Source organism: Podarcis raffonei, chromosome 4, assembly GCF_027172205.1.
Source record: "Podarcis raffonei isolate rPodRaf1 chromosome 4, rPodRaf1.pri, whole genome shotgun sequence".
NCBI classification, from domain to species: Eukaryota; Metazoa; Chordata; class Lepidosauria; order Squamata; family Lacertidae; genus Podarcis; species Podarcis raffonei.
Window position 1 is genome coordinate 75,779,073 of NC_070605.1, and position 107,311 is coordinate 75,886,383.

Sequence of the window (107,311 nt, forward strand, 5' to 3'; positions counted from 1 at the left end):
GATAACTGGCTCCTTTCATGACAGAAATAAGGATAGTCTATAGTTGTGCTATAGAATGTGGAAACAAAGTGGTCATCTAAGCAAATAATTAAAATGATACTAACAAAGCGATAAACTGATGCCTTCTTTCAGTGAACACAATTAACTGAGTTGCTGGATATTATAGTATATGAATAGTAGTATTTATTTATATATATATGCGGCAGCTAGATGGTGACTGGGAACGTCCGCCAAGACCACATAACACCGGTCTTGAAAGACCTACATTGGCTCCCAGTACGTTTCCAAGCACAATTCAAAGTGTTGGTGCTGACCTTTAAAGCCCTAAATGGCCTCCGTCCAGTATACCTGAAGGAGCGTCTCCACCCCCATCGTTCTACCCGGACACTGAGGTCCAGCACCAAGGGCCTTCTGGCGGTTCCCTCACTGCGAGAAGCAAGGTTACAGGGAACCAGGCAAAGGGCCTTTTCAGTAGTGGCACCCGCCCTGTGGAACGCCCTCCCACCAGATGTCAAAGAGAACAACTACCAGGCTTTTAGAAGACATCTGAAGGCAGCCCTGTTTAGGGAAGCTTTTAGTGTTTGATGTATTACTGTATTTTAATATTTGGTTGGAAGCCGCCCAGAGTGGCTTGTTTCTGAAAATACCAAGACCAAGTTAGGCATAGAATAGTATTTTACTTACTAAATATTCAGATGATACAAGGAGATCAGAATAGTATAAAATTATGAAATTGTATGGCTGCCATGCCTTAAAGGCAATACAGCCAAACTCCTTGACGGTGGCCATGGCAGGTGGAGGCTCTGGGCACAGTGCTGCTTCAGCACAGCATGGTGGAGGCGAGCGATGGCAGTCAGCTGATGCCGGGAGGCGCTGTGTCCAGCCTCTGCCTCTTCCCTGGTGCCCTCCAGAACTTGGTGTCCTGGCGCCTCATGCCACTTGCCTCTATGGGCAAGATGCCTCTGCCTCCAGGATTGTGGTTCACCATCCCAGGATTACTATACAATGTGAGAAGCCCAGAACTGAAGTTACAGAGAGATACCAAAAGTAACTTTGCCTTGGATATGTGATGCTTCAGGTAAAATATAATGAGGTTCCATTCATACCCTAGAGCCTCATCCAAAATTGTATGGAAGACAAGAAGTGCATTTAGTGTGATGTACTCTATTCTCACAGGCAACTGAGTCTACATCCCATTGTCAACTATAGTATGTTTATAACCTTGCTTATCAACTTACACAACGGGCTGTGTTATTTATATGTTTAACGAATAATGGCTGGTTCTCTTTGTTCATACTGCCTAAATTCTGCACAAGCTTGGGTTGCGCACCCATACCCATACTCAAACTCCTAAACCACACCAAAGCAAAGAAGTTCCCAAATGGACTTTTTGAATTATAGTACTGTTAACCAGTGTTATTTTTATAGAAAAAGAGGTGCTGGAACACACCATGAACGTCTCCCTTGTTCTCTTATAATGGCAATGGCACCTACCTGAGAGGTACAGTACTAAGTTCTGGTGAGTTCCAGTTGAATGAAAACCCTGCTGTTAATACATATTGTATTGCTATTTCCATTAATAACAACCACTGTTACTTATATTGTTCATTTGTCCTGCACTTTCAGTGGTTTTTTTGTGTGTGTATTAGGGGCCATATTCTTTGTGTTTGTTCATTTAAACAGAATGAATGTTAAATTTCCTGCATCTTAATATTACTTCCAGAAGCAAAATGCATAGTTGTAGAATCACACGTTAGTTAATGGAATTTCTTCAGTTATTCTAATAGTATTTTGTTGGGGTTTTTTTGCATAGGGTTTATGCAGCAGTCTCCCTGAAGACCACCATCACCGACTTTGCATTGTTTCTGATATCTGCATAGTAACTACACCATGGGGAACTGTTGTGGTAAAACGAAGACACCAGTATCTATAATACAGAATGACACAAATATTGGAACTCCAAGCGCAAATGACCATTTATTTCAAAACACTGAGGAAATCAGTTTAGGACCTATGACTGGCTTTTTCCAAAACACAGGAAAAAATATACCAGAAGGGATACAAAATAATGTAGGCACTCCCTCAGAAGCTAGCTCTAATAATGTCGTCGGTTCTCAAAAGTTTGTTAAAGAAAATGATGGTTTGGAAATAACGGATGTTCAATGACATTTGTTAAAATGCTTTTGCCAATTTATATTTATGGTATAAGACTTTGCTATTTTACATTCAGGAAAAAAATAAACAAAAACAGAGCTTAAGAGCCAAATTTTTGGATACGGATTCTCATGTTGTCGGGCTGGTTTGCCTGCTTCAGGGCAACAGAGAATGGCAAAACCATTACAGTGCCGATGCAAATGACAGCCTTTCTCTGCAAATATCCGTGATCTTCCATGCTCTTCCACAGCATCTACTCCCGCCCCTCTGCCCGCTAATAAGAAAAATGCCGTTAACTGCCATGGAAACAGCTGCAAGGGAGCGAACAACAGCGGTCGGAAAGCAATACAGTACAGTACTGCATTCTGTAGCAGTGTCCGGTCGGAATGCATCTAAATGTCCGGGAAAGTACGGACGTGTGGCAGCCCGTGTCGGCAGTCCCTCCATAAAAATAGCTCCAAAACAGCTTTGTTGCGATTTGCAATATTGGACAAAAAAGTAAAAAGCTCAACCACTGTGCCAAAAGCAACTTTTCTGTCCGGATTTTCACTGGTTGAAATATGCCACTTTTTTGCCGGTAAGAAGTGAGCATTTCTGATAGGAACTCACGGGCGGGTTCTATTGTGCGCACCCGGAAGGAATTTTGTGCGACTACATTTGGACAAAAACCATAGTCTCTCTAATCCTGTACTGTATAGGCAACTTCCGGGACCTTCTGACAAGGATGTGTGTTGCTCAATGGAAAACAAATGGCGAAATCAAGGACTTCGGAGTAGCTGTTGCGCAGCAGAGTGTCCGCCCAAAGGTACCAGCTGTGGCGAAAGTTCCTTTAGAAACAGACGCGCATTTTTTGAAGGGGAGCAACCCAATCCAGACAGTGTGCGACTCTTCACTATTTCTTGGATCTATCTAGATCTGCGCGCCTTGTTCCTAATTTCTAGCTCTATGGCTACCGCCTGGCTACTTAACGCGCTTCCCGCGTGGGCAAAGGGAGGTGATCCGCAGTAAGTAGGGCGGCGGGTATCGGGGCGCGCTGGGAGAAGCTGGAAGGGGCTTCTCTTGCCATGCTCTTCCCATCTTCGTGATGGCGCCCCGCGGGAGCTGGGCAAGGTGTCCTTGAGAGGGTCCGGTGCCTTTGGGCGGCAGTCCCATAAACAGAGCCCCATGTATCTCGACGGGGGTTTGCTTTTTTGTCCTAGCAAGGTTGCATTCAGTTTAATTCGAGCGGGTGGGTCGCGGAATGTTCCTTTTCTATCTCCAGTGCCAGGCCTGCCAGCATGGAACAAAGCTTATTCGGGTGCACAGCCTGGCCTTGGTCTTCATCAGGACCTGCAAAAATATAGTCTCTGACCACATAAGCAACTACTGCAATTTGCCCAGGGTGGTTGTGGTGCAGCGCAAAACTGAAAACGTTTGCCACACACGCTTTATTATTGGTGCTATCCCAATACAGGGAGTGGAAACCTGTGGTATATCAAAAGTTGAGTGCTGAAATTCCGCTTTCCGCCAGCCCTGAGACCTTCACGTTTGGAATATATGGCTGGGCTGTGAAATTAATGAGAGTGGGAGGAAATGTATTGTTTCCTTTGTAGCTTAAGGCCTAATAACTAATAATACCTTTTTGGTATTTCAAAGGATTAAAATGATTAACGTAAAGCCGCAAATTGCCCTAGCAAATCTTTTATAGCCTCTCATACGAGCTATTTGAGGGTAAACAATGAATTCTGTCTTTTTCCTTAGGTGGTCAATAAAACACACATCTGGAATAGGCAATTTCTGCATATTATTCAGTCATATAAAACTCTATTATCTACTTGTCAGAAAGGAGAAATGTCTTTTTAAAAATCTGATTCAACAGAATTGTTTTAAAGGATTTTTCAATGAAATACAAACATGATATTTTGAAAGGGTTTTGAAATGGACTATGCAAAACGTGTATCACCCTATGCTGTTTTGATTGCTTTGTTAGACTAAAACATGATAAGCCGGTCATCTCTGAGGAAATGCTTCCAGTTACACTATGTCCTCAAAGTTCCAGCTGCTGGCTTCAAATGTGCGACGAGAGGACTGATCCTGCAGTCTGTTTCCCAGGATGTTTACCAGAATTTAGCTTTAGAAGATTGGATCCATGATAATATGAATTTTGAAAACAGACACATTCTTTTCCTTTGGAGAAATTCTTCTACTGTAGTGATTGGTAGACATCAAAATCCTTGGCAGGAATGTAACCTCAGATTCATGAGACAGAATGGTATAAAACTAGCTAGAAGAAAAAGTGGGGGAGGAACAGTTTACCATGATCCTGGCAACATCAATCTCACTTTCTTTACAAATAGGAAGAAGTACAAAAGAATGGAAAATTTAAAACTAGTGGTTGGAGCATTGAAAGCCCTGCGGCCCCAGTTAGATGTGGAGGCTACAGAGAGATACGACCTCTTGTTAAATGGGATTTTTAAAATCTCAGGAACTGCTGCAAAATTAGGAAGGACTGCTGCTTATCACCACTGCACCTTGCTCTGCAGTGCTGATAAATTTATTTTATCAACCGTGCTCAAAAGTCCTTACAATGGGATAAAAAGCAATGCCACGCCAAGTGTACCTGCCTTAGTGAAAAATCTCTTTGAAGAAGAGCCTACTTTAACTTGTGAGATGCTCATTGATGCCATTGCAGAAGAATATGCTGCATACCACCAAATTGATAACCATATTGTTGAAATAAATCCAGCTGATGAAACAGAATTCCCTGGAATTAATAACAAAGCAAAAGAACTGCAATCCTGGGATTGGCTATATGGCAAAACACCAAAGTTCAGTATTAGCACATCCTTTAATATAGTTGATGAACAATCTTGCCTTGAAATGAAGATAAATGTGGATGTAAAAAATGGAAAGATTGAAACTTGCAACATTGATGTGCCTCCTTTCTGGTTGCCACCAATCATGTGTGATGAACTGAAAAACCATCTTATTGGCAGCAAATTCTGTCCAAATGAAACCACTGCAGTAGCAGCTGCTTTGATGAGAACATGCACAGATTACAAGATACACAGCAAGTGGAATCTCTTGTGTGAGAATATAGTTTCTCTAATGTAGTTGATTCCTGATCATCTATCAATACAGTCTTATTCTAGCAGAGGGTTTTAAGCACCTGGCCGAACGTGAGATTTAATAGTGAAATAATAGACTGCTGAATGTAAACAAATTCACTTTTTATTAAAACATAAAATAAAAAATACAAACTTGTTAATCAAGTCAGTTTTGTTTTTTAAAATAGTTATCACCAGTCCTTAGAAGTCTTCTCTTTTAAAATTTACATATTTATTTTTTAAAGTCAGCATCCTACAGACTTGCCCAAATGGATCATACAACGGCTTGCAAACAGTATAAAACAAAAATACTGGTAGAAACATAGCATAGTATAGCATTAAAAACATGTACCTAGACATTCAAGACAATAATTTTAAGGTCAATTTATGCCTTCTGAATTCCCAGTTCTAGTAAGACATGGCATGTGTGAAATAGAGGAGTCATGCTAGGCATTGTTAGCTTGAGAGCCTAAGCCCATTTACTTGAAAGGAACTTCTACTTAAGTCAATTGCCAATGTAAATGTATTTAAGACTTTGGTGACCAAATACTTCCTAGCAGTTTATTAGGAGGTGGCTTTAAAAGAGAGACCTAGAACATAGGGATTAACCAAGAGGCCACCATTTAATGGAGGTTCACAGGAATGTTCTTGCCTTCTCCCTTTGTTGACAGGTGGGCATAGTGCTCAGTGTTGCTGTGCTGATTCTAGAATGCTGAAGCCTGTGTCTGTCTGGGCTGCTTTCCTTTATACGAGTTTTGCCTCTCCTCAAAAGTAATCCACAGTGAAAGATAAAAACGTACGCGTCCGTATTATGCCGGTCTGGGATTCCCCTAATGTGAGAAACTCCATTCTTGTGTGGTGACATCAGCCTGTTATTGTGACAGAAGCTGCATAACTCCCCCCCAGAATTCTGTTTCTTCAGTAAATTGGCATATAAGGCAAAAGCTCCCTGTACGGTTCCAAATTCCTTGAGCATATTAAGTGGACAGCCTTATTATACATAGCTGTAGCATCTTACCAGTTTTGATCCCTAAGGAAGTTAGCTGCTTTTTCACACAATTAAGATGCCTATAATATCTGAGTTTGGAAGATTTTTGCTACTTGCTTAGTTCAGTGATTCTTGAAATACAGCTTGGGAACCATCAGCATCCCTGTTTAACTTGTGAGTGGTCCCTGAGGTTAATATGGGGTGTATCCAGACTAAACTGAAATTAGCCAAGTTTAAGTTAGTCATGATTACCTTGTCCTATGGCTATGTATGGGACTAAAGGAAAACTAATTTAGTCTGAATCCAGCCCAGTGAAAATAAGAGGAAACTGCTGTCAGAGGGTTTCTTTGACACTTCTACCACATGGTGAAGAAGCAACCAACTTCTCACTTTAAATCTATATGCTGTGCAAATGGCTGTAGTGAAAACTTCTATAAATCTTCAAGCTATATGCACAATTCTTTCCTGTGCACCAATCAGGTTTTTCTGAATTGTAGCTGTTAAGAGACAAACGCAGTAGTCAAATGTTTTACTTCAGAGGCTTTTTAGAGTATCCTTCCACATGGTATGGGAAGCAAATCAGATAGCCCAGCACAAGGAAGCAAATCAGAATTGTGGTCTTCACCGACAGTTCATTACTCTGGGGGTAAACATGTCATTTTGTTTAGATAAGCTATCAGGCTGATGTGCAGATTTTTTTAATTAAAAAAAATACAATCAGTTTACTTTACAAAAATGCATAGTGGATGTAGTGGAATAAAGTAGCTCTTGCTCAAAAAAACAACAACACACCAGTGAGACTGGTTGGTTTGGGAACTTAGGGTCATGTTTTCTTTGTATGTTTAGTGTGAAAGATGTCCACTGTAGTTTCATGACATGGTCTCAAATCAAAATCGCAGTATCCAAGGCAAAAACGACCCTGTGGAAAACAAATTATTCTACCAATTAAGCCATTCAGCAGTTCAAATTTATTTTAAAATTTATATTTTTCTATTCGGTTCCCACCTGTGGTTTCTTAAAATAATCAAGGCCTCTTCCAATTTTAATCATCCATCCATTGTTGAATCTGTGTGTTAAATGCAAAAAAAGAGAAGTGCTTCCTCAAAAATATAAACTAGACATATGTAAGGTTAACAAGAGAAAGAAAATAATTTCACAGCACTCTTAAAAAGCTCAGGAAGCACAATGAGCAAAGAACAGGTGATAATTGGCAATTTCAATCTCTGCAACTTTCAAGTTGCTCCAATTGAGTTAACAACAATGTTCATAGCAGGGCATGCTCTTAATTTGCAACATGGAGGATTGATGCAGATGTCAGCCCTTTCCCATACAAATACAATTTCACATGAAGCAGACACTCCAATAGAAGCCTAAGGGTGTGTGTGTGTGGAGAACATATGAAGTAGGCCATCTTTGCCTCTCCATGGCATGCAAAGTTGAAACGAACAGTTACCTGTTAAATATATATTAATCATGGGTGTGCATGTAAATATTTTGACTGCTCTTGCCATCATTTGACTTGCTGTAGTCATTATTGCTCAACAGCAGGCAGGCAGGGGGACAAGTGGTAATTTGAACAGTTGGCAGGAGACACCACTGCTAAATACTCTTAAAAGTTAACAAGTTTCCAGAACCTAAACTGAGAACTCTATGGTTCAAAGATAAACTTAGGTTGCAATTCCAACCATGTTTACTCAAATGTAAACCCCTCTGGATTCAGCAGGGCTTACTCCCAGGTAAGTGGAATTAGAATAACAGTCTTAGTAATCAATTATATGGGTGATAGCCAGTGTTAGTCATTCTCAGGGTTGAGCTGCTGGAATAAATGTTATCAATTGATTTCAGTGGATATACTATTATTATGATTTAGTTGATTATCACCACCTGTATCTTAGACAATCAATGCGGAACATTTTAGTCACATGTGACCAACCTAATTTCTCGATCGTGTATTGACGGAGAATATGATACATCCAGAGTAACGCCAAAATCTTTCAGGGATTGTTGTATCTCTTCTAGGATAGTCAATTGTTGACTCTTTTCATTGCCCTGTAAAGATTTGTTTGCTTTAAAAATCAAATAACGATAATGGCTGACATACTGTAAATTCATATTGGTCGTATTTCTCAGAATGAATAAGCCCCTTCAATATTTTCACTCTTACCAATGCAGATACTCAAATTTAATGTTAAACATAATTCCTGCAAGGTATCTTACGAAATGGAATGTGTGTGTTTGGTAGATGGAATAAGTAAAAGTTAAGGGGCTAGATGTCATAGGACAAAAGATGAAAACAAACCAAGTCCCACCTACACACACTTCTAACTATGGATTCAAACTATTCACACGTTTTTAAAAAACTCGACTACCAGCTCTCCAAAGACAGTTAAATTATGTCATTTGTAGCACACTGATGGCTTGAAAGGAGAACCACCCTGTTGTAAAAAAACAATGTTTTGCATGAATATCATCCCAGGTTCAATTTTTCACATCTCCAGGAAGGCTGAGAAACCACTTGAAACATTTGAGAGTCTGGCTAATCAATAGACAGTATCAAGCAATCGTCTAATTCAGTATAAAGCAGTTTCCTTTATTATGATTACCTAAATTACTATTATATAAATTTGTATACCGCTCTTCATCCACAGATCTCAGGGCAGTTCACAACATAATTTTCTTCTAATTAACATTCTCTTCTAATTAATAAAAACCTCTTATTTCCCTATTGTTAGTAAACACAGGTAATTTGATGAGTGGCTATTCACAAGCTGCCCCTTACCCTAAAACAATCTCCCCAGTACAAAAAGTGTCTACTTTTAGGTGCAAAATATAGCAATCTTTTCCATCTTGTTTCCCTTACTACTGAGTTGTTGAAGATATCTGTCAGAAATAGTCCGGTATCCTCAGAAAGAAAGAAAAAAGCATATTAATTTCAGACCCATTCTGAATCCAGAATATATTATATGCTAGCAAAATGTTAACTGAAAAATTCATTGACAAAAACAAATTCTTTTTTTGCTTTTGCCATGGCAATTACAGTAACTGCTTAACTTCAGTAAGTACAACTTTATATGGAACAACACTGCAACCCTATGCATATCATATTTAAGTGTGTTTGGGGAGCTGGTGGTCTAGCTGTTGCTGTTATTATCATCGTTATCATCATCATCTACTCAGAAGCAAGTATCACTCAATTCCTTGGGACACAATCCAAGTAAGTGGACTGCAGTCAGGGTAAAATACTTACTTCATCATGAGAAGTAAGAAGATGTATAGTTTTCACTTTGCATGGTCCTTTAACAAGCATTTCACAGAATCTTAAGAAGTTGTACAACTGTAAATAAGTAAATAAGATTAATTTTTTAGATGGAAAAGAAGAAATTGTTTTGAGTGTATAAATCAACCATGTCTTACCTGATGGACTTGCCTAATGTAAGGGTCCTCAACCCAAACCTCTGTAACAGTTTCATTAAGATATTCTTGGAACAGCTTTTCATAGCTGAAACCTTTTGAATTTTCTTCTATTTTAATTTGTTTGTGGTATTTTCCATCTAAAAAGAAGAAAACTTTTCACTTTTTAAAAAAATGCAATATGGCCTCTTTGAATGAAAATAAATAAATACAATATATAATTCCACAGGCATAATAATGAAACTTACATTACAGCTTCATACCTTCTTTCTCTTTCTCAATATATTTCTTAATCTCTTCTGCCCTGTCCATGTAACTCATTATTTTGTCTCTGTAATGAGCCTTTTTCTTCTGATCTTTTGTTGCTGAAAACAGAATACAAGATGCAGAAAGACAATGAAAAAAATAGTTCATCAACTCCCTTCCTTTCACTTTAAATTTTAGACCTGCATGCACACAACAGGGGAACTGACTGGTACCCAACTCTTATGACAAGTCCTTTAGATATTTGAAGATGGATATCATTATCTTCTCTTTCCCAGATTAAACATACCCATTTCCCTCAACTGTTCTTCATAAGGCTTGATTTCCAGGCCCTTGAAAGGACTTTCCAAAGGACCATGGACTAAAGGGTTTGAACCTTTGAATTCCCTTAAGGATTATATAATTTTGTGGAGGATATGTCTGCCATAATAACTTACTGGGCAGTTAAGGCTTATTGTAGCATCTAAGGTAGCAAAGGGACGCGGGTGGCACTGTGGGTTAAACCACAGAGCCTAGGACTTGCCGATCAGAAGGTCGGCAGTTCGAATCCCTGCGACTGGGTGAGCTTCCGTTGCTCGGTCCCTGCTTCTGCCAACCTAGCAGTTCAAAAGCACAAGTGCAAGTAGATAAATAGGAACTGCTCTGGCGGGAAGGTAAACAACGTTTCCATATGCAGCTCTGGTTCGCCAGAAGTGGCTTAGTCATGCTGGCCACATGACCCGGAAGCTGTACGCCAGCTCCCTCGGCCAATAAAGCGAGATGAGCGCCGCAACCCCAGAGTCGGTCATGACCGGACCTAATGGTCAGGGGTCCCTTTACCTTTAAGGTAGCATAATCTACAGGGCCCAATTCAAAGTGCCGGTTTTGACCTATAAAGCCTTAAATGGCTCAGGACCACAATACCTCAAGGACCACCTCTTTCCAGATGAACCTACCCAGACCCTGAGATCATCTGAGGCCCTATTTTGTGTGCCTCCTCCACAAAAGTTCTGGAGGGTGGCAACACGAGAACGGGCCTTTTCTGCAGTGGCTCCCTGTCCCTCTTTAACCAGACCTTTGGCTGTTTGGCATCCAATGCCATTTTAAAATGTGTTGGGGAGGATGGGGGTTATTGGGTTGTTTTTATTTTGATTATGTATTTTGTGTTTTTATATTGTGATTTTAATAATAATTTTAAATCATTTATACCCCGCCCATCTGGCTGGGTTTCCCCAGCCACTCTGAGTGGCTTCCAACAGAATATTAAAGTACAATAACCTATTAAACATTAAAAGCTTCCCTGTAACCGCCCTAAGACCTGCAGGCATAGAAGAATGAATACAAAAACTTATGGAATATGCGGAAATGGCGAAACTTACTGGAAGAATAAGGAATCAAGATAACAAATCTTTTATAAAAGAATGGAAACGGTTTATTGAATATTTATAGATAAATTATAAACAGATAAAAACATTGGAACGATTATTGTAACAACCTGCAGTTTTATAAGTGTATATATGTAAAGAAGATGAATGAGTAAATTAAGTTAATTTGGCTATGCAGAAGGTATTAAAAACAAATTAAGGAACCCAGAAAGAGGGGGAAGGAAGTCAAGTTTTGAAATGTCAACATGACTGTAAAATTAGTGAAATGTATAAATTTGAAAAGTATAAATGAAAAATAAAATGAGAAATAAGACCTGCGGGTATAGGGCGGTATATAAACTTGATAATAAGTATTTTTTAAAATTAAAAATCTACATATTATTTCGTAAGCAGGGTGTTCCTAAACAAAATAAAATAAAATAAAAAATACCTTCCAGTAGCACCTTAGAGACCAACTAAGTTAGTTACTGGTATGAGCGTTCGTGTGCATGCACACTTCTTCAGATACTCATTTACAAACAGCGCAGGATGACTTGCTTTATTTAAAGAGATAATGGGCTCCACGATCCTATACGCCTCTCCTTGGAAGTCACACAGGTTCCCAAGAGACTTTCTCTAAGCGCACCCAGGACTTTGCGGCGCTCCTCTGCACCTAACCGGGAAATCCACCTGCAAGGGAGCGACGGGGAGGAGGAAGAAGCCTCACCTTTGAGAACCCGCATCAGGAGATCAATCCCTTCCTGATAGCAAACAAGGGACTCCTGGAAGCGAGAAGCCGAGTCCAGCTCCACCGCCCGCTTCAGCACCAGCACCGCCGGGTCTTCCATGGCCGCAGGGAAAGCGCGGCATCGGCTTCCTCGCTTAACAGGGCGATTCGCCGCCGTACGGAGGGAGAGGGGCAAGCCTCCGAGAGACACCAGTCCCCAAGGCGACCCAAGCAAACCTGCAACTAGCAGGATTCCACGCCCGCCGCCTGTCACGTGATTCCTGAGAACTGGAAACCGAAAGGCATCCAAGCGGGCGGAAGAGCGCGCCCATAGAGACACGATCTTCCTAGACTTTCCTTTCCCTTCGGACGCATCCGCTTCCTAGAAAGGAGGAGGACGCGGCGCTGACGGTGATTGGTCGAGCCGAGCGACGTCGTTGCCTCACTTAGAACGCTAGGGGAGTGAGGCCGGTGGCGGAGTTTTAACATGGCGGCGTTGCTGGGCAGAGTTGCGGGCGGGAGCCCTTTTGCTGCCTGGCAGGTGAGGGACGCGGGAAAAGGGGGGAGGGAGCCCAGTGTGCTGTCCTGCGCGTCGATAACCGCACTTTGGCCGCGTGGTGTGTTATTTAGTGAATATTCCTGCATTGCAGGCGGTTGGGTTAGAACATGGGTAGGCAACCTAAGAGTAGAATGTGTCCTTTTATTTAAAATGCATCTCTGGTTGATTTGTGGGGTATAGGAATTCGTTCATCTCCCCCCCAAAAAATATATAGTCCAGCTCACCGCATGGTCTAAGGGACAGTGGACCAGCCCATGGCTGAAAAAGATTGCTGACCCCTGGGCTAGATGAACCCCGAGATCTCTTCCAGTTTTATGATTCTATGAATGCTTCAGGTTCTCCGTATTCCTTGGCGTTGGCAGCCGCCATTTAGCCCCCCCAGATCTGATGGTGCCAATGTTTTGATTTTGGAAAATGTTGGTAGTAATTAGCACGGCTGTGCTTCTGAACATTTACAAGGTGTCATTTCTCTTCCTGCTCTCTCCAGGGAGAACGCTATCCAAATGTATATGTATATGGGACATGACTTTTGACCCCATATTACCTCTCATTTCATTAATTCTTTTTTTCTCTGGGCTTCTTCGTCATATTGCATTGTAAGAAAAAAATTGTTGGATAACCTGACTTTTTTAAAAATCAAACAAGAAACAAAAAATATCATACTTGCATCTAATAATAATGTCAGTAATTGTGTATTTGCTTGCTATTAGGGTTACTATAAGGGTGGCACTGTGGGTTAAAAAACAGAGCCTAGGACTTGCCAATCAGAAGGTTGGCGGTTTGAATCCTTGTGACGGGGTGAGCTCCTGTTGCTTGGTCCCTGCTCCTGCCAACCTAGCAGTTCGAAAGCACGTCAAAGTGCAAGTAGATAAATAGGTACCGCTCCGGCGGGAAGGTAAATGGCGTTTCTGTGCGCTGCTCTGGTTCGCCAGAAGCGGCTTAGTCATGCTGGCCACATGACCCGGAAGCTGTATGCCAGCTCCCTCGGCCAATAAAGCGAGATGAGCGCCGCAACCCCAGAGTCGGCCACAACTGGACCTAATGGTCAGGGGTCTCTTTACCTTAGGGTTAGTATTGGAAGTGCACTTGAAGAACCAAAAAAATGATAAAGGAATTAGTAGATTATAACTTGTAGTTAGCCTATGCAATAAAGAATTGTCTTTTTTCCTGCTCCAGAGTCTTGCAAAATACAAAGTGGAACCAGTCACCTGGAGGGTGTGGATCAGGCAGAAATTTACAAGGTCAAGAATTCCTGAATCAGTAAGTTTTTTGTTGTGGGGGTTCAGAATTAACATCTCATTTTTTTTCATTTATTTATTTTCATAAAATACGTCTTTTTTCATTTTGTTACATAAGTAGAGAATGCAGTTACAGACCTCGAGGACAAATAGAATAAGCGAAAGGATAAGAAGAGAGAAAAGTAAACAATATAGTGGTACCTCGGTTTAAGAATAGTCCTGTTTACGAACGAATTGCTTTACAAACTCGCAAAACTGGAAGTAGTGTCCCAGTTTGCGAACTTTACCTCAGTCTTAAGAATGGAATCCGAATGATGGAAGGGCATTGGCGGCAGGAGGCCTCATTAGGGAAAGCGTGCCTTGGTTTAAGAATGGTTTTGGTTTAAGAACGGACTTCCAGAACGGATTAAGTTGGTAAACCGAGGTACCACTGTACAGTGGAGCTATAGATAGTTAGCATCTCATACCTTTTGGGAGGAAGCATCTCAAAGCTAAATTGTAAAATGTCATACAAATATTATATGAGATATTCCAATAATCATTGACCAGTATGTCTGCCTTACCACATATATTCACATATCAAACTCTCTTGTAAAAAAAAATCTTCAGGTCCATGTTCTACTGTTTACAATTCATTTATATGCATGTTACTCAGAAGTAAGTTTCATTATATTCAGTGGGGCTTAACCTCCAGGTAAGTGTACAGTACATAGAATTTAAATGTAAATGTGCTACACATAGAATCACAGAATTGTAGAGTTGGAAGAGATCCCAAAGGTCATCAAGTCCAACTCTGTGCAGTGCAGGAATCAGAGCTGAAGAATCGCTGGCAAATGGCCATCCAACCTCTCTTTAGAAACCTGCAGTGAAGGAGTGTCCAATGTTAGTGATACTCGGAATAGGAGCACTGAAAGAAATACTCAAGTCCATTGATTTCAAAGGGTCTACTCTGAGTATCACTAATATTGGATAGCACCATATACCAATGAAAGGGATAGTTTAAAAACCAAAAATCAATAGAGAGGGAAATACCAATATTATGCTTCATCTCTTCTTGTCATCCTCTAATAAAAAATAAATGGTTCAGGAAAAAATACAAATAGTATAATTCATTCCTTTTTAGCTCACACATATTTTAGTACAGTATCATTTTGCTAAAAAAAAGTATTGATACAGACTTATTCCTCTGCTGTCTTATTCCTCTGCTGTCTACAAATTACCTTTTTACAACTACTGATATAGAATACTATTCAGCTAATGATAACTGTATTACTGAAGCCTGCTTTTGTTGAATTTATTTTAGGTATTTCAGCCGCGGCCTGGTGATCATGAAAAATATGGGGGTGATCCACAGCAGCCCCATAAACTGCACCTTGTGACCAGAGTCAGAAGTGGAAGAAGGCGTCCGTATTGGGAAAAAGAGATCATCAAATCTCTTGGATTGGAAAAAGTATAAAATACATTAGCATTTTGCGGGGACGCTCTGTTGCATAGGGGGAAAACCCAGTAAATAATTATCTCTCTCTGGCATTAAAACATACAGCCCAATCCTACACATGTTTATTCAGATATAAGTCCCACTATAATAGATTAGACTTGCTCCTTGGTAAATGTACACAGGTTTGCAGTCTTTCAGAGATCAAGAGTAGAACAACTTCAGCTCAGGGCAAGGGCAAGTTATTAAATTCAATGATCTGCTGAATCCCTTTGCAGTTTCTTGTAGAAGATCCACAGTAAAGGTAAAGGGACCCCTGACCATTAGGTCCAGTCGTGACCGACTCTGGGGTTGCAGCGTTCATCTCGCTTTATTGGCCGAGGGACCCGGCGTACAGCTTCCGGGTCATGTGGCCAGCATGACTAAGCCACTTCTGGCGAACCAGAGCAACACACGGAAACTCCGTTTACCTTCCCGCCAGAGCGGTACCTATTTATCTACTTGCACTTTGATGTGCTTTCGAATTGCTGGGTTGGCAGGAGCAGGGATCGAGCAACGGGAGCTCACCCCGTCGCGGGGATTCGAACCGCCGACCTTCTGATCGGCAAGTCCTAGGCTCTGTGGTTTAACCCACAGCGCCACCCGTATCCCACATTAGTTAACGGTAAATCGTTAAAAATGGGTTTGATATCTGTGGCCTTTATGTTAAGTTTATATTCAGTATCTAACAAAGGCGCCAGCCAAACTTTCCTGAGCAGAGCAGAATGAGATAGGAACTCTCACCAATGGCTCCCTAATGCCTGCTCTGACATGCTGCAGCAGTGCAGTCTTCTACATTGGGAGGAGAGGGGAGCCCAGAAGTGCACTCATAGCAGCTTCTGTTTATCTTTGGGTGGGGGGTGGGCAGCTGGAACTACCTGGGAGAGCGGGGTGGAGGTTGCCTAGCAACTTTCCAAAAACCCAGCTGAGGTATTTCATGTCTGCGTAGATCATTATCCTGTTCTTGTAAATCACTTGTTAGATATCCATGAAAAAGCAGTTTCAAAGCCATACTAGGTATATTTTGTTGTGCAACCAGTTGCCTGAGAGCATGTGGGAACGTACAGTCACATTCTGCCATGCAAGACAAGTAGATGCTTTGCATCTGAATGTCTTACCTCAGTGCATATAAGCAGCAGCAGTTGACAAGTGGTGTCCCTGATTAAGTAAAGGAATCTACACATGAAAGCCTGGTTTTGAGTGTGGTTCTCTCTTGCTGAGGAGGGGTGTAGAGATCCAATCAGAATTTCTAGCAGTCAGTTAATTCATCTTAGTTCACCCCTTTATCTAAGTGGCTGCTATTTATCACAGTTTTGACATTCTAAATATGGTAGCACATATACAGTGTTCCATGAACTTTAGCAGAAATGATCCTGTACTAAAATATGTGTGAGCTAAAAAGGAATAAATTATACTGTATGTATTTTTCCCTGAACCATTAATTTTTTTATTAGAGGATGACAAGAAGAGATGAAGTATAATATTGATATTTCCCCCTATATTAATCTTTGGTTCTTAAACTATACCTTTCATTGGCATAGGGTGCTATCTAGTATTAGTGATACCCTTTGAAATCAATGGACTTGCCTATTTCTTTCAGTGCTCCTTCTCTGAGTATTGCTAACACTGGATACCATCTTCTGTATTTTTATTAAATCTTCATGGATTAAGTCACCTCTTTAGGCTCTCACAGAATGAAGGACAATATATGTGAATAATATAAATCACCAAGTAATGCAATAACAGCCATTGTAATGCTCACCAGATGTTGTTACCAAGGATAACACCTGTTATCCATGACCTCTGGCTGGTCTTGCTGGAGGTGATGGAAACTGGAGTCCAACTAGATCATGGGTGTCAAACACAAGGCCCGCGGGCCGAATCCGGCCCGCCAGACCTCGTCATGTGGCCCGTGTAGCCGCCGCCGGCCGCCAGCCGCCAGCCTTCACCTTTTATTCTCACTTTTTTTTTTGACACAAGAAAGCCGCCTCTTCAGCGCATGCGTGGCAGCCTACAAGCCAGAGAACGTCTGACCTCTAGCGGCGGTGGCCGTTCTACACAGGAAACCTCCACTTTACATGCATTCAGGAAACCTCCACTTGTTTTTATATTGAGCGCATGCCACCCTGTGATGTGACAGATCCAACGGCTGCCTGAACAACCGGCCCTTTGAGGGTGACCAAACTGCTGATGCGGCCCCCCGATGAATTTGAGTTTGACACCCCTGAACTAGATGATCTGCAGGGTATCACATTGGCTACCCCTGAAGTAATGCAGGATTGTCATAGTTATATTTTAAGAATAGCACTCGCTGCAAGTACTACTGCAAGCTCTGTGTGTGTGTATGCAATCATGTGTTTGAAACTGAACTTTTCTATAAAATCTGCTTATCTACAGAGATATGAGCTAAGAGTGCATAAAAACATCCCTTCTGTGAATGAAAAACTGAAAGTGATTAAACATCTAATAAGGTTAGTTAACTCTTCTTGACAAAAGCATTTTACAATGGCTTTTGTAGAACAGCACTAATGTATTTTGTCTCTTCTCCTGCTTCCTCCTCCGCTCCTATAGCATAAAACCATTAAAGCTACCCCATGGAATTCCATCTGAAGAAGAAATGTCTGACACCTTTATTAACTGTGCAGGTGAACTAATAATTCGCCGTCGTCTAAAAGAACCAGAACAGAAAAAGATTGATGCTTTGTAATGTGTAGTGGCATTCTGTACAATAAATGTAATTTTAAACTGAAATTTGATTGGGGAGCTCATCTACCCATCCCTTGTACTGTGTCAAGGCTTTATTTGACTGATTAATCAAACGTGGCTAGTACTAATGCGGATTATACAAGCATTTCATCAAGCGTGACTGTATGTGTATGTAATTCCTTTTTCTACTGTTTGCCTATTGGAAGCACCATAGTAGGTCTCAAACATTTCTACCGCCAGTGATCACTTTTCCACAATGACTTGTCTGCTAAGGAACTCCCTGAAGAACCACCAATGGAGTCTGAAATTTTTAGGGTTAATAAAATCCTTTCTTGCCCCCCCCCTTTTTTTTTGCTTCTGCTTTGTTTCTTTTTCGAATTCTCATTTTAGATGCACCTCACTGGGACGCCAGCCAAACTGAACCCCAGGCAAGCAGCAGCAGAGCATGATGGTTGTCCCATTACCAAGCTCTGAACATAAAGGGGACTTGGATTGTAGCCTAAAGCATGACCACCTCATTATTCTATGTTTAATAGAAAGTGTACACTAAACCAACCCAGTACTATCCAGCAGTATACTGTAGGAGAAACTCAATGCATGGACAAACTCTCTTCATTTTTATTTTCAATGAGGAATTCTTTATAAACTCCTGAAGAAACTTGGTTCCCTGTAACAGTTTGTCTAATACACTGTTTGAAATATGGAATGTATTCATTATTCCTGATTTAGGCAGAAATAAAATGAGTGACTTCAGTGCATGCTAAGGTTCATATAAGTCCTTGTTGCTGTTGCTATGCTGGGAAGGAAACAAACCAGAGGCTGGCTTTCTGTTTCATAAGCCAAGAATGGAAGCCAAGGTTGGTTCTTGGCTTGGCCATTGTCGTTTGGGGAAAACAAATCATGAGTGTTGGTTTGCAAGCAGCACAAAGACCTGTCTCAGGTTTCTTTCCTCATGGAGGCAGCAGCAGGAACGTGACAATGACTGGAAACTTTCGAGCAATATATTCACCAACACCGTGCAAATGTTATGGCTGAAAAGATTCTTTTCTGCTAATGTTTTATACACATAAACAGTCTAAATGGGCTGAAACAGCTTGGGAGCGATGATGGAGTCATAGTAGAATAGAATCTTGCTTAAGTGTGCTCTGTGCTAGAGTAATCAAAAGCCAAGTTTGGTATTAATCAATAGACCATCCCTTTCCCTGAAAATATCACCAGGCAAAAGAGCAACTTAAATAATTAACAGATGTTGGCACATCTGCCTTCAAACCAGCTGGTGCTTTTTGGTGTACACAAATGGCTGTATGGAGACAAGGCAAGAGATGGAATTAGGAGGTGTGTAATTAAGGAGTTTTTCAGTGTTACATCTCGAGATCAGTAAACTGATTAGCATTAACTTCAGAGTAGACAAAAGGAAACACTTTCTAAAACTTTTAAAAGAGTTCATTGTCATTTGTTAGCCCCTGACAAAGATATTTAAAAGAAATATATAAAAAAGAGGGACACATTAGCTCAAACTTCCCCAACTTCTGTTGGCTGGGGCTTATGGGAGCTGTAGTGCGAAACATCTGGAGGGTACCAGTTGGAGATGACTGCATTAGCAGTTAGCCATGATGGCTAAAAATAAAAGCATCAGTGAGTAGAGACTCAAGCATTTGGTTGTCTTTGTGATGACCTGCTTGTGAGTGTTTCCATGTGTAATCTATCAATATGGTAACCCATCTGAAAAAGTGAATTGCTTTTGCAATCTTCAAGTGAGATGTGACCTCAGGAAATAGTCAATACTGTTACGAGTTCATGGAGTGCAAGACACCCCAAATTCCTGGGCCCAATAAGTGTTAGAATTCATCAAGGTGGGGGGAATTAAACTGCCAAACACAACCCCTGGGTTAAGATCGTGTTAATAAGCCAAGCCAGGCTGGTGATTGCTAGTAGTTTGGGTCATTAGTTTTACCCCCCTCTGCCTTAGAACATCTACAGGGTTCAGAGGAACTTGCACTGAGGAAACAACAGGCAGCTTAAATGTAATTTCTTCTCATCATGTCGGCATTCACTCCAAAACCATTCTACACTTCACACGCAGCAAGGCAGTAGAACCTGTAACCTCTTCGGATAGCACTGTTGGTGTGCAGTTATCATTTCTGAATGCTTCCTCCACAGAAAACATGCAGGAGTCAGACATCCTTCTTGCAACTTTGGAAGGGGCCAGTCAGGGCTTGAAGATGGGACTGTGATATTTTGGATGTGGCAGTGTCCCGTACCTGTCAGTTGTAGTGCAGGCTTCATCAAGAAATCATCTGTCCTTACCTGGTCATGAGTGTCATCACTGTCCATATATTAGAAATAGGGCTGGTGCTTTCCTTATGCCGTTTGGATCAGGAAGACCCCATTCAGTATTGCTGCAGCCCTATTTCTGTGAACATATTGACCATAGTGGCTTGGAAAATTCAGACACACGCTCCCCCCCGCGCTTTCTGTAACGTACTAGTGTGCCTCAGTCGAAAAAGCTTAGCAACACTCCAAGGAATAAAGCAGGCTGAGCAAAAACATACACAAGCATTAGCCCATAGAATTCAAATAATTTTATTTTCATTTACATAAATGTTAAAAAAAAACTGACTTAGTTAAGAGAACAATATTGCTGACCTACTGTGCAAAAGAGCCAGATCGGTTTTACACCTCCTGTGGCAGCGAATACCCAGAATTTGCTGGGACACAGAGACTCTGCCTACCAACTATGCCTATCCAGTAGACTCAAAACACTACATTGAAACCCTTCCCCCCCTTCAACCCATCTTAGATACATCCTTCTCATTACACCCCATCCTTTTGGATCTTCGTAATAAATGCTTCTTTTATCACTTCTAGAAATAGCTTGCCCGTTACTTCTATCAGCAGAGAGAAGCAAGCAATGTTGGGGCACAGCTGTGCATTCCACTGAGATAAGGTGTGCCTGTTAATGGTGGATATTCAATATGCCCGCTCACCCCTCACTGGGGCAGTTTCCTTACCTCCCTCAAAAGGAAAAACAGAGAAAGCCACTACTGAACCAAGACCTGTGCACACAACTAACAACTTAACATTGGTGACTTCATGCTGATTCAGTAGCATGCTGCAACATTGCTCGCTTCCCTCTGACAGAAGAGAAAGCTGTTTTCTTTCAAATGAGTTGACTCTTTTATTTGCCACAAGTAAAGATTCACAGGCAAGGTTCTCTTATTTCCTGAACCAACTCGGCTTTATTCTCAACACCCCCAAAATGTAGATATACTTAAACTTTTTGGCAACTATGGGCATTTACAAGTACAAAGGAAAAGCTCATTCACCTACCTAGGAGCTAGACTGTCACAGATTCCCAAGGGAATTTTAGTATTCCCAGACGAAAGAGATTCTCTTGGAAAGTATGCCTATTACTGAAGAACAACAGTGCAAGAAATTGTATTAAACTGCATTCACATCAAGAGGAAAAGCAAACACCAATTTTCACTCTGATTTTTTAAAATAAAAAAATCTAGCCTGTAGTCCAGTTCAATATAGTTTTGCCATGTGCTATTACCTGCTGATTTAGCTTTAACATGCAGTGTACACAACTGGTAGACTTAATTCTTTTAAAGAGGCTAAGATGGTTTCATAATATGCAGTGCAATGTTATGTTAGGCAATACCACACCATATGCATGGCATTATCAGACAAGCAACAGTTTTTTTAATGCACTACTTCTGGAATAGTTTTATAACAATTCTTGACAGAAGTCCTTCATTAACATTTCCAATGGCAAATGAAGTACTAAAAATGTAGTTTAAAGGGACTATTTTTATAATTAACAAAATTAACAAAAAGTCATGTCTCATGTGACGCAGTTCAAAAGAGCTCAGATTTTTCACCTAGAAATGTCACCCCAAGGAAAAAAAAAATCAGTTTCTTTTCATGAGTTGTATAAAACAGTTTTAGAAAATGAGCATTATATGCAAATGTACTGAAAACAAACAGCTTTATAAAACATTCCTAGAAATGTATCAAGCTTCAAAGAAAAGATGATTTATAAACATCTGAATCATGATATCTAATCATCATCAGAATCTGAATCATATTTCTTTCCTCTGATTGTTTTCTTATCCAACTTTGTGAAAGTGGTTCCAAACTTCTTTTGGCTCTGGAAAGGGGGGTCCATCAAGTTGCCACTAAAAGGGGGAAAAAGTTATTTCAATACTGTACTGTATGTGAATCAATATTTAAAAAAAACACCACCAAGGCAACACCTGCATTTTATAGTATACGTTTTGCAAAACACAATGCCAGATTCTGTTATCTTGGAGTACAACTGCTTGAAGCAGAATAGTTCTCTCACTGTTACAGCAGAGGGGACACATATTCTGCTTCCTGAATCCTTCACTAGTACATCATTCTTTGTGAATTAAAGGTGTAACCTACCAAGTGTATTACATGTTCAGAAATACCTCCCACAATTTCTTGCTGCTTCACAGTTAAAGGAAGACAGCAACACCAGTTCATTATTTTTAAAAATCCCTTAAAAATGATCAGTGTACAGTGAAAGAAACTTTCCCCAACAATATAACTATCAATACTCAGTGTTTAGAATTATTTTGATGCCTTGCAAGAAAGATTCCCTTCTTGATTTTCCACGCTTTAAGTACCTTTAATATTGCACCAGCTACATTTAAAAACAAAACAAAAAAAGAGATAATTTTATTTACCTGTAGTTGATTATATCTGCACAACCTAATCGCCACTCTAAGGTCTCTGTGGTGAAGTCATCTGTATTACCAAGATCAGTAAAACCAACCACGTAATCTTGTGTTTTGCCATCTTTTACAAGTGCTAGTGTAGGAATTACTTTGATGTGAAGTCTCTCACATAGGAACGGAGCTTTTTCAGCATTTAATTTGATAAACCTGGTCTCAATGTGCTTTTTTGCCAGTACTGTTAGATGCTTATCTATTATCAGGCATCTGAGAAACAGAAAATAAAACAAAGTGCTTTACAGTGATGAAATGTAGAAATCGCAAATGAGTACTTTATTATGACAACATACGCATTTGACCTATCAGTAAGTTTGTTATTACAATGGTCATAATGTTAGAATATAAGTTATTAAATATTTAACTCAAAAGGTAGATTTACCAAGTTTCCCATTCCCTTTGCCCTTGATACTAGGGAGTGGATGTAGTAAAAATATAAAGCAGTGGATCTGAAGGACAATGCTGTCTCTAAAGACTTTAGCAGCCATGTCGAGGCTATAATCAATATTTCAAGTATCAATCTGCACAGCCAACTATGCTCACGATAAAACAAATAATCATGGAGTTTTCTAAACAAATCTTCTGCTATTTGTTTGACAGTCAACCTATTTTGGTAAGTATTTGTGTCCTAAGGAGTTTAGTATACCTGAAACTTGTATCTCTGTAAAAATGGCAGACGACTTTATTGCTCCTTTTCACTTGTTCAAAAAAATCTCTCTCACTGGGGATTTCCACATATTCCCCATGCCCATTTGAAAGCCATTCCTGTTTATAAGAATATAAAATGTTAGACATTTGAAGTTAAGTATTTTTGTGTTGTCATAAGAGGTAAAGCATCCCCTGAAATGTTAAGTAGCATCAGGAATATTCATAATTCCACCAGTTATTCTGCAATTACAAATGCCGACAAATCTGAAAAATTCAATTTCATGGCCAAATAAAGTTTCTAGCCCTACTGACTTATATTACCTGCTCATGCAAGGTAAATGGGTGCAAATATTAGAAAACTTTAAACATCAGCTTCTTTGCCAATTCCTAACCTTACATAATATATTTTTTAATATATCAGGTGGTGATGTTAACGTTTATAATTGTCCAGCAGCATATCCAATGTCACACCAATGGATGTGAGGGAAGTTTCAACAAACACTGTAACATAGTGACAAACACACATATCCATCCAGTGAATATTTACTTAGATGCAAGTCCTAAGGAGTTCAATGGAGCTTTGTCCCAAATAAGTATATACAGTACATAGGATTACAACTAAGGCAATCCTATTCACATTTACTTATTCCATTAAACTCACGTTAAAGACTTCAGATAGATTAAATGTGCAAAGCGTGGTAAGGCTACAATCCAATGAACATCTACTGCAGAATGAATCCCACTGATTTCAGCAGGATTATTAATTAATTAATTAAATTTCCATACCACCATTTATCTGAGGCTCGCAGGACAGTTTACCATATAAAAAACAAAAATAAAGAACACAGTATTTATAACATCTAATTCTTCTGGAGTGGAGTATGAGTTGGATTGAACTGCATGAGTGTGAGCTACTTCAAATCTCACTTTCTCCATAAACTCACTTTGCAGCTTTAGGCAAGCTAGTATTCTATCAGCTTCATTCTCATCTGCAGTAGGGAAAAAGTGGTGTATCTTATAGGGCTGTTGATACAGCTATTATAGGACTGTTGATACAGCTATTATAGGGCTGTGAATTTGATACAGCTATTAAGACAACAACTAATATTAAACAGTTAACACCACTACAAGAAACTTACCTGTTTCTGTTGCTGGGCTTTCTTCAAGCCTTCAAGTCTTCTTTGCTTTAGGATTTCTAATTCATCATCATCCACATTGTCTAGTTTTTTAATCTCAGCATCAAGTTGTTCTTCTACAATCTTTGTTGTCTGAAGCAATTGAGCTTCCAGAACTTTTGAAAACATTTCAGATGACATTTTCCTCCTAAATAAGTGGCACACGCATTAAACCTGTAAAACAGAGTAGATTTTAAATCAGACTCGGATGCAATATATCAAAGCTCCACTTTTCATTCATTTATGCCCTAGAGCAACACCACCTCCAGGTTGTCCTTTTATATCCAGAGATAACCATGTCCCCGATTCTCTTCATTCCACGAGGTTTCTGTTATGTCCACTATATCAGCGCTATCCTTTGAGACCAAGTATTTCAGTTCACCTATCTTGGTTCAGAGACTCCAGGAATTAGCATTTAAACACTTGTATACAGCCTCTTCTATCATCTTTGGCAGTTTTGTCTTGACCCTCTCTGCAGAAGAGGGATGAATAGTACTGTACAGCCTATTCTGCTTTCCTCCTTTTAACCCATTTCTGGGTTTTCCCCCTTTGTAGCTCTTCCATTGTAAGTGACAGATGGGCTCACAAAATGTTTGTATATGCTCCATAAAACTATGTCCGTATTAGTAATATGCAAAATTGAAAGCAAACCAACTGAACTTTGATGTTACTTTGCTTTGAAGTTGACATAATATATTGCTGACTAATAAGACTTGCTACATTGCACTGTAGAAACCTCGACTTTATTAGCCATTGCGGAAATGCATTGCCTCTAGGCACCTGCCCATTTTGCAGCAGCTAGTTTTATTTTACTGTTTTGAAACATTTTTACCCCACTCCTAAGCTAAACAGGAATCCGGAGCTACTTACATAAGATCAACATCGAAGTCTGCTTAATACATAGGAGTCAACTCCTAGGGTCAGAGGCCCGTTCAGTCCCCCAATTTTTGAGGGGACAACCCCCCCAAGTTTATGGGCATTGCCATTCAAATGGTGTGTGTCATGTCATGTGATCAACTATGTGGGGTGGGGCTTACTCTCTCCCCTCCCCAATATTTCATCCAAGTTGGCACCCCCTGGCTCAAAACCAGTTTACAGAGAGTGCACTGCAACCAGGGCAAAGGCCATTCCCCTTTATTGTGTCTCTAGGCTGCATCAACAGAAGTATAGTGTCCAGATCAAGGGAAGTAATAGTACCACTCTATTCTGCCTTAGTCAGACCACAACTGGAATACTGTGTCCAATGCTGGGCACCACAATTTAAGAAGGATGTTGAAAAGCTGGAACATGTGCAGAGGAGGGCAACCAAGATGATCAAGTGTCTGGAAACTAAGCCTTACAAGGAGCGCTTGAAGGAGCTGGGTATGTTTAGCCTGGAAAAGAGACTGAGAGGAGATAGGATAGCCATCTTCAAATATCTTAAGGGCTGTCACATGGAGGAGACAACATGCTAGTTTTCTCCTGCTCTGGAGGGTAGGGCTTGAACCAATGGCTTCAAGTTGCAAGAAAGGAGATTCCGACTAAAGATCAGGGAAAAAACACCTTTCTAACAGTAAGAGCTGTTCAGCAGTGGAAGGAACAGACTCCCACGAGAGGTGGCGGCGGACTCGCCTTCCTTGGGAGGTTTTTTTAGGCAGAGTGTGGGTGGCCATCTGTCATGGATCCTTTAGCTGAAATTCCTGCATTGCAAGGGGATTGGACTAGATGGCCTTTGGGGTCCCTTCCAAGATTCTATGATCCCCTGCTGCTTTCCCTAATACAGAAAGGCAGCCACGGGACGTGCAGGGCCAGCTGAATCCTTTTGTCATGAGAAATCCTTCGAAGGGATAGGGGGTGGGGAGGGACGACGACGACAGCCCCAGCAACTCAGAAAGATACGCCCACCCACAGAATAGCACGGCCTGCTCAGGGGGGCTGCACAGATCTCACTCCCAGTGCGGGACTTGGAAGGAAGCGCAGCCGCCGCACCCACACGTACTGCGCGTGTAAACACAAATGGGTCTTTATTGTCCCGCTCTTATACTCACTGCGGAAGCCTGAGGCAAATTAGCGCCCGAAAAACACCCTCCCAGGCCTCTCAACGGACTCCGCTACCGGCCGGCTGCGTACGCCTGCGTCTTAAGGGAGTGTGAGGCACTCGGAAACTCTATTGTTGGCGCAAGCATTAATCGTCAGAGTCCGCGGCCATTGTTACGCATGCGCAGCACGTCACCGCTTGAAGCACGTTTGCTCAGTGGCTTTTGGGGTTGTTTTTAAAATTGGGATCAGTCGCTATGGTAACGCTCGGAGACTGTTGTTTTTGTCGAGGGAAGGCCACACCGGCTGTTACTGCCCCACGAAGCAACGGTTTCTGGACTGAGGGGGCACTATCTGGGCCAGAATTTCAAGGCGCCGCGGAAACTGCTACCGGTATAGTCGCAGCAGTGCCGTGATCGCCACAAACTACAAGGCCCAGAATGCCTTGCGCTTCCGGCTGGGCTCTGGAAAGGCGTGTCTCTCCTAAGTGCAGAGCGGAATGGTTGCTTACCAGGCAATAAAGCCGGTGAATCATCCGTGGGTCTTATTTCTGAGTAAACGCGGTAGCGAGTGGGTTGTTACCAGTGCAATCCCTGCGCAGGTCTATTCAAGAAATCTAGTAAATAAAATAAGCCTTAACTGAGTTGGAAGGGGCTGCTGATGCCTAGGCACGCTATGCTGCGGTCGCTTTATTGGTCCATTGTTTAAACCTGTCAAAAGTTATAAGCTGCAGCCCTGTTTATCTGGTTACAAACCCTAGTTTCACTCAGCTCAGAGGCACTTGCTTCCGAGTTAATATAGCCTCGGGCAGTCATTAAAAAAAACAACAAGCATACATGATAGCATTATATAATACTGTAAATATATAGCGATTTCTGTGAGTGTCTGCTGTTTCCTGTCCGGGTTTTTTTATTTTAAAGTTAGCTGCAGCATGAGAAATGAATTAAAAATAAGACCATGCAAGCAATATAGAAAGGCACAAAGGCGGCGGAGCTTAATTCGTTTTAAAATACTATTTCAAACGTGTCCAGTGATAGGAGCTGAATGTCACCCCTATCCGTTTTACACGCATCTTTCCTCCTCTCATCACTTCATGAACTCTGCATCTGAGGGCTAAGCTTTGCTATATTCACATGGAAGCGGCTTTCCTCTTTCTATACGTCTGCGGAAAAAATAAATTCGGATTTCAATTCCTGCTTCTTCGGCACGGAAAGACACAGTTCTCAGCTGGTTTTAAGGATCAGAGGGTCCCAGATGGAAGAAACCATGGTCTGACTCCCACCCATGTATTCGAGCCTGTTCCTATTAGTTCCACAATTTCACATTGCCTGCTGTTCAAAATTCGTATTCTTTACGTGGAGCTCGCCTCTCGCTTTCTTTCTGGGACTTCAGGCAGCGTCTGCAGAGTTCCAAGGTGTCTCTCACCCACGCACCCCGGGGCTCAGTAGAGGACGAGACTAAATCGTGGGTTCGAGCCCCACGTCGGGCAAAAGGTTCCTTCATGGCAGGGGATGGGACCAGATAACGCTCCCGGTTCCTTCTATCTCTACAACTCTATGACCAAAGCGGCTTAGCTGTGTCCACGCACTGAGATGCGTATTACAGTGGTACCTCGGGTTACATACGCTTCAGGTTACATTCGCTTCAGGTTACTGGCTCCGCTAACCCAGAAATAGTACCTCGGGTTAAGAACGAACAGTTTCAGGTTAAGAACGGACCTCCGGAACGAATTAAGTACTTAACCCGAGGTATCACTGTATTTATTTCACTTAAATAAAAGCCACTCTTCCTGCTGCAGTTCCCCCTCCGACCAGAGGAGGCGCCTGCAACCGGAGAGCCCTCCCTCACTGCCGGGCGCACGTTCTTCTACGCTTCCGCGGCGCGCTGGGACGGAGGACGAACGGCGCCTGCGCGCGTCAGCGGCTGCCTGCTCCGTGGTGTCGTATTGGCCTCCCTCTCACCATATGTGCCCGGGCGCGTGTGGATGTGGCTGGCTGGGCCCTGCGCAAGGAAAAGGCGCCTGAGAGGCAGTTGCGAGCGCAGCCATGGGCAAGAAGCAGAAAAGCAAGAGCGAGGAGAGGTAACCCGACGGGGTTCGTGGCCGAGGGAGGAGGGCCATGGGGAGGTCGTGGGGTTCCTCGCTCTTATTCCCGGCCGCTGAGGGAGTCAGGCTTCCCTGAGGGGACGTTTCCCCTCATTCCTCGACGGGGTTCAGGGGAGCTTGTGGTTCTTCCACCGCCGAGGCTTGGCTGGGCCACTCGCCCCTTTCCCCTTCCCTGGAGGGCCGTGGTGGCTTGAGAGGGCCGGTGTCGCCCAGCGCTCTCGGGCGGGGGAACCTCCTCTCCGGCGGGCGCCCTTTGGGGACTCCAGCCCCTTCCTGCGCTGTCAGTCGCTAACTCGAGGTTTATGGGCAGTCGCTATTTCCCGCAGTTATTTCGATGTGCGCTCCCGTCTCCTGTTTTTCCCCCGCCGTAAAAATTCAATTTTCTCGGGCAAGTTGCTTAATTAAACGCTACTCGACCCACCTCTGCTGCAAAGCCGGCGGAGAGGCCCAAGGTTTGCAAATGGAGGTTTGACTCAGCTGCACAGCCATCCGGAAAATCTGGTGCAGTGAGCGTGTTGGGCTCGCAGCTCCCGCAATTTCTTCTGGTGTGTCCGCGTTGTGTTGGTGTCGGAGGTAATCGTGGCCAACTGCAGAGGAACCTCGACGGTTGTTTTTTTGCAGTAACCCAGGTGTTAATCGTTTTGCTGAGGAAGGCTCTTGTCCAAAAGCGCCATTCCTGAATGGAGGAGCTTTGCGATACGCCAGTGTTAGGGGACAGGATCTTCTTGCAAGTTTAAAGTACCCTAAATGAGCAAGCCTGTTGGTCAGATAAAGCTTTTATTCCCTTGGTTACAAATTTGTGGCTTTAGTTTTGAACCTGCTAGGTTTTTCAGACAGGTGGCCAAGGCAAATGCCCAGAGTCAATATACTGCATTGTGAAAGAAAAAAATTTGGGACAGGTTTGCATGGTGTGTATGGGAGTGTGATGGGAGAAGTTGAGAGAATGGGCGGGGCAGCTAAAATTTGAAGGTAGGAAGATGTGAAGTGCTTAATGTGCAAAAACAGACTAATGGAACAGCTTTTAAAAATAACTTATGGGTCACTGGTTTCTGCTCAGCCAATTTGATGCTTCATCCTGAGCAGTGTATACAATTAATTAATTAATTAATCACACCATAGATTCTGAAGTATAAAAGGAAATTGGATGGAAATGACATTAGGAAGAAAACGAAATGTGTGCAGTTTTTACTTGTTCGTTGTACCTAAGCCTTTGCTCAGTGCTTGAAGAACATGAAACAATTATATGTATAATTTAGCATATGAAACTTTGCCGTTTAGTATGTTTTTGAAATAAAGTGCAAATACTTAGTTTTTATGTAAACAGCAGCCACAAATATACCAAATTGATGGAGAATACAGAATGATGGCTACATTGCCTCCAGTATTGGAGGTAGTACAATCTGAATACTATCAGCTGGGGAGCATGAGTGGAAGACTGCTAGTGAGCTCAGGGGCTGCTTGTGGACTTTCCATAGGCGGAAGAACCGGGGAGAGCACGGGGTGGGAGGGAATCACCAGTGCTTCTGAAAGGAATTTTATCAGGCAATACTTTCTTTGAGGTCCCTTCCCTTCTCCATTAGTCATTCTGTTTTTATCCACTACGGTTTTATGTCTTGAGCTGTAGCCTGTAAGATCCAAAAGGGTATGGAAGACAAAAGAGGGGTGTAGTGGAGCACTCAGCTAATTTTCTTCATTTAAGGCCATATGCTCTGATACTCTCTCCATGATAAATATAAATAAAAGAAAAGAGGATCAGAGATAAGAAAACACATTTGATCTGAACATCTTTGTTTATGCTACACTATCGTTAAGAATTCACATCGAAACATCCTTCTATATTGCAATGCATATCAGATCATCAGAAGCCATTAGTATAAAAAGTAGATAAACTTGCTAATTATTTTTAAAAATATAATTTTTATAGCGTTTTTGTGGGTACATCTGGATCCATTGCTGTCACTTGAGGCTCAGGTGGCTTCAGTAGTTCAGAGTGTCTTCCATCAGCTTCAGCTGGTGTCCCATCTGCCCCTATCTGGACAAGGATAACCTAACTTCTGTCATTTATGCTCTGGTAACCTCTAGGTTAGATTACTGCAATGTGTGATACATAGGGCTGCTTGTGAAGATGGTTTGGAAACTCCAGCTGCATCAGAATTGGTGGCCAGGCTGCCAACAAGGGCAAGATGGTTTGAGCATATTACACGGATCTTGACCCAACTGCACTGGCTGCCAGTTCATTTCCGGGCCCAATTCAAAGTGCTGTTTTTGACCTATAAAGCCTTAAATGGTTCAGGACCGCAAAAACTAAAGGAATGCCAGGGTGGATTTGATTTAAATCAAATCAATTTAAATCACAATTTAAGACTTGTCAGTAAGACTTGATTTAAATCTTTTTTTTTACAGAAAGACTCATTCTTGCTGGTATATTCTTAATATTTACAACTGGGAAGAAGGTCCTGGAACCAGTGAACTCTTATTAGTTGACCAGCAAGCACTTCAAGGTCTTGCAAAGGACTTACACATTCCAGTTACTATTTCCACCCCTACCTCTTTGGGTTGTGTAGTGGTTAAGAGCGGTGGACTCGTAATCTGGTGAACCGGGTTCATGTCTCTGCTCCTCCACATGCAGCTGCTGGGTGACCTTGGGCTAGTCACACTTCTCTGAAGTCTCTCAGCCCCACTCACCTCACAGAGTGTTTGTTGTGGGGGAGGAAGGGAAAGGAGAATGTTAACCGCTTTGAGACTCCTTCTGGTCGTGATAAAGCGGGATATCAAATCCAAACTCCTCCTCCTCTTCTTCTTCTATATTCAGATGCCTATTCTGTACAGTTAAGTGTTAGTACAGTTGTTGGAATGCAGTGGGATTGGGAAGAGTTTGCCAGCCCTGAAATGCCTTCAGCACTTGCCTCAAGTCTGAGTTGCACAGACATGCAGCTGACATGCACAATTATTACACAAAGATCCCAAGACTTGTGGAATATTCTGCTCACAAGGTTGCACTTCCATTTTCACTTCTTCACACTTAGCTACTTGTGCAGATCTATTCAACTCCAAACAATCTATTCATTGAACCTCTTGAAATTTAGCATTTAAGAGGCAATGGGTTGATTCTGTGTATATAAATTAGCAAAGGAACAATGGAATTAAGGTTTTTTCATCAACTCTGTATGTTTATTTTATAAAAAAATTCTTGTGAAGAAAAGGCATGTTACCTGCAGACACAAATTCACACTTTTGAGAACTGCAAAAACAAGCATCTGTGATAATATCTTCTTGTTAGAAAAACTGCCCCAAATTATCTTACAGAAACCTCTGGAAGAGCATGACATTAATGGAATTCACTTACTAAAAAAATTAAACATTGCATATAAAGCCTCGTGCTACATAATTAAAAACAAATGCTTATTTACTGATGAATAGCCTTTGGACTATAATGCAACTTAAATAGAAAACTATTTTTAGAAAGATTTTTCCTCCAAAAGCATTTTATTTTTAAAAAAATCCAATTTAAATTTAAAAAATCTGATCTAAATAAAAAAAAATCAAATTTCTGTAAAAAATAATAATTTAAAAACAAAGATTGATTTTTATCCACCCTGAGGACTCCCTTTCCCCATATGAACCAATACAGACCCTGCAGTCATCATCTGAGGCCTTTCTTCATGTGCTTCCTCTGCAGTGGGTCTAGAGGGTGAAACATGAGAATGGGCCTTTTCTGCAGAGGCTCACGGTTTGTGGAATGCTCTCTCCAAGGGGGCTCACTTGGCACCTTCATTACCTATCATTAGGTGCCAGGCAAAAGTGATTCTCTATAACCAGGCCTTTGGTTAATTAACATTTTATGGCCTTTTAAATATTTTTGGCAGGATATTGGTTTGTTTTTGTTTTATTATGTATAATGTGTTTTAATTTTGTATTTTTATGTTGTGAACCGCCCTGTGATCTTTGGATGAAAGGCAGTATACAAAGAATAATAATAAATAATAATGTGTTGGCCACTGTTTGGAGAGAATAATAATTATTACTTATTTTTTATACCCCCACTCTGGGTGGCTCCCAACAGAATATTGAAAACACGACAAAACATGTTGGTTTAGTGGCAAATAGTATTCTGGTTGTTCTCACAATCTCTGTTGCATTTGCTTAGACAGTTTTCAGTTTTTGCAATATGTGGATAAAGATTGGGTCACATTAACGATGCTGGGAAGAAACAACTGACACAGTAGAAGTTGTGCAGGTGTTGAATGTCTCATTTTGATATGGAGTAGGCCTTGCCGCTCCGAAGGAGATGCCAGTGTGGCCATTCCTGGAAAAACAAACCCAACTGATTTAACTGTCTGCCAGTCAGTTTCTAGTGCAGCCAAGGTGCTCCATTTAAAGCATTGTAGTTTTTCTTCTAGATTAGTTAACCTGTAACTCTTTTTCTCCTGACTGTGCCCATCATCTGCTCTGGCTTTGCCCATTGTCAATATGCAGCTCTCAGCAGATTATCTTCCAAGGAATCTAGCCCATGAGAGAAAAAAGGTTGCCTAATTCTTCTCTACTGACTTCCTGATAAGTCTACTGCCGTGCTAAGTATATGAATGCGCCAGAATGTTGTGGCAACAATAGTTCGGTATATGCTGCATAATACTTTGCTATTGCAACAACTGCATTGGTCTGATGGGTGACTACAAGAGACAGAGCCTTCTTTGACTCAGTGGAGTCTAACCTTCACTTCCTCTAGGAATTTGCTTCCTAGAGAGACTTGCCTGGTTTCTCTTAAGTTTAAGGAGACAGGTCATGATAGTAGAGCCTTTGACACAACAATAACTGGTTTTGATTTCACCTTATTTTGTGTTTGCTGTTGTACTATTTTTAATTTTGTTCTTGTTGCTTTGTTGAGCCCTGAGCTGCTTTGTGTTTTATATAGTTATATAGATATAGATATAGGCGATACACACGTTTCAAATAAATCAATGGTGTAGTAACTGCAGACAAAACCAGAAAGCCTGAACCAGTATATGGTACTGTCATGTAAACAGTACATACCCTCCTTTAAATTATTAACATAATTTAAGTCCTAATCTACAGATTATATTTGGTTCACATAGCCAGTTTTCTGGCATCCATCAAGAGCAACAGTCAGGTCTGTGTAGATTCTTAGAAACTGAAGATACACACAAATTGAAAGGCTTTTCATTCTTTTATCTGTTAGCAATCTTCTTACATGTACATGCGCTCTACGTGGGGCTACCTTTGAAGGTGACCCGGAAACTGCAATTAATCCAGAATGCGGCAGCTAGACTGGTGACTGGGAGTGGCCGCCGGGACCACATAACACCGGTTCTGAGAGATCTGCATTGGCTCCCAGTACGTTTCCGAGCACAATTCAAAGTGTTGGTGCTGACCTTTAAAGCCCTAAACGGCCTCGGTCCTGTATACCTGAAGGAGCGTCTCCACCCCCATCGTTCAGCCCGGACACTGAGATCCAGCGCCGAGGGCCTTCTGGCGGTTCCCTCATTGCGAGAAGTGAGGCTACAGGGAACCAGACAGAGGGCCTTCTTGGTAGTGGCGCCCGCCCTGTGGAACGCCCTCCCATCAGATGTCAAAGAGATAAATAATTACCTGACATTCAGAAGACATCTTAAGGCAGCCCTGTTCAGGGAAGTTTTTAATATGTAACGCTGTACTGTTTTTAACACTGATTGGGAGCCGCCCAGAGTGGCTGGGGAAACTCAGCCAGATGGGCGGGGTATAAATAATAAATTATTATTATTACTTCCAGTCATGGACTATTTTCTTTTACATGATATAGAAAATGGAGGACTCTGAGTAGGCAGTGAGTTGGAGATTGTGTTGCAACAAGTTACTAAGGCCTTTGTGCTTACCCTCTCCACAGTCAGCTTGAGGGATTCTTGGAGCTTTGAGTTTTATTGTGCAGCTTTTGAATGTACTCCAGCACCAAGTACAATGTTTTCCTTTTTTTTCTTCCATACTGGACCTTAGAAAAGGGGGTGGGGGAGACAAAACTTGTCCTTTGCATAGGCCTTCTTCGAAATGTCCTAGTTCAGTTGGTTAAGACAGCGCCTAGGTCGTGGGTTTGATCCCTGTCTATTCCCATGTTGGGAATGTAATACTATGTTTGTAGAATTCTGTTTGGATTTTTCTTTTAAAAACAACACATACCAGGCATCCAATTTAAACAGGTATTTTATTTGCCGAACACAATTGAGTTAAAGTGTAACTCTGCCATTGATTGTTGTATAATAAACCAACACGAAGTGTTAGTTATTACATGATGTTGCATCAGAACAGGAATTTACCCAAAAATACGATTCTTTCCACTTTCCCTGACTCTTATAAAAGATAGAACAGTAAAAATAGAGGTATGCCCAACTTGGAACAACTGCAGAGGGTCTCTTTTTACCTTGGAAGATATTTTCCTAACCTCACATTGTTCCATGGACAAGAAATATAACACACAGGGTCTGAAATTGTTGGAATTGTTAACCCAACAAAATTTTTATATTCTTCATGGGAGTCCTGTAGGCAGATAAGGGTCAATATACTTATTTGAACAAACATGATGGAAGTGCTATCAACCACATTATAGTATCTCCTTCATTATTCACTTCTGAAGTGTTAGAATGAACAGAAAGTGACCACTTCCCAGTATCAGTGACCCTATTCCCAGCCAGATGGACGAGGTATAATAAAGAAATTTATTTATTTATTTATCAAATGCATACAAACAACCGCATCTGCAAGAGTTTGTGGAGAAATGCAGGGTGTAAAAAGACTGAAATGATTTCACAGACTGAACAGCGATATTCAAAAGACACTATATAGTAATCATCTGACGAGCTTGCACCAACTTTTTATGAGAAAATCTCCATACCTTGATGTCTTCCAGCAAATTGTCACAGGACTCAGGCCTTATTTGATAACTATAGGGCTCATGTGGAAGCATATCTTCTCCTGGAGCTTTATTTGATTTCTGGAAGGAAATAAGGGCCTTTATCTCATTACAGAAGACTGTTTGCCATTCAGCTAGGTTAAATAAATCCTTACACATTGCTGGTACATGTGCCTTTATTGAGGTGCATTTCCAAGTGATGCTCACTGCAGTCTTGGATGGTCGCTACAAGGTCCTGCATACAGACAGACTGTGTATTAGTGGTCAACGTCTGATGGAAGACATCACTCATTATCTGTTAGCCTGCCCCTTAAATAGAGACCCAGGATATCGCTTTCTGAAGCCTTTGTTTATGCAAGCAAGCAGATAACAACCCAGCAGAAATGGTTCAGTTTCTTTTGAGTGACAATAATAGCTTTGTAACACACAGAGTGGCCCTCTATGCACTGGCCACAAAAAAGGGAAAAAGGAGTTAGATAAAATCACTATATATTGCTGTGGTGATTGAGGCTTAATCTGAAATCAAGCTGGATTTGAGTTGTTGTTTCTGGCAATTTCTCCCTCTTGCATCATGGATGCTGGTTTATATTATGGATACTGTATATGTTATGCATTATTTTATTGCTACAAGTTTGTCATGGTGGCTAGGACAATAAACTTGTGAACGTCTACTACCACTACCACTAGATGTATGCTCTAGTGTGCTGTACACCCTTCTGTTTGTAAAAACAATGATTTAATGTCTAGTTTGCCTAAAGCTGAGGCTTTCTGACTTGTTCTGTTCCCTGCCTGCTGTGCTGGTGGAAGACACTTTTTCAGGCTAAATTCCTCTGAAAGGGCATTCCCAATTTTCTGACTCAATAGCTTGCAACAGCATCGTATCCTTATAAGTACGAGAGCTAGCAACTCTTCACATTCCGGCTGGATAGAGGAAGGTGTTGTATCTATTTCCTTGCTTTGCTTGAAATAATTCTCATGATGCAGTGTGGTGCTAATCTTCTATTAACGTAAACTTATTTAGATGTGGTCGGTATTATGTTGTGAAGGTGTTGAAATTCTTACTGAACAAATAGTTTCATTTCAGAGTGTGGTAGTTTCAGCTAAATTGTATTTTGCTTAAACCCCCCTTTTCCTGCAAGTTGCTTATGCTGTATTAATAGCTGTTCGATAGTAGTTACTCACTCTGCTGTAATCTCATCAAACAGTACAAATTACTACCTAAATCTAGTTGAATATCTTTTTTACAATGCAAGTTTCTGATATTAAAATACTTAATGTTAAGTATTAATTTGTTTCGCTTTTTAGTAAAAGTTGTTGTTTTTTAATTCTAGTGCCAAGGATGACATTGACCTTGATGCACTTGCAGCCGAAATAGAGGGTGCAGGTGCTGCCAAAGAACAAGAGCCTCAGAAGTCTAAGGCCAAGAAGAAAAAGGAAAAGAAGAAACCAGATTTTGAGTAAGTTTGCAAAATCTGTGTCTGGTAGCTCTACTCCAACAAAGATTGCAGGGAGTACAAAAGGAGGCGGCTTACTGTATGCTTATCCTTATCTGAATGAAGAACTGTTTAGACCAGTGGTCCCCAATTGGCTAAGTACTGCAGACCCCTGTTTTTCAAAAGCCAAGTCATGGACTCCCTACTTTTGAAAACTCTGCGGTAGTTTTTGTTATGTGAATAGTGCCACCATACCTTCCAACGTGTGCCAGCGCAAAACTGGGATGCACGTCTTCAGGCTGCAGTCCCGTGCGAGTCACACAGTGCACAAAAATGTGTGTTTTGGGATGCTGCAATCTTGCGTGAGATGCGTGTCTGGCTGCAACCTTGTGCATTTTGGGACACCATGTTCTCACTTGAGAGCACGCCCCCCCCAAACAGGACGTCTTAGACAGTTGACAGGTATGTGCCGAGAACCCCTTGGGTGGGTTAAGCGGTTCCCCAATTGGGAACCACTAATGTAGACAAATATGTTTTGCAGGTATAGATTTCAGAAAAGTTCCCTCCAGGAGCCAAGCCCATGCTGTAATATTGTTAGTAGTAGTTTGAGTGAGTAGGTGGGAAGAAATACTGTTCTCCCCCTCCCATCACCATGCTGATTATTGACACTTTCAGTGTTGATACCCTGCCTCTACTGAGGGAAACACATGTATGGTATCAGGCTACTGATAAATGTATGTATCACACAATTGAGCCACAGCATGGATTTGTCTGCTTGGCACCAGGGGGACAAAACTGCCTTACCCATCAATAGCCTGCTGGCAAGTTGGCCCCCGCATCTCCTGCCGTTTGCTTTATGTGAAACACCTTGGAGTAAGTAGTAAGAAGTATGCAAGAGAAATAACACGCTGCTCAAATACACATGAGCCTCTACTAGAATATAATAGACAGAAAGGTGTGGAAATCCAGAAAGCAAGGCAGCAGTACTGTAGTTACAGGACTCATCCAGTTATTGAACCTAGATTATGTGTAAGTAAGCAATACTTGAAACATGTATAATTGTTCTTATTGTAGCGAAGATGATATTTCGAAGGAGTTGGAAGAGCTGTCTCTGGAGATGCAAGGAGGGAAAGCTGAAAGAGAACCAGCTGCAATAAAGGTAAATGTCTTGGGGGGGGGATGCATTCAAAGTGTTGCACTACAGCTGAAAGCCCCAGCCAAAGCAAATTGTGAATTTTTTTTTGAGGGTGAAGAGAAAGAAGCATTTGGTACTGTCCAGAGAAGAACCATTGCATTTGGAAAACTGCCTGTCATTGTGCAGGTCTCCTTTCAAAAAAATACATTAACTTCATACAAACATTCCACTAAAGAGCAGATTCTATAAGGGCTGCATTGAGGAGTCATCTATCTATTTAAAAATAAATAAATCACAAGGTTATGTAACTGGCTTTCCAAAAGGCACTTGACACACATATATTTTTGTTCCCTAAAATCTGGTGATTTTTGTCATGAGTGTTTTTTGTAGATTAATCTGCATCCAGAGAATCTGGTTGCTGCAAATGTATTATGCTCAAGTACTGTAATATTCTTCTGTTTTCCATTGGTAATGTCTTAACTTTAAAATGATTTATTTATTTGCTAGACAGAGAATGACAGTGAAGAATTTAGCTATTCAAAACAAGATAAAAAAAAGAAAGGAAAGAACAAAACTTCCAACTTAGATGATGATGACAGTGAAGAAATGGAGGATAAGGATAAAAAGTCAAAGAAGGCCCCCAGGCCCCCAAAGGAAGCTCCCTCTGGCAGTGATGATGACAATGATGACTTTGATGCATTGCTTAAGAAAAAGAAAGGAAAACCTCAAAAATCAAATAGGAAACAGGAGCTTTCCGAAGACGATGAAGTTATCATTATCAGGAAAAGCAAAGAGCGTACACAAGCTGCGTCATCTGGCGAGAGCGGTGATGAATTGGACGAAGGCTCGGAATCGAAAAAAGGGCAGAAGAAAAGCCAGAAGGCAAAACCAGCCACTGAGGCTGAAAGTGGTGATGAAGAGGTGGACTCTTCATTCAAAATAAAAACAGTGGCTCAGAAGAAGGCGGAGAAGAAAGAGCGTGAGAAAAAAAAGCGTGAAGAGGAAAAGGCCAAATTGAGGAAACAGAAGGAGAAAGAAGATCTGGAAGCCAATAAAGAACAGGCAAAGCAGAAGGAGGCTTCAAAGAAGGCTGAAAAAGGAACCACTTCAGATCTGGTATCAGAATCTGCCACTGTGGAAAAAGGAGAAGCTTCAGTAGTAGCAGAAGGTAGGTCATATTTGTGAGAATGTGAGGAACAAGTTTGTGTGGGAGTTTATAGGAATTTCAAGATGAATGCCAGAACACTTGAACCAGTTTCCTTGTTCACTAATTGGTGATCTTTTTTGTTTCGCTTTAAGCTGGCTTTGTAGTAGGAAAATTCATTGCCTGATTTTATTTGGAGACTCTAGAAGTCGTATTGATGCCCTAGAAACGCTAGCTGATTTGCGGCCCTGATTTTCTTGACTAATGTGATTCTAAAGCATTTTGCTGAATATAATTTATGCAGTTCTTAATGCATGTGGTGAGCAAGGCTTTTGAGTGGGGGCCCTTTTCAGAAGTCCTCTGTGTTGAAAACTATATCATTGCTAGTACTTAGGAACTTCAGAAACTGCCAAGGACAGTCTGTTTGGGGAAGACCAAACATTGACGGCTCCTCCAGACAGTCTGTTCTTTGCATTCATCTAGATTTGCTTGCACAAAACATATGTGGTGGTTAGCCTATGTTTGGGCTTATTGAGGTCATTCATTCTGGGTTGGTTATAAATGAGCATTCATCTTGCTTTGCTTGTGGGGTGCTAACATGTCTTCCTATTAATCATTAGTTTGTCCCACACATCTTGTCCTTCCCATCACTTTCCAAATGGCAAAAAGTCTGTTTCTTTTTTAAAGTGGATTTACTTTGCACTTTAGAGCACTTTAATACACTTTACACAAACCTAAATTTCCGGTATGTGCTTGAATCCCTTCACAAAATTGTGACAGTCTGGAGGGATCCCGAGAGCCTAGAATGCATGCAGAGGGCTTTTCATGCTCCTAAAGGGTCAGTGGCACCCCTACATTTTGTCGATTTTCTCTTTAGTTTTCTTTGTTTTTAAATTCTGCAAATGGATAACTGACTTTCTTGTTTAGGCGATGACAATGAAGGAGAGAAAAAGAAGAAAGAGAAAGACAAAAAGAAAAAGAAAGGGGAGAAAGAAGAAAAAGAAAAAGAGAAGAAAAAAGGTCCAAGTAAGGCCACAGTTAAAGCAATGCAAGAAGCCTTGGCTAAGCTGAAAGAGGAAGAGGAAAGGGCAAAGAGGGAGGAAGAGGAACGGATAAAACGGCTGGAAGAGCTGGAAGCCAAGCGTCAAGAAGAGGTACTGCTTGTATTTATATAGGAAGGGGAAAGGATAATGGAGGCCCACACCTGTATGCTTTTGACTTTGAAAGGAGATTGCAGCCCCGTTAAAGGGGAGCCTGCTGCCAAGGAATGGCTATTCTATGCGTTCTGGAAAGCATTGTGTATGAATATTTGCTTCTTTATAGGAACGCTTGGAGCAAGAAAGAAAGGAAAGGAAGAAACAAAAAGAAAAGGAGAGGAAAGAGCGATTGAAGAAGGAGGGGAAGCTTTTAACTAAATCTCAGAAAGAAGCTAGAGCCAGAGCAGAGGCTACTCTTAAACTACTGCAAGCTCAAGGTAAGGATTGTGATGCACACTAACCTTCTAACTACCGTATTTTTTGCACCATAACACTCACTTTTTTACTCCTAAAAAGTAAGGGGAAATGTCTGTGCGTGTTATGGAGGGAATGCCTACGGGTGGCGTGCCTACGGATTTTCCTCCTCTAAAAACTACGTGCGTGTTATGGTCGGGTGCGTGTTATAGAGCGAAAAATACGGTACTTTCCTGTATGTAGATAAAAATGCTGTGGAGTCTTTGCCAGTTTTTGGAAGCTGAGGAGGAATTAAACAATGGGCTCTTATCTGAAATTTTGCTTTCGGCAGCTGGAGAAGAGAGTTAAACATGAGCAGGAGTCTTTATTTAGAAGTAATGCAAACTCCAAACCACCCAATTGCAGGTGGTCCTATGAACCTGTCCTCTTTTTATAAGATACTAGCTTCCTGACACTGCAATCCTATGCACCCTTGGAGCTAACTTTTATTGAACTAAGTAGGACTGACTTCTGAATAAACATGCTTTGACTTAAGCTGCACATCTGTAAGTCACATACAACTGAAATATTTTAAAAGCACCCACCTTAGTATTATTACTTTAAAACTAGCAAATTAAGTGGTTTGCATAAAAAGTCCCCGGAGCCCTACAGTGGAGGTGGGTGAACTGCAGAAAAAATGGTTCATTAAAAAAATGATATGTTAGTTGACTTGTCTTGAGTGTCTTTGCAGAAGAGCTGAACTATGAAAGCCAATTAGGGTTTGAAACCATAATTATTTAGAAATGTTTTCTGAGGCTCTTTATTCTGTTGTGGCACAGATGTCGTGTGGGAAACATCTTGCTCATTATCCTGTGACAAATTTCTTATCCCCTGCAAACAGCTTGAAGGCTTGGGAGCCCTCAGTTACTTCCCTTAACTCAATCAGTGCTAAGGCTTGTTTGGGTCAAGATGTTCAAACTTTTACCCAATGTGTAATCAACTTCCCTGGTCAACAGCCAGGGATGATGGAAGTTCTAGTTCAATAACCTCTGGAGGGCAAAATGTTAACTACTCTACTTGACATTACTGCATTGCAGGGGGTTGGACTAGATGACCCTAGGGGTCCCTTCCAACTCTATGATTCTATGATACTCCTGCATTATCCTGTGTTGTTCATTCACAAATCCAGCTGCAGGTCACCAAATGGATTGCATTTCAGTGTTACATTAAATTTTAGTAATAATAAAAATAAATGTTTTTGTTGCTACTTGGCAGGTGTTGAGGTGCCATCCAAAGATTCTGTGCCAAAGAAAAGGCCAATATATGAAGACAAAAAGAAAAAGAAACAACAGCAGCAGGAAAACAAAGAAGGTAAAGATCTTGTTTCTGCAGTACTTTTAAAAATAAAGATTAAAAAAAGTCAAACATAATGTCAGCCCTTCCTGTCTACTATGTTTCAAACCACCTTCCCCTTTATGATATCACAGAGAAAACTGGTATTCCTGTGTAACTTTGGGGCTGCATATTTAAAAGCCAGCGGAATTCTTGACTGACTTTTGAAAAAAGAATTTTTATCAAGAACCCTGAATTTTCTCTAATCAGACTTCGTTAACAAGACTTTATAGACCGAATTCCCCAAAACTTCATGTTAGACTGGCAGTGATCGGTTCTTTTCTCAGTATTGTATACACTGAAGAGTGGAAGGAATTGTATGCTAGTAAGAGTCAAGAGGCCTTTAATTACAGTGTATTTATTTTGGGAGAGAGTTGAATTTTGCAGGACCAGTAATGTACTTACGGTTGCAGTAGCTTTGTTCTGGGCAAATAAAATGCATCTTTGTGGTTGGCCTTCTTACTACAGCAAAGCTGTAGTCATTTTCTCTTGTGATTTTAGAAATTATAGAGTTGACTTCCCCAACTGAAGAAGCTGTAGAACCAGTTACACCAGTAAAAGAAGAGATCATTCTTCCAGCAAATCCAGGTCAGTATTAAATCAGGTCTTCCATGTTGCATTTATCTAAAGCAGTAATTCCCAAACTTTCCCCTTGCTCATGGACCAGTTGAAAATTGCTGAGAGTTGTAGCAAACCACTTAATGATTCCCCCCGCCCCCATGTTGTAGAAATTGTAAAGCACTGAGCTAGAGGCAACATGATTTACATTTATATTTAATTAATTAATTTATTTAGAGCATTTGAACCCCACATTTCAGCCAAAACGGCTCTCTGGGTGGCTTACATACTACTAATTAAAACAAGAGGCCCTGCCTTCAGGCTTACAGTCGAAAAAGCACAGCAGGCAAGAGAAGTGGGACAGGTAGGGGAGAGGAAAAAAGCAAGCTCATTCGCCAGTTCTTAAATAGTAGCTCTTACAATGACCAGCTGCCATAGAAACAGTTCAGAGGCAGAGAGTTGCATGATGGAACTAGTGTTTTGGCTGATGGAACAAGCCTTGTGTCCCATCTCCCACTGAGGCTACATGATGAGATGATGCTACTAGGTGACAGTAGGCCCATAGAATTAAAATCACAATACAATAAAACATTATTTAATTTAAAAACCAACAATGAATATACAGTTAGATATCAATATAAATCTTTAATGTGGCGTATATGCCTTCTCTTCAACCACAAATCCACGGACAGGCTGTGTCGCCACACACCACCTGAATGAAGCTTGTGGGCCTTTGGTGGTACCCAGACTGCAGTTTGAGAATCCTTGATCCTAAAGCATAGAACCAGACTTCTAAAAATAATAATAATAATAATAATAATTCTTTTTCTTTAGCCTAATGTCAGGCCAGTTAAACCAGCTTTGGGAGCCATCTTTGAGGGTCAGGGGCACCATCTGGGCCATGCCCTCAATATTCCACAGTGACATGCTAACGTCACACGTGCAAGTTGCATGTCATGCATGTGACACATCAGCACGTTGTGTGGCATGTGTGCTGGCCCCCTAAATCATGAGGGGCAAGTTGGCACCCCTGTTGAGGGTACTTAGTGTTTATATTAAGCCAGTGATAGACCATCTGGCTAATTCAAGTTACGGTCCAGCCCCATACCTCCTCTGTAAACATATTGATACATTATCCTAAAATAATAATAAAACCTATTATGAAACCAGTTGCTTTTTAGTTTCAGAAGAAAGGGGGGAAGAGGAGCCTGAAGATACAGGATTAGATGACTGGGAAGCCATGGTCAGCGATGAAGAGAGAGAGAAGGGTAAGTGTCTTTTGGAAAAAGCAATGGACCACCACCTAGGCCTGAGACCTCTGCTTCTTTTTGTTCAAAGCATACCACTTCTCTCACAGAGTTGAAATGAGTGAACAAACATTGCACAATATGTACAGAACCATACTTCGGCTCGACTAAGTCCTTTAAACTGTTGTGCGATCCGCTTGGTATTGGGTTTACAGGGTTTTCAGCCAGTATCTCTGTAGTGCCCCACGCGCTAAAAGCATGAAGTGTGTGGTCCTATCAGTCAGCCAATAAAAATAATTTTGAAACCAATCTTCCTTGTTCGTTTAATCAGCGGTTCTCAATCTGTGGGTCCCCAGATGTTGTTGGACTACAACTCCCATCATCCCTGAGCTCTGGCCTTGCTAGCTAGAGGTGATGGGAGTTGTAGTTCAACATCTGGGGACTCACATGTTGAGACAGGCTGGTTTAAATGAATTCACTTAGCAGTATGACTGCGGACAAGGAGGACTTGGGGGAAAGTTGGGTCAAAAGCCTACCATGTTTCTGTTTCGAACAAGAAATTCTTCAGTATAAATAAATAAATATATAAAGTCAATAATGGGGTATGCCACAGCTTCACTTTTTGAAACACCTATACCTCCCTTATTGATTTTGCCGGTCAAGGGAAATAGGACTGAAATTCAGTGCAGGTCTGTCTGTGTTTGCATTATAATATGTGGAACTGCAGTTCTGTACACAGGTAGCTGTATCAGAATAGAACCCAGGTAGAAGTAGCCTTTTAAAATTTGCATCTCCTGTCATCAGAGAGAAAAACAGTCCGCATTGAAGTCAAGGAGCAAAATGATGTGGACGACGATGGAGATGGAGACGGCGATGACGAAGAAGATGAGAGTGAAGAGTATGAAGACGGAGAAAGTGAAGGAAGTGAAGGTGAAGAAGATGAGAAGACTTCAGATGAAAGGGAATCTGAGCCCCAAGCTGCTGGAAAACAATCTGCAGAGAAAAAGCTAAGTAAAGAACTAAGCTCTGATTCAGAAGATGATTCGGATGATGATCGCACTAAAGAAGAACGTTCCTATGATAAAGCTAAACGGCGAATTGAGGTATTTGGTCACAATCTTTCTCATGTAGTTAATACAATTCATTCTGAACAAAAGATGCTCCCTTTATTGCTCTCGCTCTTGCTCTCACTTACTTCAGTGTTCCTTTGAAACCTTTTCCATACTTTGCTTCTTTGGTGAGGATACCCAATCTTGCACAAATTGTTAAGGAGAAGGCAGCGTTTACAGCTGAAAGCAAATGTCAAAATTGTGGAACTTTGTAGCTTCTGTTGAGTTTCCAGGGTGCACCTTGGCCCAGATAAATTGCACTCACTTGTTTATCATGTATGTTTTTTGGAATAGGCTTCATTAAGTTGTCCAAGATGTAATCTTCCTCAAGTCTGTGGCCACATTGGCCAGAGACCATGGGACAGGCTACATGTAGCTACTTTGCTTCTATAACATTAGACAGGGTCAAATTACCCAGTTGTGTATATGGCCATATGTGTATATAGAAATAAAACCAGGTGTCCCAGCAAACCAAGGCTGCTGTTAAGAGCTTCTGTTTGGAACTCGCAAAAGCAGATTTCCATGGTTTTTTTCACCGTGATCATGAGGGTTCTGAGTTTCAGCCTAGGACTACTGCCTTTTGGTGTAGATGTCCTGCAATCAGTAAACTAAATGTCTGCTTAATGTGCTAACTAGGAACAAGTATTTAGCTGGAAACAGTGTTCAATGCTTTTTTCTCTGTTTACAATTATATATTTGTGTTAGGGGTAAGGACTCTTCGGCATAATTTTGAACACTCAAAATTGAGTTGCTTTCCTGTTTAACTGTCTTCATTTCTTTTTTCTTTTGACTTTAGTTGACATTGTTTGTTCTTAATTCTAGAAACGTCGTGTTGAAAACAGTAAAAATGTGAATACTGAGATACTACGAGCACCTGTTATTTGTGTACTTGGACATGTAGATACAGGGAAGACTAAAATTCTAGATAAGGTAAGGCGCAGGTGGGTTTCACGAAATAACAAGCTTTCTCTGCTAGTTAGCTAACAAGTTAACTGCCTGCTTCTACTTAAGCCTGAAATTTTGTAGTAACTTGGGACCGCTTAAAATTGCTTGATGCGAAACTGTCACCCGTGCCCTTTCAAAGCATATATTAATCAGCTCATCCAGGTCATCATTCTTGCTCCCCCCCTCCCAGTTATTCTGCTTTTTTTGTTTTGTTTCATGCAGCTCCGCCATACCCATGTACAAGACAGCGAAGCGGGAGGCATCACTCAGCAGATTGGTGCAACTAATGTCCCCCTTGAGGCCATTAATGAACAAGCAAAGATGGTGAAGACTGTAAGTAAGATCTTTCTCAGAACTCCATTGATGTGCTTTGGGAAGGAACCATTGAATTACATTATTTCTAGCGACCTCTCCTCTGCTCCACATCCCTTGTTGGAAGCTGGCACAGTTTGGGCTTGTGTCTGTTTGTCCTTTATTTAGAGTGCACCCATTTTGATAAATACCTTTATTGGCTGAAAACACCTACATTTGCAACATCAGTGCCTTAAAGTTGAGGTTCATGGTTGGCTACTTTGTTGCCCGTCATTCTTGTGAGCTGGAGTTGCCTCCTGTGCTCACATACTGTTGCGCCACAAGTCTAGCTAGAAAGCTCAAATGGGGGCAAGTCCTTGTCCTCCTATGCCAGGCATGGTCAAACTTGGCCTTCCAGATGTTTTGGGACTACAACTTCCATCATCCCTTGCTAACAGGACCAGTGGTCAGGGATGATGGGAATTGTAGTCCCAAAACATCTGGAGGGCCAAGTTTGGTCATGCCTGTTCTGTGCTATTTCCATTGCAGCACCTTGCACTGAAAGCTGTTAGCTTCTGCTCTAGAAGAGGAACTGCATCAAGTTAATGAAAACTTAGTGATGCAAGTTGTTGGTTTTTTTAAAAAAGTACTATGATTATGTAGATTGTGGATGGATTTCTTACATAGATTATGTAAGAAACCATGGCTAAAGTTCAAAATCATTGCTGAGGATATATACACTATCAAAGCTTTGGTTTGCATAAGTTTCAAGGTAGCCAATATTTCGTAATGTTAGTTTGACAGAGAGACGGTCAAGATTCCAGGAATGCTGATCATTGATACTCCAGGACATGAGTCTTTCAGGTAAGTTTGCAATATTTATATCTGGGAGTTTACCATATAATGTTTGAATACATCTATACAAGTAGAAATTAGTTAGATAATGTTCTGTGTGCCTTTCGTTTTCATTTCTAATAGTTTTGCCAAACACTTCTACAGGATAGAATTTGCTTTAGAACAGCTGCCTGTTCCTGGCAATTCTTTCTATCTTTTGCCCTTACTTATCGAGTCTACCTTTCCTCCTCAATGTTGCAGCAATCTCCGAAATCGAGGAAGCTCACTATGTGATATTGCAATTCTTGTAGTTGATATCATGCATGGTTTGGAGCCCCAGACCATTGAATCCATAAACCTGCTGAAGTCTAAAAAATGCCCATTTATTGTGGCACTCAACAAGGTAAGATGACTTTTACAGTCTTACTGATTCTGCCATAAGATCGTAAGAAGAGCCCTGCTAGATCTGTCCAAAGGCCTAGCTAGTCCAACCTCTTACTTTCAACAGTGGCAATCTAGATGCCTCTGGGAAGTCCCCAGGCAGGACATGAATGCAATATACCACTCCTTCTGCTGTTCCCCAGCAGCTGTTGCTCAGGCTGATGTTCAGGCATCGGGCCTAATGGCCATTTCCAAATGCCTTTTTGGTTTTTTTTAATATGTGTGTCTTTTACTATTTAAAAATATTTATGCCAATTGAGTGCTAAATGTTTGTTCTATCAAGGGACTCTCCTTCAGGAGCAAATCCTGTTAAGTCTGCTTGCTTTGCAAGTTTATCCTTGAATTTTAGAAAGGGAAGAGCTTTCATCCTCACTTCACTCCTGTTGTGAAGCTTGCCACTTGAAAATACTGTATTGAAACTAATGTTTTTTGGGGGCAGAGGTCTCCCACTCTTCAAATCTTGCAGCTAGGATGCATAAGAACCTAGAGCTTATTGTGTAATGTATTATTGCGTTTTTATGTATGTCAGAAGACACTCAGTGGCTGGGGTAACCCAGTCAGATGGGCAGGATATAAATAATAAAATTATTATGTAATTGTTTCCAGGCATGAGAGTTTCATTGAAATTACCCATCTTGAATAGCATTTCCATGACTTCCAATGGATGGATCTGATTCACATTGACATTTCTTTGCTTGGAAAGAGCAGCTTTCTTCATTTAAAAAAGGGGGGAACCCTGTATGTGCAAGGAAGCTGTGCATTTAGGGGCAGATGGCTCTCTGGGGTGATATGACTCCTCTACATACTTCATCAATCAATCACAGAGATGTTTCTGATTCTGTCTGGTTCTGATTCTGATCTGATTTTCAAGATCGATAGGTTATATGACTGGAAAAAAAGTCCCGACACAGATGTAGCTGCCACTTTGAAGAAGCAGAAGAAAAACACAAAGGACGAATTTGAGGAACGTGCAAAAGCTATCATAGTGGAGTTTGCACAGCAGGTCAGCTGAATTACTATCATTGCTTCCGTTAGTATTTAAAATGTATTTTGGTAGTGGGGAGACATGCAAAGGCTTCCAGTTTTTTGCTGCTGCCTTATTAGCCAACCAAAAATGTATTGACTCTCCCAAGACCATCTGTTGTGCCTCACAAATGTGGCATGAGGTTAGCAGAATATCTTCTTCTCTTTTTTCCAGCTCTATGCTTGGAGCTGGAGAGAAGGATTCTCCTCCAAGTTTCTTTCTAGAGATGAGAGACTGAAGCATGTGCTTTTACACTGGCACCTGCTGGAGGGTACCTATTGGGTGCAGAGGCAAGTCCACATTTCTTACCCTCTGTCTCCAGGAGGAGAAGGTGGTCTTTTGCCTTCTCTTCTTCTGCACCTGAGGGGGCACTTGGAGGAACTGTCCAGAGCAGAGGCAAGCTGATATGCTTCCATCTCCCCACTCCTGCCCAGAGATAAAGGATTGTTATGGCTCTCCGTTTAAGCCTGGCAAGCACAGAGCCCAAACAAATCTTAGACTTTGGAGCTAGGGAGGGAGCAGGGCAAATCACACATCCCATATCGCTCCTGAGTTTGGAGGAAAGATTGGATTCCTCTCACTTGTCAAGGACTGGCTTTCCTCTCTCAAATTGGCAGCATCTGGTGGGGGGGGAGTGAGGTTGTTTCACCCTGATTATATGTGGTTGGAGAAAAATATTGGTCAGTAAGGAAGGGTTTCAGGGAGAAGATGAATTTTGAGAGGGGATTTGAAGAAAGAGAGGTAGCTGCATCATGTCATATGTGTTCTGGAAGCGGGTTCAGGGTATTTTTATATAGATGCTACCTGGTGTTTATACTCTTTCTCATACAGTATAGTATTTATTAAAAAATTTCTAATAGAAGTTTGATATTTGGTCTAATAGTGTTCAGTGTTTTCCTGCCCTTTTATTTGTACCAGATTCCTATCACACCTTTCTATACTAACTTCTTTGCCTCTTGCTCCTTCCCCTAATGCTATGCTTGTGGTTTTAGGGCCTGAATGCTGCCTTGTACTACGAAAATAAAGATCCCCGCACATTTGTCTCTCTGGTTCCTACCTCTGCTCACACTGGGGATGGCATGGGAAGTCTAATAGCTCTTCTTGTTGAATTGACGCAAAACATGTTAAACAAGAGACTGGCACACTGTGAAGAGCTGAGAGCCCAAGTTATGGAGGTAATTTGATGTGCATCTTTTGATCTGGATTGAAAGGAAACATTCTTTTTGTTGAGGGGGCTCAGAACTTACAGGGTTAAGAGTTCTGAGTGATGACGCCTCACATTCTGAGGGCGGGCAGAGAACACGGAAGGGGCGTGGATTTCTCTGTGTGTTTTCAGTCTGCGTGTTTGCTTCAAGGAGAGAGCAAGCAACATGGGCGAACTCTCGCCAGGAGATTTATAGATGTTGTGTTTTGCTATGGAATAAAGACTTTAAGATAAGGAGAGCTGCGTGTCAGCCTGAGTTATTGCCACCACACGACAGAACGTTCCTGCTTCTGCTTCTGCTGTGTTTACTCTGCTGGAGTCAAAGGTTCCAGGGGGGAAGAGCAGAGCTGCGCGGAGGAAGTGTGCCGGACCCCCTGGACGAAATTGACCCCCCCGAACACTTTTTGTTGCATGTGGATAACCTGCAGCCCATGGGCAATAGATGAAATCCTCAGAGCCCTTTCATGCATCTGGCACAGGTGCCCATGTTGCACCTTCCGCCAAATTTACATTTGGTCTCTTCCCTGCCTGAGCAGGCAAAGAAGAGAGCTTTATGAGTGTAGGAGTGTACACCTTGCAAAAGCCTTTCCTGCCAGGAGGGGGAAGGAAACAGACAGCAGGGAGAGAAGAGCGCTTCTGTGGGGTTGGAGAAGCAAAGCAGGCAGAGTTGATGTAAATTGGGAGTCTGAGATCTGGGGCAGCGGGGTGGGGAGTCGACGGAGATTTTTTTTTCCCTAGGAGAAAAGTTGTTTGACTCACTGTCATCTAAAGCGAGGAGATGAAAGGCAGGTTACTGAGAAAATCAACTAAGGAGGAAAATTCAAAAGATAATTTTTGGGAGCATGATGTATGTGCCTGTTCAAGGCTGTCTGCTTGTGGCCTTTGGAGAGAAATGATTTGACTGTCTTCTGTTTCTTAGGTCAAAGCACTTCCTGGTATGGGTACCACAATAGATGTCATTTTGATTAATGGGCGCTTGAGAGAAGGAGATACCATTATAGTTCCTGGAGTAGAAGGTCCCATCGTAACGCAGATAAGAGGCCTTCTGTTACCTCCACCTATGAAAGAACTTCGAGTGAAGGTAGGCAAGCAGCGTGTGGAAACACATCCTCAAATTAACTACTGATGCCTAATGCTATTCAGCAGAAATGCTTGGCAGTCCATGCTCTCCCTCACCTTTCTGGAAAATAATACAAAATAACACTATTATTTCTTCACAGAAATTGCCCTTTGCAGGATCAGGATCATTGAAGGGAGCTTTTGTGTCCAATCGCCTCCTGTTGTTTTATCCATTTTTAGTCATGTGTTTTGCCAGTGTACTGCTGTTAGCAAAAATAACACCCTTAAATTCTGAGGGCAGAATAAGGCATGCAAATTGAGAGTATATACACAACTGTTGTAATGTTGTAGGCCTTTTGAGCTTGTGATATATTTATATGAATATAAAATATGTAATGTAATACAAAACCATTCTCATAGCTATACACTCCATATATTTTTGCTTTAATGGTCATATCTAAGTGCAGCATTGTAATATGTTTTCTGCCAAGGCCACAACTTACTTTTTTTGGGCCTTGAGCTTTCTCGAAGGTATGATCCACAAATCTGAAGCTGGAAATAATATCTGAGATATAAGCTATACAGAGTTACATTGTACATCTTTATCTCTCCTTAGAATCAGTATGAAAAACACAAAGAAGTTGCTGCTGCTCAAGGAGTGAAGATTCTTGGAAAGGATTTGGAGAAAACATTGGCTGGTTTACCCCTACTTGTAGCTTACAAAGAAGATGAAATTCCGGTTCTTAAGGTTAGGCATACATGATCTCTCTCAGAATGAAAATAGCTAGGAAATCTCAGTGTGAATGACTCTCATTAGGCTGTATGAGGACTATGCTTTTTGGAGCTTCATCATCAGAATAACAACTTTTTCAAGGAGAGGTCAGACTTTTATTTCCAGGTAGAAGAAAGCATACCTCTTTGATTCAAAGAGTAAAAGTAAAATAAACCAGTAATAGGGAAAATACGGACAGAAACATTGTTGAGCCAGCTTTAGTTTATGAACATGCAGGCAGGGTCATGCCTTATGAGAAGTAATGATTGTTCTTAATAGACGGAATACCTGTGTTTTGAAAAGTAGATTGCTGTAAGGTACATGCTGCTCCATCTTCTGGGTAAGCTATTAACTATTCAGGTTCTACGTAGAATTAAAAAACTTGCATACCTCAGATGCGATTCTGCATCCTTTAGAATTGTGCAAGAATTAAACTGGAATCCGTGCTGAACTTTTAGGTATTGCAGCATGTTCTTGCAGGCCGTGAACATGCTGCGTGTTTAAAATTATCTGCTTTCAAACTCACCAAAGCTACTTGAATTCATTTATTGTACTTCTGGAGTTTCCCCAATTGCTTCTGACCATCTGTTCTTTCCTGGGACACAGTGATGACTACTAAGTGTGCGCAGTGAGCTGTCTGCTCCAGGGATTGAGAGGGATGACTTGGAGTTTGATTTGTGGCATTTCTGTCTAAACCTTTTTTGCAGTGATGTGGTAGGCTTAGCTGTTAAGGGTTTGCTTCATATACTGCCACTTCAAGGCATGAAGAAAGCTTTAACTTCCAATGCTGTGATCCATAGATCTGAAGCTATAAATCATGTTTGAGATATAAGCTATACATAGTTATATTGTACATTGTGCCGCATAGGGCTGATGAAGATATTGGGATTCTACTTGTACTGTCCAGATGATCTGTGAAACTTGACAAGCTAAGTGAGATCTCTTAAGATGTGCTATTTTTTTACATTAAAAGGATGAATTAATACACGAATTGAAACAAACGCTGAATGCCATAAAGTTAGAAGAGAAAGGTGTTTATGTGCAGGCATCTACTCTGGGTTCTTTGGAAGCCTTACTTGAATTTCTGAAAACATCAGAAGTGCCAGTAAGTATCCAATTTTCTACTTTACCGTCTTAAATTGCTGTGCTCTGAATTGAAGCATATTACGGAATTGAAAACAGAGATTAATCGGACTTTTCCTCCCATTTCCTGACAGTATGCTGGAATTAATATAGGCCCTGTCCATAGAAAGGATGTTATGAAGGCATCGGTTATGTTGGAACATGATCCTCAGTATGTAGCTTTTTAAAATATACATTACTGTTACTATTTGTATAATCAAATTCCTGTCCTCTTCCTCATCAACATTATATTTTGTCTCCTAGGTATGCAGTTATCTTGGCATTTGATGTGAGGATTGAACGAGATGCTCAGGAAATGGCTGATAGTTTAGGAGTTAGAATCTTTAGTGCAGAAATTATTTATCACTTATTTGATGCTTTCACAAAGTATAGACAAGACTATAAAAAACAGAAGCAGGAAGAATTCAAGTAAGTAGCATTCTTGTGTTTATTTTTTGCTCTGTTGCAAGATGTATGTGAAGATTATGAGAAGGGCTTGTTAGTATCTGAAACTGAAGAATTTTTAAAGTCATTTTCTGAGCTACTTTTTTTTTAAGCTAGGGACCAACTGTATATAGGACAGGATTCAAAGAACTATGCATGGAGTTTCCGTACACCTACTAGTGCTTAGAAGGGAGCAGTTTGGCATGTTGTAAGGAACTGCAGCTGGCAAAAAAGTGAGGAAAACCACCAGGGAGTTCTATCAATGATATAAGTACTTGAATACATACATTAAGTTATTAAGATCTCTAATGCAAGAAAAATAAAAATTCTGAACCGTAAGGAATAGCATTTTACCCTGGGTGTTTTGGTATACAATTTGAGTAAATAAATACCGAACTTTTCCGTGTATAAGATGAGCTTTTTTTTACTGTAAAATAATGTTCAGAAATGGGGGGCGTCTTATACACGGATAGTGCGTGGGGGGGACAGGTGATTGGTAGCAGCCACGATCAGGAGCTTGTCAGCTGTGATTTTGTGGGTGATTGGTGGTTGCGTAAAGTGCTGCTTTGGATTGGCTGGTGCTGCGGAAATTTGGTGGGTGGTTGGTTGCTGCAGCAAGTGTTGCTCTGGATTTGCTGCTGCTTCGGCGATTGAGCGTGCGTTTCCCATCTGCTGTTTGTGATGGTGCAGAGGGATGAGTTCGGCAACGCAAGTGATTGTCAGCTTTTGTAATTTGGGTTAATGGTTTTCGGCATTCCCCCCCCCCCCCGAGAAAAGCTCAACAACTCTGGGCCATCTCTCCCCATTTTCTTAAATTTGAGTCCCCAAAAATAGGGGCATCTTATTTGCTGGAGTTGTGTCAGAATTTTTTTGCTGGCTCACTCAGCTGTGTGAGGGACAAGTGATCTTGTTACAGCTAGTTGCTGTGTGTTGTAACTTAGGCTACTAACTCCAGCTCCAGGTGCCCACATACTCCTAAAACTATTATTGTTCACTCACCTACTACAATCCAGGTCTTGTTGATCATTAAAAAAGATACCTGCTCATGACTAGCTATACTATGACAAAGGTGCACATCCCACTGAAAACAATAGAGTACCAATACAGTGGTTCCTCTGGTTACGAACTTAGTTCATTCTAGAGGTGCGTTCTTAACCTGAAACCATTCTTAACCTGAGGTACCACTTTAGCTAATGGGGCCTCTCGATGCCACCGGTGCGCGATTTCTGTTCTCATCCTGAGGTAAAGTTCTTAACCTGAGGTACTACTTCGGGGTTAGCGGAGTCTGTAACCCAAAGTGTTTGTAACCTGAGGTTTTTGTAACCCAAGGTACCACTGTACGCATTACTGAGATGTGCATTGGTTGTGCAATTGGATCCACTTCCCAGTCCAGCAAAAAGTACACACATAGATTCCTGCTGGATAGCTCAGTTGGTCAGAGCATGGTGCTGATAACTCCAAGGTTGCAGGTTTGATCCCCTTATGGGACGGCTGCATATTCCTGCATGGCAGGGGGTTGGACTAGATGACCCTCAGGAACTCTTTTAACTCCATGAGTCTGATTTATGTATGGAGCTTTTTCATAATCAAAATAAACTTTGAAGCAAGGGCTGATTTGTAGAATGACTAACCATAGTGGGTGGCTGTCTGCAATCATTTGGCACACAGAAGGTGGTAAAATTATCCTCCTTAGCACTTTGTAAAAGATTACAGGTAACCCATACAGTTGAACAACGTAAGATGCCTGGTTGTTTAGTACCCTGCCAAGTGTTAAGGAGGATTCTTGCATATACCAGGTGCAGATATAATGCGTAGAATGGATGCCTTATGGGCTAATAAGAGCAGCTTACCACGTTTTTACATGTACATCATGGCTACTACTTTAAAAAGTTATCTGTATCCATGTTTTACTTGTCTTTACCAAAACCTGTTGTTTTTTCCCCCTATAGGCATATAGCAGTATTTCCTTGTAAGATGAAAATACTTCCTCAGTTTATTTTTAATTCTCGAGATCCTATAGTGATGGGAGTCATTGTGGAAGCGGGTCAGGTAAAACAAGGAACGCCCATGTGTGTACCTAGCAAAAATGTGAGTATTCTGTTTTCTTAAACTGAGTCTTAACAGATGGCAGGCTGTGTACTGGCCAGAGTCAGGATATTTGCTCTCTTTACTCTGCCTCTCTTAATATTAGTATAGTCTTAACTTACCATATGGAATAACTGTAAAGCAGGAATGGGTGATCTGTGTCCCTCCAAATGTTATTACACTACCAACACCCATCAGCCCCAGCCAGCATGATCAGCATATTTCCCATTTCTGCCAGGAGCAAGTGTTGTGCATAGTAACCTTCCAGCGTTAGCAGTAGAGAAAACGAACAGCAAGTAGTGCAGTGAATGTAGGCTAGACTAAAGTGTAAGTTTGCGCTGCGTAACAAATGTTTCCTTCATGCTTACATGTCCCTAGATCTAACTTAGCCCTGCAGTTGTGAATCTTAAATTTGACAAGACCTAAATATTTTCTGAAATAATTAAATGCATGAGTAATGGAGCCAATTCAAATACCGACTTAACAACTTGCCTAATCTAAAACTGACCACCTATTGACTAAAATGTTTTCAACCCAGACCGCTTTGCCAGTGGTGGTGGGTGTTTCGCTATGTCTGAGGTCCACAGATTACCCAACTCTGTTTTAAATCATAATCAGTATTACATCATAAAACAGCATTTTTTAGGCACAATAGAGAGAAAACTTGTATGTGGCAGTTTAGAATTGTATCTCTTAAATACAGTCATAGCTGCAGTAGCCTTAAACAACTTAGGAGCTGTGTTCTTGAACTTGCATTGTGGTATAAATGTAGAGATTATAGGGTAGTTTTCACTTGACAAGCTCAGTCAGCAAAAGCCCCAAACATGGAATTCTACTTGTGTAAAAGGGGCTTTCTGCCCCTCTCCTCCCCCTGCGCCCTCCAAAATTGGCTCAAAGCAGACAGGTATGTTCCAACTGGCAAGCGAAAATGCTTGCACATATAGAACATTCATCATATGCCATGTTGAATTCCATCCATGTACTCCTAGAAACAAGGCCTGGTAGGTGTAGCAGGCCACAAGGTGACTCAAGCCTGGGAGGAGACCCCCTTGCCAGCAGCAATCCTCAGGAAAGTGATTAATACTGGTGTGAGTAGGAACCTTTGTACAGGAGTCTCCATTATGGTCTTGGTAATATTGCTATGGCTCCCTTAGTTTTGGAGGGTAATGTAAGAATCCATATTGTAATCTTCTATTGTAGAATCTCATTCATATTATGCTAGTAGATGAGCCAATAGAAGATTGGCATATTGATTTGTTATGATTGTATATAGATTTCTAGCAGCAGCCAAGTTTATTTACTGTGTCTACTCTAATCCTCCTAGCTGTGTGTTTCTATAAATTAGTTGGGTTGCTAATAAGAGCTCTAAAATGTCCTGTGTTTCTGTTGCAGTTCATTGATATTGGAATAGTTACAAGTATTGAAATAAATCACAAACAAGTGGATGTCGCAAAAAAAGGTCAAGAAGTCTGTGTGAAAATAGAACCTATTCCCGGTGAAGCACCTAAAATGTTTGGGCGCCATTTTGAAGCAACAGATATACTTGTCAGCAAGGTATGTGCTTATGTTGTGGGTGGGATGGGCTCGCATTCTTCGAAAGACTCAGTCACATGTTGTGGACATCAAGGAGCAACCCTGTGTGTGCGTTTAGCAGCTTCTGGTGGTGCACCAGCTGCTCCCTTTCCTGAAAAGGAATGAGCTAGCCATGGTAAATCATGCTTCAGTGCACTCTTTTATTGTGCTCTTAACAATTGGCTTTTTCTTTTGAAGTAGAGTGTTGTCCTTGTAAGCGTGTTTAGTTGCATAAGCTTAGTTTCATGGACATGCGGAATGAGCACACAGGTTCGTACCAGTGACATGCACCCCAACGTGCTTATTTACGGCATTCTCAGTATGGCTAAACAGATTAGAGAATCAAGCCAACATTCAATCCACCTGCAGTTTTACACTGATGAAATTGTTATAGAAGTTTAGAGGTAGGTAAAGCGAGTTGCAGTGCAGCATTAGCTAGAGGGCTAGAGCTTCCATAACCTTTACATCCTTCCATCAGAAGAGTTGTGGTGATCTTAGGATACCTTCTTCTTTGCCTGTGGCAAAGCTGTCCTGGGACAGTTTCATTCTGTATCCTCTGTTGTTTTAGAGGCACTGCATATCAAAGTGTCTTTGGTGCTTTGAGTTTGCTGCTTGTCAGCCTCTTGTTATGTAATTCTGAATATTATGAATTTCAAATTGTTAGCTGTCTTGTTATCCCCTGTTTTAGGATAAACAAATCTTTTCATGATGAGATTTGTATTAAATATTGATGGTAAACCATTGATTGTATTTAGCATATATGCTACTGTAGATATGCAGCACAGTTGATTCTTGCTTGTATGTTCTGTCCAGAAGGATGTATTTGCACAAAACATCTCATTTATGTGCTACCAGGACTTACCTGACCTTAAGTAGCTCACATATGATCCATCTGAAGGATCAGGCATGTCTTTGAGTACTAAAAGTGGTTTGCGCAAATCTGCTAGTTAGCAATGTTAATTTGCACTTGACATGCCAGAGGGAGAAACATGCATGAAAACCTTTCTTGAAGCTGCTTTTTCATTTGCGTTATCACAATGTGTATTTTGTGTTCTATCTGCAGATTAGTCGTCAGTCCATTGATGCCCTGAAAAACTGGTTCAGAGATGAAATGCAAAAGTCTGACTGGCAGCTTATTGTGGAGCTAAAGAAAGTATTTGAAATCATATGAAGTTCTTTTAAGCAATGGGCAAGCTAGCATAAACCCACAATTCCTATTACAAAAATCACCAACAGCAGATTATAATGAATGTGCTGTTGATTAACATCTGGGGGAAAAAATAGGTGGATAAAATGTTTTCCATGAGAAACCAAGTAACTTTCACTGGTTTGACAGTGGTCAATTTACATGTCCCTGTGGCTCCAATGTGCCTGTGCCCCCACTGTCCTCCCCTTTATACTGGCTACTGTTTTAAAGTTTGCCCTTCCCAGATCTCTCATCTGAAATAAAAAAATAATTTTTTATGACAGAACTCAACTTTCACTTTTATACTTGGTAAGATCAGTGCTGCAGTATTTGATTGACCAAATTCCTGCAGAGGTTGTGATTCTTGGACTTTTTTTGATGTAAGAATTGTTTATTTATGCATACCTCTTTTTGCCCCTTGATTTTTCAACATTCTTTCTGCTTTGTGCCTATAGGAATTTTTTAAGGTAGAAAAATTAGGTAATTGGGTATCTGTGTTTGCTTTGTGTGAAACAATGATGTAAAAGCATAGTTGGCTGCCTTTGCTTGCACAGTTTGTCAAACTGTAATAATGTTGACCTGCAAAATAAAGGAAAATGGACATTATCCTGTTAAATTACCTTCTAATAAAGGCAGCACAGCATGCAACATGTATAACTGTCAAGTTAAATTGTTACCAGTGGCTGATCCTAATAATTCGTTCAGCTGCAACTTAATTGGTACTATATATGACTGCTGCAGTCTTGTCTTAACTGAACAGTTCTTGTAGAGCTGTTTGCAATATCTGGTAAAGGGACTAGTAGATTAACACTGCAATCCAGTATTTATAGCCACAGAATTCAGGGGGACTTATTATTGGGTAAGTGTGTATATAACAACAGTCTAAATCACCTTTAGGATGGTACAAGCTAGGATCCTATGTAGTGTGAGCAGCACTGCTCAAGTTACATACTACATGGAAGGCAGATCTTAACGGGATCCTACATGCAACTAAAGAACAATTGGGAGCTTAAGCTATGACAGTATCCCAGCCTGCACTATGCTGAGAACTTTCAAGCTAAACATACCCACAAACCCCTAACTCTTCTTGGTTATCTAGTTGTAAACATTCAGCCATGTCTGTCCCCTCACCCTTGTAACTGCTGGGATGCAGTCACTCATGGGTGAGTGGAAGGGAAGGTAGAATTTCCCACTTTGGTCCCTTCTTCCCAGTTCCTCACTGGCCCCCCAATATCTACTAGTCAGATAGGACAATGAAGTAGGTACAGGTAAGCCAACAGCATCCTTTCCACAACAACACAGCCAGTAAGTCTGGGATAATGGGAGGGCACCAGAGTGGATACAACTGAGCTATGTTAAAGAACACTGTGCCATATCTCACTGCGTATCTTTAGCCTCTTTCACCTGCAGCCTTCAAAAATTTCACTGGGCTTTTAATAGCAGAATCACAAAATAAAAGGAAATAAGCTGTGATCATTAGGATGTTGAAATTTGCTGAAATTTATCCTATACTTACATGAAACTGGAAGAGAGCACTGCCTTTAGTCAACACAGTAGAAGCAACACCTAGAAACTCCTTGTCTGCTCCTAAAGTCACTATGCAAACAAGCATACTTTGGAAAAAGGTTATGAGGATGAAATAGTCTTTTTTAAAAAACTGTATTCCTGTCATACCACCCCTTTAAACAGGTATGTTTGCCACTGTATGGTGTCTGTAAGCTTGAATGGATAGAAGTGGAATATATAAATGTTTAAACATTAATGCTATTTTATCGCATTATTGAGTTAACAGTTGCTTGAATAACTTCTCAGAGAGTTACCTCTAATAGAACTGGAGCACTAAGACAATAGAATCTGTACAAATTACATACAGTTCTTTATTAAACAACTGTAAACACTTCACTGTAAAAATCCATAAAACTTTTATAAACCAACATTTTGTAAATAGAGTCTATACTACAATAAAAGAATTCGAACACAGTTATTTACATGCAATACTGACAAATTTTGGCACTTTCTTGAAAGGAAATGTACAAAACACTTTCTTCTTTAAAAAAAAGTCAACTTATAAAAACTTAGCTTTACTATCATGCACTTTGCAAATACCTCACAAGCACTTATGGCACAGCTACCAGAGGGCTCCAGGCTCTCACCACATCCTTCCTATAAAATCAGTTCAGATAACTTTCAATGTGCTTCCATAAGTTTGTTGCAAAACCACTTGAACGTTGTCAAGAATGAAGTCAAACGCCATGTTCCAAACCGATTCCACGGACTGCTGCATTAACCTGTAGGGGGGAAAACATGTCTACTCTTAGAAACAGATCCTTACCACCACACATTTTCATAGCTTTCCAACTGAATACTACTGATACAACCATAAATACAATCCAGCAATCCTATGGTCTCTTGGAGGATGATTCATGGGCAAAGCAAGCACTTGCTCTCCCTTCCCAGAGAGTCAAGACAAAGCACTCTGCCTTCAGAGGATGATCCAATGCCAGATTGCCACCTCACTACTTTGGAAAAGGATGTGCCAGGAGAAAGCTTGAATCCAAAGGACCCAATGTCTTCCCAGTCCCAACACAGGTACCCAAAAAAGCCTCCCAGAGAGTGAACTATACTAGCCTTGGAGTTGGTTTCTGTCCTATTGTCCCCAAAGGGAGGGGAATAGTGTAGTATAAATTTTAAAAAACAGAAGGAACACAAAGGCACCCACTTCCTATTTGGTAGGGCTTTTGCATGAGGGGTTCAACTTCTTTCACTGCCTATGTTTTTTAAAAAAATGGTTGGCAACAGTGGAAGCTGGTTCATTAGGGCTACTGGAGAATGGCCTAGCCAACCTCAGTCTGCCCTCAGCCACCCCTCCACCTGCTTGCCTTCTTTCTTACTAATCCATAGGGCAGCACTGCCTATCGGCTTCCTCCTCAGTCTCAGTGTTGCCCATGCAGGGCAAGAGCTATGGGGACAAACATTACCTGGCTCCACCTGTCATTGGCTATAGTTCTGCCTGTCAATGATTCTAGATCCACCTACTGTTGGGGTCCCTACCTTCCCAGTCCCAATGGGAATCAGCCACCATGGGTTGGCAGATGGAAATCTCTCTTGCTGCAGAAAGAAGCACTAAATGGCAAGCCTATACAAGAATGTATGAGTGCACTTCCTTTGCCACTGCAGTGCAGCAGTGCCCCAACGCAGCTGCTGCCAACTGGGAACCCTCTGAACCTCCCTTTGCTACAGAAGAGGAAGGTGCTTGGGTGTCCATGGCTGCTTTCAAAATGCTGGGGAGGAGGGGAGAAGAACTAGTTTCAATGGCATTTTTAGTGAGTGTCAGAAGTATTTGTCTGTTTACAACTCAAACTTAAGGCAAAAAGTTCACAAAGGACATGGCATTGCTGATGTTCTGATGAACATATCTACCATGGCAGCTTGACACTGGAAAACTCAATAGCCACAAACAAATGCTACAATGAGAACAAATGCCCAAATTCCTTGCAACAAAAAAACCAATAAGCAAATTGAAAGACCTTTAGTTGGGAAAAGGAACAAAATGAAGAGAATGAGAATTAATACTTCTTTTATCTGTCAAGCTTTCATAATTGCTTTTTCAGATGGATAAAGAAAGTTATATAACAAAATGTGAATTGGTAAGACCCAAAATTAAGCTACCTTTTCATATATTTGATGACCAGATCCAACTTTTCTAAATCCTTTTCTTCTATCAAATCAGTACAGTACTTCACAACTTGTAGGATGTCTTCCTCCATGGGATCTGTGAAATGAAATGGACAAAAATTTAATGCATTTTTACCCTGTTTGTGGTACTGTGGCCCACAATAATAAGAGACACACAGGTCCTGCCACTAGCCTTACATACTGCAAAAGACCCACAAAGTAAGGGAAATGGAGGTAAAAAGTAAGAAAAGGGAGGTCAATTTTCCAGCTAGGACAAAGTGAGCTATTTGAGGGATGCCATCCAGTTCAGGCCAGGATGATCTTCCCCTCACTGGAGCTCATCTGAATAACAACTGGTAGTTCCTTTTCCTTTAGTCAATGCATGGGGTCTAGTGTGTTCACATAGGGCTATTAAATACAATCCTAACCCCACATACCTAGGAGTAAGCACCGATGAATTCAACAGGACTTGCCTCTGAGTAGATGTGGTCAGGAATAAATGTGCTTTCAATCAGGAAGGGTAGTGTGACGCACACATTTATAATCTGCTATTATTTGGAGGCTGCTGCTGCGGCAACTAAAGCCCTCCTTGTATGAAGATTCCCTAGCCAAGTAAAGTTCTGTCTCTCCCTTTCCCTTCTTGGAGAAGGTTGTTCAGTGAAACCTCCTTCAATCCTCAGGCAAACTCATCTTTAGATCATGAACTGTCTGGCTTTTGGCGTGAACACGGCATTAAGACTGCACCTGTACTCCTGACAAACTATCTTTATTCACAGATCAATATGGAAATTTTTACCTATTATTAATCTTGAGCTGTTGATGACTGTAGGATTTATCAGACACTTGCGGAGCCACTGCTTCCTACAAATAGTAACCATCTCAAGTCTGTAATATCTGATCATTATGCAATTTGAAACCAATGTTTTAGGAGATACCATGGCCCAAATGATGCTTTCAGAAATGTGAATGCCCTTGGAACACTACAGAAGAGTTACGTGAGAGCCCATCTTTTGCCAAGCAACAAAGAGAATAAGGCTGCACATGCTTATTACAGCTCAAGTATTACTTACTTTTCCCCAGTAAGATGACGGAAATAAAATTATACAGTGGTACCTTGGTTTTCAAACGTAATCCGTTCCAGAAGACCGTTTGAGTTCTGAAATGTTTGAAAACCGAAAACTCAATACGGAAAACAATAAGGAAGCCGCGTGGCATGTTCGACTTCCAAGGCGTGCGTGTTCAAAAACCGAAGCATTTACTTCCAGGTTTACAGTGTTCAAAAACTGAAATGTTTGTCAATGGAGACATTCAAAAACCGAGGTATCACTGTATTTGAAAGGAAAGAAATAGGAGTCCCTAATATGCAGTGATGTCTGTCAAATGGCAATTAGTGGTATCCAGTAGAGAGACAAAGCCTTCCAGTTCAGACTTTCAAATGATAATTCTATTTCTTTCATTGGAAATATTTCCATAAAAACACAATTCAATGAAGTAACTACAAGCTTACCTGCTATGGTTGTAATCCATTCTTTGAGTAAGGCTTTTACATCATTGAATTCAACAGCTCCAGCTAGATTAGGGGCCTTAGTAGTGCCATACAATAGTGGCTGTGAAACGGATGGGGTGGAAGTATTTGCTGTGGTTTGTGCCAATTCCACCTGTTTATGAACAAAATACAAAAGTAGTACTGCACATGTGAATTTTTTTCTTCTGTATCTTCCCAACTCCAAACCTTAAAAAAGCAGCTCAAGCACTAAAAACCTCATGACAAGACAAGCAAACAATAAAACATTAGCTTAAAAATATTTGAATGCTGTATTTATTTGTGATAAAGTTACCTGAGAGTTGTCAGTGGTTCCTCCTTCCTGTTTCAAGAAGTCATCTATTAATTTTTGTGGGCTCCCAACAGAAATTGCCATACTTTTTGCAGGGCTCCCAAAGAGCTTGTTTTTTAAAGGACTGTGGTTCTTTTTTACTGGGCTGACCTGGTTTTTTTTCCTACTTCTTTTCTTGTTTTTCGTAACAGGCTTCAAGTTCGGCAAAGGATTCTTTGCTAATGGGAGTAAAAGGAGAGAGAGTTATCCAGCACACAATGACAAAAGAGATGATCCTCACCCAGTTATTTCCATTACAGTGAACATTATTTGACAAAGTTCTACTACAGACTTACCAGTGGTACTTTGCTGGAAAACTGCCCCTATAGGTTTCTGTCTTTGATCATATGCCTGTCTCAGCTCTTCCTGCAACTCTGATGGTAGTGCAGCAAAAACTTCAGGGTCCACCTAAGGAAACATCCATCTATGGTTATACCAATGGTGTATAACACTGATGTTTACATTTCTGACTTTTGTCTCATTTATGAAATGGATTACCGTGGGACCTATTGTTACGTACTTAATCCGTTCTGGAGGTCCGTTCGTAACAGGAAACCGCTCGTAACATGAGGTACACTTTCACTAATGGCACCTCCTGCTGCTGCAGCGCCACCAGAGCACGACTTGCGCTTGCATCCTGGGGCAAAGGTCGCAACAAGGGGCATCTAGTTCCAGGTTAGTGGAGCATGTAACCCGTAGCATTCGTAAGGGGGACGCTACGTAACACGAGGTACCACTGTAATACTCAATGTTTATAATAAAACATCAGTCTAAATTATAAAAAGGACTATGCTGTTTGTAACTTTAGACAGTACAGATTTCTTCAGAGCAGGGAAACTAGAAATCTATAACCCCCCTCCCCTGAGCAAATACTTTATCACTAAATGCAAAGGTCTACTAGTGTGTTATCAAACACATGCTGTCATTCACCTGTGAAAATGCTGGCAGTGCTATTACATTTATTCCGGTATCATTGCTTGGTTCTTTGACATCTGGTATTTGTAAGAGAACTGCCCCAACAGGCTGTGGAGGAAAACTAGTATTGTATCCATTAACAGGCTCCTTCTTGCTACTATCGCACGTCTCTGCTTGCTGAAGAGAATACATTTGCTCTATTTGATCTCGAAGATCAGGTGGGAGTGCTTCCAAAACAGACTGATCCAGCTATGAACAAAAACAACATTCATCTTTCAGTTTCAGAAGAAATGACTTTTAACCACACACATCTGCAAAGAGGAGAGGGAGATTATGTACAGTGGTACCTCCGGTTGCGAACAGGATCCGTTTCGGAGCTCCGGTCGAATCCTGAGGAATTCGCAACTGGAGGGGCTGCTTCTGCGCATGCGCCCGGGGCGGAACCTGGAAAAATACTTCCAGGTTTGCTACGTTTGTATCCCAAAGGATACGTAACCAGAGGTGAATACAAGTAGAGGTACCACTGTTATTATTTTGTGCTTGCTTAATAGCACAGATACAAAAGGCATAACTGAAGAAGCTGTTTCTTCTCCTGTACTAGTTATTTGTGTTCTAATCAAAATAAATGAAAGAGTTTGTATGGGATGCATATTTCATTTATGGATCACTTCCCATGAAGCATTCTACACTAGCATATTGTTCATACAATCAATGCCTAGGTGTAGCTATACCACATTCTATGCACTGTTCTGCTGATACAGCCAAGACTCAGGGACAGCTTAAAGGTTAAGTCTCTCATATACTAGTGACCAAAAAGCTATCTGCACAGCAGAAACCCATACAGAAGCCATTAACAACTGCAAACAACTTATCCATCCAAGAACATGTGTTTTGCATATGTTCTCTTACAGGATTTTATATACTGTACTTTTAAATTAATGTTTTATCATTGTTACAATATATTTTCCATACAATATATTTAACAAAAAGTTAAAGTAACCAGTTTAGACATAGCCCCTTCATTCCTCCGTTTGCACAAGCTGCAATTAAGCCAGAAAGTGTTTGACCATAGTTTCCCAAATCAGGATCCTAAACCAACTTAAACCATGTTTTAGGATCCTGACTTTTTCAAAGCCAATAGCCATGATAGCCTGGTTCAGACAAAACAGGAACCCGTGGCTAATTAGTGACTAACTGCATTCAGGAAAGCTGCAAAGGGAGAAACAAAGGCGCTGCATGTGTGCACAACCGGATCTTTTATATCGCAGCTTATTAAGCCAAGATATGATTGTTCAAACTGGGCCAGTTTTAATCCAAAGGATAATGATTACGAAATTATTACATTATTGTTTGAAGAAGAAAAAAGCCTCTCCACAAGTTTACTATCTCATAAGCTTCCCTACAGATTTCAACTACACTGGCGAAAACTAACTGTTCCCATACCTTAGCAATACACATTTTGCAGTATGAAGGAGGTACTGTACAACCTTTCTTTCTAATAATCTGTGAAAAACAGCCCAAAATAAAATTCTACGGTTCTCTCAATATAGGTCATGTCTGATCATTCTCTCCAAAAGGTTGAGCTCTGTCAGTCCCACCCAGTATGCATCAAACCTCCTACGATCCCATAGTTTTCCCAAAACAGAGCCGTGTTTGGATCAGATTACCATCAAGTATGGTGCAAAACTCAGCCACTAGATTCCCCCTTAAAAATGCAATATTAACTCTAGTTCAAAACCATTCTGCCCAACAGAAATGCTAACGGGTACAATTCTATATTCTTTCGCATGGCAGTAAATCCCATTAACCTTTAAAAATGTTTACTTCCAAGTAGATATGTATGGGCCTGCACTTTAAATGTAGTAATGTGTTCACTTTTATTGCTTGAGGCATTCCAAAGAATCATGAAAAGTATCACACACTGGGTGGGAACAGAATAAAAATATGGATCTTATCCATTATTTGCTTTGTATTAAGAAAGAGCAAGAAAAACTTCAGACCTTTCTTTACATTGTTCTTACCAGAAAGAAAATTTTACCTGGGAAGGCGATGGTACCTCAATACTTAAATTAAGTCTTGATTTTATACTGATAGGCATGTGCAAACCATTCAGACCGACTACAGGCTCAGATTTGTTGGCAACACGATTGGCATTAGATGTCAGAGACGCTGGCATTGTACATGCTTTTGATGTGGAAGATATTTCAACATCCACAGCAGCCACAAATACTATGAATGCAGAAAAAAGACAAAAGTTTAACTGTTCAGAAATACCTAGCACATACAATTAAAGGAGTCTGACTACTGTGTTTTACTTTCTAATATTGCAAAATTAAAAGTTATTAATGAAATACAAAAAAGTTATCAATAAGAAATATGTTTATAAACAAAAATGTGTAAAACAGTGAATAAGAAGCCATGAGAATGGAAGCACAATTTCCATTTACTGACCTTCCTTGTGCTGCTGTTCTGAGTTCTTTATTCCTTTTGGGACTTGCAGAAGATCAATGATGGAATTAGCTCCACCAGGCAAAAATCCAGAATGTACTGATGAGTGAGAGGAAACAGCTGAAGTTGTTTTATTAGCTGGAACTAACTGATGTACTTGAATTCCAACCTAAAAAGCAACAAAAAGGCACATTGTTTCTAAACAGAAACCATTTTCAACAAATAATGTAGCTACTATTTTAAACATTACTTATAGGAGAGTATTTAAATTCTTATAATATAAAAGTAAGCAGTATACACGATAGCTTTCTGTTTATGGTGACCAAGAAGAACCAAACATAAGTATAAGCAGTTCAACAAATTCTAAAAACGGAGATATTGACCTTTCAAATCAGGTTATTTTCTAGAAGTCTGTGATTTTACTCAAGAGTTGATATCCCCATTTAAATAAAAATATTTGGACTGTCACTGTCCAGTCTCTCAAACATTTAAAGTCACATTTTAATTCAAACCAAAGTACTAACCTGATCTGTTTTCAATGACATTGATTTGTAATTTTATCACCCTGCTTATACTGTAACCTTAATGGAAAAATGGTGCTTAAATAATAGTAAATTCTTTTGCAGAAGTGTGTGTGTGTGTGTGTAGGAGCTTGGCAATTTCAGTGATTTAACACTTACCCCTCTCATATCAGAAATATTCAACTTCATCGTGTGAAACATGTTCAACATTTCTTTCCCAATCACTTTGGCACTATTTGTTGCATGGTCGAGAGTCACAGTCCTACAAAGAACGCATATTTTAAAATGCATTAAGTTCTTGATCAATGGCTACTACTTGCAATAGCTATGCACTACTCCAGAATCAACATGCCTGCAAATACTAGTTGCTAATGATCTATCAACCATGGGAAACAAAGGTAAGGGGGATATGATAGAGGTTTTATAAACTTATGCATGGTGTGGACTGTGCAATTATAAGGTAAAGGGACCCCTGACCATTAGGTCCAGTCGTGACCGACTCTGGGGTTGCGGCGCTCATCTCACTTTATTGGCCGAGGGAGCCGGCGTACAGCTTCCAGGTCATGTGGCCAGCATGACTAAACCGCTTCTGGCGAACCAGAGCAGTGCACGGAAACGCCGTTTACCTTCCCGCCAGAGTGGTACCTATTTATCTACTTGCACTTTGACGTGCTTTCGAACTGCTAGGTTGGCAGGAGCAGGGACCGAGCAACGGGAGCTCACCCCGTCGCGGGGATTTGAACTGCCAACCTTCTGATCGACAAGTCCTAGGCTCTGTGGTTTAACCCACAGGGCCACTATTATGAGTGGAAGAGAAAAAGAACTCAAAAGCATCCAATGGCAGGAGATTCAACATAGGTAAGAGCAAATACTTCTCCAAACAGTGTTTCATTTGTTTTTAATTTCTTTTTGCTTTTAACTTGTTTTTAATTTTGTATGATGTTATTGTTTTGTTTTACGTTTTTATATTGTTAAACGTTTGCAAAGAGACTTAGACATGCCTTCTGCTGATGTCCAGGAATTTATTAAGAATTCACTGTATAGTTAACTTACAGCATACAGTAGTACTAATATACATGTCTACTTCAGAAGTAAGACTCTTTATGTTTAATGGGGCTTGCTCCCAAGAAGTAGGTAAAGGATGGCAACCTATGCTTTGGTTTAGGATTGGCATTGGGGAAAAGAGGGCTCTTGTGCCTTTAAAAAACTATCTTCACAATTGGGAGCAGCAGGACACAGTTAAGTCCTCATGTTAAGCACGAGATTATGGGCAGAAAACTAGCAATGATTGTACTCTAATTTTATGTTATGCCCCCTTCCACAGCAGCCATTTTTGTCATGTCATGCCTCCATGGCAGCCTTTTTTGACTGGAGCTCTCAGCATTCTCTGAAAATTCAGAATGTGTTCCTTAGTCCAAAGAGCCTAAACCCTATGTACCATACTTGCTGCCTGAAGGGAAACCAGTATGTAAGTCATTGAACCATTTTTAGAAGTAAGAAAACTGCATAAAGCTTAGATTTGTAACCAGCATAGAGAACTACAGTCTTCCCCTAAATGCTTATAGTATGATGACAATGTTTTATAGGCTCCTGTCATGCAAAGGCTGTAGAACATGACAAAAGAGAAGATCAGCAGAGTAGGTTGTTTTAGTCAGTTTATTGTCCACAATTAACTAGCAATTTAATTTTTACAAGGCATCTTGTATATACCACAAAAATGTTCATCTGTTATGCCATTCATTGAAGCAAATCAGAAACAGATCAGTAAAATGTATTAGATTCTCATGCACTATATAAAAAAAGAAAAAGTACCTGCTTAAGAAGTCTAGGACATAACACCAAGAAAGATTATGTTCAAGTTCACATTACTTTACAGAAGTAGGTCTACAATTATTTGAAAAATTGTTTACCTGGCAATACTATCACAGATTCCATGGCCTCCAAATTTTGCAGGTTCTATTGGGGCCCCCGCTTTTCGGGCCATAATTTTGAGAGTTAATCGTTTGCCTTTCATACCAGCAGCTTCCAATCTACGTTGGATCTCTTCTGAAAGACTCAAAAGGAAAGCTTCTGCTTCTTTTGGCTAGAAATAGAAAAAATGGGTTGTAAAAAAGAAAGGGGGAACAGTCTGATACTGAAAGTTGCACTGTCAGAATTAATCCACAATATTTATAAACCATAGGCAGTATTCACAAAACAAGCTGCGCCAACAAGACTTCTGCTTGTGCAATGGGGCTTTCTGCTCATGCCCCAAAATTGGCTTGGGGCAGGTGTTGCTAGAATTCCCAGAAAAGTACCCAAGAGAGGGGAGATATTTTCATCTGGCGGGCTGAAATGCTTGCATAGACAGAATGGAAGAGCACTGACTCGGAATTCCACCCTTTGCATTCATTTTTTATCAAACATATTCATTAGTTGGCTCACTTGGTCAACTGTACATGCTTTCAAACTTCCTACCTTCTGCATTAACTTAAACAGAGCAACACACCCTTACATAGGGTGAGGGTGAAATTTAGCAGATGTGCCCAGAGCCCTGCATAAGCAAAGAGTGCACCTTAGTACACATCCAACATTTCTCCTACAGCTACGCACTACAGCGAGTGTACTCAGCTATTGTTGACAAGAACTCTCTAATGGTCGTGCAAGAAATCCGAAACATTATTTGAAAACCACTGCTATACACTACTTTTGTTCAAGTGAAATAATATGCTATCTGCCTAAAGGTCACACATTTCAGCATTAGGAACACAGGGAGGTTATCAGACCACTGCTCCATTTAGTTCAGTATTATCAACAATGATTGGCAGTGGGGCTGCAGGATTTCAGAAAGGGATCTCTTTTAACTATAGCTGAAGAAGCAGGGGTTTGAACCTGGGACCTTCTGCCTGCGAAGGAGATGCTCTACCACTGAGCTACGGACAAGAATTAAACATAGAAAAAATGCAGCTAAATAGCTGCAATACAGACAAGTTATTTTAAGATACTGACTTATTACTGCACAAAAGTTATGATTATTTTTACCTGGGTAAATCTTATACCATAGTTTATCTCAGCTGAAACAGATTTTCTCTCTTTCTCTCTTTGAACTGGCCTATCATCCAAACCACGGCAGAATCTGTAGAGCATTTGTCCTGTTTTGGGGCCAAATTCTTTCTGAAGCTTTGACATTGTGACACATTGCAGATCTCCACAAGTTTTTATACCCAAAGATGACAACTTGGATTCCATTGTCCTACCAACTCCTGAAAAAATAAATACATTTTTGCTTTTGAAGTCTACAACTGGGAAATGTAATTCACTTAAGAAAACCAATGTGTATTAATATTTATGACTGCACAGAAACTATTAGTACTACAAGCAACAGTGATGCCAAATTCTGGCATTCACATTTCAGCAAGCAACTAGAAACACCACATATTACAGGATCTAAAATAATTCTGAGCTCTAAGTAAAAACACCACTAGAGACTGTAAAACACCTGAATGTTGACATATTCAAAGGGTACAAATGTGTTCTTTTGCCTTGCTTGTACATTTTATAAGAGATAAATAGCTCAAAATGAAAATGTTTTAAGCCACAGCCACTCTCAAGCTTTGGAGAGTGTTGTATGCATTTCTCACCCAGCATGATCATAAATCAAATGCTTATAGCAATTTAGTAAGGGATAATCACTTTCAGAGTTGTGTTCCACAGGGCAAAGTCTTGGGAGGGGAGCTGAGAGAACTATGACTGAGTCTTTATACAAAACTGGGAGTGATTATACTAGCATAAATTTACCTGGAAGATAGCTAGTAAGCTGGCTTCTGATAAAATCATCCACGTCTTCTGGCTTTAAGTGATATTGTCCATCTGGCTTTGCTCGGCGTGTCGCCATTCTAGCCAGCAAAATGTTTGAACCTAAAAAAATGACAAATAGAATGCAGCTGAATAAATCCAAATTGTTATTAAAAATATTAATTCACACTTTGGTATATCACCATCCTGGAAAAGAAGAGGAGGAAGGTGGATCTTACGATTTATGCCCTCAGACTTATGAACACAGGAAGGCAGTTACAGCACCAGCCAGGTCCCATGTGATGTTGTTGTTTTTTGCTATAAACATGAGCTATGGAATTTCCTTTGGTAAATGAGAGCCTTTCTTCACACTGCACATGGTTTGCCTAAAGAATTTGCTACCACATAATGTAGTGGTACTTGGGCGGCTTTAAAAGAGGTTTAGACAAATTCATGGAAGATAATACTATAAATGGATACTAGCCATGACAGCTATTACTACCCCCAGTGCCAGAGGCAGCATGCCTCTGAATACCAGTTGATGGGATTCACAAGTAGGGAGATTGTGTTGCACTCAGGTCCCATATGCGGACTTCCCATAAGCATCTGATTGGCCACTGTGAGAGCAGGATGCTGGACTACAAGTGCATTTGGTCTAATCCTAGATGATTCTTATGTTCTTATGAATGTCAGTAGCAGCTACAGGAGAATATGAAGAATTTATGCATACTGCACTAAAATGTAGAGGTGGTTGCATGGGGAGGGATGAATGGAATTCTGTACCCCAACTCCACTAGGGACATCCAAGTGTCCGTCTGGTTTTCCAGTGTTCTGAATCCAGTGTACAGGATCCACAAGCATGTCAAGCTGAGAGCATGGAAGGCCTGAAGCAGGGAAATGATTCTGCTGTATCCATCCATGCATTCAATGTAGGATGTGAAACGTGATAAGGATGTGTGTATATTAAGGTGTGCATTAATGATCATGTCATTATTTTATCTGCAGAAGTTTCTATAATGTCAACATTAAGAAAAAATATTATGGTGATGAACAAGATAAAACCAGCAATAAAATTACATTCATAAAGTACGTACAAAATACATTACAAATCAGTAGATTAGCTTAATACATCAATATAGCTGGATTAACCCTCATCTAAAGCCTAGGCAAACATTTGTAATAAATGCACATTTGTATTAAGTTGACATTTAAACCCATCTTAACATTGTTTAGATTTTTTTTTTTTAGTATAAATAATGAACTAACCTATTCCAATGGAAGCAGGACACTTGGTCTTGGCTTTTATTTCAGAACGGATAACACTTGCTAATTCCTCTGCTGTCAATCTGGTTTCTGCAATGATTTCAGTGATGTCAACTAGTGCTTCATCACAACTGACTGCTTCAATGTTATGAGTATAGCTATCAACACAAAGTAAAAGGAAGTGAAACAGCAGCAACAGCTCACCAAACACGGGGCAAATAAAATTTCCCCAACCGTCTTATCTTCTAATTCTATGGAACCTAAATATATAACTGTGCACTAGAAAATTCATAGGTAATACTATTTTCCTTCTTAGGACCAAAATCATGCTAGTAAAGTGTGAGCTCGAGAAGTTTTACTATAGTCTTATTCCAATCATTTGACACCATCATTTCATTAACTCAAAGTAATATTTAAAGGGTACATCAACAGAAAATCTGATGCATTAGGACCAGTCTAGATGAGATGGAAACATGATGCCTCTGCTCAGATAAACAAGTGGGAAAAGGAGCTCTTCCTTTTACCCAAAAGGGGAAAGCAAACGTGCGGAACTGAACCATCCACCCTTAACTTCCGGGTACCCTGCCATGTTATGAACTTCTCTCCACCTCACCTCACCCACACTCAGTTTTTAGTAAGTGAAGTAGCTCCAAACACTACATTTTTAAGGTGAATGGGCCAAACAACTGAATAAGAAATGAGGCATCAAGCCAGGTCTAAGTTTAGCTCTTAGAATTCCAGGTAAACACTATTTTTTAATATAACATTCAAATATGAACCAGGTTCTCCAAATCCACTGGGAATTCTTTACCTGGTCAGCCAATGCTGAATCAAACGGATCTTGAAAATCCTATTTTAAAAATACTCTGGTGTGCAACCTCTAAATCATCTCCCCCATTGAAGGTTTTGTTTGCAAAGCATGCAGCATTACAAATAACAGTCTAAAGGCAAACTCACAGATTTCTCTTAAATTAAAACAGAAAGACATGTTAATGAAATGTCTGCAGGAGCATCTGAAACCACATCAAAAAAATAATAATTAATTTCCCAATACTTATTTTACCTTGCCAGGGTTTCGTACATGCTTTGTGCAACTTCTTTGTATGCCTGAAAGTCATAGGGCACAGCGTGAAGATTTGGACACAATTGTCTTGCTTGTCCAAAGAACATTCCATTCTTTATACCAACTTGCCTAAAAACAACCATAATATTGGTTTAATATCAACAGTCTATAAAGTTAAAACAACTACGGATTTGGAATTTTTCACTGTTCTTGCACCTGGAGATAAAGTGCCCTCAAAGAAGCAGATTACTGATACATTACAAAAGTCAATGTATGTAAATGTGAGCCCAAGAAATTGTTGATAATGGTGGTGAAATCCTAACAACAATATATCAGACCATTTACTGTCACGAGTTAGAACTTGACTTTTTTCCACATTGACTTTATATAAGGAATGTACAATGCTTCTGGCAACTAGCCTGGATTCAAATCTCACAGTGGTCTGGTCAGCACAATACACCATACAATTTAGAAGCAGAAGAGTGTGGTGCAACAAATGGAAATTTTGTCTCTTTTTACAGTAGGCTTCCTTCCACACACACACACACACACACACACTCCTCTCGCTATTCTCCAGCCAGGCAATTAAGATGTATTTTTGGAGATCAGGGGCAAAAACAGAAACTAAGACTGAGGAAAATTGCCTCGGCTGAAGACAGGAAATAAATTGGAGCTGAGGTCTTGGTCTTCAAGGGAATGCTTACTTCCTAGACTTTGTGTGCATTCCCCACCTTTGGATGCTAGGTGGCGATGACATTCCATTTGACAAACTATCATCCAGGGACAACACAGAAGTGAGGCTCTGCCCAGGCACAAACCCTGCTATTCAGCTAACTTGGTGCACTAGCTGGAGCCAGCAAAAACATTCCTGCTGCGGCAACAGGGCTTCATCTCCTCCCCACCTCATGTGCTCTCCAAATCTACTCTGAAGTGTTAGGAGAACCCCCATTATAGTGCAAAGGCAAGCTGAATTCAACCCGATATGTATAACTGCAGAGTTACTGAAAAGCAGGACGGGTTCCACAGAGATAAATCACAGTGAACAAGTATGTTTTAAGGAGCAACTTGAAAATGAAAACCCAGGAAAATAATTGTCTGCCTTGTGGAAGGATATTTTAGCGATACAGAGCTGCAGGGGAATGAGAATACATATGCTCTCTTTGAAGAGCTGTAGCATGAGAGAGCTGTTCTCTCATCCTCTTTCTTCTCTTGTCCTGAACGTGTGAGGTGAGCATCTACATAGGAAAATGAGAGGAAAAGCTGCAATTCACAACTGACTAACAGGAAATAGTTTCCTCTTACCTGGCTTCATAACTGCAAGATGCAATTTCAGCCATTGATGGCACAGAGATTTCCAAGTCAATTCCATTCACTTGTGTAGACTCTGGATTATCTTCATCTGGTGAGTCCAGTTCACTTGCTCCTGCTTGAGAAATATTTTAGCTATTTTTAGTTAATGGCTAAAAATAAATTACTTTCATAACAATATAATATTTAAAGTTATTTTATTAAAGTAAGGGTAGCAGTGTTGGCCTACAAAAATTAATAACCGCAATGCATATTAAGGAATTACCTTTAATACCAAAATACCACAAAATAGTGTGTAAGCTTTTGAGTTTTCCATAACTCTTCAACAGACTATATGGTAGACTAAGCATTCAGGTGGGAAGGATGCAACTGTGTTGCCAACATACAGACTGCCTAGTTTCTCTCCATTTCTGTTTTCTACCTGGTAAGGAGCCTATGGATGGAAACAAACTTGGGTAACCGCCAGTTGTGGTAGTTCCAGATGGGGACTAGCCATCATTAATCCTTCTTGTTCTCAGGAGGCCTTTGAGAAATCTGATACCTGCATAGCACATAAACAGTCTTATTTGAATGTCTGCTGTCTCCTTCCCAATTTCATCTTGAGACTGATCGTATGGAGGCAACATGCCTTCAACATCAACTCATTTGGTTTTTCTTCTCTTGCTTCCCCAACCCCAAACCCAAATTGCTGAGTTTATCATCCAGCCTGATAAAGAGTTCTGAAGTACTCAAAAGCTTTCACGCTATTTTGTGAGTCTTTCCTCAGCCAAATAAAAGTATTGCCCTAATATGGATTTGATAATTTATTAAAATAGATTTCCAATTTTTATTAGCTAGCAATCTTAAGATTTTATGTCTGCATTCCAGAGTGATAACTAAAAATAGTAACAATTCAAGTTTCACGTCTCATAAATAAACAGAAAGAAGATTGGAATGTAGAGCCCAAAATGGAAGTCTTTGATTTTAGTCTACAAATTGGTTTCATGAGCTATAATTGTAAAAATCTTACAAGAAGATTTTCTAAAGCAAAAATGTCCCTCAGCAACGCCTTGCTGTTATTACTTATGAGGGCTCTATCTAAATGTTTCTCCTTTGCATGCTGATCTTGGTGAAATCCAAGTAGAAAGGGCCTTGTGAAAGCATACAACTTATGCTTGGCTCCTCAACCAACCCTGCAGAGTGGCAACTTTTTTTCATGGTAGAAAGAGAGCCATGCACACATGTACACTTACTGCACTTTTCAAAGAACTCATTTCCCACAAATTTATTCTGTGGGGAATTGGAAAAGTGCTACCACAGTTGCAAAGGGGAAAGCAGCTATGTGAACTTGTTACAGTTTGGATTTAAACATAGCAAATATTCACATTGGTATGGAACATTTTATGACCCAAGTTACACTTCATCTATGAAATCTCCTTTTAACTTTGCTATAAAATGAGATTTCCTCCTACCCATCTTGCCTAATCCTTTAAGCATATTTACAGAGATACTTAAATTCAATGCAATGACTATTCCTTGTCTGAAAATAGTTACCTGTTATTAAAGCAGTACAAATAAAAAGAAAATGGGAATAACATATGCAATATGTAGTTCATTCAAGGACACTATTTAAACAGAAAAAAACCCTACAAGCTTCTCTCATTTGATGGTCAACGACCTCCCTCTACGTCCCGAATTTCTTTTGCTCATTATTTGTCCAAAATATATGGCCATTTGAGATTACCAAACAAGAGACAAGCTTTTAAGTCCGAGTCAGGCAGATTTATGTTAAAGAACTGCCCCTAACAAACTAACCACGTACCAACTATGAGCAAAACATACGGGAATGAGTTACAGTGTACAAGAACATGCTAAGTCTCTGTTGTACATAGAGATCACAAAGTACAGCTAGAGACCGACCCTAATACGCTAATGCTTACTTTGAAAGAAGAGTTAAGTAACTTGGATTTGGCTTTTGTTTCTGCAGTCTACTACATTGAACATTAAGAGTTATTTCTCCAAACTGGTGCATTCTTCATTACTGCTGAATTGTGCCACAATCTGAGTTTGAAATGAATTATGATGTAGTCTTTACAGGGCAAAGAATGTAGTGGATGAAAGATGTGAGAGACAGAACATGAATAGGCTACTATCTTGACAGTTTAGCATCGTTGTATTGATGGGCTCATTCAAGTTATCCAACATATCTGCAACTGCAAATTAGAGCAAATTATGCCCCAAACAAGAACAATGTCTTTAGTCCATTTGCTCTTCCGCCCTGGCATGAGAGGTCATCATCTTGTCTATCTTCATGAGTTCGATGGGCTTCTCCACAGTGCAGCACAGTAGATCCCCCCTTAAGCTGATGGTCACTTCATGTAAATTCAGGGCAATGCGAGACACATTGTCCTCACTGGAATGCAAGGTAGAGAACCTCTCATCAAAAGTTGGAAAACTAGACAGGCGCATGGTGAATGTGGAGCAACGGATGGAGAAATCAGAGGCCAGGACCCAAGTCTGTGAAAAAGAAATCGCTGAGAATAAATCTGTATCTCACGTGATGATAAAAAAAATTGTTGCTCTTTTGAATGAAAATTGAAGAAACTGGGATTTAGGGAAAGGAAGGCTAAAAATATTCATATCTTGAGAATGCTGGCAGATGAGGAAAGGAACCTAACCCATTGGTTCTGTGTGCTGATTTCCCTATCTCTTTGGGTCAGATAAGTTCTATCAATAGAACAATCATTACCTGCTCTCAAGGAGATACAGAACAAGAATGATAGCAAATCAAAGCAACACAATTGTGGATGGATAAAATTAAAGACTGGTTTTTAAGAGGCCCAAGATTCAACTGCTTGGAAACATTTGTCCAGTAAGAGTGACAATAAAAGCAGGAACCATCAACGAACAGGAACTTTGTAAAAGATGGGGCTGATGTTGAAAAAGCACCTATTTCTTGTCAAACTAACATTCACAGATCCTTAAAGTAACTGTCTCAGGGATCATAGATAAGCCAAGAGCAGAACATAGCATGGAGAATGGGAGGTATGAACAAATGACATGGTTAGTCATATGTAATAAACTGAGATTAGAATTTGTTCCAAATCATAGATGGGTGTTATTTAGAGTTTGTACATGGATTATAAGAACAGAATTTACCAGTAGGTTAAAAAATAAATTATACACACACATCCAAAGCTTTTATTATGTTTCAATACCTATCATATGGGATAATTTATATATACCAGACAGTTCCATGATCATTCCTATGGGAAAGTACATGTATTTTTCTGTATTTTTAAAAACCTATGTGCCACTTTTTAATAAAACATTAGATTAAAATTATTTATATAGGAAATAGTTCTTGAAGAGTCAGCAAGCTGCTCATTGCATTTGTTTATTAAATAACCGACAGGTCAACATACTGCTGAAAAATGAAATTAGAAAAACCACTGAGAAATACAAAAATTCAAAATATGCATAAATATAAAAAGCTAATTACCTACCAACGAAGTATAAAAAACCATGTGGGTTATGTCAAGAAGCATACTTTTGCCAAGGTAAGGAATAATGGGAGTGATTTGAGAAGCCTGGTTCTATTCTCCACCATGCAATGGAAAGGCACTCTACACTGTTTTTATTCCAACGTTCTTGGAAAATGAAGCCTTGTATGAATTTGTAAAACTTAAATCAGCATGCATTGCAAGACAACACTATATTACGCAAGGTCCAAGAAGTTATAGGCATAATGGTAAGAATGGCACCTTCAATCCTCATCACAGTGAATACTGCTATAGCAAGATGTACACTGCTGCAGTGTTCCTGCATTATTAAGACAAAGCAAGTTCTGTGGCTCACGTGACTAAACTCATTCTTGTCAGCAAGATGGGTAAAGGAAAGGGAAAATGGGGATGCATAGGAGACTAGGATTTGTTATGGCACAGTAGCAACTACACCATGTTGCACCAGAAACCAGAGTATAATAATTGCTCTTACATACATCACAGTAAACTATGACAACGACAACAACAACAATAACAGACTCTATAAAGGTACTATAATGCCACCAGAGGGCGGAGAAACTATCCAATCTTAGAGAGCAAGAGTAGCTTGAAGGTCCACACAAGTCTCTAAAGTTCCTACAGAGGTACAAATCAAACTTTAATAATTGTTTTTCATATAAACACTAGAAGCCTCTCTCATGCTATTTATTGAGCATGTTAAGCATACAGAAGAACAAAGTAACTTAAAAACTTGAGTGTAAATTCTACTACATTTCCCCATATGCCTGAAATGTTTAAAGTAAGCACACTCTTTTAGTGTTATTTACAACAAGTGTTAAAAGATTGCATCTTGTGCTGTCAATATACTATGCATTGACAAACTATAGCTATATGAATGATGCCCTTGTTTTTATTGAGGTGTTTTATCCCATTTATTAGCCCTAAATGGACTGTCAAGGCAGCTAGCACTATGGCACAGTACTATGAATGGAAAATATCTCTGAATATTCTGAAAATATGTGAAAAACATGAAAGCAGAACAACTTCTATATCTGTAGTTCTTCCCATTACCTTACTTTCCACTCCACAATCTGTAGTATTTATGACAAATCTCAATATGGTTATCTATCTGATCTCCAATAGCAGAAGCTAAATCTAGAAGTAATTCTTACTTGACACAGTGCTACTGATGCTGGTTGTAATTAAAGTATTTACATTGAAAAATACTTAGGAATGTCTGTTTGAGTATCTAAAGGACACAATACTGGTACAAATGTGACATATGTAGTGACACATTGTATCAGACTCCTGCGGCCCATCAGCAGATGAACAGAAGGGCTGCATTTGTGAGTTGTCCCATCTGTTAGATCAGCCAGGCTCCAGGGCCACCTCAATCTCATTTTGCCTCCTCTCTTTGGGAGCAAAACCAGGTCTGAAAAACGAGGCATGCTATCAGAAGCCGAAAGAAATACATACATATCAATTTAGCATTAATAACTTACACTATGTTTGTGATGGATTTTTATCATTCTACGTGAGAAACCAATCTTAGCTGTAAAGCAGGAAATAGGATAAATGAACATACATTTTATTGCCAGTATCCTGTGCTAACATTTCACTGTGGAATGCACTACCAATGCACTATTAAAACAGCTAAGCTACATGATACTTTAGAATCAGGGCTTTTAAAAATTACCTTTCAATGTATTAAAGAACTGGAAAATCTTAGATGTCTTGCACTGGACAAGACAATCTAGGAATAAAGCAACATTGCAAAACAAAATTCAGGAAACCATATCTAACAATATCTATTCTTGACTAAAGGATTACAGTCCACTTAAATCAGGCACCCTCAACCATTTTCTGCTGGGGCTAAATTTGGAAATCTGAGAAACTGGCATGATCACCAGAAAAAATATCAACTTCAGAAACTGTTTATGTATGCAACAGCAGCAGCCCAGATCCTACATATCTCAAGGGTGGAAGGAAGACAAGATACCAACAATAGAAGAATGGCAAATGAAAATGATGGACTATGCAGAAATGGCAAAACTTACGGAAAAGCTCAGAGACAATGACAACGAGAAATTTAAAAAAGAATGGGAAGCATTTATTGTATATGTATAAAAATATTGTAAACAAGTAGAAACACTAGCAGGCTTTGACTAAACATTTGCAAGTAGTTAAGCTGAGATAAAATTTATGGAAGGAAATTTGAATTGAAATAGCAAAATTTGATGGCATGCATTTAGGATAAAACAATAAGAAGAAAAAGAGGTTTATGTAAATTATGCAGAAAAGGTGTATATTCAATGAACCAGGAAAGGAAATGGAGGGAAGTCAGGAGGTTAAAGAGAACCTCTGAAAAGATCTTTTCTTTTTTTTTTTCTTTTCTTCTTTCTCTTTCTTTGCTTCTCTTTACTTTTATTTCACTTTTTATTTTTTATGTTGGATGTTTTGTATCTTTAATTTTACTTGATGGAAAATAATTGTTGAAGTTGAAATTGTAAAACCAATAAAATTTATTTACAAAAAAAGAAGAAGAAAAATATCAACTTCACAGCAGGAAAGCTAGTGGTGTTCAGAGCAAAACTGCATAACACAAACAAATATCCACAGGCACAACATACACCCCAGCTATGTATATCCCTTCCAAACAAAGAAAAAGAATAGTAATCACATACACACACTAAAACAAGAAGCAGACATAAAAAAGCAGGCAAAACACTCTCCAAACAAAAATGCCTAACACATATGCACAAACACCCATTAAAAACAAAACTCAATGTAACTTTTTTGTTCCTTGACCTTACTAGGCAGCAGTCGAGTCCTTCTTATTTATATTTACTAAGGCATTTCAGAGGTAAGCAAAGCCCCAGGGCTACAGCTACCCCACCCTCCTCCTTTCTTTCTCTATGCACAATGTCTCTAGGTTCATAAGGAGACCAATCTGAAAAAGAGGGAAAGGGACAAGGCAGCAACAGCAGCACCTGCAAGTCCATATTTTGCTTCCTACGTAGCCCTGCTACAGCTCTTTTTAACAATTCAGTCAGGAGGGGCAAGGGGGCCCCAAGTTAAAAACAAACTGCTCAAGCCTTTCTAAATGTTTAGGGAAAATTGTGGCTTCCTTGGGATCATAGAAGTATGAGCCAACAAAAGAGGAGGAAAAACAGTATTCGGACAACGTGGCTCGGAAAAATAATAGCAGCCATGCTAGATCATATCAAGGTTCCATCTAATCCAGCATCCTGTTTTCAACATAGTCAGCCCCATTCTTTCAGCAAGCCCACAAAGCAGGGCATGGAAGACTACAACTATCCCCAACCATTTGCCCCTAAAACCTGGTATTCTGCCTAGAAACATTTATCTGTCCTAGTTAAAAGCCAAAGACAGACCCATCATGCAGGAATTCATCTAATCCTCTGTTAACTACCACAATATCTTTGGCCAACAATGTCCATAAATAAATTTATAAAGTTAAGTACTTGCCTGTGCTAGATCTACTGTCAGTCTATTTCACTGGGTGACCCGAGTCCTAATATAACGAGGGAGAAAAACCTTTCTATCCCTTCACACCATTACAGTTTTTCTTCCCTTTTCCCCACTGCAGTCTTAAAACTAAAAAGTTCCGTTTGCATTGGTCACATTCCTTTGTTCATCTTTGCTGCTCCTTTGCCAGTTGTAATACATTCTTTGTTTAGATGGGGCAATCCAAACTGTACATAGAATTCCAAATTTTTTTGCCCCATCTATTATATATTTTGGAAAGTGGTTTGTCTGTTCTCTATGCATTCAGATGCCTCTTGAAATATTGCCACCCAAATTTGGCATGACAGTTCCCAAAGTGGAGGAGCTATTTTTGGTCTATGTTTGGATGCTGGACATTATTTGAAACAAGATGATGGGGGGTACAAACTTGCTAGTTACAGTGGTCTGCTTTGCCAACATGTTACACGCAGGGAGCATGCTGGGGAAGCAAACGCCAACAGGATTGAAAAGGGAATGGCTGAGACTACAAAGGTTTGGAAGGCAGGAAGAGGAGACCTAGCTCCAGGAACTGGGAGCAGAAGGACAGAATAAGTGGCTACCTCCCTGAATGTTGAGCCAGTGGTGGGGGGGTCAGCCAGTCTCTCATCACTGGTTATGGCCCCAGTGGAGATGGCAACGGCTGATGCAGGAATAAATCTGGGCAAGGTGAGTCAAGCTTAGGAAGCTGCTTCCCACAGTGCAGCAACCACTGGCAGGTCACTAGGAGGTGATGACATTGTAGGTGGTGGCGGCAGCAGGGGGGATCAGCTAGGACCCAAACCACACAAAGACAACACTGACAGCGGGCTATAATGTGTGTGGGGGGGATGGCAGAATGGGGAGGCAAAACAGGCCTGGTACATGCAGCCACACTGCAGGAATTGCATACCAAAGAAGCAATCCTACTGGCTGCAGGAGTCTCCTTCATTAGCACATTTCACTCAGGGAACGCATTAGTAAAGCAGTACCCAGTAGGTTTGAACCCTCCTGCTCTCTGCAGCGCAGTCATAAGGAGAGAGAAAGAATACACAGTGTCTCTTTCCCTCATCCCTCTCTTGACTGTATAGGGTTTATTAAAACCCTAATTAAATATCAGGACCAGATCAGGGTCAGGTGTTCCCTGGGTTAGGTTGGGGCTGTGCAGAGCCCTAAAGTTAACAAATTACACTATCCATATATACACCTCTGTTTTTGGTTTCTTGGAATTTCCAGGCAATGCCAGGTATTTTCAGCTAAATTTATATAAAGTTATTTTAACTAGCAAGATACCACCACAGCACTACAGAACTAACTTTGGATTGTTACAAGTGACGATCCTATGATATTTATTTTGCAATTCAACAAATTGCAGTTTTGTACCTGCTTTGCCATTCAATAATTTATTCTGATAATATTGCCATTCCAGCTGGGGATTTGCACCAGGACGAAGCAATGATTTTCCTGATCCTCTGTTACTCGTAACAGCAACCGGTTTGCCTGTGAAACATAATACAGTTCTAAGTCAAATTGCACTGCACTTTTTGTAAAAGATCTATGAGCACTACTGCAAATTACTTAGTAACACAAGTTCTACACACAGGATAGTGATTTTGAGAGTAGTCTGTAAAAGTTAGGACACACATTTTTGTGCTATGGCAGTGCTGAACAGCACTGAATCCACAACTTTTTGGTTCAGTCAATAAAGACAGATGTAATCTGATTTGACAGTAGTTGGGGGAGGGAAACCTGTGAAATGATCATTCAATTTCAGGAGGATGTTTTTTACTGGATCCGATTTTGCATGTGTGTGCAATTAAATGTATGTGCCTTCTCTTTCTTAATTTCTTTTCCATTTTCTCTCTCAAAAGCAGCACACCACTTTCTCCCTCCCTGTCTCCTCCTAGCTGCTCCTTTTTCTTTCCCTCAAACCCTCTGATAGCTTTTCCTCCTTATCTTTTCAGTCACTCCACTTCTTATTCAACTGCTCAGGTACCAATCCTGAAAAGCATACATAGCTGAAAGATGAAGTGGGAAAGAACATCACTCTTACAACTTCCTCCTCCAGTTCTATGTACTTTTATAGGGACACGAAGGCACACACTCTCACTGCCTCGTGATGGAGAGAGAAGAGTGGATGGGAGGTTTAAAGGTTTTGCTGGAATCAAGACAACCACTACCACCACAGGCTCTGCATTGGCAACCCCAGCACTACAGACATGTGATCTCTTCTTTAACTGCTAGGAGGAAAAGAGAACTCTTCACTGTGTTCCATGGATGCAGATAAATGAATGACAAATCTAGAGATATTTGCAAGTACAGTACCACCAATATGTAGGTTTTCTGTTTAAAAGTTTACTCATGCCAACAGGTGTGCATTTAACAGTACATTTCCACCTGGTATATAAAAAGCTGCAAAGTGCAAAGAGGAATGAATACTAACCTTTTAGATCAGGTCTATCTCGGATACCCACTGATACAAAGAAGCAGTCCATATCCACATGCATTATACAGCTTTGATGCTTGGTTGAGCTCAAGGTAGCTGTATAATCTATTATAATGGTAGGCAAATGGAAAGTTTAAACCACACTGAACAATTTTTTATTCCTATTATGCTCCTATTAATCTAGAATCTACCACCCCACTCTTTGTTTGCAACCATTTAACTGTCCTTAAAACATGTAGAATGCTATGTAGTCCCCAGTTTTAAAAGTTTCCAAAGGTACCATTTCATTGTTGCATATATTGTTCTTCACTACAATCAATACAATTTCAGGAGTTTGTTGTACACATCTACTCAAATACTTGGCTAAAATAACTTTGTAACTACTGCTCTATACTACCGGCTTTTCCTAGCTCTTGACATTTTCAGACCAAATCTGGAAGAACTGATTAACATTATTGCTCTTCTTTCTCAATGTAATTAAATATGCCACCACAGCACATGCCAGCAATCATGGGCTAAAAGCTACCAGCACCCTGCCTAGTTGTCCATTTTCCTAACTCTTACTAAGGACAGTGCACATTTCCAATACTGGCCAAAAGAGTAGCAATAATAGTAGACAGTTTATACACATTCTTAATCATTTGTATTGCAACAGAAGTGTGAATACAGTGAGATGTCATTTTCAAATTAGAAACCTAATGATATATATTTTATCCTCCAACACCACAGTATAACATGGTATTCCCTACAAAGCCTAACATTCCAAACAACAGATTTATAAAGAAGCTCTTCTAAGGGCTCACCCAGATTTCCTTTTGTTGTGTGTTTCTAGCCACAGCTCCGGGCTTTAAAGCTCCATATCCGAGTGTTTTGGGGTTTTCTGTCCTGGCATTTCCCCCAGTAAAATCTGCATTTTACCACTGAATCGGAGGAAATGATGTGAATTGCCGTTTGCTCCAATTCAGCTATAAAACACAGGCTTTCCAGGTGAAAGCAATGGGATCAAAACAAACAAAACTACTCAGACATAAGACTTTTAAAGTGTGGACCTCTGCCTCGAAAAGCACAACACAAAGGATGTCTGGATGAGCCCTTAGCCATTCCCCCCCCCCCGACAAGTGAATTTGATACATACACTGTGCATTAACAGTGAATGCAGGCAACAAATAATGTTGTGACTAAGTTGGAAAAAGAGCAGCTAATACCTTTTGGCATGGCATGTACTCCAGTTCCCACAATCCTGAGACTGCTCATAAGCAACCAACCTTAACTGTAGCACAATTGGAATGCTGAACTTTATAGTCTCATCAAATTATCTTGGAGGTCCATACTGCCCATCACTAGCTTACACAGAAATTTCAATGTCAAAACATAACCCATTTAAGTTACTAAAAGAGTGAATGGCTTTTTAAAAAGTACCTACCCGAGTCAGTTTTGTTAATTATAGATTGCCCTGCTTTCAGTTTTTTTAACTTTTCTCTTCCTGGGAAGATAGCATTGTTCTGTTTCTGCAGTGTATTGACAAAATCTGTAAATTCACTCTTCCAAGTAGCTATATGATGCAATCTTGAACGAGAGTAAAAGTCGGAAATGAAACTGCAGTTAGGAGGTTTGGACAGAGGTGAATCTACCTTACTAGGAGAAGGTACTGTGGTGCTTTTTGTGCTTGAAGGCCCCTGAACTGTAGAGTGATGAGCACCGTTTCTTTTAATATTACTGTGCAAAGATGAACAAGGTGAGTTACTCATAGTCCTATGCGAAATTCGTAAAAGTTCAGTGTTTTTGTTGCTTTGTTGAAAATGCTGCATAGAGCAGTCTCTAAAGTCTCTCCTTTCCTCCTCCTGCACAGGAGCTGGAGACAGTCTGCTTGCAACATTGTTGCCAGAGTGCACCAAGCTATCCTGTGTCTTTAAGGCACTGTTGGAACTATGAGTGTGTCCATTGAAAATGGAAATGCTGTCTCTATGATGAATTCCGTTATGCTTGCTAGCAGAAAAGGCTTGCTCCAAATCCAAGACTCCGGCATCTTCAGTCTCATCTTCCATGTTCAATTTACATGTTCCATTGGCTTTGATTTCATTCTCTACTTCATACTTTTTTACTAGACAATTTCTAAAAAAAAGGTGGTATAATACAGAAATTAGGAAAAAATATCAATCAAAAACATTTACCACTAAACTCTCCCCCTCTACTGTACTTTGAACCTCCCCCCATACACACACTGTTTTTAATAACAAGTTGACAGAATTGTTTCATAAACTTAGTCCACTAAGTTTTAAAGAGTAGTTTGAAATATGCCTAGAGATCTTCTAAGAGCTGCATAAACAGCATTAACATGAATGATCCGAGATGATCATCTAACATAATCTAAATTTGTAATTCAAGATAATTACTTACACCCTGTTGAACTCCACAGAGATATTGCTAGGACCTGCAATAGGTTCTTCAGGTTTGCATATGGTATTAAAACAGAGGCCTTTTTGAAAAATTGACTGTTTTGTATAAAGCTGATATGGAATGTATGAAAGGAGACGTCCAGCCTTTATGCTGTAAAGAAGATGAGAGTTTAATTGATCAGAGAAGTCATAACAAATTCTGTAGTTTTTATCTTGTTCTTAAAGTAGGGGGGTATACCCCCCAGTTGAACAGCACTTACTTTCATTAATGTATTTAATGTTGGGGAGAGAAGCTGTTGATTGCACTTGTATATTTCTACTTTACTAGCTTGATTGTCTTATTTCTAGACACTTCATTGTCCCATTATTTTATACAGAAAACAAAACTTATTAAACTGGAAAGGTTTTACAAATTGAAGGCAATGTTGGGAACCCTCAGGCCTGGGAGCCAAATGTGGCCTTCTAGTCTCCATATCCAGCCCGCAAGATTTTTTCAGGTCATGTTCTTCACTGGCTCTGCTTTGTGCCCTCAAGTACTTTTTGCCTGGCTGGAATAGGTCCCTGAGCTGTTATAACACCTCTTTGATCACTTGGAAGCAGGACATAAGCCTGCAGCCACTGCACAACTGAAATATAGCCTATTGTACAAAGTTAAAGCTCACATCTGTTGCTTCATGCACTTCAATCTGGTCCCATGTGATTTCCCCCTCTCACTCTGCCTACCATTGACATGCACCTCTGTCAGTTACTTCAGTTCTTATAATTGTATATAATTATTTAAGTGAAATATTACTGTTTGATCAACACTTATATTTTGGGTTGTGGAGTTGAATGCAGCTTCTTCCACAATTCCCACCTGCAATGCTAGAGTATTCTCTGAGGGTTTATGATGTGATAAACGCAGCCAAGTCCCTGTTATGCAGAAAAGGAATATAATCATGCATGGTCTAGGGAAATGCACTGCCAAATCATAGCAATACTGAAACTTAATTCTTGATGGTGTATTTCCCATCCAGCTTCAATCTGTACACTAACAAGAAGTTTGGCAATGGTTCAAAAGCCAATATATGCTGCAATTAAGAAAACTACAGTAAGATCATATTACCCAATTAAAAGAACATAACTTGTTAGCACTTATGTGACCAGGTTTCTAAGGGAGTAGCGTAATCTTAGCTGTTACAATGGGGATAGTCTCAAGTGCAGATCATTTGTTTTCCCAATATGTTCAGTAAAATTCAAATGACATGTCAGTAAAATAATTGCTACTATCTAAAGAATACAAAATAATGCAATAAAGTTGAACACATGTAAGGTATAACAAGGTATAAATAAGGAATAATTTACTTCATTATTTATAAATCCTAATACAGTGGACGCTCGGGTTGCGAACGTGATCCGTGTGGGAGGCACATTCGCAACCTGCAGCGCCATGTCTGCGCATGTGCGGGTCGCAATTCGGCGCTTCTGTGCATGCGCCGAAACCTGGAAGTAACCTGTTCCAGTACTTCCAGGTTCGGCATGTGCGCAACCCGAAAACGCGCAACCTGAAGCGTCTGTAACCCGAGGTATGACTGTATTATGAGAGATTCTAAGTTTTCATTAAAGCTATTATTTATATTTCCATTCTTTTAAACCTATTTGTATAAAGAAATACGTAACTATATGCCCAGTAAGATAAAATAGTGTTTGATTTTGCTTTTTATCTCCAGCCCTGAATTGACAATACATCATTAAATCAAAGAATAGTTAGTTGCACACTGAGTGCTTATCAGAAAGAAATTTTTCTTTAAATTTGTAACATTCACTTTAATCAACAATCCTGTTGATCATAATTTTATTAATCAAAACCATTACTGTAGGCTTATTTTAGTCAGAAATTTATTTGCTAAGCACTCAACAGTCTGCCTCTTCAATATTTTGCACTCAATTCCCACAAAATTTGATCCATCCATCATAGATTTATAGGATAATCACATATTTTTAAAAACATTTAACACACATTAAATAATATTTCAGAATGCAGTTTTGTTTTGTCTTTTCAAATTTGTTCACATCTGGAACACTTAAACCTATAGTCCTCCATATGTTGGTAGATTCCAACTCTCATAAACCTCAGCCAGCGAAGCCAACAGTCAGGGCTGATTTAAGCTGGAATCCAATGGCACCAGTAAGGCTTCTAGTTTCCTATCCTTAACTTAAACAGTGTTATCAAGCCTGGATATAATTCTCCAATAATATTTACCTATCTATTATCCATTCTGGTCGGACTACTTTTTCCCCTTTGAGTTCTTTTATTTTGGCATTTGGAAGATTTGTTGCAATAATGTGTGTTGTTTTGGATCTAGAATAGTATACATGATATTGTCCTCCATGCAACATCATTAGCCGCCTCAGTTCATCAGCTGATGGATCTGTAACAGATTTATGAAAATACATGGGTAAGTACTTAATGTTAAATAAATTAAATAATTTCAGAATTTATATTCTGCCCTTCATTGCAAAAACGGTCTCAGAGAGGATCACAATGTTCTTTAGCATCTTAACACGGTAACGTAAAATTAAGATCTAAAACCAGTACAGCCAACCTTTCATCAAACAACAACAGCAATCCTAATCACACATCTACTCAGAAGTAAGTTCCACTTCTTACTCCCAGGAAAGTTAGAATCGGATTGCAGCCTAAGGTTTCCAGTCCTAGTGGAGGGCAAAGCAGCCTACATACAAAATACCAGGGGGGGAGTGGCTGTGTAATACTAATTTTAGAAAAATTATACACTTCAATTACTCATTTAAATCTTGCATTAGGAATGCTTCTTGTGAAATCCACATAAAGTATTACCTTGTGTATTTTGAAGCATTTTTAGTTTGCTAGGGGAGCTTCACCAGGCCAAAAGCAGTCTAGACAGCTCCCCTCAAAAACAAGACTACAGAAAGTTATGGACAGAAGGAGAATGATACATAAATTGCTTTGTGACTTCCACACAGTATAGCTCCTTCATCAACTTTGCCTCATCCCAATTTTTCTTAAAAGGCATTTGAATGAATATTTTGAAAGAATGAAAGCTATCACCTGTAAAGCCATTGACATAGATGGCAACTCCATTAAAGATACCAGATGAAGTTCCATCTTTTTGGTGTTGCATAGCTGCCTCTGAACGGAACTGATCGTCCAGTTTCTGGACTTTGGCAGGCATATATCCTCCCTGGAATATAAATAAAACAGACTTTAGATAGAGATACATTCAACTTTTTTGTGTCTAACTATGGAAATGGGTCAAAAGGTTTACTAGCCTTTAAAACTATTTAATATCAGTTTAGTTTTGGCATAAATATGCAGTTGTGGAAAATTTTTAATGGAATAACCACATAAACATTATTTATTTATTTTATTATTAGAATATTTTAATACCACTTATCAACATTGGATCTCAAGGGAGTGTTAAATAAAATATATATTTAATACATGTATGTAATGGATATATTACAATATGTGTATTACAATATACTATAATAATATACTGTGTATTATAATATATTGTATTACATAATAATACAAATATAATGCAGCTAATGATCCTTAGCAGGGTTAAAATCACAGCCAACTCACTACTAAGCACCTACAAAAACCTGAATGTTCTGCATAAGGACAAGAAAAAATATATATCATAGGCAATTTTTCTAGCCAATGTCCCATATGAACTGCATAGTATTATCTAAACATCCATTACTCTTTGCATAAGTCAGAGATGAAAACAGTATGGCTATTATTATAGAAATAAAATAGTTATGTTAAAGCTACCTATAAACACTAGTAAAAAGCAAGCAAACGCTCTAAAATGTTATGTTTATAATTTTAGATTTGAACATACCCATCCTCCCCAGCCATCTCTGTCACTGGCTCTTTTTCTCCATCCACCTTCCTTCATAGTGAAGCTATTTAAGGAGAAAAAAAACATACAAATGTTTTCAGTATTATTATATAATTTCAAGTTGAGGTATAGGAGCTACAAATATTTACATTGGGAAGACTTTAAACAGCACACCTGATGTATCCATTCTCTTACCACAAAATATAAATTCACATGTATGCAAAAACTTTAGAAATCTTTAATCTAATATTGCACAACTTAAGTCTATCTTGGACCCTAGGTGTTATTTGCCTATATTCTGGCCCTATCTTTCAAATAACCTCTCACCTAGCTGTACAAACCAAAATAGCAGTTGACATTGTGACATTTAGGACAAACTAGATGCAATGTCAGAGGGATTTTTTCCCCCTCTTGAGATTAGGAGATGGTGCTTGGACGCTGGCAGACAACTTCCTGTGGCTTGGCTTGCTGAATCAGGGCCTATTACTGGGCTAAAGTGATGAAGCCTCATTGCAGTGCTAAGATCCACAGTGTGGATATCAGAGATAAGCCCTCTGTCTGCTGTTTCAGAGTAAAAGGCGGGTTTTCCTCCAGCGTAGCACTGAAGTAGGTTAAAATGCTGCCATTTACTTTGCACAGAATTCTGAGTGTCAAAGAAAAAAAGCGTTTCCAGAGAGCTGCAAATGTTGAATGAAAGTCTGGCTGCATGCATGTGTGTTAACTGTATGTCTGCTTCGGCATCTGTGACAGCTTATGTATAGTGTTTGACTGCATGTGTGTGTGGTGTGTGACACAAGAGAGGGAGAGTGCTGCACGACTGCATGCCTAGTGAGTGTATGCACTTGCTGCATTGTGTGTGTATATTGGCCACACCACCACTGGCATGTTGCCCTCAGAAGGATGACTGTCAATGTGGATCTTGGGCCAATAGAAGTTAGCCATGCCAGATTTAGTTCCATATCTTTAGAACACAGAGCACAAAAGTGGGAACTCAGTGATGGAGAACTTTCAAGAGAAGAGCATTAGCACACACCCCAACAGTCAGAAAGCACAACAAAAGGTAGGAATCCATACATTTTGGGCAGCCAACTCAAAATGTATGGTTGCCAGGACACTGCTGCTCCCTCCCTCCTGACCTCACACATTGCACCTTGGAAATTTAAAAACAACCCATTGCTCCTCCCAACACTAAGCTTGGAAAGAGAGGGGTGGGTTGACACATTGTTCTTCAAACTGCACTGTGTGGAAACAAGCCTCAGACACCCTCTCCAACTTGAAGCCAGACAGGGAGGCTTGTGTTTGCATTGGCTCTGCACTTCTGAAGTGCTCCAACCACTTCAGAAAGACTGAACCAAAATGGATCTCAGGTTTCTTTCCAACATGGGTTTAGGAAGGGGATTGTGCCTAGAGTTGCACTGAGCACGTCTAAAGCTCAGCTCAGGTGTAGAGACAATATCTGCTCCCCTCCTCAAGCTCCAAGGTTGAAGCATGCCCAGGGACCACTGCATTGCCAGAGGGCAGTAGAATACTCACTAAGGCAAGTTAAACATTTTTTTTGGGGGGGGGGGTAAGTACGTCTGGTAGGTAACCTGTCTCAGGATTCCAGATACACTACTCAGCAATAGTCTAGTGGGTGAAAGTTACCTCATCTTCTTAACACTTCACTGTAAATCAAACATCATGCCTTCTGATAACAAGTTGGAAAATGGTCAATTATTATTTCCTCCAGGGGATCCAAACAAGGAAGTAATTGCATCAGTCCTGCCACAACCTGCCTGATATTACACCCCCAACCCTGAAAGGTAATTTGAGTAGCATAGACATAAATTAAGAACACAATGGCATTCTTTGTTACTTTACTACCACAATACATGATGCACTGGAGACCCCTGTTCCATCCCAGGACCATCATTTTGCTATTCTGCATTCTAGATAACAAGTATAGTGTTTTGTTATTCTTAGGCTGAATTCTTTAGTGGTGGATGCCATCAATAATTTGAAGCACAATTCAAAGTTTGCACAATTCTTATTTATTCAACTCCTTTGAATAAACCTGCCTGAGGAGCAGGTGAGACCAAAGGGATTTGAAACTAGATCTCCTTCATCCTAGCCTGACTACCTTTATCCCTTCCTAGCTCTCTTGGGGAAAAAGAGCTTCTAAAGTCTTCAAACAAAATACAAAGCACAGAATACTCATCTTCAACGTTGAGATTTGGAAGTGTCTACAGTTCTTCAGCCAAACAGGCATGCTTTCGTGGCTCTATTCTTACAGACAGTTCATTTTTAGAAAGCAATTGCAGAAGCAGATGGGCTCTGAACAGTTACACATTGGGAAACACCTCTGAATCTGCTGCCTTATTTTTGATATTTTACTACCCAAGTACAAGCAGCACAAATATGAACTTATTTTACTTTCTACATTGATTGGTCATATTCCTATCCCATTTTCTCAAGTAGGAAGCCACACATTTATCTTCAAAATTTATTTGGGCACTGCTACCCCATATTCAGAGTGTGTACACACAAACTATAACGTATAGTCACCGTCTTCTGCAGATGCATTTTTGGGTTAGTGTTTTCATCTTCATATTATTGGTATAGCATTCTTTTGGTGTTTTGAAAGTGCCATTCAGTAGAATGGTTATAAGCTATCCTACATTTTGCAATGCATTCTGCAACCATTTGCTTTGTGTGGAAATGGAGAGCACCTTCTCTATGACCTCCTATTAGGGAGAATCTTATGTCAATTAGTTCCACTTGTGTAGCCACTCCCACACAATTCTGTGAAGATTAACCTAACAGATACACAAGACATATGCTGTTTGGGACTACCACAAAGATAATCAAGGGGTTTAAAAAATCCCCATGTGTATCAGTATAATGTTCTTTCAATCTTTGAAGTCACATAGGCTAAACTAATGTTTTGCTCTTTAAAAGGAGGAGTAGAAACAGTATCCATTGAGTGTTTGAACTCTTTAAAAGGTGGAAACTGCTGCCATTAACTCTTCTGCACTGTTTCTTAAACTGAAATTTAAATTGTAGTGTGGGGCTATTTATAAAAAGCAAATTCAAATTCTGTGCTTTAATTTTATACCATATATTGGATTATACCCAGGCTAACTTAGCTGTACTTATCAATGAAATCAATGTAAGTCTTTACCAATGTAGGTCCTCTTTATTTCTATGGGAACTAAATGCAGTGTTAGAAACTGAGATATGAAAGCTAAGAGCTAAATGGCACCTTAGGCCTAGGTTATGGGCACAACAACGGAATGTCTAAGCATGCTTTTTTATAACAAGAATACAAATCTGAAAATGAATGAACTGCAGCGAAAATATTATGTTCATTTTTCACAGGGTCTAGTCTTTCCCCTGCCAACTCCCCTAATATTCTTAAGAAAGTAGCTTCTCCAGTCTCCCTGTCGCAAAATGCACCTAGAACAATGGGAGTTTCAAACACTGACTAAATATATTTAACAGAATGCAGTCCAACCCAGGTCTTTCTTCCACAAGCCTGCTATGCCTTGGCGTTGGCCACAAAGGCAGGGGGTTCCTTTCCTCTACAGCCAGAATGGATGGAGTGAACTATTACTTCTCCTCCAGCTCACTCATTCACCTGTACAGAATTCCTTGTCACCCATGGCAACCCACAAGTTGTTAAATACAAAACTGCACTAGACATGCATGGTGTGAAAAGCCTGAGACAAGTAACCATGCAAAGCACAGATGATCTGGCCATGAAAACAAGGCATAGCAATCACACATAAGGTATCCACATAAGGGGCTGGGATGACACCCAAGATACAGCACAGATTCTGTGCTTGAAAAGTTGCCGAGTCAGAGTTTGCTTTTGGATATGGAAGCAAAATGTGAAAATATGATTTCCAGAGACATGAGCATTTGTTAACAGAAGTATCCATTATAAACAATTTTCCTTCCCTAAAAATTAAAGGACTAATTATGTCAACTTGCAGATTCCAAGTGAAACCTTTACAAGCATTCTATACTACAATATATGGATGTGTCAATTTTAGTGAATAATTATGTATACTGACAGCTTATTAATTAACAAGGAGAACTCAGATCTTTGTTGAGTTCTTCTAGACAGAAAGCTAACAAAGAGTTCAGTTAACATCTTTAAAATACTGTGACTGATTTCACACCATGGTTTAAACATGGTTTGGTATGTACAACCTGTAATGAATACAACTGAACCTCAGTCTCACACATTCCACTATCCCTCTCTTAGCTGCAACAACTATGTTAAGTCTTGCTTTCCCTAAAGCTCAGCTTGTTGTGTCTCAAGATCAGAGATCATGGTTTACAATGAACTCTGATTAGTTTAACAAATTAGCTTCATAATTCATGGTGTGAAGTTGGCTTGCTTTAAAACCAACGAAGCATTATGTAGACATAATGCTTAATTATGACTTAGCACCAACTATGACTGTTTACTTTAAGTTCATCTTATGCATGGTGAAGATCCAGTGGTAGCTGGTGACTACAAAAATGTGGAATTGCTTCAAGTTAGTTCAACCCTTCAATCCATTTCCATCAGTGAAGTCCTGAAGGTCAAAGGCAAAGCTGTCCAAAACACAATTTGTCTGCTATAGCAGTTGCATTGAGAATGCTTTATTCACTTAAAAAAAACTTTTATGGTGCTGTTCTTGATTGTGCAATTTTTTTGATGTGCTTATGATTTTACTTTGTTCTAGTAAGTCAAGATGGCTTGTATTGAAGTGGGGTATACTCCCACCCACAGTAAATTATTAACAATACATGCTTAAATGTTCTCTGCTACTAAGCAATACTGTACATACACAATTGTACCCCCTGCCTCCAATGATCAGCCCAATCCAGACTATCAAAGTTCCCTAGTTAGAAAGAAAGTTCAGTGCAGTTCTTAAGTTTCTTATTCTAGCCAAAGGACATGACAGACTTGTACTAATAGTACAATACAGTTGTACCTTGGTTGCTGAACGCCTTGGAACTTGTACGTTTCGGCTCCTGAACAATCGAAAACCGGGAGTGTGTGTTCTGGTTTTTGAACAATTTTGGAAGCCGAACATCTGGCACAGCTTCCAATTGGCTGTAGGACACTCCTGCAGCCAATCGGAAGCTGTGCTTTTGTTTTCAAATGGTTTCGGGAGTCGAACGGACTCCCGGAATGCATTCTGTTTGAGAACCAAGATATGACTGTAATAATAATACAAAATATCCATCCATAATAAAAGCTGACATACTTAATGTAAGAGAAAGAAGATACAAGAGACACCAACAAGCTTTCTAGAAAGAAAGTAATAATAAACATGCAGAGCGTAAGAATCTAAGAGCCCTGTAAGATCAGACCAAGACCGACCTAGTCCAGCATCCTGTTTTCACAGTGGTCAAATGAGATGCCTACGGAAAACCTGCAAACAAGACTTGAATACGACAGTAAAGGTAAAGGTACCCCTGCCCGTCAGGGCCAGTCATGTCCAACTCTAGGGTTGCATGCTCATCTCGCTCAAGAGGCCGGGAGCCGGCGCTGTCCGAAGACACTTCCAGGTCATGTGGCCAGCGTGACTAAGCTGCATCTGGCAAGCCAGCACCAGCGCCGAACACGGAAACGCCGATTACCTTCCCGCTAGAAAGCGGTCCCTATTTATCTACTTGCACTTAGGGGTGCTTTCGAACTGCTAGGTAGGCAGGAGCTGGGACCGAACGATGGGAGCTCACCCCGCTGCGGGGATTCGAACCGCTGACCTTTCGATCGGCAGGTCCTAGGCTCTGTGGTTTAACCCACAGTGCCACCCGCGTCCCCCAATTCTGCTTCCTGGGAACTAGTATTCCGATTTTTGAGCTGGCACACAGCAATCATGACTAGCAGATATTTCAATAAACATAAAACAGATATTTGCAAGTCAAGTCACAGAATATAGAGCACACCACTTGTACTATTAGTTATATGATCAAGGATCTAAGCATGAAGAAGCCAATTTACTACACAGCCTGTGAGAGTGGACTCACAGGGGCGGGGATAGGTTTTGGGACTGGCATGGGTCCGATTGTGACCCTGCAGAAATCTCTGTTTTAAAAAATATTTTAGCTGTTTTTACTGTATGTCTGTGCATCACCTTGAGATGCATGTAAAAAAAACCATCAACAAAAATAAATAACACATGTCTTGGAAGGAAATTACTTTGAATGTTAATGGTATGGTCCAACCAAACTTGATCATCGTTAAGTTGCCTCAATTTTCCATAAAAAGCTAACCACATGATTTAATTATAACATATAGGCCTAAAGATGTACTTCAGGTGGATTTTCAGCTAGGTGTATCAATACAAAAAATATTATTTTATGCTATTAGAATTTCTAGACAAAAACTAAGTTGCCAATCGATATACAATTATCTGGGAGTAAATTCCATTGAATTTAATGAGACTTACAGGGATTATTCTGCAAATATGAAGCAAAGGAACATTAACCACTGTTTAGTACAGTTATTTTCCAAGTACTTAATACATTATATGTCAGCGACTTATTCAGTCTAACTACCTTTTACTTTATATTATTTGTATTTAGTTACTAAACTAGTTTAGCATTTTTGTCTGTTTAACAGCAATAGAACAAGCAGAAACAGAGACTACAGTCCATTCAGACAGCTGGGACAATTCTTCCTATTAAATTTCCAGGTTTCATTGGGTTAGTGGGTGGTCAAGCTATGACCAAGGCTCAGATCTCAGGCCCACTTTATTCAGTAGGACATTCCTCAAGTTAGTGTCTGACTCAACACATAATCCAAAGCATACATACTACCTCACATATGGAAAAGGCAGACTGGTTTTGCCCTGTGAATGAGAAGCTTCAGAACAGCCATTAAGAAAAAAATAGTTTTAATTTTTTTTTGTTTTATAAGTAAAAAGATCTTTTTATTATGTGGTCTTTCTAATGTTACCCCCACTAGTAATGATCTGCAATGTTCAATCAATCAGCAGGCAAAACTAGTCTTACAGAAACAGAATAAAAGGCCAATGTCAGGAAAAAAGTTAATGTCACACTAGAGACAAGATAGCAAATGAAAGGTCTTCAGAGACTAGGTGTGTTTAATTATCTTTAGTTTAACGAAGCTGTTATAAGGATCTTATCTGACTACAGCCTCTGGTGTTCACTAGTGATTAAGCATATAAAGATATGTACCAAGACTTCTATTTGACCTTTTGTTCTGAACCTCTAGGGCAGTATTATTAGGGCAAGCAATTCCATCCCCCCCCCCCCCGAAGAATTATGGGACTGAAACGTGCTGGGTAGCTGTCGAATACACATAACGATGAATGACGGGTGCTTGAACAATATATACCCTCAAAGAATGATCCCATCTGAGCAACTGTCTTCGTCCCCGTCCCCCACAAGCAACTGGAAACATGTTTCTTATCGCAACCCAGCTGTGAAATCCTGTTGCATCTAACTCGCGCCAGCCTTCATGCGGTACCGCTCTTTCCTTTCTACCCGCTTTCCCCTTTTTTCTTTTAAACCCCGAGCCTGAGTAGCCGGCGTCTTAGTTTTGCAATGGGCACGGGCGCCTGAAGACGCAGAGGAAAGAGCACGGAATAAACAGCATCTCCTTCCGTGTCAGTAGATAAACCCCGGGCATCCCCACTTCCTCACGCCGAGTGCGAGCTGTGCAGCCACCAGCAAGGCAGCTGCAGGGATGGGAAAAAGCTGCCAGGCACCGCCATGGTTCCCAGGACGTGCTCGGCTTGCCAACGACGCTGATCCGGAACTAAGGGCAGCGGCGGCGGCGGCGTCAACCGGGTTGGCGCCTTCGAGGAGGCCGAGGCTTCGCTGACTTAAAACAGCCGACCGCCCTCTCCCCTCAGGAGAAGCGAGCAACCCAAGCCCCGCTTGCCAGCCAGGAGGGAGGCCCGCCTGCCCGCCCGCAGGCCTGCCCAAGCTTTGGTCCCTCGCCCGCCTCCTCCGTGAGACTTGCAGGGTCAGGCAACCCTCGTGTCTGCCTGCGCCGTGTGTACGCGCCACATGGGGGCCTCCCCCGCTGCCGCTTCAGACACAACAAGCGCCGCTTCCGCACCGGGATAGGCAGGCAGTTGTGCGCGAAGGCGGCGGGCCAACCTCTTCCACAGCCTCTCTCACCTTTGCCCGCCCGCCGGGCGTCGCCGTCTGCCCTGCCGGGCCGTGTGGAAACCTCACATCGCGTCCCCGGCTCACGCCGCCCGCCGCCGCCGCAGCGAGAGCAGCAGCAGCAGCAGCAGCTCCTCACACACTTCGCCTCGCCTGCGCCTTCACCTCGCCGTCGCTCCTCCTCCGACCTTCCCTCTCGGAACGCCGCGTCACGCACGGCGCGCTCAAGAGTCTCGCGCCGCCAACAGCCGCAGCCGCAGCCGTTGGGCCTTTTCCCTCTCTCTCTCTTTCGCCCCCCCCTCCCTCCTTGATTGATCAACAGCGCTCGTTCGCCGCGGCCAACCAATCACACAGTCCTGCCCTGAGGCGGCGCCCCCTGGTGGCCTTAAGCAGTCGCGTGGCCAACGGGGAGAGAGAGAAATAAATAAAAGGAAAAGGGAGGGGAGGGGGGAGAAGGCTTTCCACGTGACGTCTGGGGAAGAGAGAGTGAGAGCACGCGCGCGCCACCCCCCCCTTTTCCTCGGCTTCTGACTCTTTTTACCTCACGCCTAACGCGGCGGGCTGCCTGAGTGTCCTCTGAGGGAAGGGGAAGTAGACGAGGTACTCTAGCGCCCCCTACAGGGGAGGCGGCGAGAGGAGAGAAGCGCGCTTCCTCGTTCATACACAACAAATAAGGAGGCGGCGGCGGGAGGGAGCTGACAGGACAGCCCTGACACCGCGCGGAGGAAAGCTATATATAGACAAGATAGATATAGATCCACGCGCGCAGTCAGACCTGGAGCTGCTGCGAACGGAAGCTCGGCATGTGGCGTCGCCGCCGATCCAGGCGTTGTGTCGGCACTTCTTAAAGGCGCGTGCAAAGGTGCCTGCCGCGGCGTGTTTTAAATTAGGCAGGTTTTTTCGTGCTTAAGCACGTATTTGGCGGCAAGTCTTGCAACTCGTCTATAAGCGCTCGTAGAACGCGCAGAAAGTGCAGCGAAGCCTCTTTGCACACAAAGACACGCACGCACGGGGCTGACTTTCATACGCATGGCGTTTTCCAAGCGTGCATGCAGATGCACACAGACACTGGGTTTTCATTTTTTTTTAAATTTACGTATCGCCATATACCCGACATTAAGCTTCTGAAGGACCGCCTTTCCCCGAAAGGATCAGAAGATAAAAGAGACCTGCTGCCCCTCAGCCGCGCGGCCCTGACCTGCACCACAGGGGCTTCTGGAGATCTCTTACTTCTAAGCAAACTATTGCCCTTGTTTTATCTTAACTTTTTTAATAAATAAAAAAACAACCCAAAGCTTGTCATAATCTGTGGTAAAAACACTTAGTGGTGTCCACCTGAAAAACGATCCATAAGCCCCTTGCAGAAATAAATAAATGCACACTGTGCAACTGGCAACTTGTTGATTGCTCATCCAGCAAAGTACTGTAAATGTAGTTGGTCGGCATTCACACTAGTATGTTTTCTTTTGTTTGTTCAGTAATTTGTACTGTATTTAGATCCCACCTTGGCTGTCCTCCATCATGGAACCTAAAGTGGCGTTGTTGTTGTTGTTGTTTATTGCATTTATATACTCCCTTATTCCCGGAGTTAAGGAGCAGTTACTAAGCAGTAGGTTCGAGAGAGAAAGCCAAGAAAAGCAGGATGCTCTTATTTGTTTTGAATCCAATGTTGTGTCTATGGGAGAGGCCAGAACCTATTGGACTGTATTGTTGGACATTCCTCTGTTGGATTCTGGCTGTATATATGTGTAAATAAACCATGTATCATAAAGACACCACAGTCTCCACTGTGTCTCATTGTCCTGAAGGAAACTCACACCCTGGATAAAGTATCTGCAACCGCTGAAATCTTGCACCACTTGTGGAAATGGGGGGGGGGGATATAACAATATTCTTTTAAAAACTTTATTTTCTATGTGCATTTATTTTTCTGATATTCAGTGTAGCCCTTTAAGAGTTTTTCTTCTGCCCTTGACTCATGGGTAACTTAATTGCTTTTATTTGAGTGCCTCCATAGAATCAAATTCCAGCTTTGCCAATTTCATTTTAATGTCTTTGGTTTATTATTGGACCGCACAAAGCCCACAAAAAAACGACATAACTCATTGCTCCAGGGCGACTGCAACAGATGGGTGAAAACGTGTGTGAAGCAATGCACAGCTGTTTCTGCATATTTGTGTGTGTACACAGAAAACGACATCTGCTCCGGATCTTGTGTGTCAGCACACACAAAACACTGCTTTCTACAAATGCTAGCACACACAGAGACAGAACAACAAAATCTTAGTAAAATAAGCCAACGTACATTTAGCGACTCGTCTATGTAAATAAATATCTGGATTTCTCTCCCTTTGTAACAATCGCCTCAAGAGAGCTTGCACGGAGGAGACTGCTCTGCATGTAAGTGAAAGATCGATTACCTTGTAACCAAATGGTTTTTAATAGGCAGCCGAACGTTATAGACAAGATCACATTAACTCTGGCTGTGTGTATAATGTTGAAATCAGTCTGATCGCATCTCTCATACAAGACAGTGCTGCATTGCAGGCACAGCCCGCAGAGTTTGCATGCAACGCCAGACGTCTCCCGCACTGCCGCACTGTACCTGCTTTTATCAGTATCATTCATTACAGGACATTCCTAGCTGCTGTCTGCTACAGAGGCTTAGCCGAGACGGGGATACATTTGGGGATTAAAGTGCAAGGATAATCTATGTTTAACACGCTGTTGCTGTCAGGGGTGGAAAATAAAGGATGAAGAGGCCTCCTCTGAAATGCAGCTGCCTTTGACTGACATCTAGTGGGCAAAAAGAGGAGCTGCAGGGAGCAAGTACATAGAAAACCAGGAAGCAAAAACAAAACAAAACCAACACACAGATTTTTAAAGTATGAAATGGTTTCAAAACCATGAGAACCCAGAGGCTGAAAGGGAGGGTGTGTCAGAAGGGAAATGAATGGAGAGAGAGATATGTAACTTTGTATTAAAGTAGCATTTTTCTATGTAACTTTCTATAATTGTAATATTTTATCTGTTGCTGCTTCAGTTTTTTGTAGAGGACTTATAGTGATGTTTTTAATATATTAAACTTTATAGAAATTAAATAATCAAATAAAGTTATCCCTAATCTCTTTCATTGTGTAATATTACAGGCAAGCATGTGCCCCAGTACAGTGATTTACTAGAGAAAGTGTCAAGGTTATTTACAGAGGCCACTGAGTTTTGCATAAGTAGGCTGGTACCTACAGCTGCCATTGTCCCTTCAGAAGGATGAAACTTAAGTGTAATAATATAAGACAGCTGCTTGCATTCTAAAACTATTTAACTCTGCTGTGGCATTAACTGTACTGCAATCAGCTGGAAGTCAGATTAAAATTGTGGCTCCACACAACGATTAAAATAGCATTATTTGCCCTGTTAAAATATTGACTGCCTGTCCATATGGCAGAATATAATCATGACAACAAGGGAAAATATCTGCTATTAAAATGCAGGACCAGATCACTTCCTGTATGTTTTTAAATCTTATTTTTAGGAGCAGTTTCACACTGGTGCAGCAGTTTTATTTTGTTTTTGAAGTATAGCTACATGGACGTGTCTCTGCATTCTCTCATATTGCACCTGCCCTTGGGTAGTACAGATGCAAATTCCTTTTGCTTTTCCTTTATCTAAGTGCATGCAGAGGCAACAGCTTGCATATCTGCCTCTGCAGAGCTGGTCAAGGTCCTTCAGGTATCCCGGTTGCCTTAAACTCTTGCCTTGATCTCCACTCTTGCCTGGAATTCCTTCCTTGATGAGACATTGCAGGGCTTCTCCTGTGAGCTCTGAGCTCCCCCAGAACAGGGCAGTTTCTCTTTCATGCAAAATAATTTGAGATCCCTTCATCCTCATCTGGAGTGAGGATTTACCCTATGGTTTAGAAACATGTACTGCTACAATAATGGCAGCTTTATACATTTCCCAAAATGACTCAGATGAGACAAAATTGAGATGTTAAAGGTGTCGAGTTCATGGTTTATTTTCACATTAAAAAAGTAATCTTATCGATGAATTAATATTTATAATATAAAAGTGCTTTTTTAAAAAACAAAACAAAAACAAATCCTTAAGGCTCATTCTGTAACATTACAGTAGGGTTTTTCACCATTCCAGGAACTGTGCTACATGAGTTTTGTATGAATGGTAGAAACAGCAAAATCTCCAAACAGCAAAACAATTTGTCAATAATATTTCATCACTTTATACACATGAACTTTAACTATGTAAAAGAGCTATGTAAAAGAGCTATAAACAAACAAACCTCTCACATTATTTTCTTTATCATGAAGTGGGGCCAACGGATTTAATATTTTATTTGCAAACATGGCATTGAATAAATGTTATCTGGTGAGCTATGTCAAGTAGTTTGATACTCTAGGAGGCAGAATAATACAGACATTGCTTGCACATCCTGCGATTCCTATTACAAAATTTGGGAGACCATCAAGTTCAAATAGTACGTAAGCACGCTATTCACTCCATCAGTCACATGCTTGGCTGAGACGAAACTCTCAGGAAATGACAAACCACTCACATTGATGCAGTTCTAATGACGTGAATATACACTGGTACAAACAGCATGTGAATTAACCCCTCAAGATTAAGAACACACCTGTATTCATTATCATCAACAAATGGACACACCAATGGATGCATCATTTCAGCTTGCTTGAGGAAGGAATTGAGACAGACTTGCTGCAGATCGGCTTAGTATTTTGATTGGCTTCCTGCTTTTGGTCTCAAAGAGGCAAAATGGAAAAGCACTTTGCAGTTCGTTCTTGTCACGTATCATGTATGTTTTGTAGTTATGCTGTTATAAAGAATTAATATGACTCCCTTCCCTTCCTAATTTGCTATGTATTGCTTGGATTGACACTCTGACATTGCTACTTCTAATTAAATTGATAATAGGTTTGGCATAAATAATTCACCGCAAAGTGATCAAAACGCAGCAGCCATAGCCTCAGATTAGTATTGTCTAAGAAGAAAGTTATCTGCAACTACAAGGGTGTTTTGGAAAGTTAGGTCGAAAAAAGTTGCCCATGACATAGAGCTGGGGAGAGAGTCATAACTCAGGATGCAGTAGGTCCAAATTTCAGTTCCTGATATTTCCAAGTAGGAGTGGGAGAGTCCCCCTTGTCTAAAATATTGGAGAGCTGCGGCCTGTCAGTGAAAATGAGAGTGAGCCAGACAGACCAAAAGGCAATTCCCTGGGCTCCTTGATATTGCTCTTCCTTTCTGAAGCACCCTTGGAGACTGGGGAGGAAATGCCAACTGATTCAATAAATTAATAACTTCAAACCTTTCAATATATATACATATACATATACATACATACATATATACATACACACACACTTTAGAGCATAAATTACTGTACAGAATACTTCCGTTTCTTAAGTTGCTCAGTGAGTGTAAACAATAAAAACATGCCATTGTAATGACATACACAGAAGAACTGTATTGAGACCATATAAATGCTAGCAGAAAGGTGCCAGACTTATAGATAGCACTCTATCGCCTTTCCTGTTTTTTTCAAAACAATGCTGGCACCAAAAGAAAACCCCCCTGTAACTATGGACTAATTGAGTTCTATGTTAAGGAGTGTGAGAGGAATGGAAACAGATCATTATAACATGACATAAAGTCCTAGCAGGAATTTCCTAAAGGTTGCTGATACTGTATAGTGGAAACTGCCCCCTCTACACTGGCATACAGCAGAATTACTGACATATACAAAAATGAATGAGTATAATCTGGGGCACATTTGCAACTGATGGCTAATGCTAACATATTACCAGGTGGCCACAGTGCCTGCATTTGTGGCCTCTGGAAAAATGTGAATTCTAGCCAGCCATATCTGTGACCACCAGGTTCAAGTGATATTTACCCATGGCAAGCACTTGCCAAAGGATTGGTGGGCCTACATGAGCATCTTGAGTGAACCTGCATCAGACATGCACCTATATTTGTGGCCGCTTCATACAACTGCTAGTCATGTGATGGATACTTGAAATACAACTTGGAAAGCTTGCATGCAGTAATGTTACTTGTTCAAGTTAATATAAAAGTGATTTGCAAAGGCACAAAATAAGTAAATATGGGAATGCAGAAATAAAAAAGGCAATTAAAAAAACAACACCTACCAGCAGGCTGCCCAAGATGTACTGTTCATAGAAACCTATCACCACACAGGATTTGGCTTATGGGAAACCAAATGGCTAGGCATCTATCTTGCCCTCATTTCCCACTGGTAGCAGGGACTTAGTAAATTTCCCCCCATCACATGATGCAACAGGTGGCCATGATCTCACATGGCTAGATGTGCAACACTGAGATTGACCATAGAACAAATGGTTACCTCACCACACAAAATAGTCTGTGGGTGTTTCACTTGTAAAGATAATTTTTTCCAACAGTTTTATCTTCTATGTTAAGAAGATGTGCAGAAATAAAATGTCACATTGTCTTAGATTATGATATGGACTAGAGCAATGGCTTCTCAGAAAATTGTGGGTTGAAATAGAATGATTATTTAACAAGATTTTGTTAAAATGATTTTTGGTTGCGCGAAAAGCAGAGATGATGATGATTTTGTGAAATCCAGTTGTGATTGTTTGCTACTATTGATCATTTAGACCACAATCCTAAACACACAGAACAGGTTGGACTGGGCAAAGGTGTTGCTCAGTTCTCCTGGCTGAACTGGGGTTCTAGTGATCACAAGTATCCATCAGAAACAAAGTTCCTTTCCACTAGCAGAGAGAGACATGTTTAATCCAAGTAGGTTTGTGAACCCTGGTTTTGTTTAAAAATTGTAGCCAAAAAGTGGAGGGAAATGGTCAATTGCAGTCTTGTGGATAGATGCATTAAGTACAAACTAAGGCGGGTGGTGCTGTGGGTTAAACCAGAGCCTAGGGCTTGCCGATCAGAAGGTCGGCGGTTTGAATCCCTGTGACAGGGTGAGCTCCCGTTGCTTAGTCCCTGCTCCTGCCAACCTAGCAGTTCGAAAGCACATCAAAGTGCAAGAAGATAAATAGGTAGGAAGGTAAACGGCATTTCCATGTGCTGCTCTGGTTCGCCAGAAGTGGCTTAGTCATGCTAGTCACATGACCCAGAAGCTGTATGCCGGCTCCCTCGGCCAGTAAAGCGAAATGAGTGCTGAAACCCCAGAGTGGTCCATGACTGGACCTAATGGTCAGGGGTCCCTTTACCTTTAAGGGCTGAATATTTGCCCTCATTAAAAAAAATAAAAATCTGGCTATATAAAAGTCCTCTATAACTGGTGGAAATTTACATCTGAATGCTAATGTATAGTTCCAAAGGCAAACTATTTCAAGCTTTACACACCAGAAATTCATTGCTAATTTAAATTGGTGTCATCTCATTGCTCATAAATCCATATAGTGAAGAAGTCCATGGGCATTACTGGGATTGCGCCAGTATAAGTAATCAAAGACTCTGCTCAGAAATTATATGAACCTAGAATACAGTGGTACCTCAGGTTACATACGCTTCAGGTTACAGACTCGGCTAACCCAGAAATATTACCTCAGGTTAAGAACTTTGCTTCAGGATGAGAACAGAAATCGTGCAGCAGCAGCGCAGCAGCAGCAGCAGGAGGCCCCATTAGCTAAAGTGGTGCTTCAGGTTAAGAACAGTTTCAGGTTAAGAACGGACCTCCGGAACGAATTAAGTACTTAACCCGAGGTACCACTGTACTGGTCTCTTAGTAATTCTTCTTCTTTAAACTGATCACTTTTATAAATTATCTACACCTATTTGTGTTCTTACTTTGATCCCATGCAAGGCAGATGTGGTGCTTTGGTAAGTTCCTACAGTAGTTGCACACAGCTGCATGCTAATGAGCAAACAAAACCCCCTAAAAATCCTGTAGAATTTCTAGGAACATATTGTACTTATCCAGATGGACTCTAGGAAGCTTGAGGTGGGGAAAATGCCGGCATCCTGAGTAGGAATTTTTGATGCACGGGTATATGTTCATAGCACTCCCATGTATTTCATAAGCAAAGAACATGCAAACAAAAATAAATATGCAATAATTGTCTTGCTGTCATAGTAAGAACCCATCGTTTTAAACCCTTCTTATCAGTGTTTTGGGGCTACTGGTAGAAACTCAGGAACTTATTCTGTGATAGCTGCCTCACACAGATTATAGGGACATTAACTGTGTTTGTAACCTATTCGTTCCATTTCTTTTATTTCCACCACCCATCTGCCTGCCCCAGTATTCCACAGTTAGCATTACCTCTGTTGCATTTCCTATCTTTTTACATAGTATAATGCCAAAATATTTATTTGTGGCATCTTCAGGGTCAACACTCCCTTAAATGGTTCTGAAAACAGTAATTTTATCAGTCTGAAAAACTATGGTATGTACACACAGGTGATACTCGTGAATGTTACTGGAACTTACAGAGCAGTCATGTGCGTGTTTACCTGGAAACAAACCACACAGTGTTCAATTGTGCTTACTCCCTAGAAAGTGTGTTTAGGATTGCACCCTTAATTTGTTGGCAATGTTCCCTTCTGAAGAGATGAGTTGTTTAGTTTGAAAATTGTCTTCCATCTTTAGTACTGAAAACTGCAATGCCAAAATCAGTAAACGAAGCTCTGG

At 40.6% G+C, this 107,311-nt stretch overlaps 6 protein-coding genes and 1 long non-coding RNA gene across 12 annotated transcripts; 3 read left to right on the forward strand and 4 right to left on the reverse strand.

Moving 5' to 3' along the window:
• Positions 1–2,835: 2,835 nt before the first annotated feature.
• LIPT1 (lipoyltransferase 1) lies at positions 2,836–5,414 on the forward strand. Of its 2 annotated transcripts, none has more exons than XM_053384170.1 (2): positions 2,836–2,959; positions 3,895–5,414. In XM_053384170.1, exon 2 carries the CDS (start codon positions 4,132–4,134, stop codon positions 5,245–5,247), a length of 1,116 nt encoding a protein of 371 aa, XP_053240145.1. In that variant the 5' UTR covers positions 2,836–2,959; positions 3,895–4,131; the 3' UTR covers positions 5,248–5,414. The 2 variants fall into 2 exon arrangements, with proteins under 2 accessions (XP_053240145.1, XP_053240144.1); XM_053384169.1 differs by having other exon boundaries at positions 2,841–3,158.
• A 1,353-nt stretch (positions 5,415–6,767) lies between these two features.
• Positions 6,768–12,354, reverse strand: MITD1 (microtubule interacting and trafficking domain containing 1). Of its 3 annotated transcripts, XM_053384173.1 has the most exons (7): positions 11,974–12,354; positions 9,903–10,004; positions 9,643–9,779; positions 9,476–9,562; positions 8,162–8,277; positions 7,234–7,294; positions 6,768–7,147 (listed from the first exon to the last, which is right to left on the reverse strand). In XM_053384173.1, exons 1-7 carry the CDS (start codon positions 12,092–12,094, stop codon positions 7,052–7,054), a joined length of 720 nt encoding a protein of 239 aa, XP_053240148.1. In that variant the 5' UTR covers positions 12,095–12,354; the 3' UTR covers positions 6,768–7,051. The 3 variants fall into 3 exon arrangements, with proteins under 3 accessions (XP_053240148.1, XP_053240146.1, XP_053240147.1); XM_053384171.1 differs by lacking the exon at positions 9,476–9,562; XM_053384172.1 differs by lacking the exon at positions 7,234–7,294 and having other exon boundaries at positions 11,974–12,325.
• A 26-nt stretch (positions 12,355–12,380) lies between these two features.
• MRPL30 (mitochondrial ribosomal protein L30) lies at positions 12,381–17,995 on the forward strand. The gene is made up of 5 exons (XM_053384174.1): positions 12,381–12,514; positions 13,709–13,792; positions 15,074–15,220; positions 17,642–17,715; positions 17,816–17,995. Exons 1-5 carry the CDS (start codon positions 12,461–12,463, stop codon positions 17,949–17,951), a joined length of 495 nt encoding a protein of 164 aa, XP_053240149.1. The 5' UTR covers positions 12,381–12,460; the 3' UTR covers positions 17,952–17,995.
• Positions 17,996–20,517: 2,522 nt separating this feature from the next.
• On the reverse strand, positions 20,518–26,731 carry TXNDC9 (thioredoxin domain containing 9). The gene is made up of 5 exons (XM_053384175.1): positions 26,561–26,731; positions 24,498–24,707; positions 23,357–23,475; positions 22,666–22,920; positions 20,518–22,131 (listed from the first exon to the last, which is right to left on the reverse strand). The coding sequence occupies exons 2-5, from the start codon at positions 24,672–24,674 to the stop codon at positions 22,014–22,016; spliced, it is 669 nt and encodes a 222-aa protein (XP_053240150.1). The 5' UTR covers positions 24,675–24,707; positions 26,561–26,731; the 3' UTR covers positions 20,518–22,013.
• Positions 26,732–28,436: 1,705 nt separating this feature from the next.
• Positions 28,437–58,584, forward strand: EIF5B (eukaryotic translation initiation factor 5B). The gene is made up of 24 exons (XM_053384180.1): positions 28,437–28,629; positions 36,883–37,008; positions 38,059–38,143; positions 38,627–39,287; positions 40,191–40,417; positions 40,587–40,737; positions 41,969–42,064; positions 42,587–42,673; positions 43,825–43,911; positions 44,695–44,993; positions 45,822–45,929; positions 46,167–46,277; positions 47,032–47,099; positions 47,331–47,472; positions 48,382–48,513; positions 49,527–49,709; positions 50,658–50,819; positions 51,414–51,545; positions 52,543–52,674; positions 52,787–52,863; positions 52,956–53,120; positions 55,085–55,223; positions 56,613–56,774; positions 57,856–58,584. The coding sequence occupies exons 1-24, from the start codon at positions 28,595–28,597 to the stop codon at positions 57,961–57,963; spliced, it is 3,675 nt and encodes a 1,224-aa protein (XP_053240155.1). The 5' UTR covers positions 28,437–28,594; the 3' UTR covers positions 57,964–58,584.
• A 1,257-nt stretch (positions 58,585–59,841) lies between these two features.
• On the reverse strand, positions 59,842–98,882 carry REV1 (REV1 DNA directed polymerase). 3 transcript variants are annotated; one of them, XM_053384177.1, is made up of 23 exons: positions 98,650–98,882; positions 90,517–90,580; positions 89,718–89,850; positions 88,890–89,058; positions 86,649–86,798; positions 85,675–86,363; positions 84,249–84,356; positions 83,189–83,305; positions 74,814–74,934; positions 73,512–73,640; positions 72,452–72,606; positions 71,189–71,308; positions 70,433–70,653; positions 69,322–69,494; positions 67,571–67,673; positions 66,894–67,059; positions 66,481–66,671; positions 64,458–64,691; positions 63,824–63,935; positions 63,492–63,706; positions 63,161–63,311; positions 61,648–61,750; positions 59,842–60,266 (listed from the first exon to the last, which is right to left on the reverse strand). In XM_053384177.1, exons 2-23 carry the CDS (start codon positions 90,571–90,573, stop codon positions 60,155–60,157), a joined length of 3,729 nt encoding a protein of 1,242 aa, XP_053240152.1. In that variant the 5' UTR covers positions 90,574–90,580; positions 98,650–98,882; the 3' UTR covers positions 59,842–60,154. The 3 variants fall into 3 exon arrangements, with proteins under 3 accessions (XP_053240152.1, XP_053240151.1, XP_053240153.1); XM_053384176.1 differs by having other exon boundaries at positions 74,814–74,937; XM_053384178.1 differs by lacking the exons at positions 83,189–83,305; positions 84,249–84,356; positions 85,675–86,363; ... (3 more) ...; positions 90,517–90,580; positions 98,650–98,882 and adding an exon at positions 76,739–77,277 and having other exon boundaries at positions 74,814–74,937.
• Positions 98,883–102,619: 3,737 nt separating this feature from the next.
• On the reverse strand, positions 102,620–106,387 carry LOC128411773 (uncharacterized). The gene is made up of 2 exons (XR_008329910.1): positions 106,173–106,387; positions 102,620–104,366 (listed from the first exon to the last, which is right to left on the reverse strand). It is a non-coding gene; the product is annotated as an uncharacterized LOC128411773 (long non-coding RNA).
• Between the last annotated feature and the right edge of the window lie 924 nt (positions 106,388–107,311).

Coding starts and splice junctions, on each gene's coding strand:
- LIPT1 (XM_053384170.1), top strand. CDS start 4,132: ATGATAAGCCGGTCATCTCTGAGGAAATGCTTCCAGTTACACTATGTC.
- MITD1 (XM_053384173.1), bottom strand. CDS start 12,094: ATGGAAGACCCGGCGGTGCTGGTGCTGAAGCGGGCGGTGGAGCTGGAC. Junction 8,278..9,475: donor TTCTTACTTCTCATGATGAA/GTAAGTATTTTA, acceptor AAATCTTTACAG/GGCAATGAAAAGAGTCAACA. Junction 7,295..8,161: donor ATACACGATCGAGAAATTAG/GTTGGTCACATG, acceptor TTTAACACACAG/ATTCAACAATGGATGGATGA.
- MRPL30 (XM_053384174.1), top strand. CDS start 12,461: ATGGCGGCGTTGCTGGGCAGAGTTGCGGGCGGGAGCCCTTTTGCTGCC. Junction 12,515..13,708: donor GCCCTTTTGCTGCCTGGCAG/GTGAGGGACGCG, acceptor TTCCTGCTCCAG/AGTCTTGCAAAATACAAAGT. Junction 17,716..17,815: donor GTGATTAAACATCTAATAAG/GTTAGTTAACTC, acceptor CCGCTCCTATAG/CATAAAACCATTAAAGCTAC.
- TXNDC9 (XM_053384175.1), bottom strand. CDS start 24,674: ATGTCATCTGAAATGTTTTCAAAAGTTCTGGAAGCTCAATTGCTTCAG. Junction 22,921..23,356: donor TACAGAGATACAAGTTTCAG/GTATACTAAACT, acceptor TCTGTTTCTCAG/ATGCCTGATAATAGATAAGC. Junction 22,132..22,665: donor GCAGATATAATCAACTACAG/GTAAATAAAATT, acceptor TCCCCCTTTTAG/TGGCAACTTGATGGACCCCC.
- EIF5B (XM_053384180.1), top strand. CDS start 28,595: ATGGGCAAGAAGCAGAAAAGCAAGAGCGAGGAGAG. Junction 37,009..38,058: donor AAGAAGAAACCAGATTTTGA/GTAAGTTTGCAA, acceptor TTCTTATTGTAG/CGAAGATGATATTTCGAAGG. Junction 42,065..42,586: donor GCAGCAGGAAAACAAAGAAG/GTAAAGATCTTG, acceptor TTGTGATTTTAG/AAATTATAGAGTTGACTTCC.
- REV1 (XM_053384176.1), bottom strand. CDS start 90,573: ATGAAGGAAGGTGGATGGAGAAAAAGAGCCAGTGACAGAGATGGCTGG. Junction 73,641..74,813: donor TCTTGCAGTTATGAAGCCAG/GTAAGAGGAAAC, acceptor GGTTGTTTTTAG/GCAAGTTGGTATAAAGAATG. Junction 60,267..61,647: donor GTCATCAAATATATGAAAAG/GTAGCTTAATTT, acceptor TCCCCCCTACAG/GTTAATGCAGCAGTCCGTGG.